The 144,179-nt window shown below is 44.0% G+C and overlaps 4 protein-coding genes, 1 long non-coding RNA gene and 1 pseudogene across 15 annotated transcripts; 5 read left to right on the top strand and 1 right to left on the bottom strand.

Moving 5' to 3' along the window:
* The first annotated feature begins 32,323 nt into the window (after nucleotides 1-32,323).
* On the top strand, nucleotides 32,324-32,698 carry LOC136465514 (uncharacterized). Its single transcript, XM_066464212.1, has one exon. The coding sequence runs from the start codon at nucleotides 32,324-32,326 to the stop codon at nucleotides 32,696-32,698; it is 375 nt and encodes a 124-aa protein (XP_066320309.1).
* A 19,156-nt stretch (nucleotides 32,699-51,854) lies between these two features.
* LOC136466984 (uncharacterized) lies at nucleotides 51,855-126,972 on the top strand. Of its 8 annotated transcripts, XR_010761515.1 has the most exons (12): nucleotides 51,855-52,033; nucleotides 52,977-53,067; nucleotides 53,640-53,961; nucleotides 54,246-54,630; nucleotides 54,717-54,833; nucleotides 55,050-58,039; nucleotides 123,554-123,644; nucleotides 124,218-124,539; nucleotides 124,822-125,206; nucleotides 125,291-125,407; nucleotides 125,624-125,970; nucleotides 126,177-126,971. XR_010761515.1 is itself a non-coding variant. In XM_066465529.1 (10 exons), the coding sequence occupies exons 7-10, from the start codon at nucleotides 57,863-57,865 to the stop codon at nucleotides 59,325-59,327; spliced, it is 951 nt and encodes a 316-aa protein (XP_066321626.1). In that variant the 5' UTR covers nucleotides 51,860-52,033; nucleotides 52,977-53,067; nucleotides 53,640-53,961; nucleotides 54,246-54,630; nucleotides 54,717-54,833; nucleotides 55,050-55,396; nucleotides 55,602-57,862; the 3' UTR covers nucleotides 59,328-59,599. The 8 variants fall into 8 exon arrangements, 5 of the variants coding, with proteins under 5 accessions (XP_066321626.1, XP_066321627.1, XP_066321625.1 ...); XR_010761514.1 differs by having other exon boundaries at nucleotides 125,291-125,970; nucleotides 126,177-126,972; XR_010761516.1 differs by lacking the exon at nucleotides 125,624-125,970 and having other exon boundaries at nucleotides 51,856-52,033; nucleotides 126,177-126,969.
* On the top strand, nucleotides 68,552-71,603 carry LOC136466985 (cytochrome c-type biogenesis CcmH-like mitochondrial protein). 4 transcript variants are annotated; one of them, XM_066465534.1, is made up of 5 exons: nucleotides 68,553-68,735; nucleotides 68,969-69,235; nucleotides 69,799-69,996; nucleotides 70,932-71,063; nucleotides 71,233-71,603. In XM_066465534.1, the coding sequence occupies exons 3-5, from the start codon at nucleotides 69,856-69,858 to the stop codon at nucleotides 71,416-71,418; spliced, it is 459 nt and encodes a 152-aa protein (XP_066321631.1). In that variant the 5' UTR covers nucleotides 68,553-68,735; nucleotides 68,969-69,235; nucleotides 69,799-69,855; the 3' UTR covers nucleotides 71,419-71,603. The 4 variants fall into 4 exon arrangements, with proteins under 4 accessions (XP_066321632.1, XP_066321631.1, XP_066321633.1 ...); XM_066465535.1 differs by lacking the exon at nucleotides 68,969-69,235 and having other exon boundaries at nucleotides 68,552-68,735; XM_066465536.1 differs by lacking the exon at nucleotides 68,553-68,735 and having other exon boundaries at nucleotides 68,742-69,235; nucleotides 69,834-69,996.
* On the bottom strand, nucleotides 72,008-82,890 carry LOC136466983 (galactoside 2-alpha-L-fucosyltransferase-like; annotated as a pseudogene).
* On the top strand, nucleotides 105,023-105,654 carry LOC136463220 (uncharacterized). Its single transcript, XR_010760939.1, has 3 exons — nucleotides 105,023-105,189; nucleotides 105,275-105,393; nucleotides 105,477-105,654. It is a non-coding gene; the product is annotated as an uncharacterized lncRNA (long non-coding RNA).
* A 2,105-nt stretch (nucleotides 126,973-129,077) lies between the features above and the next one.
* On the top strand, nucleotides 129,078-129,914 carry LOC136465513 (uncharacterized). Its single transcript, XM_066464211.1, has 3 exons — nucleotides 129,078-129,198; nucleotides 129,284-129,402; nucleotides 129,486-129,914. The coding sequence occupies exons 1-3, from the start codon at nucleotides 129,078-129,080 to the stop codon at nucleotides 129,912-129,914; spliced, it is 669 nt and encodes a 222-aa protein (XP_066320308.1).
* Nucleotides 129,915-144,179: the final 14,265 nt, after the last annotated feature.

Raw genomic sequence — 144,179 nt, 5'->3', positions numbered from 1 at the left:
GGTTAAGTGAGAGTTCGTGCTTGTTACTCTTGGTGATCGCCATCACCTAGACGGCTTGGTGGTGATTGGGAGCTTGGTGATCACTCGGCAGAGCTTGTGGGTGACCCAACTCAAGTTGTGAGCAGCTTTGGGTGATTTGCCGCGACGGAGTGTCGAAGAATCAACCCATAGAGAGCACTTGATCCTTGCGCGGATCAAGGGGGAGCTACACCCTTGCACGGGTGCTCCAACGAGGACTAGTGGGGAGTGGCGACTCTCCGATACCACGGCAAAACATTGCCGTGTTCTTTTCTCTCTCTATTTACTTTGAGCATTTACTTTGAGTATTCACTTTGAGCAATTCAATACTTGTTTTTACATCCATAGAATTGCATGCTAGAGTAAGCTTGGAACATAGGTTGCAAGTCCGTTGTGCGTTAGTTTGATAGAAACACTTTTCTAGGCACAAGGGGTTAATTGGGCTATCCTTAGGATTTGATTATTGCAAGAGAATTTAGAATTAGTCCAATTCACCCCCCTCTTGGGCATCTTGATCCTTTCAGAGCTCAACTAGATGAATGTAAACAATAAAGCAAGCTCTCAATTCTAATGACACTAAAGAGCTTGTATCAACTAGTTTGCAAGAATGTAATCAAGTAAGTAGGGTGATTATACCGCCGTGTAGGGGATGAACCAATCACAAGATGAATATCAAGCCAATCATCGGGAGAATGCAAATGACAAGAGACAACCAATTTTTCTCTCGAGGTTCACATGCTTGCCAACACGCTAGTCCCTGTTGTGTCGACCAACACTTGGTGGTTCGGCGGTTAAGAGGTGTTTCACAAACCTCATCCACACGATAGGACACCGCAAGAACCGACCCACAAGTGAGGTAACTCAATGACACAAGCAATTTACTAGAGTTACCTTTCGGCACTCCGCCGAGGAAGGTACAACTCCCCTCACAATCACCGAAGGTAGCCATGAACAATCACCAACTCGTGCCGATCCTCCACCGTTGCTCCAACCATCTAGGTGGTGGCAACCACCAAGAGAAACAAGCGAAATCAGCAGCGCAACACGAATACCAAGTGCCACTAGATGCAATCACTCAAGCAATGCACTTGGATTCTCTCCCAATCTCACAATGATGATGGATCAATGATGGAGATGAGTGGGAGGGCTTTGGCTAAGCTCACAAGGTTGCTATGTCAATGAAAATGTGCAAGAGTTGCCCTTTGAGCCGGCCATGGGGCTATAAATAGAGCCCCCATCAAATAGAGCCGTTATACCCCTTCACTGGGCAAAACGCGCTCTGACCGGATGCTCCGGTCAGATTGACCGAACTCTGGACTCAGTGTCCGGTCCACTGAATTTTGCCACGTCTCACTCTGAGTTAAAACTGAACCGTCAGATCACAACGGCTAAGTGCTGACCGGACGCTCCGGCTAAACTAACCGGACGCTGGAGCCTCAGCGTCCGGTCGAGTACAGTAAGGGTCCAAATCCATTTTTCCTTGACCAAACGCATCTGGTCCACCTCGACCGGACATAGCCCAGCATCCGGTGGTATACCCTAGCTACTATACTGCCAGGTCAGCGCGACCGGACGTAGGCAGTCATTGTCCGGTGCATTCAGATTCAGTGTCCGGTCACTTGATCGACGCTGGCATCTCCTCTGTCTTCTTCACCCTTGCTCAAATGTGCTAACCACCAAGTGTATCACCTTGTGCACATGTGTTAGCATATTTTCACAAATATTTTCAAGGGTGTTAGCACTCCACTAGATCCTAAATGCATATGCAATGAGTTAGAGCATCTAGTGGCACTTTGATAACCGCATTTCGATATGAGTTTCACTCCTCTTAATAGTATGGCTATCTATCCTTAATGTGATCACACTCACTAAGTGTCTTGATCACTAAAACAAAATGGCTCCTATATTTTATACCTTTGCCTTGAGCCTTTTGTTTTTCTCTTTCTTCTTTTCCAAGTTCAAGCATTTGATCACCATCCCATCACCATTGTCATGGTCTTCGTCATTGCTTCATCACTTGGAGTAGTGCTACCTATCTCATAATCACTTTGATAAACTAGGTTAGCACTTAGGGTTTCATCAATTAACCAAAACCAAACTAGAGCTTTCAGCGGGGCACCACCAATGATGGCGATCTTATGGTTCTCGGTGTACACACTCTATAGAGTTGATCAATCTATACATATAGCCGTGTCTTTGGATATGGACATTCCTATGACCTACGCTTCCCTTGATTAGTGAGTGGAGTCCTTTATTCTCTCCCCCTAGGTTTTGGTTTTGGTTTCTGGCTTTGGCCGATGAGGCAAGGTACGAGAGGGAGTCATCCTTGTTGCCTAGAGAGTATGAGAGTGGTGAGATGTGTGTGATGGGATGGGAGAACATGTGGATGAGATGGGTTAAAACTTGATGAATTATTATTAAAACTTGACATACTCGCATAGGAAACTATTGCCACAAATAGGTCTTTTGCTCTACCCTTGCATTCCACTACCACAAAGTAAACGCAAAGCATAGGGTGGGAGCCAGTGGCCAGTACAAATCATACTAATAATTGTTTGGCAGGTTCTGAGCCTGCGTACGACTACCAGGGAGACAATTGGGAGGATTAGAGGTCTCGTTCCTACGCTCAAGTTTGGTTCGAGAAGATGGTGTCAACGCCCGCTGCCTTTCTACTTGATGCTATTCTAGATGATGCATGCTCTGAGTGATTCCACCAAGTGGCGATGTAATAATGAGTAAACCTTGCTATTTGTACTCTCCTCAAGACATGTACTCGATGTATGACTATGATATTGACTGATATTTGATAATATGATGGGATGATCGTCTGGGACTATCATGTTATACTTTGAATCTATGGATTTCCCTTTAAGGAAATCAGGATCGTTTCACGATGTCGACCTCACCACCGGCTATGGCACACCCTTTCGAGCCCCATCCACCACTCCACCACCTTCATCGAGGCCCGACACCGAGGCTATGCTCAACTCCGGTGAGCTCGCCGCCCTCCTCCCTAGTTTCCATCACTGGCACGGTGACCCTGTCTGCCGTCGTTCCCTTCTTTCCCCTCTACTCTCACTAACAAGTGGGACTAGGCGCTAACGGCGTTGCTGTTAGTAGCCGTCTTCGTCCATCATCTCTCTCCTTCTCTGACACATGGGTCACAGCCTTGACGTTGTCACCACCCCGGCCCCACCTATCACACACACGCACGCCACACACACATCGGCACTAGGTACATGTTAGAAATTGTTAGGTACACCCAGTTAGTGTACACAAAGGGCTATAAATCCATTTTTCTAGCTTAGAAAAATTCCTAGAAAATTTGTAAATAAACTAGATGCATTACAAAATTTAAACATATAGTTAGCACACATTTTCATGCACCAGAAAATACATGTAAAATTCCATCTAGTTAATTAGCTATAGAACAAACTTCTAAAATACATAACTTGCATCCTAGCTCCTTTTTACAGGAAACCACTTCTAAAATTTATTTAAAATCTAGCTCTATGCATTTATTCTAGTACCACCATATTGTTCTATGCTTGGTTTTCCTCTTTTATTTTATTTTATTTTATTTTTGGTGGTAGTCTTATTCGATCGCTACGACGGCAGACGATGGTGACTACAAGGAAAACAAAGACCCAGACTACGTAGACATGCTCGAAGGAGCCAACAGCGAAGGAATGTCCTAGCTCCCCCTCCCTCTACCATTTTGCTTTAATTATTGCCAAAAGAATAAACTTGATTAATTTAACTATTATCCTAGAATATGAGCTCGGTTATTGTGATATGATTAAATGTTGAATTAAGATAAATGGTTATCTTGTTATTTTATGAGCTCCATGATATGAATGAACTTAGGGATAATAATTGGTATAACGTAAAATTGGTAAACCTGAACTAAACCATGACAGGGGCGAGTGGGGATAACTTATGTGGGATAAGTTATCTTGGCATGGTGAGGGTTCCTATGGGAGATACTCGCCTCGGTCACATAAGGACCAGTTCATAGTCCCTCTCACCTAGTGAGATATTACATACAGCCACATGTCTAATATAGGTAGACTTGATATCACATCCTGTTAGATTGAATTATAATTTCTATTAGGAGGCCGGTGTTGGCAGCAGAATATCAGGAGAAGGCACGGATGCTATGTGATCTTCCATGGCCCAGTTGGTGTGGTTGCTATGTGATCCTCCACGTTAAGCCCCTAGATTTTGGCCACGTTCGAGCCCATATTATTATTGTTTACTTTAATGATTTGGTATCATCGACACTATTATGTTGGGATGATTTGGTATCGACTAAGATTGTATCATGGGATGATGTGGTATCATCCAAGATTATGAGATGGGATGATTAGGTATCCTCTAGAGATTAGTGTGTTTTCTAACCCCTGAAAAGCCATGGTAGAGTTATATGAAAATGTAGGGTAGCACCCAAGTGGGTACGGGGTCTCGTTAGGCCTATTTCGTCCACTGATCATGGAAGGGATTGTGCCTATCATGTGGGGAAATTTGTACCCCTCTACAGAGTTTATTAAACCTATTCAAATAGCCATGTCCTTGGAATGGGCAGATGCTAGGATAGGATACTATGATTAGATTTACTTTTATGTGTAATGAAACTGGTAACACAATTTGACACTAACCTAGGGACTACTGGGAATGGTAATACTCCATTAGGACTCAACCTTTAATTATAATCACCACTACCCTTCTACTTCCACCCTATGGTTAGGGCTTGCTGAGTACGTATGTATTCACCCGTTGTTGACTCATAGAATTCAGCACTGAGGAGGACTACAACTACGACAAGGAGACACACCATGAGGAATAGGAGTTATGAGAGGTTTACGATCATAGGAAGATGACATCGAAGCTAGGGTTTTGACCATGCTCAAGCTTGCTTGTGGAATAGGATATCGCTATGTTGTATAATACCATCGCACTAGAGACCACCATGTAATAAAATGTTGCTTCATGGCAGTAGACTTCCACTAGTTGTTTCAGCCTATGACTATGCCCTTTGAGCCATTGTTGTAAGACCCTTTTGTACAATTTCTGTGTATGTTGAGCATATATGTACATGATCCTAGCGCAAATACGTGTATTCTAGGACTCTCAATATGAGGGGCCGACACCTTCCTTCCCTGAAAACCTAATTCCTTCTTTCGTTGAGCTGTCGCCTCTCTTACCATGGGAGAAAAAAAGAGAAGAGAAGATTAGAGAAGGGCGGAGAGGCAGAGAAATTAGGGCTTGGATGTTGTTCCCTGCCGTATTCATTCTTCCTCCAAAAACCGGTTGGTCATCTTCTCTCGCTGTTTTCCCCTCAATTCCATGCTTCCTCTCGTTCTTTTATGGTGATGATGTGTGCGGAGTAGCTTAAGTCAATGACGAGACATGTAACGCTAGAGATCGATGCAAGGAAGAAGGGGGAAACTGGAAATGGGAGATCAATCGTTGTCTTCGTCTTACTCACTGTTGGGTAAGATTTATATTCTCCCCACTATTTTTGAAGTGAATACATGTTAGGGTTTACCGAATTCGATGGGTTAGTTAACGGGGTTAGGGTTTTAATCTCGTGATTAAGCCTTGTGTTTTCAGATTCTATAGTTGTTGGCTATATGCTGTTTGAGGCTGTTTTATGTGCTCTAAATTCATATAAAAATTATATTGTGTTAGTAGACTTAGTACCTTTCTTTTGGCATAGAGATCACCTTTATAGACCATGTGGTTTGGCTTGCTTTACCCACTTTTTTCCAGTGACTGCTACTTATTACTTTATTTTCCATGTAAGCTTTACTTCTATCTAGAGAAGATCCATTACCTAGAGATATTGTCGTTGTTCGTTGATGTAGTTGTGATATCAAAATTCTGGACAGTAGTAGATGCATTCGATTTTAAGATATCTTAAGTCCTAAATCTCGTGAAGTGATCTACATGAAAGTTATAGGAAATTTCATAAGCTTTCCCTATTTGTAAAGATCATAAGTTTTGGATCAGTATATCTCTAGTTATGAATGTTATTCAGCTGATAATTTTCTATTGTCAGAAAAAGTTCAGTTAGATGGTTGGCTTGTTTTAGGTATCTTAGAGTCTTTAAAATCCAAAAGTTCTAACACAAAAGTTGTAGATCATGCTTTTTTGTATATTTTGTGAAAGTTTTATATTTTTTAGACAAGTGGTTTGTCTATAGTAAAAATATGAAGCAGGGTTCCTGCCGTTGGTTGATTGTTCTATCATTGTTTTGAGGGAAACAATAGCACATGCCGTAGAAGCATTTTATGTGTCATTTGTGATTGTTTGTATGAGTATGTTTCTGAGGTGTTGATGTTTGGCCCACATTCTTGTATCGTCGTTTTGAGGCAGGTAAACGTAGCGGTCATTGCTACATCTTGACTTGTTGTTTATTCTACCTACACTTTGTCATAACATTAATTGGACCAATATGATATACCTAACTACAAATTTACTTATTGTTTAAAGTAGTTTTGTATGATTTTATTGCTGAATCTTTTATCCTATGTCTATCATCATGAGGTAAGTGGTATATTTATGATTGTACATGAATATGGCAGATGAGGTAAGTATACTTGTAGTTGCATCATCTCATTGCATCATATGCATTCTTGTCATGAGCATATGCATTTGAGTCAGGTTGGTGAGAAAGTCATATAACTATTCTAGAGTGCTCTTGAGCTAGGTCGGTGAGAAAGTGGTATGACTATTTCAGAGTGCTCTTGTAGATTATGTCACCGCTTTGTAGGGTCAACATGGTGGACTAGAGGGGGGTGAATAGACCTTTCTAAAAATTAATTGTGCTGGCTAACCAAAACTAATGTGGAATTAAAACTGTCGGTCTAGTCAAGACTACATCCTTCTATTTAAGTTCTCTAGCACCTTATGAAAGATCCTAATTTAGCAACTAAGATGTTGGGCTAGGAAGAGCTCACCTAATCAACTTTAAAAGCAAGGTCACACAAACCTATGCAACTAGTACTTCAAGCCATGGGGGAGCTCCTATATAAACTAGTATGTAAAAGCACAAAGCCTAAGCTCACTAGCAATGCTCAATAACAAGGCTACTCAAGCCAAATTAGAGAGCTCAAATTGCTTAGTTACACAAACTAAGCAATGTAACTAGCAAGGCTACTCAAGCCAACTAGTTATGCAAGGGAGCTACTTCTATACTTCACAAGCAAGGAAGGCAACTAGCAAGCTACTCAAGCTAACTAGCTACACAAGAGCCACAACAATGCAAGCACAATATATAAATGAATAAAGACAAGCTTGTGTTAGGAGTATGAAAACCAACGAGAAGAACAATGTTGACATGATGATTTTTCTCTCAAGGTTCACTTGCTTACCAGCAAGCTAGTCCCCGTGTGTCAGCCGTTCACTTGGTGGTTCACGAGCTTATATGCATCATGCCTAGCCCAACACATGGGCACTGTAAGAACCTCTACAAATGAGGGCGCTCAATGACACGAGCAATGTACTAGAGTTGCCTTTGTTGTTCTGCCAGGGAAGGCTTGACACCCCTCACAATCACTTCTTTGGAGCACCGCACAATCTTCTTGTGTGCTTCGATGGATACCACCACCAAGCCACCTAGAAGACGACAACCTCCAAGAGTAACAAGCACCACCAGCTTGCATTGCAACTCGAATACCTAGTGCCACTCGATGCAATCTCGCAATGCAACACACTAGAATCACTCACTCGTAAATGATTTGCACTCTTGCAAGCATAAGTGAGTTAGAGGGCTCCCAAACACATGCAAGCAAGGACACTAAGTCCCCCAAGGTGCTCAACCTTAGCCAAGGTCGAGCACCAACTCTATTTATAGCCCAAAGGCCAAATAGAGTCGTTGCTCAAACCTCAGCCGTGGAGGCTTCGGACCTAGGCTCCGGAGCCAAGGTCCAGACCATACCACACAAGGATCCAGAGTTGAGATCTCCGCCACGTGTCCCTGAACATTTGAAGTCAAGCATTGGCATACTACAAGAGCTTAGGCCTTCTATGACTAATCGATTGTGACAATTAGTCTTTTTCTTATGCCCATTGGCATACTACAAGAGCTTAGCCCTTCTATGATTAATCAACCATTTGCATACTACAAGAGCTTAGGCGAAGAGAGAAAGATTGAGGGCTCATTGCCTCGAGACGATGAGGCATCCCTGCGCTGTGCTTGTGCGCCCGACTATGGATGTCCAAGCAGGCGGTCGTCAAGTACTCGGGTGTGGGGTGGGGGTGACTGGGTAAGGGTCTCGAGGGAGTGGGATTGGGGATTTCAAGGTTATATGCCTAGGGTTGTTAATGGCCCACTAGTGGGCTGAATTTTTTCGGGGCCTCGATGGTGGTCTAAGGGTGAAACTAAAAAACTACCGCAAACCCGCTAACTTTTGGGTATCCGAACCCGAAAATCTGTGGCAAAAACCAGACCCCGAAACCAAAACCACTAGACTCGAAATTCGAGGATATCTGACCTAAACCCAGCCCATTGCCATTCCTATTGATCCACATTGTGGCGAACAACCTAATTTTACCGATTCCGAGCATACTTGTCATCCATTTGACATTAAGGTATTGTTTAATGCAAATAGAATGGTTACACATCGATAATGGAAAATGGGGTCATTGATTACCAATTTTTTTGGTTCAATCGTTGAGCAGGGTGCGTGCACGAATGCTTTTCACCCACCATTAGGCATAACCAACGCACTGAAAGATCGTATCCATTCTTGCCCTATCCGATTACATCGTCCATAGAGAACAAACTATAATCGATGCAACTAGTTAGCGGTGTGAGCATCACGCCACAAAATGAGCCAAACCAAACATCATGCAAGTAGCTGAGAGGTCAAGTCAAATATGATAATCTGTCAAGCACACCCAGAGAAAGAACTCAAAACAATTTATTTTCTTCTTGCCTTGTGACCTCTGGGAGTAATCTTTGACGGACTCTTCGCTTGAACTTATCAGCCATGATACAGTGTTTTTCTCTCACAACAAATCAGTGAACAATAATTTTTAGCCTGACTTTTCAGCAAAGCGAACAGGGCCATATCAGTATATGACATTCACTGGTCCTTGTAAAATATACAGGTACTCTCGAAATGGGGGCCTAACAAATGGCAAATTGTTTTGTGCTGGCATTTATTTCTAAAAAAAGAAAATATATAAATAAAAACAATTCTCATCTCAAGTTTTCCTAACCCAGTGAGTGCTAGGCCTACCTGTGATCCAGTCGAGCAGCTAGCTCCATCCGCCGGCCCAGCAACCAGCCTAGAAAGGCACAAGCCAGAGCCAGGCAGTGGTGCTAGCTAGCGCCGGTGGGCGGCAGCTCTCGTGCGTCCGGCCATTCACCAGTTCGTTCGCCCCCTCCCTCTCGCCTCTCTCCTGTTCCAAACTCGCCTAGTGACCCTAGTGGCCTAGTCAAATCAAGGGGTGGCACGGCGCGGCGAATTGGCATGGGAGGCGGGCAAGTGGGGGCATGACCGCACGAGCAAACTCTAGCTCGGCAGTTGCCAGCTAGCCGGCATTTCCTAGGTAGATATGCGATAGGCGGACAGGCATTGCACAGTTCACAGTTGTGCACGGGACAGGCTACAGCGGCCAGCGGGAGTCCGGCGGCAGCAGCACAGCAGGTATTTGACATTTGAGTAATTGACTGTTTCAGTAATTTAGTTCTGTTAAGAGAACATCAGGAGCTCGAATCTGCTGTTGATATTTCGAACACCCAACTGAATGTTTTCGATTTAGGCTACATTCTTGCTGGAATGCTGTTGATAGTCTACAAATTTTCAAGTGAAAAGAGTTCAACCCTTCATGTTTAGTATTCAGACCTGCAATTTGAAGGCTTAAAGTTGTTTTTGGTGAAAACTGAGGCCATCTTTTGGTTAGATCTGAAGAGAAAAACGGCCAATGCAGCGAATATGCTTTTATATTGTTTGGCGGGTGACCGTGCATTTGCAGTTCTCCCTCTACAAATTGGTTGCCTTGTCTTCTACTATGTCAGCAATTATCTGTTAAGAATTGACTAGTCATTTAATAAGATATAGGTGGGTTTTTTTGGACAACAAACGATATTATATTAGCAGCAAGATGCTGAAAGTATGGTTACATCTTGCAAATGTACAAAGGTCAGTGCATCCACTTGTGTGCACTGGTGATGGTGATTCATGTAAGAGCACACAGGCTCAGGAAGTGAACCAGAATCAGGAAAAGCCTATCTAGCTAGGCTATCAGCGGTAGTGTTGAGCGTCCTGTTGATCTTGAAGATCCTTGCCTGTCGATGAAGTGTGCTGTTGGTGAATATTTGTGTGAAGCACTTGACTCTCCAATCTGGAGGATGAGTGAGGTCTGATTGATTAAGGAAATCAACCAGTCGCTGGCAATCTGATAGGAAGACAGTGTTGTTGAAGTTGAGGCTATGATTCACCATGGCAGCAATGGCTAAGGCAGCAGTCTCAGCCATGATCACCGATTGGGCACGTGACATGTGCGCCTTGATATATATTGTTTATGCTGGTTGTATCTGCGTGTTGACAAAGAAAAATCCCAGACCGGCCATTCTTGATGGCAGCGATGGGTGGTCAGGAGTTGTTGATGCATCAACATAGAATTTGACGCCTAGAACTATCGCCGGCATGTGGAGGATGAACCTGTTCGTCTGCGGGTTACTCCGGCCCTAGATGGTGTCGCCTTCCTGGTTCCTGGGAGCAGAAGGCAAAATCATACCTAGCATTCTGTAGTTGTTGTCTGGTGTTGGGGTTGGGCGGCTGGCAGTGGTTGTGGCTGAGAGTGGTCTCTCCCTGTTCGCCAAGTCTGTTAGTGGAGGTACTATGAGTTGAGGCTGTGTGTCGATGCCTGCTTGCCGGGTGCTGATATGCACAGCCACAGCATGGTGTACCTACCAAGGAGTCCAAGTCTTCCTTTGAAAGCGAGTGTCATTCCTCGCCTTCCACAAATACCACAAGGTGATTAGAATTTTGTGAAATACAGCATTAGGGGTCAAATTGGAAATAAAAGCCTGTAATGTTAATTGGACACCGTCATTCTCCTGAGGTAGATTATCAGTTTGGAGAGGTGGATTGGAGGAGAACCAAACCGCCCGAGGTAGGTGACAATGGGAAAAGAGGTGGGTGTTATCCTCCACTACACCACAGGCTGCACATTATTTATTACTGTTAGTGGAGTACCTTGCTGCCCTTTCAGCAGTGGTGAGTGCCCGTCGAATTAGTCTCCAGGTAAACGCCTTGATTAGCGGGGATAATTCTTTGCTTTTCCAGGCCCTCTGCAATATCTGGTTAGCCTGAGGCTATATGCTTCTGGATCCTTGATTTTTAAGTTGGATGACTGATTGGGAACTGATGTGCCTATAAATATTTTTAGTGGAACATTGACCATTCTTGGATGGGATCCACCTTAGAATATCCTGCTGGTCACTATTGACAGGGTTAATATTAGTGATTTCTTGAACCACCTAGTTATCAAAAATACTTGCTATAGGGTTCACTATTAGGCAGGTCTACATGTGATTAGCTATAATTAGCTCTTACTATGTATACTTGATTGTATTCCTTGTATACCCAGCCATATTGGCTATATATATGAAGGTCATCCCCTCATATTGGGTGAGGTGTGTCTCTACATGGTATTGAAGGGATCTTCCGCGCCAACCGGGAGCCGTGCGCCATCTTCCTCCTCAACGAGTTTCACTCCATGGTGCAAGGTGACAGCACCATATCGGCGTACTGCCAGCAGCTTAAGATCAAGGCCGCCGCTCTTTATGACATCAGCCATCCTATCCAGGACTCGCAGCTCGTCCTCGCCCTTCTGCGTGGCCTCAATCCTCGCTTCTCCAACACCACCGATGACATCGCCAACTCTGCTATACTTCCCACATTCGCTAGAGCCCATGACATGCTGGCACTAAAGGAGCTCCATCTTGCCAATGATGAAAAGACGGTTGCCAGCACCACCCTCCTCGCCATCGCCGGCTCTGGCTGCACTAGCCCGGGCGGGTGCCATGCTCTCGCTGCCATAGCCAACTCTGGAGGTCCACACAACCCACACTTGACCGGCTACGACAGCAACAAGGGCGGTGGCGGTGGCAATAGCAGCGGCAGCAAGGGCAAGGGCCGGTGTGGCTGGAAGCCTGGAACAGCGGCTCTGCGCAGCAGCACGGCAGCGCTGGCCAGACTGGTCAATACCGACCCATGGGCCCCTAGATTTGCTACAATCCATGGGCGCCACAGGGCCCTCCTTCGGCTCAGCAGGATGGCTGGCGCCCAGGAGTGCTTGGCGCCCCTCCTCCTCAGGCTCACATAGCCTTCGCGCCTACGTAGCCACTGACAACATTTGCGCCGCTCCACATCTTCCAACAAGCTCCTATGTGGAACCAAGATGGTCTTGTCGCTGCACTCAATCAGATGCATCTCTAGGGCCAGCATCCTTGGGTCCTGGGTCCTAGATTCCGGCGCCTCCTCCCACATGAGCTCCTTAGATGGTATACTTCTCTCTCGCCATCCTCCACCTCACTCTTCCATTACAGTTGGCATTACAGTTGGCAATGGTGCAAATCTTCCTATTTCATGTCGTGGCGAGTCTGTTCTTCATACACCAGAGTCCAATTTTCATCTAAATAATGTCTTAGTTGTCCCATCTCTAGTCTGTAATCTGCTATCTGTCCGTCAATTTACTAGGGACAACAACTGCTCTATAGAATTTGACGCTCTTGGTTTTTCTGTCAAGGATATCCTGACCCGACACGTGATGCTTCGCTGCAATAGTGCTGGTGATCTTTACACCTTCCCTGTTGTGTCTTCTGCTCCACATGCCAGCATTGCCATCTCCACCGACCTTTGGCATCACCATCTTGGTCATCCTAGCTCCGCCGCCATTAACATTCTTCGTCGTAATACGTCCATCAGCTGTAATAAAGTAGAGCAATTGCTATGTCATTCTTGTTAGCTTGGCAAACATGTGTGCCTTCCTTTTTTAGATTCCAGTTCATATACTCCATGCCTTTTGAACTTGTTCACTATGATGTATGGACATCCTCGGTTGCCAGTGTATCCGGGTATTAATGTTATCTCGTTTTACTTGATGATTTTACTCATTTCTATTAGACCTTTCCCCTCACTCGCAAATCTAAAGTCTCCACACATATTGCAAATTTTTGCAATTATGTCCACACTCAATTCAGCCTTGCCATCAAAGTTGTCCAAGCCGACAATGGAACTAAGTTCGTAAACAATACCCTCCATACTCTCTTTGTTCCCGTGGTATTCATTTACGCCTCTCGTGTCCATATACCTCCCCACAAAATGGCAAGGCTAAACGCCTTCTTCGCACATTGAACAACATCAGCCGCACGATGCTCCTACATGCACACATGCCTGCTCAGTACTGGGCTGAGGCACTCGCCACAGCCACATACCTTCTGAATAGGCATTCATGCTCTGCTGTTCGCCACAGCATTCCATACATTCTCCTCCACAACAAATCTCCCGAGTACTCCCACTTACATGTCTTTGGGTGTCTCTGTTATCCGAACTTGGCCACCACGGCTCGCCACAAACTCTCCCCTCGCTCCACAGCTTGTGTTTTTCTCGGCTATCCCTCTTCCCACAAGGGGTACCACTGCCTCGACATGGACACTAAGCGCGTCATCATCTCTCGCCATGTGGTCTTCGATGAGACTTGTTTTCCCTTCGGGCTTTACCCCTCTAGGTCCTCTCCAAGCGACCTGGATTTTTTGCTTGCAGGAACTATAGTGCCGGTGCGTCCTATATCTCTGCCCTCTGTTGCTAGGCAGTCACACCAAGGTTTCATTGAGGAGCTGACCGATGACCCTATGATCTTGTTTCACGGCCCTGTACTGCCTGCTGCTCCTCCAGCGGTTGCCCCAGCTCCAGCTGCTCCTCCAGTGGTTGCCCTGGCTCCAGCTGCTGTTCACGCCGCTCCACCAGCTTGGGACATCTGGCTTGTCTACAGCCGGCGTCCCGGGCGCATGATGGGTCCTCTACAGCACCAGGACCAGCTCCTGCACCTGTTCAGCAGCCTCCTGCCCCTGTACAGCAGTCTACTACTCCTGTACAGTAGCCGTAGGTGCCCGCAGCTCCACCAGCACCTCCCGTACAGTAGGAATGATGCATCATGCGGACCCAGTCCAGGGCCATACCGGTTATGCGGTATGTGGGGCTATCTGCGACAACCACTCCGTCTCCACTTCTCGCCAACTACCATAGCGGCTTGGCTGATCCAAATTGGCGTGCGGCCATGGCTGAGGAGTACAAGGCACTCATCGACAATGGGACAGCGCCTCATGCCCCGGCCACCCAGCGCCAACGTGGTCACCGGCAAGTGGATATTCAAGCATAAGTACCACTCCGATGGTACCCTCGCCCGCCACAAGGCTCGTTGGCTGGTTCGTGGCTTCTCCCAGTGCCATGGGATCGACTACGATGAGACATTCAGCATGGTGGTCAAACCAGCAACCATCCGGGCTGTCCTCAGCATTGCTACCTCATGCGCCTAGCCTATTCATCAGCTAAACTTCAAGAACGCCTTTCTCCATGGACATCTAGAGGAGACCGTCTACTGCTAGCAGCCCCTAGGCTTCATCGACCCTATTTTTCCTGATCATGTGTGTCTGTTGCAGCGCTCCCTCTATGGCCTAAAGCAGGCTCCTCGAGCCTGGTACCAGCGTTTTGCGACATACATTCGTTAGCTCAGCTTCATCGCCTCGACTTCTGACACCTCCCTCTTTGTCTACAAAGATGGGACCAGTATCGCCTACCTGCTTCTGTACATCGACGACATCATCCTTACTGCGTCCTCGATGGCATTTCTACAGCAGATCATTGGGCGCCTCCACTCTGAGTTTGCCATGACTGACCTAGGCGCACTCCATCACTTCCTTAGCATCTTTGTCACTCGCTCTACCAATGGCTTGTTCTTATCACAGCGACAGTACGCCGTTGAGCTCCTTCAACGTGCCGGCATGGCTAAGTGTCACTCTACGATGACACCTGTTGACACTCATGCCAAGCTATTTGCCACTGCCGGTGCCCCTATTGCTGATTCGTCCGCATACCGGAGCCTAGCTGGCACGCTCTAGTACCTCACGCTGACTCGTCCTGACTTGGCATACGTCATCCAACAGGTGTGCCTCTTCATGCATGATCCCCGCGAGACACACCTCTTGATGATCAAGCAGATTCTACGCTACCTGAAGGGCACTCTCTCCTCCGGCCTCCACATTGGTGTCGGCCCTGTTCAGTCACTGGTCGCCTACTCCGATGCCGACTGGGCTGGCTACCAGATTCTCGGTGTTCCACCTCTGGCTATTGTGTCTACCTCGGTGACAATCTAATTTCTTGGTCCTCCAAGTGTCAGACCACGGTCTCCCGCTCCAGTGCAGAAGCAGAGTACCGTGTTGTTGCTCATGTGGTGGCCGAGTGCTACTGGCTGCGCTAGCTCCTACAAGAGCTCCACGTCTCCATTGCTTTGGTGATGGTTGTCTACTGCGACAATGTCAGCGTTGTCTACATGACAACCAACCCCATTCATCATCATCGCACAAACCACATTGAGATTGATATTCACTTCATCCATGAGAAGGTCGCCTTGGGACAAGTTTGAGTTCTTCATGTGTCGTCCTCCCACCAGTTCATAGACATCATGACCAAGGGCTTTCTTGTACAGCTATTTACTAAATTCAGGTCCAGTCTATGCGTCCGGGATCCTCCTGCTTAGACTGCGGGCCGGTATTAGGCAGGTCTATGTGTGATTAGCTATAATTAGCTCTTACTATGTATACTTGATTGTATTCCTTGTATACCCAGCCATATTGGCTATATATATGAAGGTCACCCCCCATATTGGGTGAGGTGTGTCTCTACATTCACATTCTAGGAGCGAGAGTTAGGAACCCAAAGTTAAGAAATAGTAGCAGGAAGGGGTAAAGTAGTGACCGGTAAATGCATGTGGTCATGAATAGAATCCCAAAGGGAACACCATGGAGTGGACCAAATGGAGCTATTACCTACATGGAGTCGGTAGATAGAATTGGCGCATAGATCCTTTTAACCTGCAAAATAGAAGACCAGAAGATGGACCAAGGCCCATTGGTATTGGCAGTCCAAAAAGGACCATTGTGGTAATACTTGGCCTTAAGGATAGAGGAGAGGAAAGGGTTTTTGTTAGTGGCTATGTCCCAAGCAGCGTGGGTGAGAAGGCTTTTATTGACCGTGTAAAGGTCCCTAATACCCAACCCTCCATTTTCCTTTGTCTGATAGATACCTTCCCAAGAACGGAAAGCAATAGGGGACGTTGGGTTGTCATCCTGAACTCCAGCCCACCAAAATCTCCTGATGATGGCATTGATCTTCTGAATAAAGGACTTGGAAAAAAGAACAGTGGACATGTAGTACATAGGGATGGAAGAAAGGATAGATTTAATATAGGTCAGTCACCAGCATGGTTAAACTTGTTTGCTTTGACAGTAGTAAGCTTGCCCTGAACTTATTGATAATAAACTCGTAAGCTTTGTTCCTATCATTATGATTAAAAATAATGGGATGACCCAAATGCATGGTGGTGGGGAGAAGGTCAGGAACAGGGAAGATGTCCTTGATCCTAGCTTTTGTAGTACTGTCAACATTCTTGCTAAACATAATCGAGGACTTCTGGAGATTGTGAATCTGGCCGAACAGATTGCAAAACTCCTAGAGGATATTGCAAATGTTGGTAGCCTCCTGCACCGAGGCCTTGCCATAGAGAATAAGATCATCAGCAAAGAGAAGGGAGTGGATGGGAGGGCAGCCCTGACCAAGAGTAACTCCTGAAAGGTTGGAAGTGAGCAGATTATGTTGCAAGCGGATAGAAAGCTTGTTGATGGCAACCACAAATAGGTAAGGCGACAGAGGGCAGCCCTGGCGAATACCACGCTGAGAGGAGAAAATAGCAATAGGCTCCCCATTGACAAGGATAGAGAATGTAGGAGAGGAGATACAGGCATGAATCAGGCGAATGAAACTGGCTTGGAGACCCAAACGCCGAAGCACAGCATCAATGAAATCCCACTCCAAGCGATCGAAGGCTTTAGCAAGGTCCAGCTTAAGGAGGAAAGCTTGTTGGGTCCAAGTCTTAAGGGTGAAGGAGTGGATAATCTCCTGGGCAATAACTATGTTGGAGAAGATATGCCTATTCTTAATAAAGGCGGCTTGGGATTGGTCAATATAATTGGGGAGATGAGGCTTCAGTCATTTAGCAATAACCTTATAAATGACATTATAGAGGCTAATCGGCCTGAAGTCTTGAGGCAAAATTGGCCGCATTTTCTTAGGAATAAGAGCAATAAAAGTTTGGTTCACATCTGGTTGCATAAAAGCTGAGGTATAGAAGTCACGTATGGTTAGACCATGTCTATCCCTGACTGATGGTTTAGTGTTTGGTGTTCTTTATGAACAAAAGTTAATGGAATTTTTTTTTGTGCAACTCTTTTCATTTCATATAGGAAGGGCTCAAATTATTACAGCACCTGTTTGCTGTTCCCTCCCTCCCCTCTCTCTCTCTGGCCTTATCCCTTGCTAGTTGACTGTTGTAATACGGATCAAGCGCATTTAATTTGCTATGGCAGGTTCCTCTCAAAAACTTAAAGAAAGAAAGAATTTGCTATGGTAGCTAATGAAGATGTCAAACAGAGGAAGATTATCAAAAACCATGCAAGAAATATAAGCCATAACGTTTGGTGAACTAAGTGTGGTACTCAATTGATTGAAGATTCACAAGTTGTTGTTGCTATTCTTCGCAAGTTACTTCCTTTTTGCTTACCCTTGAATACTGAGTTACCTTGCGTCTTGGTGGTTATAATACTCATGGTAGCAGGGTTAGTTTTGGTCATTCTCTAACTGAATAAATCGCAATTGCTTGTTTTGTGTTCATTGATGTTTGATTGCAACTTTCCAATCATTGATCTTAAGAAAAGTTACATTTACATCTTGGGTACTGAAATGTGATAACTTTCACACTATCAGTTATCTCCCAAGTCTCAAGTAGCTATACTGCTCAGTACACCTCCTGTATATATAATTGCCCATTCTATTACTCTTCAATAACTGATAACATTTTCTTTTGGTGGTTAAAGAACTGTTGTTAACTGGGCTATTTTTAGCCATTTGGTAATTTAATAGGTCAGATATCCTGATATTACCATGTGTTCATTTCTAATGTTCAGGTGCATCAACCACCTATGTTATCTGGTCGTCTATTAATTGGGTTGAACGAGGCAGCTCGTGGTTGAAGTGACCATGCCTGACCCTGAGGGAGGTTCAGCCGCTGCAGATTCAAGTGTTCCATCAGGTGTTGCTGCCTCAGCTTCCTCAGCTGCTCCAGATGTTTCAACCCTTGTTGAAAAGGCAATATCAGTGCTGCCATCAGATCTTGCTGCCCAAGTTCAAGATCCCAAGAGAATGGCTCGATCTCAAGACCCAGAATGGAAGTATGGGTGGTGGCTAGATCCTATGAAGAAGGATTTTGTGTAGTGTGTATTTTGTAAGAAGATAGTTCCTGCAGGAATAAGAAGGTTCAAGCAGCACCTTGCTGGCGGTTATGTGAATGCAGAAAAGTGCCCAAAAGCACCTGAACTAGTTAGGGAAGAGATGCATGATTACCTGAAGAAGAACACAAGGACTATATTGAAGAAGAACACAAGGACTGTATTGAAGAAGAACACAAGGACTGTATTTGTGCAAGTGGCCAAAGATGGTGAACAAGAACAAGATGCAAATGAAGACGGTGAAGGTGAACAAGCTGCTGAAGCTGAACCAGTAAGAGTACCAAGTTTGGGGATAAAGGTTAAGCAGGAAATAACGAAAATTGCTCAAGCTTCCATCACTTCTTTTGCTGCTGCTGTTCCACCTAAACCACAAACTCAAAAGGCATCCAAGTCAATCAGTACCATGCTATGCAAGACACCAGAAGAGGTAGTTGCAGAAAGGCATAGATCGAAGACATCTCAACCTACTCTAGAGTGATGGATAAGTCTCTGTGTGGCATCTAGGACAGCATCTAGGACTAGCATCTTGGACTAGCATCTATGACAGCATCTTAGCATCTAGGACTAGCATCTTGACATATGCTTGGCTGACTAGCAGCCTATAAATATGTATCCCCAACCCCTCATGTTGGCATGACATTTGTGTGAGAAATAAACTAGAAAATTGCCCCAACTCCTAGTGTCATCCTCTCTCGATGAGAGTAAGAATTCTGCTACTACCAAGAGTAAGAATTCAGTGACTAACAACTGGTATCAGAGCTGTACTATCCTGTAGCCTGAGCATCTCCTGCTCATCTCCTTTCCCAGCCGCGCAATAGCCTAGCTGGGAGCACCAACAGCTCCGGTCGCTCCTGCTCACTCCTCTCCCTCTGCGCTCGTCTGAAGCAGCCCTCTCCCCACACAATAGCCCCCTAGTAGCATGTCATGTCCACAGGGCAGTCTCAGTGCTCGGTTGCCTTGAGCATGCGGCGTCGGCAGGAGGCCAAACTTGCCACGGCAGAGGAATGCGAGCGAGCGGCGGCAGAGACCGCTGTGGCGGAAGCAAGGGCATCGAGGCTGGTAGTGGTGGAGCTAGCAACAGCTAGAGCAGAGGCAGAAGCAGCGGCAGCGGCGGATGTAGCGCGTGCGGTGGCAGCAGAGGTCGAGGCTCTACGCGGCAGCATCAGCAGCTTCGTTTCTACTAATGACAGCACTGACGTGGACCTCAAGCTACTGAGGAGGGAGGCAGCGCAAGCGCGAGAGGCGCAGTGGGCAGCCGTGCATGCCCACGAGCACGACGGTAGCCTAGACAGGCACGGACGTGCCGGCGGCGCCCCTAGAGGAGGCACGCACGGCGGTGGTGCTCCTGGAGGAGGCACGCATGGTGGTGGCTCTCTAGGAGGAGGCGTGCACGGCAACATTGGCAGACGGGTCGATGGAGAGCGTGGCCTTCACAGGCAGCATGGCTCTCTCTCCCTGGATCGGTACCGTGGTTACCACGGGCTCCAGGCTATTGTCAGGGACGTCGGCCCCGGTGGTGGGTGGCCTACCCTCACTAAGACCAACTACGTCGAGTGGGCTGCAGTGATTAGGGTAAAGCTCCAGGTGTGGCACATGTGGGAGGCAGTCCGGTACGGCGACGTCGACTACGACCAGGATCGATAGGCGCTAGATGCCCTCATCGCTGTAGTCCCGTCCGAGATACAGTTCTCACTTACCAACAAGCAGACTGCCAAGGAGGCTTGGGATGCCATCGCTATGGCACGCATTGGCAGCGATCGCTCCTGCAAGTCCATAGTGCAGGCACTTTGCAAGGAGTGGGAGAACCTAGCCTTCAAGCCAGGTGAGGACGTTGATGACTTTGCTCTCCGTCTCAACACTCTGTTGCAAAAGATGGTGCAGTTCGGCGATGACACCTACGGCGAGGAGAGAGCTATTGAAAAGCTCTTCCGCTGCATCCCTAAGAAGTACAAGTAGATGACTTGCTCGATCGAGTCCCTACTGGATCTCTCCACGATGTTGATTGAGGAGGCGATAGGTCGCCTCAAGGTCATCGACAGCGATGAGCCACAGTCTCTCTCAGGGCCCATCACCACTAGTGGGAAGCTCCTTCTCACTCGGGAGCAGTGGGCTGCCTGCCAAGGTGACCGGAAGAGGGGGAGCCTTCTTCTACGATAGGTGGCCGCAAGCATGGCAAGCCATGCAAGGCGCATAGAGACGCCCAGGCTGGGGCACGAGGACATGACGAGGGTGATGCCCGCGAAGGCGCCTAGGGTGGCGCCACCGGCAAGCACAAGCCGGCATGAGACAACACCTGCCGCAACTATGACCAGCTTGGCCATTGGGCCAAGGACTGTCGACAGCCACGACACGGTCAGGCCCACATCGCACAGGTGGAGGAGGAGCTGGCTCTGTTCATGGCACATCCAAGCATCGAGCTACCTCTAGCGGCACCGGCCGCAGCGGCTCTCCTCCACCTTGACGAGCCAAAAGCACACGTCCTCCTCTGTGATGGCTCCGGCAATGACAAGACTAACAGGTGGTGCCTCGACACCGGTGCCACCCATCACATGACCGGTCGATGGGAGTTCTTCACTGAGCTTGACTCTAGCGTCTGAGGCTCCGTCAAGTTTGGGGATGCCTCCAGCGTGGAGATCAAGGGCGTCGGCTCTGTCATCTTCACCGCCGTGTCTAGTGAGCATAGGCTGCTCACCGGAGTCTACTACATCCCCGCGTTAAGGAACTCCATCATTAGCTTGGGACAGCTGGATGAGAACGGTTCACGCGTGGTGGTTGAGGATGGAGTCATGAGGATTTGGGATCGTCGTCGTCGCCTTCTTGCCAAGGTAACCAGAAGCGCAAATCGACTCTACGTCCTTAACATGCAGGTGGCACAACCCCTCTGTCTCGCTGCTCGTTGGGATGACGAGGCGTGGCAGTGGCACGAGCGCTTCAGGCACCTTCACTTCGAGGCCCTAAAGCGGCTCAGTGCCACAGAGATAGTTTGAGGCCTACCATGCCTCAACCATGTGGAGTAGCTCTATGATGTCTACATGTTGACAAAGCAGAGGCGACTCCCCTTTCCCCAGTGGGCGAGCTTTTGAGCCAAGGAGAGGCTTGAGCTTGTGCACGGGGACTTGTGTGGCCTGGTGACACCGGCCACACCAGGAGGATGATGCTACTTCCTACTGCTCATTGATGACCTCTCCCTCTACATGTGGGTGATGGTCCTTGGTAGCAAGGGAGAGGCTGCGGACGCCATCAGGTGCTCACAGGCTATTGCGGATGCGGAGTGCGGTCGCAAGCTGCGCGTGCTGCGCACCGACAACGGCGGCGAATTCACAGCGGCTGAATTCGCATCGTACTGCGCTGATGAGGGCATTCAATGCCACTACTCCATGCCATACAACTCGTAGCATAACAGTGTCATCGAGCGGCGCAACTAGACATTTGTGGGGATGGCTCGGGCCCTTCTCAAGCAGAGGGGGATGCCAGCTGTCTTCTAGGGAGAGGCGATGGTGTCGGCCATCTACATCCTCAACCACTCGCCTACCAAGGCGCTCGACGGTAGGATGCTGTACGAGGCTTGGCATGGGCACAAGCCGGCGGTCTCCCACTTGTGGGTCTTCGGCTGCCTCGCATTCGCCAAGGAGCTTGGCCACATCAGCAAGCTCAACGATAGGAGCACTTCGGGAGTGTTCATCGGCTATGTGGAGGGCTCGAAGGCCTACCGCATCCTCGACCCAAAGACACAGCATGTGCGCATGGTGCACGATGTTGTATTCGACGAAGGGCGAGGATGGGTGTGGGACAAGGCGGTGGACGATGGCTTGGCTTCGACGTACGATGACTTCACTGTCGAGTATGTCCACTTCGAGGGAGCTGGTGGAGTAGGCAGCTCTTCTTCGATGAGCGCGTCTACCCTAGTCCCCAAGCCTCCACCGACCCCAGCGCCTGCTACTCCGACAGCACCATGCTCTCCAGCCAGGACCTCGGCTGCGATGAGTTCTTCGCCGGATCCACCACAGCTGGCACCGCCATACACTCTAGCACCAGCAGGCACCTCTCTAGGCATGTCTACTCCAACACCAGCTCATGTCGAGCACAGCCCGGTTGAGCTTGCTACTCCGCTCTCTCACGATGAGGAGCGCATCAACGCGTACCACGACGGTGAGCCATTGCGGTACCGTATGATGGAGAACCTTCTTGGCAACCAGCTAGTGCTGGGACTGGTGCCTCATGACCTGGAGGCGTAGTTGCACCTTGCGTGTGATGATAGCGAGCCTCGGTCATTTGTAGAGGCCGAGAGACACGTGGCATGGCGCGCCGCGATGCAATTGGAGATGGATGCGGTTGAGAAGAACCGCACCTGGGAGCTTGCTGACCTTCCTCATGGTCACAGCGCGATCACCCTTAAGTTGGTGTACAAGCTAAAGAGGGATGAAGCCAGCGCCATCGTCAAGCACAAGGCTCGCTTGGTGGCACGAGGTTTCATGCAGCAGAAGGGGGTCAACTTCGACGACGCCTTTGCTCCCGTGGCATGGATGGAGTCCATGCGACTCCTCCTTGCGCTAGCTGCCTAGGAGGGCTGGTGTGTTCATCACATGGATGTTAAGTCGGTGTTCCTTAATGGTGACTTGAAGGAGGAGGTCTACGTGCATCAGCCACCGGGATTTGTGATCCCCAGCAAGGAGGGCAAGGTGCTCTGCCTGCGCAAGGCCCTCTATGACTTGCGGTAGGCACCGAGGGCATGGAATGCCAAGTTAGATTCCACTCTAAAGGGGATGGGCTTCGAGCAAATCCCACATGAGGTGGCCATCTACCGACGGGGCAGTGGAGGAAATGCTCTATTGGTGGGTGTCTACGTCGACGACTTGGTGATCACCGGCACCAAGGATGCGGAGGTGGCGGCATTCAAGGAAGAGATGAAGGCCACCTTCCAGATGAGTGACCTAGGGTCTCTCTCCTTCTACCTGAGAATCGAGGTGCACCAGGATGACTCCAGGATCATGCTTCGATAGACCACCTATGCCAAGCATGTCGTTGAGCTAGCTGGGCTCACCGACTACAACCCAGCTCTCACTCTGATGGAGGAGAGGCTGAAGCTAAGCTGTGATAGCATGACAGAGGAGATGGACGCTACGCAGTACCGGTGTCTTATGGGGAGCCTTCGCTACCTCACCCATACATAGCCGGACTTGGCATTCTCCATCGGCTATGTTAGTCGGTTCATGCAGCGACCGATGATGGATCACCAGCAGGATGTGAAGAGGATCATCCGCTACATTGCGGGGACTCTCGACCATGGCCTCTACTGCCCTAGGTGCCCTGGGGTGGCACACTTCGTCGGGTACAATGACGGCGACATCGACACCAGCAAGAGCACGAGCGGGATCCTCTTCCTCCTCGGCAAGTGCCTCGTTAGCTGGCAGTCGGTCAAGCAGCAGGTGGTGGCCCTGTCCAGCTATGAGGCCAAGTACATAGTGGCCTCCACCGCTTCAACTCAGGTGCTCTGGCTCGCTCGACTGCTTGGTGATCTCCTCGGCAGAGACACTAGAGCGGTGGAGCTCAGGATGGACAACAAGTCCGCTCTGGCCCTAGCAAAGAACCCTATTTTCCATGAATGGAGTAAGCACATCCGGGTGAGGTACCACTTCATCCGAGGCTGTTTGGAGGAAGGGAGCATCAAGGCGAGCTACATCAACACCAAGGACCAGCTTGCGGACCTGCTTACCAAGCCTCTTGGGAGGATCAAGTTCCTTGAGCTCTACTCCAGGACCAGGATGGTTCAACTTTCCCACAAGACGACGCACAAGGCTTATGGGGAGAATGATGGATAAGTCTCTATGTGGCATCTAGGACAGCATCTAGGATAGCATATTAGCATCTAGGACTAGCATCTTGGCTTATGCTTGGCTGGCTAGCAGCCTATAAATATGTATCCCCGACCCCTCAGGTTGGCATGGCATTTGTGTGAGAAATAAACCAGAAAATTGCCCCAACTCCTAGTGTATCCTCTCTCGATGAGAGTAAGAATTCTGCTACTACTAAGAGTAAGAATTCAGCGACTAACATAGAGCACTACACAGAAAAAGACAAGGAGGCCAAACAGGTTGTTGATGACCATGTTGTTGATTTCTTCTATGGAAATGCCATACCTCTCAACGTCATTAACTCGAGAAGCTGGGAGATTATGCTTGAGTCCATTGGGCAATATGGTCCTAGTAACCACTCACCAACATACCATGAGATTAGGGAACCTTTGCTTGAAAGGGCTGTCAACAGGACAACAGAACTGAGGAAGAAGCACGAGGAAGCTTGGAAAGAATATGGTTGCACACTCATGTCAGATGGTTGGATTGATAATAGTCATCTCCACCTCATCAGATTTCTTACCAATAGTCCAGCAGGGACCTTTTTTGTGGGATCAGTGGATGCTACAAGTGAGATGGTAGATGCACAGATGTTAGCAGATTTGTTGGAAAAGCAAGTTGACAAGATTGGGAAGGAATATGTGGTGTAGGTTGTCACTGACAATGGGGTCAATTTCAAGGCAGTAGGAAGGATCCTAATGGAGAGGATCCCACATTTGTTTTGGACACCTTGTGCTGCCCATTGCTTGAATTTGATGTTGCAGGACATTGGCGAAATAAATTATTTCTGTACTGCCATCAATGAGGCAAAGAAAGTGTGTAGATTTCTGTACAAACATGATAGGCTTCTTGATCAAACAAGACAGAAATTAGGTGCAGATCTTGTAAGGCTAGCTGTGACCGCTTTGCTACTTCGTACCTCACATTGGCAAGCTTGTATAAGCACAAGAATGGTCTGAGAAACTTATTTGTTAGTGATGAATGGCATGCTAACAACTTGTCTACTACTTTTGAAGGCAAACAAGCTAAAAATATTGTCCTTTCAATGCCATTTTGGACTAGAGTGGAAAATTGCCTAAGAGCTTCTCAACCACTTCTCATTGCTCTAAGGATAGCAGGCAGAGATGAGACACCCACAGTTCCTGAGATTATGACAGCCATGGATGTTGCAAAGAGCTCCATCAAAGATGCTTTAAAAGAGAATCCAGGTTTACTTAAAGAGGTAATGGTGTGCTATGAGAAGAGGTGGGAAAACCAAATGGAGCAACAGCTGTATGGGGCAGCTCTGTTCTTGAACCCATCCAATTTTTTTTGCCATAAGGGAAAAGGACAAGAGACAAGCTGCAAGGCTAAGGTCCATGTTCAACGATGTTTTATGGAAGATGGTGATTGATGACAATGAACTGACCAAGATTAGCAAGTAGGCTTATGAGTACGAGAGGTCCGAAGGTGATTGCTTCTCAAGGGCAGTAGTCATAAGCCATAGAGATAAAAGAAGCCCATGTAAGTTTTCCCAACTAAAGTTTCTTTACCTTCTCAAGCTTCTCTTTGGTTATAATGAACTGATTAATATCGAAATATGTTGCAGCCTTTTGGTGGGGTTCATTTTGTGGCCTAGCGTATGAGCTCCAAAGTTTAGCAAAAAGAATAACCAGTCTTTGTTGTTCAACATCTGATTGTGGGCGTGATTGGAGTGCTTTTGCCAATGTTATTACTACTACTGAGTAATTTGAGTTTTGTAGCAATATTGCTTACAGACCTTTGTGATTTTACAGTGTTTTTTTGTAGGTCCACAGCAGAAAGAGAAACAGATTGGAGTATAAGAGGTTAACTAAATTGGTATATGTTAGTTACAACCGAAAGATGTCAAATAAGTTTAAAAAAACTAGAGAGCTTGGCTCCAAAGGAAAGATATGCACCCCCCCCCCCACCTTGCTTGAAGAATTTGAATGGGAAAATGAATGGGTGGATGAAAATTGTTAGTCGGTTCATGCAACTCATGGTAATGAGTTGACTTGGGCTAATGTGCATGAAACTATTGGGGCAACTGAGAGCCAACAAGGTCATAACTTGCCTAGGGCTGCTGCTGCTTGTGCAGCAGCCTCTGTCAGCCAGACTTATGCTAGGAGGAGGAAGCGTCCAAGGAACACAGCAGCTGCTCTAGACATCACTGAAGAAGATGACAGTGACCATGATAGGAGAGATGTAGCGCAAGAGCAGCAAGTTGAATCTGATTCTGAAGCAGGAATGGAACAGGATGAAGACTCTAGTGGACCTGCAACAGCTGGAGATGCACGTAGCTTTCATTTGGATGTTGATTTGCTTATTTAGATCAATAGATGGCAGCCTTGCTATTTGTGTTGGACTACTTAATGTTGATGTGTTGTCAGCTGAGCACTAAAGCTTTTTATCATTTGATGACATTGTGTAATTATGTACCGAACTTGCTTACTCATGTATGCTCATGCTGGGTGCTATGGTACCTATTTTATTATGTTTATGTGCTGATCCTCTTGTGCGGTTGTGATCTACTGCATATTGTTTCTCCTTTTCTGATTTCCTTGTTTCACCAAATCAGCAAGAATGTGGAGATTTGAACTAGGATCTGGAGTTCTCGACAATGGAGTAGTACTTTCACAAGTAAGTGACCAACTTCTAGTTCTTTTATACCCTTGGTGCTTGATTCATATAGTTGTACTCTATAGTATATGTCGTGGAATGTATAGGATGACAAGGACTGACTAGGCCCTATTAGTCAAACTGGTTGTTGACTAGCCGACTGTATAACACTGTCAACCATTCAATTATTAGCTTAAAGCATGTCATACTTCTTGGAAATTGGAACAATATGGTTATTAGCTCCTGATTTTGTAAAGTGGAATATGTTTTGGTGCAATCATTTGTTTAGAAAATATTTTCCTTTTAAATTTACTAGCTGAAGAAGGGCGGGTCTGGTGTAAGCGGTAGAGTTTTACCACCTGTGATTGGAAGGTCCTGGGTTCGAGTCGCGGTCTCCTCGCATTGCACAGGCGAGGGTAAGGCTTGCCACAAACAGTCTTCCCTAGACCCCGTATAGAGTAGGAGCTCTTTGCACTGGATATGCCCTTTAAATTTAGGGAAAATTGTCTGGCGGATATCCAAAGTGATGGTCGTTTGCTGGCGGACACTCCGTTTTGAGCAGTTTGCTACAAGACACTCTGGTTTGGTGAAATTAGACCACAGGACATCGTGGATCAGTTGCAGTTGGACATCCGATGCCCCTGAGCCACAGTTGGGTCCACCCCTCTCCCTCTCACTGACGCGCGGGCTCCACCTGTCATCTTTTTCCTCCTCCTCTTCTCTTCTCTTCTTCCATTGGTTGAGCTCCCCTCCCCACTTGTCGTGCTAGCGCGGTCCCCTCTTCCCTCACTATATTAGGACCACCATGGTCGAGCTCCCATCACCCGTGCCATCACGGCCTGCTACCGGTGCGCCCTGCGGACCCACGTGCCACTGTAGCCTATTGTCGCCCATGTCCTGATGAGGACATCACCACGCTGGACACATCGACGCCATGGTCTTCCCCAAGTTGCAATTCGTTTCCAACTCAGCTGCCACGTCGTCCTCGGATTCAGCAGACACGTCGTCACTGTTTCGGTCATAACTTCCTCATACGACATCGAAACGGGCCATTCTTGGATGCGTTGGAAAGGGGACGACGATGCCGTCGTTTTGGATCTGGTCCCAGCTCCAGAAGGTCCGTGGATCATTCTGTGTGACCATGGCAAGGTGCTGCATCACCTATTTGGGCCAACTTGGCCATGTATCGTGTCGGGCCTTAAGCCCAAGTTGTGGGCGCCCAACCCCTGGCCGTCCCCAACCCTAGGTCGAGTCTTAGACTATAAACACAGCCGCCGCCGCTGCTACACAATTGGGTTTTGTTTAGAGTTTAGTTTTCTATCGAGAAACTGAATCGTTCATTGTAACTGTGGTGACAAATCCTTTTACAGTGATCCAGGGCCCCCGTTCTTGATCTCCTCCACTGTGTCGATTAGTCCTTTGGAACCGAGTTCTTGAACCCTCTATTGATATTCGCGTCATTCATATTTGCAATTTCAGATTGCGTGTTTTACCTTCTTGCTTGTGCTCTTCGATTCGCTTGCAGGAAAAGCCTTCTTGGTGAGGTCAATCAAGTTGTGCTTGGTTGATAACCAACGGAGCGGTGGTGTAACGGTTGCAGGGTTCGAATCGTGTCTGATTTGAAGCCGGATCGCCAACGTCGAGATCTCCACAAATCGAACTTACCGGCTACCTCTCGGAAGATCGGGCCTGTACTCATCATGTCCTGCTACCTCACACGCCGTCGTAGACTCCTCATGCCCTGTAGCCGCCACGACCTGCGGCCCCCACGCACAACCGAAGCATTACTGCGTGAGCTGCTGCTGCTCACAGGCCAGGCACCGGCGAGCTCCTAGCTCGCAGCCATGGTGGGGCATGGCCTAAGTACGACGGCGACCTGTGGGCATGCGAGTGGGCACGCGACCTACGCGTGGACGGATGCGTCATGCCGTTGTGGACGCGGGTGACCTGCAAACCGGCGGGGGCGGCTACAGACCTGCACACGACCTGTGGGTGGATGCGGGCGGCTGCAGACCGAGGCCACCGGTGGCGTGGTAGAGCGTGGGGGAGTGTGGCTGGAGGCAGACCTAGTAGTTCACGGAGACCCCACATGGGAGGCTCGCCTGAGACCCCACAGGCGCCGCCACCAGGGGCCCTGTGCGGAGGCGGCGCAGTGCGCACTCGAGGGCGCCTCTATGGATCTCCGACGTGTGGTGCGCGCTGGAGAAGCTCGGGAACACCGTCGTGCTCGCCACCCACGTGCACGACGGCGTGGAGCACGCCCGCGGCCACCTTCGCTTTGCCGAGCTCCTGGGGTTCCTGGACGAGGCTAGCGACAGTGGCAACGACGGCAACACCGCATCGTGGGAGCAGAGCCCTTGCTTCTGCATGTGGATGCTGGCATTGGGGTACAGCGGCGCCATTCCCTCTGTTGGGTCCAACCAGACCAGGTTGGGGGCGGACCCAAGTGTGGCTCAGGGGCACCGGATGTCCAAAACAAAATTTTCTCTCTCCTCAACCGGCTGAAACCGGGCCGCGGTGTCCTGTGACATAATTTCAACGAACTAGAGTGTCTTCTAGCAAACTGCTCAAAACGGGGTGTCCGCCACCAAACGACCATCACTTTGGATGTCTGCCAGATAATTGTCCCTTAAATTTACTAGCTGAAGGGATATTAGAAATTTGAAATTTCATAGGAAACTGAAGATTATGGCAATCATCTTATGGTATTTTAGATAGCATAATATATTCCATCAAAAGAAATGTCTTGTACTCTGATACATGATTAGCTCTTGCTTTCGAAAAGATTAGTGCTTAGATTTTGAAGTCTTTTTGTAACTAATGTTTTTTACAACTTGGTTGAAAGTTTCGGTACCTTGCTAGTGTTACCAGATGTTAATCTTCAAGTGTTTCTTTTGCTTCCTCTGTTATATTTGTATATATACTTGGTTACACAAACCAAGGCAGATGTGGGTGAAATTTATGGCAACTTTGAACAGAAGGCGTTCAGTAGCAGTGCTAAGTTAATACCATCGCATTCGATCTTTTGTAGTATAAATGATTGATTGTGTTTTTTCCCTTCTTTCACACAGTATTTTTTTTCCTTCTTTCACACAGTAATGATATTCATTTTACAGTTCATTAGTTATGATGATGAAACATGAAAGCGGGAAAGAGTGATAAGATCCACAAGGAACTAGAGGATGAGTATGCTGGGATATGGCTTTCATCTATAATAAGCCCTAATCGGGATCTATCATTCTATACATGTTTCCCAATTTTCAGACATAATAAGAGCATCTCTGAGAGTTCTCTAATTTTTTCTCCTAAAAACTTATAGTTTAACAACTCCTAAAAAGATATTGGAAGAGAAAAAGATAGTCATCTTCAAGAGTTTTAAATAAATGGCATCTAAAAAATCAAATTTAAGGCCCACATTATTTTTTTCCCAGCTTGTTGTGTTGTTTTGTCGTGATACTTCTCCTGCCTTTGCCGAGCGCCGCCCACCATCCCAGCCGCCGCCGCCAGGTCGTAGCCACGCCGTGTATCCGTATCCGTGTCTTCGTGATCACGCGACTTGTCTCCTCTCTTCTCTGACTTCTCGGCTTCCTCACGAGTCACGGCCAGGCAGACACCACCGCCGCCAGGCAGCGAGTCGCCCGCCGAGCACTTCTGCACGGTGATCCGCATAGGGCGACGACGTATTACAGGCAGCCAGGCTTTCAGCAGGCAGGCAGCGGCAACCAACCAATCACGTATGAATCTCTGTCATCCTAATCATGTACGACTGATGCTAGAGTATTCAAATATTCAATGTGTTAGGCACGACTCCCTATGTAGTGTATAATAGTTTAATCTTTGTGAATTTTTTTATCTAGCATACTGATATTATTTGAAATTACATTTACTAATTGTTTCTCGAAACTAAAATTACTAAAGAACTATTCGAGATCTACAATGTCATAAGAGATGTTAAATGGATTGACAACATAAGCATTGAGAAGTGTTTGTTGGATGAGATTGATATTGACACTATAATTGATGACTTCTCATCGAGGAATGTTAGAAGAAATTTTTAGGTATTTTAATATGTATATAAATTATTTCATATGAATAGTAATATTCTGTATATATGTATATATACTAGCAATGAGCAGTACTTAGTAGTATTATCATGTTTATATAAAAGGGTCTAAAATTTTAGTTTCCTTCTATGTCCACAAAAACTCAGGACCGGCCCTGCGAGCAGGTCCGAGCTGGCCACGGCAGTCACAGCCTGCAGGCTGCCTCGCAAGGTCGGTTCAATCATGGCTGCTGAGAAATCTCTGTTGCAAAGAGAATTAGAAGATTCTTCATCAGACGACGATGATTGTCTCATCATGTTAGCAGCTGCAATTGTTGAAACATATTCAAATAAAAAAGAAAGACATGGTGGTTTTGTTCTAGGCATAAAGTTATTTACCGAGATAGAGAAAGCGAGCATCAAAGGATGTTTCAAGATTACTTGGCTGATGATCCGACATATGGCCCAAATTTATTCTGTCGGAGGTTTGTGCGCATTCACTTGTGATATGATCATTAGTACGCTAAGTAATTATTCTAACATTTATTTTATTTTTTAATTTTAGGTATAGGATGAGTCGGGACCTTTTTGTACGCATAATGAATGCTGTAGAATCATACGATGACTACTTTGTGCAAAAAAGGAGTGCAACCAATGTTTTTGAATTAAATTGCTTTCAGAAAGTCACAATAGCATTTCGTATGCTAACATATGGAGTTCTAGCTGATGCTACGGATGAGTATGTTCGCATTGGAGAAAGTACCGCAATTGAGAGCCTATGTAGGTTCGTTGCTGCAGTTGTTGATTTATTGGAAGAAGAATACCTGAGATATCCTAATGAGGCTAACACAACATCGGTGAGCAAAATGATTTTCCTGGTATGTTAGGGTCCATCAATTGTATGCATTGGACGTGGAAGAATTGTCCTGTAGAGTAGCAGGGTCAGTACAAGGGGCATATGGAGGAGCCCACTATTATTTTGGAGGCTATTGCTTCCAACGATCTTTGGATATGGCATGCTTTTTTGGAATGCCTGGGTCTCATAATGACATCAATGTGCTTCACCGGTCTCCTTTATTTGCTAAGCTGGCTGAGGGCAGAGCTCCTGAGGTGAATTATACCATAAATGGTCATGATTATACGATGTGTTATTATCTAGCCAATGGTATATACCCATCATGGGCTACTTTAGTGAAGTCCATCTCTCAGCCTATGGGGAACAAGAACAAATATTTTGCCAAAGCACAGGAAACAGCGAGGAAGGATGTCGAGAGAGCTTTTGGGGTTCTGCAATCAAGGTTCGCCATTGTTCGAGGAGCAGGTCGTTTATGGGACACGGAGACACTGGGCAACATCATGAAAGCTTGTGTTATTATGCACAATATGATTGTCGAAGATGAGGGAGTCGTTGACCCTACTGAGCGGTTCGATTATGGTGGCCAAAATATGGAACCTTCTCATGAGAGTAATCGCACCCTGGATGAATTCATTGAAGCGCATAAAAGGATCAGAGACAAGGAAATACACCACCAGTTAAAAGCAGACCTCATCGAGCACCTCTGGTGGTATTTTCCTCATAAATATTAAGTTGATAGGACTTCTATGTATTTATTAGCGTGAGTACTTTTTCAGCTTCAAATTGCAATCAGTACTTTGTAAACCATTTTCTATTCTATTGAATTAGATTAGTGCACTTGTGTGGTATAATTTAAATTTTTATTGCTTCCAATCTCTTTCAGTGGTGTTTAGGTGTCAATTATCAATCATGAGCGGTCAAAATCCACACAGTAAATTCGAGTGTGTGCTGTTATTTCACTTTGCCCAGATACCATGCATCCAGTGTAATTCAACATTCATTTGATGTCATGTCACAACTTGGAACCGATCGATCGATTTTACATATATCCTGAACGATGACTATCTATCATGCAGTGGTAGTTACCGGCACAGTGCCATGCACGACGGCTCCATGCAGCCTGCCATTTATACATATAAAATAAAACAAAAGTTCACTGACTGACAAGATAAAAATAGTTGGCTGTGGAAATAAAATGAAAGGAACTACATCTAATTGGCCAGACGACCAGCAACAATCTTCTGCTGCATAACCGTGTAGTATTGTTGCTCCAGCGGGGTCAGGGCGCTAATGTCCATTGCCATTATTTTTTCTTCCTTTTCGATCGTGTCATTTTCCACCTTCTGCAATTCAGCTTCTACCTTTTTTTCTTCTAATGTCAGGCGCCTTTTCTCTAGCTCAAGTAAAGCCATGTGCCTCTCCTCTTTCTTCTTCTCTTTCTCCATGTCAAATGCCTCCTTCTTCGCCCACATTTTGTCCAAAGCCTCCATGCAAGCTTCACCTCCTCCTTGCCTTAGAGCATCTTTTGCCTTCTTCTGTCCCTGTGGCCTCTTTCGGGCTTTGGACTCTGGAGGTGCAATCTCAGTGATATCTTTAGTGATGTTGACTTGTACATTCATGGGAGTGGAGTCTGGGTGAACCTTCTTTTTCTTGTTACCGGCTTGCTTCAGCTCTACCAGTTCCCTCCTCTTGGCCTTCCACTTCTCTTCATCCTTCAAAATGTTCTAGCACTGCATGAGAGTGAATGTCTTCTCACCGTTCATTCCTTTGAACATAGTTAATGCTTTAGAAATTTGCAAACATATGTGTTTATTAAATATCAACGTGTATGTCTTCTAAGATTACTGAAATAAGAAAAAGAATGACCTTGTCTTGAATGGTTTTTCCACTTTGATTCATACGGTTAATCGCATCATAGCAAGCACAATACTTGTTGACATTCTCCAAAATATACATCCATCTATGCTTTAGTGAACTCTCTGTTCGGCTTGCAAATGACTTCCTGTGGGTCTCATAGTAATCATAAATTCTACGCCAAAAGGAGGAATGAGACTGATGAAAGCTCTAGTTTGGTTTTGGTGAATTGATGAAACCCTAAGTGCTAACCTACTTTATCAAGTGATCATGAGATAGGTAGCACATTCCAAGTGATGAAGCAAATGAAGATCATGACATGATGATGGTGATGCCATGGTGATGATCAAGTGCTTGGATTTGAAAAGAAGAAAGAGAAAAACAAAAGGCTCAAGGCAAAGGTATAAATAGTAGGAGCCATTTTATTTTGGTGATCGAGACACTTAGTGAGTGTTATCATATTTAGGATCGATAGTCGTACTATTAAGAGGGGTGAAACTCGTATCAAAATGCGGTTATCAAAGTGCCACTAGATGCTCTAACTCATTGCATATGCATTTTAGGATCTAGTGGAATGCTAACACCCTTGAAAATGTTTGTAAAAATATGCTAACACACATGTGCACAAGGTGATACACTTGGTGGTTGGCACATTTGAGCAAGGGTTAGGAACTTCACCGGTGGACAGTCCGATGGTGCCACCGACGCCCTATACAGAAAAGACAGGGTATCACAGAGTGTAACGGACATGTTCGGTGGCTAAACTCAGGTGAACATGGTCGTTGTAAGTGACCGGACGCTGGTCTCTGAAGGACTGGCGCATCCTGTCAGTGGCAGCAATGAGCGTGCGGTTTCGATATTATGACCGGACGCTGGCGCAAGAAATGACCGGACGCTCAGGGCCTGAGTCCGGTCAGTATGACGTATGATGACGTCGAGTGACCGAACGCTGGGTTTGTCCGGTCGGGCATGACCGGACGCGTTCGGTCGTGATTTTTCGCTTCTAGATGCCTACTAGAAACGACCAGACGCTGAGGTCCTGCATCTGGTCACTTCGAAGCAGCGCGTCCAGTCACAACTTAAGTGTACTGATGACCATTGAGATCAGGCGATCAGTGTTTGAAGCGGGGGACACGTGGCACACATCGCACGACCGGACGCTGGGGTCTAGCGTCCGGTCGTCTTGTTTTTTAGTGGACTGAGGAGCCAACGACTCATTTCGTGGGGGCTTCTATTTAAGCCCCATGGCTGGCTCAAGCTCACTGTCTTGGCCATTTACATTGACATAGCAGCCTTGTGAGCTTAGCCAAAGTGAAAGTGCATTTGCCCCCTATGTGAGTTTTGGTGTATTGATGATATCCAAATTAGGGACTAATGTGATCTTAATGAGACATGTCACAACTATTAGTCCCATGAAAGAATCAAAGAGTTGATCAAGATGAAATGGTATCCCTCAATTCTTGAAGTTGAAAAGGCGGACGAACTCAAAACGCTCTCCAAAGGTTTTAATTTTGTTTTTGAGTTTAGGATCCACCGCACTATAAAGAGGGATGCAAATTTAGTTGGTCTGAGGAAGATAGAGTGCTCAAGCATTAAAATAAAATCAAAAGAGAGACACTCTAACACTCCACAAGCACGTAGATTATTTTGCTATGACTGTCGGTGTCAGAAGTCCCGACCTAAGCTAGAACTCTCGACAGTCAGAAGTCATGACTCTTGCTGGAAGTTCTGACTCCCAGTCACTTAGCCTGTGCGGTGAATGTGGATGTCAGAAATCCTGACCCAAGCCGGGATTCTTGACATCGATGGTTCTGCTGGCCGGCTATCTGCGCTCGTCAGAACTCCCGACCCAAGCCAGAAGTCCCGGCATCAGCGATGCTGGCTGGTTGTTTAACTGCGCACATCGGAAGTCCCGACGTACGTCGGAAGTTCTGACCGTCGAAAGTCCCGATGTTTGCTGGGAGTTCCGACATTAACTTGCACGTGCGAACTTTTGACCCTATGTGAACAGTCCTTTCTGTTATCGTCGGAAGTCTCGAGATCTACATCGGAACTTCCGACGTAGATCTGAACGGTTAGATTTTCTCTTGGAGTATAAATACTCCTCTCTTCACTTCTAACCATTACGAACTCATTCATAGCTGACCCACTTCATGCTCAATAGCTCCCAAGCAACTAAAGCACCCCTCTCCTTCCCCCTTTGCTCTAATCTTCGATTCCCTTAGGGTTTTGAGTGAAAGGAGAGTGGATTAAGTGAGAGCATCACTTTGGCAAGCTTGAGCACTTGATTTCTTCATCAAGCCGGTTGATTTTGCGTCTATTACTCTTGGGGATTTGCCCCTAGCCGGCTTAGGCATTGCCCAAGAGCTTCCATCCTGTGGAAGAGCCTTGGGAAGTTTGTATCACCCTTCGATTTCTTAGTGGAAAGCTCAAGTGACCTTTGTGTCGCTTTGAGAGAGGCAAGGAGGTGGAAAAGACATGGACCTTGGTGGTCACCTCAACAATGAGGATGTAGGAGCTCCTTAGTGGGATTGTCGAACCTCGGGATAAATCCTTGTGTCCCGTGTGCTTGTTGTTGTGATTGCTAGAGATTACTTATATGTGTTTGTCTCCCAAACTTCCATTTTAGGGTTTGGACTCAATCTATGGTTTGGAGGCATTACGGCGTCAAGGGAGTGACCCAACATCTTCACCAAACCACTAGGAAGTGAGGTTGTAAGATTATTTATCCACAAAGTTAAATTTGGCACTGCTTTTATAGTTCACGTAGGCATCGGAACTGCTGACGTTTGCGTCGAAACTTCTGACAATGTCGAGAGTTCCGACCCAAATGTCGGGACTTCTAACATTGACTAACAGATTTGAACTTAGCATTTGCAGTAAATTTTTAGATATGCCCATTCACCCTGCTCTAGGCATTGTTAGATCCTTTCAATTGATATCAGAGCAAGGTCTTCTCTTTGCGCCTCACCGCGTGAGAAGAAACAATGTCGAAGTCCAACAAGATGCAAGCTGTTGCAGTCAAAATGGCTAAGAAAATAGCTGAAGAGTTAATGAGTGCTCAAGCCAAGCTCTTTCAAGATGAAATGAAAAAGATGCAAGATGAGATGAGCAAGATGAAGGAAGAATTGAGCAAGAAGGTTGATGATGCAATAAGTGGCAAGAATGATACTAGTGACAAGAATGAAGCAAACAAAGATGCCGCTAGTGATATTGGAGCCGATGAGCATGCTCATGGAAAGGGAATATATTCAAACATGAGCTTTGACTATGGACAACTCATGAAAGGTTCAACACTACATACTCTGTCCATCAACATTGGCAAGCCACCTCACTTTGATGGAACAAGATACACCGATTGGTCTTACAAGATGAATATGCATCTCATTGCCGCAAGACTTTGGGAAGTTGTGGATGTTTGTGTGATGATTCCTACCGAAGAAGATAGAGAGATAACTCTGAAAGAAGTGCACAACCTCCATCAAAATGCACAAGCCGTAGCATTGCTTGTGTCAAGCCTAGCTCCGGATAAGTTTAGAAAAGTGAATGGAATGGAAAGTGCAAAACAAATTTGGAATACTTTGAAAGTGTCATTTGAAGGAGATAAAAGTGTGAGAAAAGGCAACATTGAGTTGCTTCATGGTGAATTGGAAAGATTTGTATTCTTGAAAAATGAAACAATACAATCCATGTTTGATAGGCTCATGGCATTGGTCAACCGCATAAGAGCTCTTGGAAGCACCGAATGGGATGACAATAAGGTTGCTAGAAAGATGTTGAGAACCTATAGAGCCAAGAACAACATGCTAGCGTCCGTGATCATGGAAAGGCCCGGTTATGATGAGATGACCCCTCAAGAAGTTCTTTCAAAACTCAAGCATCATGAGTGTCTAGATGAAGATGCAATCAATGCTCATAATCAAAATCCTAATGCAATGGGATTCAACAAGAGTGCAGCCCTTAAAGCAACTCAACAACATGAAGGTCTAGGTTTAAGTCAAGAAAAGAAGAAAGTGAAGGATGATTCCTCAAGTGGAGAAGAAGATTTTGATGCAGAGGTTGCATTTGTGATTAGAAATCTTAGAAAGTTTATGAACAAGAAAAGCAACCGCAAGACCTATGGTGATGGAAAGAGAAGGTTCAAAAAGAGATTTTGCTATGGATGTGGTCAAATTGGTCACTTCATAGCAGATTGTCCTAATGAGAAAAGGAAGCACAAGCACGACAAGGATGAAGACAAGAAGAACAAAGGCAAGAAGAGAGGTGAAGCTCAGCTTGGGGAAGAATGGGAGTCAAGTGATAGTGACTCAAGTGATGATGAGAAGAAGAAGAAGGGAGCCGCACACATCACCATCCACCACTCTTCTTCACCGACCATGATCTTCCCCGACTCAACTTCACCACCAAAACTCTTCCCCAACCTATCTTCACCACTGAAGCTCTTCTCCAACCTCATCAACAACAACTACTACACTCCAACTTGCCTCATGGCAAAAGGAGAGAAGGTACATACTACACCCATTTCCTCTAGTGATGAGAATGATAGTTATGATGAGGACATAGAAGAAATTGAAGCAACTATGATAAAGAAATTTAGTAAAAATGCCTTCACTAAAATAAAAATGTTAATGAAGAAATTAGAGAAGAGGGATAGATGCTTAGAGATGCAAGGAGATATAATTACTCAAGAGAGAGAGAAAAACCTTGCACTTGAAGCATCTATCGCCGAGGAAAAGATGAAGGTTGAGAAGTTAACCGTAGAATTATCTTTAGCCAATAACTCAATTGGGAAATTGACTAAGGAACATTCCTCGGTTAATGATCAAGTAGCTAGTCTTAAGAATGAGAAGAGTATAGCTCAAGAAAGCCTCACAAGCTTGGAAGAAAAATACCAAAATCTTGAGTTAAACTATAGTACTCTTTGGGCTAGCACTTCAACTTCTCCTAAGGCAACCGAAGACTCTAATGTCTCCACTAGTGTTGGTTGTAAAAGAGGCTATAAAATTGATGTGAATGCATATACAACTAACCTTGTTGAGTTAGAGAAGAAAGACAAGGAGATTCATAGGTTGAAGATGATATTGAAGAATGGGTGCAAGTGTCAAGAGCAATCTAACAAGACTATACACAAGTCATCAAGGCACCCATCAATCAAGGAAGGCATTGGCTACAATAGGTATGATGGAAAGGCCAATGGAAGGAACATGATCAATGGCGTGCCTTGTGTGAAGTTCAACAAGGGCGTTGCTCTTGATGAGCTTATATGCAAGGCCAACGACAAGGTCTACATTCCAAAGATCCAACCTACAAGTACCAAGACAATCAAGACAAAGCAATCCGATGTCCCCAAGCCACAAGCACCACTTCCACAGTGCTATGCTAGTGACTATATGTGTTTTTGGGGCAAGGATGGCAAGATTGTGGTTAAGTATGTTGGTGCCCAAAAGAGAAAGGAAATTATGAGGAGTGTTTGGGTGCCCAAGTTTTATGTGACTAACCCCCTAGGACCCAAATCTTTTTGGGTACCTAAAACAAAAGCTTAATTTGTCTTTGTAGGAATATTCCTCCGGTGGAACAAGTTGGGTGTTGGATAGTGGATGCACCAATCATCTGACCGGAGAAAAGGACATGTTCACATCATGTCAACCAAGTCATGATCAAAGTGAAAATATTGTGTTTGGTGACAATGGAAAAGGAGAAGTCCTCGGTTTGGGTAAAATTGCTATATCAAATAATAATTCCATTTCTAATGTTTTACTTGTGAATTCGTTGAGATATAATTTGTTGTCCGTTTCACAACTTTGTGAGATGGGTTACAATTATCTCTTTACGGATAAGGGTGTGGAATTCTATAGAAGGGAGGATTCCTCTATTGCATTTATGGGTCATTTAAAAGGGAAACTCTATCTAGTTGATTTCACATCAAATAGAGTAAATCCCGAGACTTGTTTAATGGCAAAATCTAGCATGGATTGGTTATGGCATCGCTGACTTGCCCATGTTGGGATGAGGAACTTGGCCAAACTTCAAAAGGGCAAACACATCCTTGGACTAACAAATGTCTCTTTTGAGAAAGATAGGATTTGTAGCGCATGCCAAGCGGGAAAACAAGTTGGAGCTAAACATCCCATCAAGAATGTTGTGACAACCGAAAGGCCATTAGAGTTGCTTCACATGGACATATTTGGACCCGTCGCTTACATAAGCATTGGTGGTAACAAATATGGTTTTGTAATTCTTGATGATTATTCTCGTTTCACTTGGGTATTCTTTTTGCGTAAAAATAGTGAAGTCCAAGGTATCTTCAAGAAGTTTGCAAAAAGAGGCCAAAATGAGTTTGATGTCAAAATCAAGAGAGTTAGAAGTGACAATGGGATGGAGTTCAAGAACACCAACATTGAAGAGTTTCTTGATGAAGAAGGAATCAAGCATGAGTTTTCGGTTCCATACACTCCACAACAAAATGGTGTTGTGGAGAGGAAGAACCGAATGCTCATAGAAGCCGCAAGAGCAATGTTGGATGAGTACAAGACTCCAACCAACTAGGTTAAAGCGGTCAACACGGCATGCCATGCCATCAACCGCTTATATCTTCACAAGAAAAGAGAAAAGACCGCCTATGAACTTCTAACCGGTAAAAAGCCCAAGGTGCACTACTTTAGAGTGTTTGGATCCAAGTGTTTTATACTTAACAAAAAATCCAAAAGCTCTAAGTTTGCACCAAAGGTTGATGAAGGTTTCATGCTTGGTTATGGTACTAACAAACATGGATATCGTGTTTTCAATAAACCCACCGATTTGATTGAAATCGTGGTAGACGTGACTTTTGATGAAACCGACGGCTCTCAAAAAGAGCAAGTCAATGTTGAGAATGTAGGTAATGAAGAAGCTCCACACAAAGCAATTAAGAAGCTTGCCATTGGTGAAGTAAAGCCCATCGAAGATGAAGATGAAGACCATGTTGTGCATGGTGGTCTTGATCCAACCATTCATCATGTTTTATCCAATGAACATGGTGAAGCTTCTACAACAAGAAATAATCAAGATGGGAGATCAAATGAAGCACAAGGTCATTCTCATGAAGATGGTGTCAATAATGAGCGAGCTCAACCACAACTCAACAATGAAGAAAGAAGTGAAGTCAACCCTCCACAAGCTCATGATTGTGATCCTCCAATCGATCATGACCATGATGATGATGATGATGATGGCCCTATCCAAAGATCAACTCAAGTGCCACATCCTAGAGTGCATCAATCCATTCAATGGGATCATCCCGTTGATAACATATTGGGGAGCATTCGACGAGGGGTAACTACATGTTCCTATTTAGCAAGTTTTTGTGAATATTACTCGTTTGTTTCTCCTTTGGAACCTCATAGGGTGAAAGAGGCACTTGATGATCCAGATTGGATGATAGCCACGCAAGAGGAATTGAACAACTTCACTCAAAATGAAGTCTGGTCCTTGGTGGAAAGACCCAAGCAAAATGTGATTGGAACCAAGTGGGTCTTCCGCAACAAGCAAGATGAGCATGGCGTGGTTACAAGGAACAAGGCAAGGTTGGTGGCTCAAGGATTCACTCAAATTGAAGGCTTGGATTTTGGGGAGACCTATGCACCAGTGGCTAGGCTAGAATCAATTCATATTCTACTTGTCTATGCCGCCCATCATGACTTCAAGCTATATCAAATGGACATGAAGAGTGCATTTCTCAATGGCCCCCTATCTGAGTTGGTGTATGTATAGCAACCATCGGGCTTTGAAGACCCCAAGTATCCAAACCACATCTACAAGCTTGACAAGGCGCTCTATGGGCTCAAACAAGCCCCTAGAGCTTGGTATGATTGCTTAAAGGATTTCCTACTAAAACAAGGTTTTGAGATAGGAAAGACCGATGCTACTTTGTTTACTCGCAAAGTCAACAATGATATATTTGTTTGCCAAATATATGTCGATGACATAATATTTGGTAGTACTAATGTGGCTTTTTATGAGGAATTTAGTAGGATTATGACAAGTAGGTTCGAGATGTCCATGATGGAAGAGTTGAAGTTCTTTCTTGGATTTCAAATCAAGCAACTCAAGGATGGCACGTTCATAAGTCAAACCAAGTACACCAATGACATGTTGAACAAGTTTAACTTGGACAAGGCCAAGCCCATCAAGACACCCATGCCAACCAATGGACATCTTGATCTTGATCAAGGAGGAAAGGACGTCGATCAAAAGGTATATCACTCCATGATTGGATCACTTCTTTACCTTTGTGCATCTAGGCCCGATATTATGCTTAGCGTGTGCATGTGTGCAAGATTTCAAGCTAATCTGAAAGAATATCATTTGATGGTTGTTAAGAGAATTTTTTGGTATTTAGTGCACACTCCTAATCTTGGCTTGTGGTATCCTAAGGGCTTCACTTTTGAGTTACTTGGCTATTTAGATTTGGATTATGCCGGTTGCAAAGTAACCCGAAAGAGTACTACCGGGACTTGCCAATTCATTGGTCAATCCTTGGTGTCTTGGAGCTCTAAGAAGCAAAATTCCGTTGCTTTGTCCACCGCCAAAGCCGAGTATGTGGTGGCCGACACTTGTTGTGCCCAACTACTTTGGATGAAGCAAACACTAAAGGACTTTGGATGTGAGTTAACCAAGATTCCACTTTTGTGTGACAACGAGAGTGCCATTAAGTTGGCAAACAACCCTGTAAACCACTCTCGAACAAAGCACATAGACATCCGACATCATTTTTTGATAGACCACGAAGCCAAAGGAGATATCGCCATTCACCATGTGAGCACCGAAAAGCAATTAACCGATATCTTCACAAAGCCCCTAGATGAGTCAAGATTTTGTGCTTTGAGGAGTGAACTAAATATCATTGATTCTCATAACATGGCTTGATCTCTTGCACACACATTTTGTTTGATCTAGTTAGGAGAAATGAATTAAGAAAACATTGTGTGACACTTTCAAAATCTATTTTATAATTTTCATGAGTGACTATTGCTTTGTGTTGGTTGAATGAAATCTAGTCACTTGTGAAAATGTTAGTGTCCATCATATTTTTGCCCACATGGTGTAGTGAGTTCAAGTTTGAGGGTTTTTTTAGTTTCCCTGCGTCGGAAGTCCCGATGTAGGTCGGAACTCCCGACGGGCGGAAGTCCCGGCTCGCATCGAAACTCCTGACTGCCGAAAGTCCTGACATACGTCGGGAGTCCCGATGTAGATCTGACTTTTTGACCGCGCTGAGTTGGTTGCCTGATTCATTTTTACCCGGCCCGGTCCCATATCTACGGTTATCACTCTTTGGGTTCTTGCTCTCGCCGTGGTGCTTCAACACCAGCTGTTGCTACTCGCTCTTCTAGTGCTGAGCCCCTCTCTTCGTCCTCCTCTAGAAAGAAGCCCAACAAGTTCAAGTTCCTAATGACATACATGTTTGGACAGTGTTGTACTAGTGCTCAACGTGAGCACGATATGCAAGAGAGGCTATATCGGTTGGAACAGCATGCAGGAATTGTCTCTTCTCCTCCGCCACCATTTGTGCCTCATGATCCATTGGCATTATATGATGAGGCATGTGCAGCGTATGAGGATGATGCCGCTTCTCGCCCTCATGGCAAGGGCAAGGCCGCCGATGATGATGAGGAATACATAGAGGAAGATGATGATGAGGACGACAATGGTGGTGAGGATAGTGACCAAGATGAGGATGATGACTATGAGGATGAGTAGTTGGTTTTTCATGCGGCCTACCCCCTTTGGCACTTGTTGACAAAGGGGAGAGTGTTAGGCTTTGATATCTTGTAAATAAGTTAGTTGGTTATTTCCTTTTGAGACTTTAAAACTTCTAGCTTGTGTGACTATTCCATGTGGTGGCTAGCTTTGTGATGGACAAATATCTATATATGTTTGTGATGAATGATTGTAGGATAAGTCATGATTATCTATCTAGCTTATTAACTTGTGCTTGTCTCTACTTGTGATGGTGCATGTATTTTGATGGCCATGTGTTGCTTCAAATTTCTACTTTGAAATCTTGGCCATCGTATTCTTTTTATTTGTTGTGTGAAATAACATGTCATATTGCAATTTCTTTTCACGGATATCTATTTGTTCACACACACTTGTTGCACCCCATGGATTGCAAAATTTAGGGGGAGCTTTTGTCTTGAGGTATGCAAATCATGTATAGATGATTCTAATTGATATTCAAATTCATGCATACATCAAGGGGGAGCTCTTCATAAATTTTGGGGTTCAAAAGCTTTAAATTCTTTCATTCTTATAAAAGCCTAAGTTGGTTGTCATCAATTACCAAAAAGAGGAAGATTGAAAGTGCATTTGCCCCCTATGTCGGTTTTGGTGTATTGATGACATCCAAATTAGGGACTAATGTGATCTTAATGAGACATGTCGTAGCTATTAGTCCCATGAAAGAATCAAAGAGTTGATCAAGATGAAATGGTATCCCTCAATTCTTGAAGTTGAAAAGGCAGACGAACTCAAAATGCTCTCCAAAGGTTTTAATTTTGTTTTTGAGTTTAGGATCCGCTGCACTATAAAGAGGGATGCAAATTTAGTTGGTCTGAGGACGATAGAGTGCTCAAGCATTAAAATAAAATTAAAAGAGAGACACTCTAGCACTCCACGAGCGCATAGATTATTTTTCTATGACTATCGGTGTCGGAAGTCATGACTCTTGCTAGGAGTTCTGACTCCCAGTCACTTAGCCTGTGCGGTGACTGTGGACGTCGGAAGTCCCGATGTGAGTTGGAACTTCCGACAGTCGGAAGTCCCGACCCAAGCCAGGAGTCCCAACATCGGTGGTTCTGCTGGCCGGCTATCTGCGCTCGTCGAAACTCAGAAGTCCCGACCCAAGCCAGGAGTCCCAACATCGGTGGTTCTGCTGGCTGGCTATCTGCGCTCGTCGAAACTCCCGATGTACGTCGAAAGTTCCGACTATCAGAACTCTCGACCCAAGCCAGAAGTTCCAGCATCAGCGGTGCTGGTTGGTTGTTTAACTGCACACGTCGGAAGTCTCGACGTACGTCGGAAGTTCCGACCGTCGGAAGTCCTGACGTTTGCTGAGAGTTCCGACATTAACTTGCATGTGCGGACTTCTGACCTTGTGTGAACAGTCCTTTTTGTTATCGTTGGAAGTCCCGAGATCTATGTCAGAACTTCCGACGTAGATCTAAACGGTTAGATTTTCACTTGGATTATAAATACTCCTCTCTTCACTTCTAACTGTTACAGACACATTCACAACTGACCCACATCGTGCTCAATAGCTCCCAAGCAACTAAAGCACCCTCTCCTTCCCCCTTTGCTCTAATCTTCGATTCCCTTAGGGTTTTGAGTGAAAGGAGAGTGGATTATGTGAGAGCATCACTTTGGCAAGCTTGAGCACTTGATTTCTTCGTCAAGCCAGTAGATTTTGCGTCTATTACTCTTAGGGCTTTGCCCCTAGCTAGCTAGGCATTGCCCAAGAGCTTCCATCTTGTGGAAGAGCCTTGGGAAGTTTGTATCACCCTTCGATTTCTTAGTGGAAAGCTCAAGTGACCTTTGTGGTCGCTTTGAGAGAGGCAAGGAGGTGAAAAAGACTCCAACCTTGGTGGTCACCTCAACAATGAGGACGTAGGAGCTCCTTAGTGGGGTTGCTGAACCTCAGGATAAATCCTTGTGTCCTGTGTGCTTGTTGTTGTGATTGCTAGAGATTACTTGTATGTGTTTGTCTCTTTGTCTCCCAAACTTCCATTTTAGGGTTTAGACTCAATCTATGGTTTGGAGGCATTACAGCGTCAAGGGAGTGACCCAACATCTTCACCAAACCACTAGGAAGTGAGGTTGTAAGATTATTTATCCACAAAGTTAAATTTGGTACTGCTTTTGTAGTTCACGTAGGCGTCGGAACTGCTGACGTTTGCGCTGGAACTTCTGACAATGTCGGGAGTTCCGACCCAAACGTCAGGACTTTCGACATTGACTGACAGATTTGAAATTAGCATTTGCAGTAAATTTTTAGATATGCCTATTTAGCCCCCTCTCGGCATTGTTAGATCCTTTCACAAAGCCCTCCCACTCATCTCCATCATTGATTCATCATCTTTGTGAGATTAGGAGAGAATCCAAGTGCATTGCTTGAGTGTTTGCATCTAGAGGCACTTGGTGTTCGTGTTTCGCTATGGTATTCGCTTGTTACTCTTGGTGGTTGCCACCACCTAGACGGCTTAGAGCAGCGAGGATCATCGAGCGGAGGTTGGTGATTGTCTCCAGCTCTGATCGTGGTGATTGTGATGGGTTCTTGACCTTTCCCCGGCGGAGAGCCAAAAGGTACTCTAGTGAATTGCTCATGGCTTATGTGATCCTCATCTTATGTTGGTTGTGTAGCATCCTATTGAGGGTTTGGCGTGTGATGCCAATTAGCACATGAACCTCCAAGTGAGTGAATCGCCACAACAAGGACTAGCTTGCCGGCAAGCAAATGAACCTCGGTAAAAAATCATTATGTCATCAATTGATTCTGAGGTGATTGGTCTTCATTGGTATTCATTCTTAAGATTAATTGGCACCTTCCTCGATGCGGCGGTATAACCATCTTGCTCACTCTCTTTACATTATCGCAAACTAGTTGTCAAGCCCTTTAGTGTAGCTAGTTGTGAGAGTTTGGTTAGTGTGGTTAGTGTGGCTCTTTAGTTAGCTTTTGAGAGTATACTAACTTAGTGTAGTGACATAGCTATTGTGTGGATAGAAACTATATAAACTAGAATTATGGTAGGTGGCTTGCAATTTTAGTAAGCTAGCGCAACACTTGCTTCGCCTCATTATTGTCTAACCGGTTTGTTAAGTGTTGTTGTACAAATTTTTAATAGGCTATTCACCCCCTCTAGCCATTAGGACCTTTCAACTGATTAGCACCTTGCACATGATCTTTGCTGACGTTCAACCAAGCCGAGACAACAATTTCATCCTCGTCCGGAATGAATTTTTTTGCCTCTTGGCGTTTGGCCTTGGAACGCATGGGTGTTTATTACCACCAGCACTGGACTGCACTTCTACAACTTCAGCACCTGCTACTGCCTGCACTTCATCTTCTTCAACACCAACTGCTACCTGCACGTCCTCATATGGGTGTGTTTCTTGTGTCATGGGAAAGCTGAACTCATCTAAAGAACGAACACCCTCAAATCATGTGACGAAGTCAGTCCAATATCCACCACCGGACATTGCGATGAGCTTGCAAATATGGACTAAGAAATCATTACCAAATGCTCCTCTGTTAGTATTTCCCTTCCTTAATCATGCAAGCAATAGGCATCAGCACAGAACTCCATGCACCACGGTAGTAGTAGTAGGCGCCCAGCAGACACGCCCGGGCGCATCCATAGGCTGGGCCACCCAAATCCACAGCCATAGGCACGGCAGGCCCTAGGGAGCCATGGCGGCCAGCGGCGGTTAACTGCGGCGGCAGGAAGAATGGGCCAGCAGGCAGCGACACGTAACCCTATACCCTTGGCGAGAAGAACATAATGACTATGTACAATGGGTAGATCGATGGATTACCTCCTCCACACGATGATGGCGGCGACCAACTCCTCTCCAGACAACGGCTGCAGCGACGATCTCCTCTTGTTCGCGCGTGAGGGGAAGTTCCACGCCAAAACACCGCACCATGAGGGAAAATGCTTGGGAGGCGAAGGAAACCGAGCGGGAGGCGAAGGATACGCGCGAGGCTGCGGCGCGTAAAGTTACGTGGATGAGGGAGGTTTTTTCCAACTCCTAAAATATTAGGAGATTATATTAGGAGTTGTTGGAGATGGATTTTTTGTGGAAGGAGGAGGTTAAGAGAATTCTTGGAGATGCTCTAAGCCCTAATCAAAATCTAGCATTCTATAAGTGTTATATATGATGGCATGTGCTACTCCTTACGACCTAATGGCTCAAAAGATGCTCTAACTTCTGCTAATTTGAATTTGAGATGAAGCACTTTGGTCACCTGATTTATTTAGTACATCCTGTGCAGCTAGCATACATTTTGGGCTTACCAATGCAAAAGCACAGGCAAAGGACAAATTGTTTATATACATAATAATGGCTCTGAACCTCGTCGAGAGGAAAAATACCCAATTCGGTGAGGAGAGGGGGAAAATAATTAATAATAATGGAAATATATATGACCGAGGCCCATACGTAGAGATTTTTGGGGTATGTGGCCCCGTTCGCGTGCCCTTAAACCTGGCTTGATCCGCTTCTTTTTTCATCCAGAATAATGTTTTCCTCTCACAAATTCCTCCAGATTCATCCAGATTCCTCCAAGCGAACGGGGTATAAAAGTTGTCAGACCAGAGTCATGGTGTGACTAGGGGTACTACGGTGCATCATAATTCATCTTCCATGCCCGCCCTATGAAACGTAGGTTAAACCTAGCAGATCGGATCGGATCCATGACCTCGCCCCCTGTGTCAAGCCATGAAGGCGTTCAGGAGCACAAGAAGCTCCGTGTGGGAATCGGATCTCATACCATATTCTAATTGAGAAATCATCATATATATATACAGCCGGAGGACATGCATCGTGTTGGGGTCAGAGTGTCAAACGACGCGAATACGTATTGCACACAGACCCCTCGTCGAATGGCTCTGTGAAGCAAGGTCGAATGAGATCTGTGGGAGGCACGAGACCGCCGTAACGGCGTCTAGGAGGCTCTGTATGTCCATAGCAAACCTCGTGAATGCGGATGGGTGACTCCTATAATCTGAGGATCTCTCTGACCCTGAAGCTCATCAGCCTATAGTCGTGGCCTCTGAATGCAAAGTGAATAAATCTATGGCCTGGGTTAATCTAAAGTGTAGCATAGAACTCACGGACCCATGATGGTACATATCTGTCTGTCAGCCCTGGCAAGTACGAGAGATGAGGGCAGATCTGCTCTCTAACTGCTGCAACAATAGCCTCAACAGAGCATACTTGCTGAGATCTGAAGGCAACCCCACTGTAAAGATATGTATTGTAGAAGTCCTCCTACAGTGGTGTATAGAAACCCTCTAAAGCACGCTCATCCCTCCTCAGCGGGAACAAGTCCTCGAACTGAACAAATCTGAGCTGCTGCACCTGCTTGGCCGTGGCGGCCCTTAAGTCCAAGTGAGTCACTGGAGGCGGACCCTGTGGTCTAGGAGGCGGACGAGAACCCCTCCTCTATGTCTCTGGCCTCGGTGTCACCTAGGTACGAGTACGACTAGAGCAGCGAAGCTGTGGTTGAGATGCCATCTCTGTCATCTCTGTCTGCTCAGCCTGCTCAGTCTGCTTTGTATGCTGCTGTGGCTCCATCTGAGGCTGAGTCTGCTCCAAAACGTGACGCCATCCCACAAGCATGACAGTCCTAGCTGGACTACCATGACGGCGCTCAACCTACTCAATGGCTGCCCTCTGTGCTGGTGAAAGCTGATCTACAATCTAGACTCCACTCCTAGCACCTCCTCTCTTTGTACCCTATGCGGCGACTGCCACTGCTGCTGCTCTCGCTGTATCAGCATCTGCATACTTCTGTTTCTTTGACGTGATCTTCTTCGTCGTCTTGCCTTTCACATCAGCAGGCAAGCGAGGTGGAGGCCTTAGATCCTCATCACCTAGACCACCCCCGGCGTTCTTAACACGAGCCATTGCTGAAGCTGAAACAAACTGCAATCACGGACAAGAACCAACTATCACTGACACTTCCGAGGCTTGGCCTCGATCCGTACTCGTTAGCTTGGCCCTGAGTTAACTGACAACTGCCAAAGTGACCTCAAAAACACCGACTCGCTCCACGTTAGAATAGATCGGATATATGAATAATTTCAATATACATCTAGAGATACGAAACCCTAAGAAGCAAGCATTAGATATGAAATTAGCGACGTTGGCTTGCTACCTGATGAACCGGCGAACCGAAGAGCAGAGGAACGAAACACAGGCACCACCGAATCGGCAATTAGGGTTAGACTGGTTGTACTTTCACACAGTTGTACTCTATAGTATATGGCGTGGAATGTACAGGATGACCAGGACTGACTAGGCCCTATTAGCCAGACTGGTTGTTGACTAGCCGACTATATAACACTGTCAACCATTCAATTATTAGCTTAAAGCATGTAATACTTCTTGGAAATTGGAACAATATGGTTATTAGCTCCTGATTTTATAAAGTGGAATCTGTTTTGGTGCAATCATTTGTTTAGAAAATATTTTCCTTTTAAATTTACTAGCTGAAGGGATATTAGAAATTTAAAATTTCATAGGAAACTGAAGATTATGACAATCATCTTATGGTGTTTTAGATAGCGTAATATATTCCATCAAAAGAAATGTCTTGTATTCTGATACATGATTAGCTCTTGCTTTCGAAAAGATTAGTGCTTAGATTTTGAGGTCCTTTTTGTAACTAATGTTTTTGACAACTTGGTTGAAAGTTGAAAGTTTCGGTACCTTGCTAGTGTTACCAGATGTTAAGGTTCAAGTGTTTCTTTTGCTTCCTCTGTTATTTTTGTATATATATACTTGGTTACACAAACCAAGGCAGATGTGGGTGAAATTTATGGCACAACTTTGAACAGAAGGCGTTCAGTGGCAGTGCTAAGTTAATACCATCACATTCGATCTTTTGTAATATAGATGATTGATTGTGTTTTTTCCCTTCTTTCACACAGTATTTTTTCCCCTTCTTTCACACAGTAATGGTATTCATTTTACAGTTCATCAGTTATGATGATGAAACATAAAAGCGGGAAAGAGTGATAAGATCCACAAGGAACTAGAGGATGAGTATGGAGAGACACGGTTCTATATGCCCCTAAATTTGATCTTCAGGCTACTGGGATATGGCTTTCACCTATAATAAGCCCTAATCGGAATCTAGCATTCTATACATGTTTCCCAATTTTCAGACATAATAAGCCCTAATTGGGATCTAGCATTCTATAAGTGTTATATATGATGGCACGTGCTACTCCTTATGACCTAATGGCTCAAAAGATGCTCTTACTTCTGCTAATTTGAATTTGAGACGAAGCACTTTGGTCACCAGATTTATTTTGTACATCCTGTGAAGCTGGCATGCATTTTGGGCTTACCAATGCAAAAGCACAGGCAAAGCACAAATTGTTTATATACATAATAATGGCTCTGAACCTCGTCCGAGAGGAAAAATACCCGACTCGGTGAGGAGAGAGGGAAAATAATTAATAATAATGGAAATATATATGACCGAGGCCCATACGTAGAGATTTTTGGCGTATGTATAAAGGCTATCGGATCGGAGTCATGGGTCTGACTGGGGGTACTACGGCGCATCATGATTCATCTTCCGCGCCCGCCCTATGAAACGTAGGATAAACCTAGCGGATCGGATCGGATCCATGACCTTGACCCCTGTGTCAAGCCATGAAGGCATTCAGGAGCACAAGAAGCTCCGTGTGGGAATCGGATCTCGTACCATATTCTGGTCGAGAAATCATCCTATATATATACAGCCGGAGGACATGCATCGTGTTGGGGTCGGAGTGTCAAACGACGCGTGTACGTATTGCACAAGGACTAGACTACTAGCACGTACCTTGGCGAAACGGACCCAGATAGCCAAATATACACATGTGTATATATATCAAGTCAATTACAAGACAAGCAAGGTTCCTCTATGCACACCGTCAAACCAGCGACATGGCGTCTACGCTGGCGGAGAAGCTCGTGGAAGAGATACCGGTCTGTGCCTCCATCGTCTGCAAAGGCCTGGCGCAACATCGTCTCCGATGGCAGCTTCCTCCGCCGCTATCGCAGCCATGAAGGCCCGTTGTTGTGCTGCGCCGATGAGTCCAGCACAAGAAGGCGGTGCAGAGGATTGGAATCAACACGTTTACGTAAGTTTTTTGTTTTGTTTTGGCGAAAGCACCTGAATAAATGGAAAAGAAAAAAAGAGAGGAAGCGCAGCCTTATGGACTCATGAGTTTACGTCGTAGTCTTGGGCCCATCTAGCAGTTCGGCCCAGCTTCAGACCGATCAGCGGCACAACGTGGAGAAGGAACGCCGCAAGAAACCTAGCGGCACCCGGTTTCTCCCTCTCGTGCGACGGACGCTGGTAGCGGGGCGGCGGCGCGGTGCGGTCGGAGGCCGCGGAAGCGGGGGCACGCGGGGGAGCGGAGAGAGGGCGCGGACGGCGGCCGCAAGCCCGCCCCCAGGTTAGTCCCACCTCGCTTGTTTAAACCTTTAACTACTTACTTAAAATCGTTAGGATTAGTGTAGGGTTCCGGTGCTTTGAGCCCGTTCGTTCTTGTGGACGCCTTCTTGAGTTCATTGGAGTTTCGGTGGGTGATTCATGGCAGGCCGACCTTGTTGTCCTGGTTCGGTGGGACCAGGCAAGAAACCCCGGTGGGGTTTCAGCCACTCACCGGGGCGGAGTAGGTCTAGCTCCGACGAGCGCTGGGACGTTGGAAAGAGTTCTAGTGGGTCTAGGTCTAGCTCCGACGAGCGCTCGGACGTTGGAAAGAGTCCACGGTCTAGTGGATCTAGGTCTAGCAGGGAGAGTAGGTCTAGCTCCGACGAGCGCTGGGACGTTGGAAAGAGTCCATGGAGTAGTAGGTCTAGTAGGGAGAGTCCACGGAGTAGTGGGTCTAGCAGGGAGAGTAGATCTAGCTCCGACGAGCGCTGGGACGTTGGAAAGAGTCCATGGAGTAGTGGGTCTAGTAGGGAGAGTCCACGGAGTAGTGGGTGTCCACGGAGTAGTGGGTCTAGTGGGTCTAGCAGGGAGAGGAGTAGGTCTAGCTCCGACGAGCGCTGGGATGTTGGAAAGAGTCCACGGAGTGGGTCTAGCAGGGAGAGGGAGGCGGCGACCAGGCACAAGGACAGTGAGTTCTTCGCTGGGCCCGAGTACTACGCTGCGCCTGCCTTCATGGCCTCACCAGACCCCGGTCAGGTACCAATGCCGAGTCTGTTGGTGTTACCACGTTACTTGGAGGAATAGGTGGTGTGGTCTGATGGTGGTGGGAGGAGGGTGTTTGGGGTGTGGTCTGGAGTCGTGTGGGGGCCTCCATAGGATGTGCGGCATGCACATCTAACATTTTTGTTTCGTAAGTAATGGGGCAATTAATTCTAAATTTACCCTTTTTCCTTTTGTTACCACAGGCATAAGAGGAACATTGGTGGTGGTGGGAGGAGGGGTGTTTGGGGGGTGGTGTAGAGATGTGGTTGCGCCTCCTTCAGCCTTCTTATCATGGTAAATATTCTCTTTCTTTTTCTCGCTTTTGGTATTCTGTCAACCTTTCATGTTTATCCCTTGCCTTTCCCGTCTGACCTTACTTATCAAGTAGCCTGTAACATATTGCATCAATAGAGTTAAATAGCTGATTTTGAAGGAAAAGTTCTGCAGACCTTATTATTTGATTCTACATCAATACGTACAAACACTTGATGAGCAGACTAATGTAGCTTTGTTAAGGTCTCCATCGACTGAACTTGAATGTTTGACTAAGATATTTAGTAACAGCAGTGCCTTTGATTAGCTAGAAATAAGGCTAAATTAGCCATTAGTGGTGTTGTTGATAGTTGATATTCTGCTTAATAATGGATAAGTTTAATATGGATAATAGTAGCTTTGTTTAATAGTAGCAATAAAATAAAACTTCCAGCCATGTCTAAAAAAATTATCTTAATTTAATGTATTTCTTGTGTCTCTCTCATTCCATTTGTGATGAGATCTTTTGTGCCAGATTGGTTCATAATACAAGCAAATTCATTTTTTTCTTAGATAAATCTCAACCATCATTTAACACCCGATTTTTTTTGTAGGGGCCAGTTATGTTTTTTTTCTTGTGAGATGTGTATTTTATTGTTTGTTCTGCCTCGGAAGGTCATTTGGATCTGTGACAACCAGCACAGTTCCTTAGTTCCACATACGTTAGGATGAGTAAATTGTGCAGCAAGAGAAGGGAGGGCTTGGTTTCTATGATTGAGCACAGAAAATATTTTAAAATCATTTGGTTATTGTTAATAGTATTGTGTATCTACAATGGTCTCAAGGAAAGCAAAAGAAAGCTTTTGCAATGGAATGCAACAATGGTCTGACCATCTGAGTGGCATGCCAGAAGCCCAGAACGCAGCATATTTGAAGGTACTGTTCCCTACAATTCCTGTATGTTTCGCATGTATGTGCCTCCATTCATTTTTAGTATGTCCTTAGTCTTTGACAGTGCCATAAATAACTTTAGTTGTTTCTACTGTGGGGATATAGGGAAGTAGAGATATTACTGCTCTTTGAGAGATTTTATTTCAAACACTCTTTTGAATCTGCAACCATTCAGTCCAGTGCTCTCTGTCTAGTTGTTCTTTAATTCAATAATTGTTTCTTTCAGTCTTTAATATTTGACCAATAATAATTGGCATTCTGTACTACAGGAACAATGGATGGAGGTGTATATTTCACAAGCATAATTAATGGTGGTATTGTTACTATTGGTTTGAGTGATATTTCACAGGCATGATTAAGGGTGCTTCCTGTAGTCCTGTTTTGACTGTGCAGCTGGCGGCGGGTTGCTTCACTTCTTCAGGTCGGGCGAAGGAAGGGAGGAAGCGCGATACCTGTCGGCTTGAAACCTGTGTGATCCCATCACAAAGGAAAGAATTGCACAAACAATGACGTGGTACCTTTAAAAGATGGAGAATGGAATAGATTGGGGATCTCCTATGGGAGTTGCTCTAAGTTCTGGGCAATCCATGTTGCCTGCCGTGCTATGTGAGGCTGTGCACAGGGATGCTGTCATGCTTGTCATTGACAAGCCAGGTGAGGGAAAAAAAAACATCCTGCAAAGTTGCTCCGACATCAGTCTGAGCGGAGGTATTTGATGTGAAGCTAAAACTGTGCTGCAGGTTGCGTGCAGAGGCACAGATTATTTGAAGGAGCAATGGCAATTCATGTGGTCATGTTTCCAAAATCCAAGTCCACACTGCAGGGGATCTCGGTACCAGAATTGTTGATGCACTGAGGTTGTTTCCTACTTATTCCTATCTCTGCTTTTCTTATATGATTCTGAATGTAAGTGATCACATAAGGGAAAGTAACAAGTTTGTAACGCATAAGTTTCAATGTAAAATTCTGCTTGTGTAGGACTTTATAGGATAGCAGTTTTTGGAAGAGTATCCTTTCTATAGTACAATACAATACTAAAGGCATACTTTTTTCCCACAAAAATGTTGTTGCAGTATTGCATAGAACTCCCGATGGACATGGGCCAGGTCGACATATGATCTCTGCGCCTCCAGCACACCACCTATTGATCATGTGGAACCATAGAAGGAATTCAATCACTACGAATTGGTTAGGAGAGAATCAATATTTAGTAGTAGGGAGCAAGCTGCAATTCTAGAGGCATTACAAGGGTTGTCCCCGTAATAGCAACACCAGGCGAGGGTCACAAAGTTATCTCTGCTTTGTGATGCAGCAGGCATTACAATCTGTTTATCTTTTAAACAATCTGATGCAGCAGGCAGGCAAGGAAAAGATCGACTTCATGTCAGTGTTGTTGGCGTGAATTACTTCTGTCCTTCAGGTGACAAGAAAAATTCGACATTTGCATGGTTGGTGTGCTATCAATCTATGCTATTCCGAATCTGCCACAGCCAGCGCCTGTGACTACTTTGCCTTATGGAGCACACTGCCAGTTCCTTTTGCATGTGTTGTTGGTATTGATTTGATATGCATTCTGAATCTGCTAGTATTCTAAAGATTCTATTTTATTTGTATACCTTGTCTAGGCACTTCTGTAGGAACACAAGGGTGCACCTTCTGCTCCTATGCAACCAGCTCTGAAACAGCAGCTGTTGCAGCAACATCCACAACCAGAGCAGAAGCAACAATAAAGGAAACTGCTGGTTTCATCCGACCTAACTCCATCAACCATCATATTACATCACAATTGAGAAGATATGATTTCCTTTTTCCATTCTCATCTCGAAAGAAGAAACATTGTTGTTCAGTTTGTCTTTTGAATGGAGAAGAAGCTTCTGGTCAAATAATTTTGAGTCAAGGTTTAAGAGGGAGTTTTTTTTAATAAAAAAATTAATTACTTGTGGCTCTGTTATCCCTTGAAGCATCAAGAATAGTTATTCCAGTTAGAATTGAAGTATCACATCTGCAATCTAGAGAAAAAAACCTCTTTCTGTTATGATTCAGTATAAACATGTAGTATCTAAATGTTTTCCATTTAGAATTGTCTGTTTACTAATCACTGACATTGTTCATTCCAATGCAGTATGTAACCACAACCATTGAGCTGTTGGAACAGCCAGGAGCAAATACTACCATGGTGTATTTTTAGCGATGGCGTAGTAATGAAAGTTTTTTGGAGTACTAATAGATATTGTGATGTGTCGGCTGTTTGTGACACAGCTAATGTTTCTCAATGATCCACTATTTTAGGGAAAAATGAAAATCATGTTCGATAGTCAAATTTGTTATACATAAATCTCAAAACATCCTGCCTCTGCATCAGTAGCACTAGTCCATTTTTTTATTCTGTAGCAATCAACATAAATCCTAAAGTATGTACAGAGAGTATAAGCTGCTAACTAATGAATACATTCTGAGTTTCTAACATCTTTTGCCATTTGCATTTTTCTGATATCAATAGAAAACTTGTTTCCACTTGCATTTTTCTTTAGCTGAAAGTGTGATTCAATATTTTAGCAAAGCTTTTGTGACTTTATGATATGATAATAATGACAAGAGGGAGTTTTTTTTTTAAAAAAAAATAACCACTTATTGCTCCAATTATTTTAGATACATAACGTCAGCCACACTAAAGAAGTTGGTTTTTAACCAAGGTTTTAAATCTCCGGCTAAAGGCATTTTGTTGATGACCTCTAAAACAGCTATAGTGGAGGCTAAATGGGGCTATAGCCGTTAAGTTCTACATAAACACAAATAGCTTGATCAGCCTCAAACAGCTATAGTCAGCTATAGCCGGAGATTTAAAACCTTATTTTTAACACCCGTTACGATGTCTATGATGCTAAGCTTCTAATGGTTATTATGATTCCTTGAGTCTTGAATCCTTGGAGGACAAATTGTGCCTTGTGTTGGTGGCTTCCCTTATTATTCGTTTAGAGCTGAACAATTTGACTCACTGGTACATATTTCAGACAAGCTTGATATTTCCCATGTTATTTGTTTTCGGTTCTCATTAGGTGTCGACTCGGACATTTTCGTACTGGACACGGGTGCCGATGCTGAAAATGTCCTCTAGTAACATATATTATAAATTTTTACCATGTGTATCTTTCAACATGTTTTATCTAGGAAAAGTTGTATGCCAACTAGCTGAGACCTATACCCTATGTGGCTATGTCCATATCCATGATTTCATAGGAACAAATTGTAAGATAGTTTGGTTCAACGAGTAAGATAGTTGTTAGTTGGATATTCAGCTAGCAATTAGCTAAATTATTAACTAAATCTGTTTGAATCCAAGGAGCTAATTATTAGCAGTTACATCAATTTGCAAAGCCAGGATGGAAAAACCTTCCAATGCCGAAAGCTGAAGTTGATAGAAGTCACGTAGGACCAAAGATGTTGAACTTTCTCTCTAAAAGAAAAAAAAAGAAGATGTAGTTGAATTTTTGGGGTGCATTGTGAGGAGGTTGTTCACCAAAATTTAGATGGTTTTTGGTTTCCTGGTGAGCGTCCTCTTCTCTTGTACTGTTCCATTGTCATCAAAATTATTGGAATAACAGATAATCTGCAGTTTTCTAAAAAATACATAAGCATCTATATCTTTATAACTATAATACTAATAATATTAAAATATGGAAAATTATGTCCTCAGTTCCTCAGTCTATTGTCCCTCGCTCCTATGATTAAGAGGGCCAAAGCATCAATATCTATATATCTAATATTCTCTCTGTTTCAATTTATAAGACGTTTTACATCACACTGTATCTAGACATAGTGTATATCTAAGTGCATAGAGCTATGTGTCTAGAAAAACCAAAACGTCTTATAATTTACCAAAATTCGAATGGAGAAAGTATTAAAGTATGAAAAATTATGTCCTCCGTCCGTTCTCTCTTTGGCCAGGGGATCTATAAATGCATGTTTGCGCTACCCAGGAATTTGGTGGTTTGCTTTTATGCTGAGCTTGTACGCGCTGGAGCTGGCACTGGTACCTCAAGTTTCATCATGCTGTTTGGAAAAGGTTGATTTAGAATAAGGAGGATTTATATAGAAATATGATTAGGAAGGGGTGTTTATTATTTGAGTGGTGTGCTCAATATATTTCCTAGGGTTGACCTTGTCACTTCCTTACAAAGTCTCCAAGTTGTCAAACTACTTAAAAGTGATGACATGAACAAAAATAGACTTTGAGATTAATGATTGGATAGGGGATTAATTTTATTCATGAATCACTAGTGGCTTTTTTTGTGATTGAAAAATCGAAGAAATCTATGATGCCAAATGAAAAAGGACATTGGTACATGATTCCTTTGGTTACAGGAAGTGCAGTTCTGCTATTTTCCTTGAATTAATAACATCATTGTGTAGGGGTCAGCTCTGTTCTTGAACCCATCCAATTTTTTTGCCATAAGGGAAAAGGACAAGAGACAAGCTGCAAGGCTAAGGTCCATGTTCAACGATATTTTATGGAAGATGGTGATTGATGACAATGAACTGATCAAGATTAGCAAGCAGGCTTATGAGTACGAGAGGTCTAAAGGTGATTGCCTCTCAAGGCCAGTAGTCATAAGCCACAGAGATAAAAGAAGCCCATGTAAGTTTTCCCAACTAAAGTTTCTTTACCTTCTCAAGCTTCTCTTTGGTTATAATGGACTGATTAATATCGAAATATGTTGCAGTTCTTTGGTGGGGTTCATTTTGTGGCCTAGCATATGAGCTCCAAAGTTTAGCAAAAAGAATAATCAGTCTTTGTTTTTCAACATCTGGTTGTGGGCGTGATTGGAGTGCTTTTGCCAATGTAATTACTACTATTGAGTAGTTTGAGTTTTGTAGCAATATTGCTTGCAGACCATTGTGATTTTACAGTGTTTTTTGTGCAGGTCCACAACAGAAAGAGAATCAGATTGGAGTATAAGAGGTTAACTAAATTGGTATATGTTAGTTACAACCGAAAGATGTCAAATAAGTTTAAAAAAACTAGAGAGCTTGGCTCCAAAGGAAAGATATGCAACCCCCTCTTGCTTGAAGAATTTGAATGGGAAAATGAATGGGTGGATGAAAATTGTGAGTCGGTTCATGCAGCTCATGGTAATGAGTTTACTTGGGCTAATGTGCATGAAACTATTGGGGCAACTGAGAGCCTACGAGGTCATCACTTGCCTAGGGCTGCTGCTGCTCGTGCAGCAGCCTTTGTCAGCCAGACTTATGCTAGGAGGAGAAAGCGTCCAAGGAACACAGCAGCTGCTCACATCACTGAAGAAGATGACAGTGACCATGATAGGAGATGTAGCGCAAGAGCAGCAAGCTGAATCTGATTCTGAAGCAGGAATGGAACAGGATGAAGACTCTAGTGGACCTGCAACAGCTGGAGATGCATGCAGCTTTCATTTGAATGTTGATTTGCTTATTTAGATCAATAGATGGCAGCCTTGCTATTTGTGTTGGACTACTTAATGTTGATGTGTTGTCAGCTGAGCACTGAAGCTTTTTATCATTTGATGACATTGTGTAATTATGTACCGAACTTGCTTACTCATGTATGCTCATGCTGGTTGCTATGGTACCTATTTTATTATGTTTATGTGCTGATTCTCTTGTGCGGTTGTGATCTACTGCATATTGTTTCTCCTTTCTGATTTCCTTGTTTCACCAAATCAGCAAGAATGTGGAGATTTGAACTAGGATCTGGAGTTCTCGACAATGGAGTAGTACTTTCACAAGTAAGTGATCAACTTCGAGTTCTTTTATACCCTTGCTGCTTGATTCATATAGTTGTACTCTATAGTATATGTCGTGGAATGTACAAGATGACCAGGACTAACTTATTAGCCAGACTGGTTGTTGACTAGCCGATTGTATAACACTGTCAACCATTCAAATATTAGCTTAAAGCATGTAATACTTCTTGGAAATTAGAACAATATGGTTATTAGCTCCTGATTTTGTAAAGTGGAATCTGTTTTGGTGCAATCATTTGTTTAGAAAATATTTTCCTTTTAAATTTACTAGCTGAAGGGATATTAGAAATTTGAAATTTCATAGGAAACTGAAGATTATGGCAATCATCTTATGGTGTTTTAGATAGCGTAATATATTCCATCAAAAGAAATGTCTTGTATTCTGATACATGATTAGCTCTTGCTTTCAAAAAGATTAGTGCTTAGATTTTGAGGTCCTTTTTGTAACTAATGTTTTTGACAACTTGGTTGAAAGTTGAAAGTTTTGGTACCTTGCTAGTTGAAAGCATCTAGATCCCTAGTTGGGTTTTGGTGATTAATGACAACGCGAGATTATTATAACTAACATGTGTTTTGCAGAGGCAATTTAAGTTTGGTCATAGTAATGGCAATTAATTAGGCAATTATAGTTGTCATGCCCCTGTCGATGGAAATCATTTCGGATTTCAAAGGATGGACGACAAGGTTAAGGATGGACTAGTTTTATGTGTCGTTTGGTGTTGAAGAGACACTTAGAGTAGTTTAGGACTATTTTTTCTTTAGTCATACTATTAAGGGGTATGGACTAGTAGCTTGACCTAGGTGAGTCTAGTGGGTTAGGTGTGGTGTACACTTGTCAAATCTAGCACTAAGTAGTTTAGGAGTAGCTCTAAGATCAATTGGAGTAAACTCCATTCACATAAAATTTCGAGTTGGAATTGAATGGAGGGTCAAATGACTGATCGGACGCTGGTCTGGTTGTGACCGGACAGTGGAGGGTGAGTCCAGTCAGTTCATTTGATCAACTGAAGTCGTCTAGTTGCCAGCATCCGGTCAACATCAGTAAGGTTTCAGAGAGTGTTTTTCTTGACCGGACGTATCCGGTCAATGCTGACCGGACGCAGATCAGAGTTCGGTCAGAACTTAATGGCTCTTTCTGACACAGTGGCGGGGATAACTGACTGGAGCGTCTGGTCACCCCGCAGAGTGATGACTCAGCCTCCAAATGTTATGTTTTGAATGATGAGGTATAAATACTTAATCCACTCGTTCAAGGGAGACCTCTTGCCCATTTGTTCAGCTGAGAAACACCCTTGAGAGTGTAAAGGAGAGCAAGAGCCTAGTGAGGTGATTGAGATTTGAGAATCTAAGATTAAGACCTCATTAGTGTAAGGAGAGTAGTAAGTGTGCATCCACCCTTCTCATTAGGCTTGTTGTGGTCAAGTGAGAGTTTGTGCTTGTTACTCTTGGTGATCGCCATCACCTAAACGGCTCGGTGGTGATTGAGAGTTTGGTGATCATCCGACAGAGCTTGTGGATGACCTAACTCAAGTTGTGAGCGGTTGTGGATGATTCACCGTGACGTAGTGTCGAAGAATCAGTCCGTAGAGAGCACTTGATCCTTGCGCGGATCAAGGGGGAGCTACACCCTTGCGCGGGTGCTCCAACGAGGATAAGTGAGTCACTAGAGGCGGACCTTGTGGTCTAGGAGGCGAACGAGAACCCCTCCTCTGTGTCTCTAGCCTCGGTGTCACTTGGGTACGAGTACGACTAGAGCGGCGAAGCTGTGGCTGAGATGCCGGCTCTGTCATCTCTGTCTGCTCTGCCTGCTCAGTCTGCTCTGTCTGCTGCTGTGGCTCCCCCTGAGGCTGAGTCTCCTCCAAAACGACATGCCGTCCCTCAAGCATGACAATCCCAGCTGGACTACCATGACGGTGCTCAACCTACTCAATGGTTGTCCTCTGTGCTGGTGAAAGCTGATCTGTAATCTAGACTCCACTCCTAGCACCTCCTCTTTCTACATGCTTTGCGGCGGCTGCCACTGCTGCTGCTCTCGCTGTATCAGCATCTGCATACTTCTGCTTCTTCGATGTGATCTTCTTCGTCGCCTTGCCTTTCACATCAGCAGGCACGCGAGGCGGAGACCTTGGATCCTCATCACCTGGACCACCCCCGATGTTCTTGACATGAGCCATTGCTGAAGCTGAAACAAACTGCAATCACGGACAAGAACCAACTGTCACTGACACTTTCGAGGTTTGGCCTCGACCGTACTCACGAGCTTGGCCCCGAGTTAACTGACAACTGCCAAAGTGACCTCAGAAACACCGACTCGCTCCACGTTAGAATAGATCGGATATATGAATAATTTTAATATACATCTAGAGATATGAAACTCTAAGAAGCAAGCATTAGATACGAAATTAGCGACGTTGGCTTGATACCTGACAAACCAGCGAACCGAAGAGCAGAGGAACGAAACACGGGCACCACTGAATCGGCAATTAGGGTTAGACTGGTTGTACTTTCACACAGTTGTACTCTATAGTATATGTCGTGGAATGTACAGGATGACTAGGACTGACTAGGCCCTATTAGCCAGACTGGTTGTTGACTAGCCGACTATATAACACTGTCAACCATTCAATTATTTGCTTAAAGCATGTAATACTTCTTGGAAATTGGAACAATATGGTTATTAGCTCCTGATTTTATAAAGTGGAATCTGTTTTGGTGCAATCATTTGTTTAGAAAATATTTTCCTTTTAAATTTACTAGCTGAAGGGATATTAGAAATTTGAAATTTCATAGGAAACTGAAGATTATGACAATCATCTTATGGTGTTTTAGATAGCGTAATATATTCCATCAAAAGAAATGTCTTGTATTCTGATACATGATTAGCTTTTGCTTTTAAAAAGATTAGTGCTTAGATTTTGAGGTCCTTTTCATAACTAATATTTTTGACAACTTGGTTGAAAGTTGAAAGTTTCGGTACCTTGCTAGTGTTACCAGATGTTAAGCTTCAAGTGTTTCTTTTGCTTCCTCTGTTATTTTTGTATATATACTTGGTTACACAAACCAAGGCAGATGTGGGTGAAATTTATGGCACAACTTTGAACAGAAGGCGTCCAATAGCAGTGCTTAGTTAATACCATCACATTCGATCTTTTGTAATATAAATGATTGATTGTGTTTTTTTCCTTCTTTCACACAGTATTTTTTCCCCTTCTTTCACACAGTAATGAATTCATTTTACAGTTCATCAGCTATGATGATGAAACATAAAAGCGGGAAAGAGTGATAAGATCCACAAGGAACTAGAGGATGAGTATGGAGAGACACGGTTCTATATGCCCCTAAATTTGATCTTTAGGCTGCTGGGATATGGCTTTCACCTATAATAAGCCCTAATCGGGATCTAGCATTCTATACATGTTTCCCAATTTTCAGACATAATAAGCCCTAATTGGGATCTAGCATTCTATAAGTGTTATATATGATGGCATGTGCTACTCCTTATGACCTAATGGCTCAAAAGATGCTCTTACTTCTGCTAATTTGAATTTAAGACGAAGCACTTTGGTCACCAGATTTATTTTGTACATCCTGTGCAGCTGGCATGCATTTTGGGCTTACCAATGCAAAAGCACAGGCAAGAGCACAAATTGTTTATATACATAACAATGGCTCTGAACCTCGTTCGAGAGGAAAAATACCCGACTCGGTGAGGAGAGGGAAAATAATTAAAAATAATGGAAATATATATGACCGAGGCTCATACGTAGAGATTTTTGGCGTATGTATAAAGGCTATCGGACCGGAGTCATGGGTCTGACTGGGGGTACTACAGTGCATCATGATTCATCTTCCGTGCCCGCCCTATGAAACGTAGGATAAACCTAGCGGATTGGATCGGATCCATGACCTCGACCCCGACCCCTGTGTCAAGCCATGAAGGCGTTCAGGAGCACAAGAAGCTTCGTGTGGGAATCGGATCTCGTATCATATTCTGGTCTAGAAATCATCCTATATATACAGCCAGAGGATATGCATCGTGTTGGGGTCGGAGTGTCAAACGACGCGTATACGTATTGCACACGGACTAGCCAAATATATACATGTGTATATATATCAAGTCAAGTACAAGACAAGCACGTACGCAACAATTCCTCTATGCACACCGTCGAACCAGCGACATGGCGTCTACGCTGGCGGAGGAGCTTGTAAGTTTTTTTTTGTTTTGTTTTGTTTTGGCGAAAGCACCTGAATAAATGGGAAAAAAGAGAGAGGAAGCGCAGCCTTATGGACTCATGAGTTTACGTCGTAGTCTTGGGCCCATCTAGCAGTTCGGCCCAGCTTCGGCCCGATCAGCGGCGCAGCGTGGAGAAGGAACGCCGCAAGAAACCTAGCGGCATCCGGTTTCTCCCTCTCGTGCGCCAGACGCTAGTAGCGAGGCGGCGGAGCGGTGCGGTCGGAGGCCGCGGAAGCGGGGGCGCGCGGGGGAGCGGAGAGAGGGCGCGGACGGCGGCCGCAAGCCCGCCCCCAGGTTAGTCCCACCTCGCTTGTTTAAACCTTTAACTACTTAAAATCGGTAGGATTAGTGTAGGGTTCCGGTGCTTTGAGCCCGTTCGTTCTTGTGGACGCCTTCTTGAGTTCATTGGAGTTTCGGTGGGTGATTCATGGCAGGACGACATTGTTGTCCTGGTTCGGTGGGACCAGGCAAGAAACCCCGGTGGGGTTTCAGCCACTCACCGGGGCGGAGTAGGTCTAGCTCCGACGAGCGCTGGGACGTTGGAAAGAGTTCTAGTGGGTCTAGGTCTAGCTCCGACGAGCGCTGGGACGTTGGAAAGAGTCCACGGTCTAGGGGGTCTAGTAGTGGGTCTAGGTCTAGCAGGGAGAGTAGGTCTAGCTCCGACGAGCACTGCGACGTTGGAAAGAGTCCATGGAGTAGTGGGTCTAGTAGGGTGAGTCCACGAAGTAGTGGGTGTCCACGGAGTAGTGGGTCTAGCAGGGAGAGTAGGTCTAGCTCCGACGAGCGCTGGGACGTTGGAAAGAGTCCATGGAGTAGTGGGTCTAGTAGGGAGAGTCCATGGAGTAGTGGATGTCTACGGAGTAGTGGGTCTAGCAGGGAGAGGAGTAGGTCTAGCTCCGACGAGCGCTGGGATGTTGGAAAGAGTCCACGGAGTGGGTCTAGCAGGGAGAGGGAGGCGGCGACCAGGCAGAAGGACAGTGAGTTCTTCGCTGGGCCCGAGTACTACGCTGCGCCTGCCTTCATGGCCTCACCAGACCCTGGTCAGGTACCGATGCCGGGTCTGCTGGTGTTACCACGTTACGTGGAGGAATAGGTGGTGTGGTCTGATGGTGGTGGGAGGGGGGTGTTTGGGGTGTGGTCTGGAGTCGTGGGGGGGCCTCCATAGGATGTGCGGCATACACATCTAACATTTTTGTTTCGTAAGTAATGGGGCAATTAATTCTAAAAATACATAAGCATCTATATCTATATAACTATAATACTAATAATATTAAAATATGGAAAATTATGTCTGTAAGGAAAATGGACCCTAGGCCCATTTACTTTGGATTTTGGTGTTTGATGACCAACACAACCAAATTGGATTAATGGATTTGCAAGTGTTTGTTTTGTAGTCCAACAGGGTGCAAGATGTGACTTGGACGAAGGCGATGTGATGATCCGATGATCAACACCTTAAGCAAGACCTTAGGAGCACAAGAAAAGACCCAAGATATCAAGCAAAGTCCAAGCATGAAGATAGGAACCAAGCCGTACGCAAGATCACGAAGAAATGAGCTCGCAGAGGCGACCGGACGCAAGGACCGGACGCTGGAAGCGCGACCGGATGCAAGGACCGGACGCTGGAAGCGCGACCGGACGCTGGACCGGTGGCTCGACAGACAGGCGACCGGACGCGAGGACCGGACGCTGACGGCAACCGACTGGACGCTGGAACGCAGCGTCCGATCGAGTACAAAAAGGTTCCAGAGCGGCATATCTGCGACCGGACCCTAGCCAGCGTCCGATCAGTGTATTGCCGGCTCAACGGTCGGGACGACCGGACGCGTCCGGTCAGGACGATTCAGCGTCCGGTCAGTAGTAGTTTCGCGGGAATTCGACCCCAACGGCTACTTTCTCAGTGGGGCTTATAAATAGACCCCCCAACCGGCCATTTGAGGGTGTGGAGCTGAGGAAACATACCAAGGGTATTGATACACCATTTTAGTGATCTCCACATGCATAGTGCTTAGTGTTTTATTAGGTGATTAGCATAAGTACTTTGCGAAGTGCTTAGGTTGATCAGACCACCGCTTATGCGCTTGCTCTAGGTGTTTGCCTAGTGTTTAGTGAGGTTTACATACCTCTTGCCACCCCGTGCTTGCGAGCACAAGTGTTGTACATCGGAGGGGCTTGAAGTCTTGCGAGATCACATCAACCGTGTTTGTGGTGTGGCCGCCACCGTGTATCAGAGGGAACAAGGCCCGCGGCGTTTCGGCCGGAAGCTTGATAGTGAAGACGGCGGGGAGCATCCGGGAGAGGCTTGCCGAGAGGCACATCGGAGACCCACTTGCGCGTGGGGAAGGTCCAAGGCTATCCACGGAGTTATCCGACCGGGAGCTTGGCCCTTGTGAGGGATTCCTTGCGAGGGGCTCCAACGAGGACTAGGGGGAACCTTGCGTGCTTCTCGATACCTCGGTAAAAATACCGGAGTCGTCGACGAGAGTTTGCATATTTCTACCTTGCTCTTTAGCTTCCGCATTTACATTGATTACTTTACAACGTTTGTAGTAGAGATAGCAACACACTAGCAAAATCATAGTTGCACATCTAGATAGCTTATCTATTGCATTGGTTTTGCTAGCATTAGAAAAAGATGCCATAGTTTTGAGTTAGAATTTTAAGTTGCCTAATTTAACCCCCCCTCTTCTTTGGCGTCACGGTCCCTTCAATGTCCTCAATTCAGTCTATTGTCCCTCGCTCCTATGACTAAGAGGGCCAAAGCATCAATATTTATATATCTAATACTCTCTTTGTTTCAATTTATAAGACGTTTTGGTTTTTCTAGATACATCACAATGTATCTAGACATAGTGTATCTCTAAGTGCATAGAGCTATGTGTCCAGAAAAACCAAAACATCTTATAATTTTCAAAATTCGAATGGAGAAAGTATTAAAGTATGAAAAATTATGTCCTCCGTCCGTTCTCTCTTTGGCCAGGGGATCTATAAATGCATGTTTGCGCTACCTAGGAATTTGGTGGTTTGCTTTTATGCTGAGCTTGTATGTGCTGGAGCTGGCACTAGTACCTCAAGTTTCATCATGCTGTTTGGAAAAGGTTGATTTAGAATAAGGAGGATTTATATAGAAATATGATTAGGAGGGGGTGTTTATTATTTGAGTGGTGTGCTCAATATATTTCCTAGGGTTGACCTTGTCACTTCCTTACAAAGTCTCCAAGTTGTCAAACTACTTAAAAGTGATGACATGAACAAAAATAGGCTTTGAGATTAATGATTGGATAGGGGATTAATTTTATTCTTGAATCACTAGTGGCTTTTTTGTGATTGAAAAATCAAAGAAATCTATGATGCCAAATGGAAAAGGACATTGGTACATGATTCCTTTGGTTACAGGAAGTGCAGCTCAGCTATTTTTCTTGAATTAATAACATCATTGCTGTTCAGTATCGAATATATCAGAATTGCCTATACTTCAGAGTATAGGATAACATTATTGCAATATAAAGTCATCTACATGTATTTAAAAAAGAAAAAGAAAACTTTCCTATATGTAGCAATGATCATGTTTTCAAGCGTTCGAGTTGCCTTCAACTTGCCTAAAAGTCTAGTGTGAATATTCTAAATTTTCTCAATTCTTACGATTATTTTTCTCCTTTTACAGGTTCCAAATGAATAAAAAACTCATATTCGCCCTGTTCGTTTGGCTTATAAACCGTACTTTTTTAACCAGCGAACAATATTTTTCTCTCCCAACAAATCAGCCAACAGTACTTTTAGTCATGGCTTATCAACTAAGCGAACAGGGCAATTGTGAGAACCATTGCGCTTTCCAAATGCTACAAAAACAAGTTTAGATTATTACGAATCACAATGAGTGAACAGTGCTGATAACACTTTTTTATAGTTATCTATACTTGTGTACTCTGGAATATTTACAATGAGTATGAATATTGTTTAAGGCAAATGGTATGGCTCTATTGCTATATATTTTTACTAATATTGGTTACGTTGAAGATTGAGGGCCCTTTCTTTGGAACATTAGAACTGTTATTGTTTTCTGTGTGTAAAAATGAACTGTGTGAAATTCTTGTTCGATATCTATAAAATTCATACTTTACAAAGAGTCTCTGCTGCTCAGCTATTTTGGCCGTAGCCCGTAGCAACATATGCTAGTATAGGCAAAATTGAGGAGCATACAAGCAAAAAGGGTCATCAGCTAGTTTCGAACAGATATAAAGGCAAAACGACATCTGCAGCCGCCCGAGGGCTAAAGTTTTTTTTTTCGAAAGGTAAAGGGCCAAAGTTGTTTAGTTTTCATATTTGAGTGACCCAATTTTTTTTAACAAATTTGAATGAGCCGAGTTTGATGGCTTAAATTCAACCCAAGTGATAGTCGATGGTTAAAATTTAGAAAATAGACTTATAAAAGATCAAAAACTAGGCCGATCTCCACGCAGTAGCTTAGTTGGGCCTTCTTCGTTGACGTTGGACCGTTGCAGGCTGAGTGAGGCCCAAGCCGAATTTGGCCGGCCAATGTCCTCACCGCAGTCCTCCAATCCCCGCCGCACCCGCAGTCGCAGACGGCAGACCAAACCTCGGCCGCAGCGTGTGAAGGGGAGCAGCGGCTCGTCGGACGGGTGGCCGCCCGGGCGGCCAGCGGAAGGCGACACATCCTACTGTGCTCGAGCGTGCCTGCGTAGTGGCGCATCCGGAGAGGGGAGCGAGCGGTCCACAGGTGCAAGGTGAGTTGATTTCCCTCCCAATTTGTGAGCAGCTTTCAACCGAGGGTTCGATCGATTGTCCAGTTGGGGATGTCTTTCAGTGTAGGATTACATGCCTGTTGGTAATCACTAGTAGATGAAAAAGTTTGGAATTTGAAACCATTGCCTGATTTGGGATTTATACATGTCTGATTTGTGATGAATGGTGTTTTTTTCGTTGTTCACGGCGAGCGGCGGCGGCCCACTTCGTGCAGGTGCAGTAACGCTAAGGAGACGGCTGCAGCGGTGGCGTCTCGCCGCCCGCTCTCCAGTGCCCCTTGTGCCTCCCGCATTCCATCGGCCCCCTCCCGTGGCCTCGTGCGCTCCTCTCTCGCGGCAGCTCGTCCGCTGCCTCATCGTCTCCAACTACACCCTGTGTCCGCGTTCATAGTCCTCCTTAGCTACCTGAGCGCCGCCTCTTCTCCGCTCCTCATATGCCTTTCATTCTCAGTATAAAACCCTCCCCTCGCCAGAGCCGCAAGGTGAAGTTTCTGCTTATTATAATTCACACACCCGGTTCTAAGTTTTTGGTTCGCAGTGCAAACTCCCTGTTCATAGTCTACATAATTTTGAATTCGAATAAAAAGGTCCAAACCTTTACCTTTAGTACTCATACCTGCAATTTAAAGCTTACAATTTATTAATGAAAATTGAAGCATCTTGTGGTTGGATATGAAGGGAAAGATTTGGAGGATAACCAGTGTTAATGAAGTGAGAAGCATGCGTGCATATGCTCTTTTGTTGAGTTTATTTTCTGGCGGACAACTGCATATTTGCAGTGCTTCCTCATCAAATTGATGATCATATCTTCTCTTGTGTTAGCACTTGCTTGGGTCAGCTGTAATCTGTTGAACTGTGTTAGTCATTTATAGGATAGGTGGTTAGGATGCGTTATTTGGTATTCCTGATTGCCGGTTTTGTTGACTGTTCTTTTTGAACAAGAGATGATGCAATTTGTTTCTGTGCAACTCTTGTCATGTCATAGAGCCACGTCACAAGTTATTAGTTATTACTTCACCTGTTTGCTTAATTTCTTTTCTTTCAGGTTCTATCCTTTGTTAACTGGCCGCTGTAATACAGATCAAGTACATTGAATTTTACTATGGCAGCTGAGGATGACGTCAAACAGAGGCAGATCATTGAAAATCGTGCAAGAAATATAAGCCACAATGTTCGGTGCACTGAGTGTGGTAGCCAATCTATTGAAGATTCACAGGCTGATGTTGCTATTCTGCTTAGGAAGGTACTAACTTTTTAAACTCGAGTGACTTGTTTGCAAGACTCATACTTCATAGTAACAGGGTTATTTTTTGTCATTCTCTTGCTGGATTAGTCAGATTTGCTGATACTGTTATGTGTTCCTTCCTGTGTTTTGTTGCAACTTTTCAACCATTGCTCTGAAGCAAAGTAATCTTGGATATCGAAATTTCTTAGTTTTCACGCTATTCAGTATAAGCACAATGTAGCTGTGTTGCTTATACATCTTTTGTTTCCAAAATTATCTATTCCTTTACCTTGAATAACTGAGTTAACCTTTCTTCTTGGTGAACAAAGAACTGTTATTAACTGCACTACTTTTAGTCATTCTGTAACTTAATTTATCAGGCCTGATACTGTCGAATGTTTGCTTCTGAGATTTCAGTGCATCAACAGATGGTGACTTGTTCGACATTGGAATGTTGTAGCTATTGAATTCTTGGTTTTGTCAAATGTAATATGTTTTGGCGTAGTCATTTTTTTAAAACATTCCTTATAAATTTACTGGCTTTCAGAAGTGCCCTTAAATCTGAAAATTTCTAGAATACTGAAGAACACGACAAGCATCTCATCGCATTTTAGACAATGGTACCAAATCTATAACAAGCAATGTCTCAAAGAATTTTGGATTCCTGATATTTGAAGCGCTTGTCGACTCCTGTTTTGTAAAACACTAGTGCTTAGATTTTGAGATTCTTTTTGCAACTAAAGTTTTTGGCAACTAGGTTCAAACTTGAAAGTTCCTGTGCTAGTTTTACCAGATGTTATATGTGCATCTTTTTCTTCCTCTGGTATATTTGTATATATGTATTTAAATGTACGGCAACCAGGAAAAGGGACATTCAGTAGTAATGCTAATTTGACATCATCACTTTTACTGCAATATTTTCTATCAGACAGTAACAATATTACATTTTGCAGCTCATTCGTGATGAAATAAAAGCAGGAAAGAATGATAAAGAGATCTACAAGAAACTAGAGGATGAGTATGGGGAGACAGTGCTATATGCCCCTAAATTTGATCTTCAGACTGCTGGGATATGGCTTTCACCTGTAAGGCCTAATAAGAATCTATCATTCTGTACATGTTTCCATTTGTCTGACATAACTGTATGGCATCTGCTACTCCTGAAGAGCTAGTGACTCATCAAATCCCCTGAAATCTGCTAATCTGAATCTGAGAAGATGCATTCATTCTGCTGATTGAGTCCATCATGTGCAGGTCATTGTGGGTGGTATAGCAGCTGGCATCTGGGCTTACCAAAAGCACAGGCAAAGGACAAATGTTCACATTATGGCTCTGAACCTGGTCCGAGGGGTACCACTGACTCCAAGGGAGAAGGAGACCATGCTAGACATCCTTACACCTCCACCGCCTCCAAGGAAATGGTGGTGGCCAGGCAAATGATGTGGAATTCATGTGCTTGACCTGGTAGCGGCACACAAATGGCCAGGATGCACATTTTGGCCCACAGTTTGGATGCATATTGCATATGTGATGCTTTGATCCTGAATTTAAGTTTAACCAAACGTTACTCTCTACTCCATGGAACTAGCAGGATTTGCTGAATTATTGAAGGCATGCATTTCTAACAGATTTTTTTTTTGGGGGTGGGGGGGATGAGAACTGTCTGGTGTTGTCTGCCCTTGCTGCGGCTTTGAGCAGGATCTGATGCCTGATGATGAGTTTGACATGATCATCACTTATTCCACAAGTCAAAACACCAGCCTTATCACTTTTTCACTTCTACATTTTTTTATTCGAGAGTTTCTATATCTCGGGTGCCTGAATGTTTAGGCAACAATCTTGCATAATCAAACGGACAACTTACAGGAGGCAATTCATAATTTTTTTCTATAGCCAAACAATGATAAAACTGCATGTCTGGCACCTGAAATATTGTTTTTGTTATTATAATGTATGCACCTACAGTGTTCCCCTATCTACATTGGTTTCTTGTTTCATCATCACGTGTTATTGAGGCAAATAACATGTCAGATATCTGCCATGTGGCCATTTCTGTTAGACAAATGTCACCACTGGCCGTTGCTTTCATTGACAAGCTTTATGCCGTATTTGACGTCGACGCAGCGGCTGATGTATGGCGATACCTTGTCCAGGTCCACGTCCCTCTCTGCCACGCAGTCGTAGGCCGACGGTGCATGGAAGCACGGCTCGACGGAGACTGCCCGCCGGCATGGCGGGTCCCCCGGGTCCAGCCCCTCCCTCCAGTCGGCAGCCCACATTGGCGCCCTGGGCATGACCCAGGGGCGCAGCCCGGCGAGCCCCTGCGCGACGTACCCGAACGTGGAGTAGCCGCTGGTGACGAGCACGTCGCACATGCTGAGCAGATACATCTCGCTCAGCGCCCTCATGTCGTGTGCCGCGTCGCGCCACCGCTGCCGCCCCTCGTGGCTCGGCTGGTTCACGCCGCCGGCGATCCGGCCGCCGTACTCGTCCCTGATCCGGTCGTAGTACCACGAGCTCAGCGACGTCACCAGGACGGCGCGCGAGGACGTGCTGTTGCCGCCCGCTGCGTCCGTCTCCGGGAGGAGCTTCTCGTCGCGGAGGCACGACAGGAGCTGGTCCAGCACGGACCGTGGCGGCTGCTTCTTCTGGAACACCCTGATCTGCACGCTGACGCGCTGGCCGACGCCGGCAAGGTTGGCGTGGTGGTAGTAGCTCTTTATGGCGTGCCACACGCGGTTTGTCGGGTGGAAGAGGTACCGTCCCAGGTGGTAGAACACGGCCTCCTTCTCCGGGAACATGGCCTCGAGCTCGCCGCTGAACGCCGGCGTGAGGAAGAGCCCCGGCAACGATGTAGTTATCCGTCCACATGAATAGCCACGGCACCTCGCCGAGGAGCCGCTGGTGCGCGCCGCAGAAGAAGAGCTTGTCGTGGAACCCGTAGGCGGCGGAGAGGTGGAGGTACAGGTACGGCGGCGGCCGCGGCGTCGACCACGACACGTTCCCGTCGGTGGACACGGTGATGCCGCCGCTCTGCAACATGTTGCCGAGGCTCTCCTTTGAGCCGCCCTCGTAGCCCTGGAGTCTCCTCAGCGGGGAGTTGGAGAACCAGCCGCCGGGTCGCGGCAGCAGCCACGTCGTCCCCGGAAAGGGCTCGCAGAAGAGCGCGTCAGCGTCCTTGCCACCGTCGACTAGGAGGACTCGCTCGGTGAGCACCGCATAGAGGAAGGCCGACGCAATGGCGAGCATTCGGTTGCCGAGGCCGCGGTAGCTGATGTAGACGAGGTAGCGGCAGCCATCTTCATCGTCGACGACGCCCTCGCCAGAGTCGAGCCGCCGGACCGCCTTCTTGTGCGCAGCCGTTCCAGGGCCGCAGTGCTTTTGGAGCGCTTCTTGCTTCCAGAGCTTGGCGATGAGATAGGGGGACGGCTTGTGCGACGAATGCTTGTGGTGGTAGACGGCGAACTCGTAGCGACTCCGGCACGACATGTAGCTGAAATTAGCGGTAAGAAGGCCGTCGAGAAAATGCTCGTCGGTGATGTTCAACGGAGGGTCCGAGCCTGATTGATCACATGTACACAAAACTTATTAGAAGTATGCAATACTCACATTATTCAATTCCTCAAAAAAGTTACTCACTATTGAGGTAATCAAGTGATTATTTGCTACTGCCTAAATTTGGCCATCATGTTCCGATCAAGGAAATTTTTTGTATTCTCATGGGGAGTGAAGTATGCCAGATAAATTTTGCGAACCAAAACATGTTCAGAGCAAGGCAATTCAGGAGGTGTTTGTTACAGAGACTAAAGTTTAGTCCATGTCACATTGGACGTTCAGATGCTAATTAGAAGGACTAAATATGAGTTAATTATAAAACTAATTACACAGACGGAGACTAATTTACGAGATGAATCTATTAAGCATAATTAATCCATCATTAGCACATGTTTACTGTAGCACCGCGTTGTCAAATCATGAACTAATTAGGCTTAATAGATTCATCTCGTAAATTAGTCTCAATCTGTGTAGTTAGTTTTGTAATTAGTCTATATTTAATACTTTAAATTAGTGTCAAAACATCCGATGTGACAGGGACTAAAATTTAGTACGTGGAACCAAACACCCCCTCATTCATAATACGTTCATGTGGTTATAAAGCACAGAATTACCATTACTAATTTTACTATTAATAATAAGTGGCGTGTCAACCCTCCCGAGACGTGCAAGAAAAACAGGATAAAATTAGAAACATCTCAGCATCAATTCACAGTATGTACTCTAATCATTATTGATGATAATATCCACTGAATCTACTGCTCCATTCCAAAATTTAGTTTTTTAAAGTTTACATCGTTAAACTGTGACCAAGTTATTAGAGAAATGCATCAACATATAACAAAAAATTGGTTTAGTTAAATCTATTGCAAAATATTTCTTGATAATGTATTTATTTTCTATTATGAATGTTAATATTTTTTTGTAAATCTAATTAAAGTTAGAGAAGAATAAAACTAAAACAACCTAAATTTTGGTTCATGGGAGTTCCATATCTTTGCCATAATATAAAATATAATACAAAGTAGTTTCTAAATTTGCGTATAAATTTTCCATTGGAGAAGCCCTAAAGTAGCAAATAAAGCTTGAGACAGCGCCATATTCTCTACCTAAACAGTTATGGACCGATGACTGTTTTGAAATGTGGTCATTAGCTTTACTCCGCATTTTCGCAATGAAATGCATTCATCAGCTTTTGTCAACGTTAAGACAACTAATAAATAGTCAATACTGAACTCCGACACCAAATGACCTGCCCTGCAGTATGATGATCTCTCTCCTAGCTCTTCCATCTTTTTTAGTAAGTGCCGTCATTGTCAGCATCTGTTTTGTCTTTGATATGTATCACTAGTGTCAGGGCGCGCGCATTCGCGCGCCCGGAGATAAGTGTGGGTGCAGAATGTGATGCACGCGTTCAGGGATAAGTGTGGGTGCAGAATGTGCCGTGAAGCAGCCGGATAATGTGGTTTGGTCTATTTATATAGATTACCGAAAGGCATGCCTATAACCAGCATGGTAGGGCATCAGAGCATTATACAAGCAAGGTTCACATAAATAGCATGGTGGATCATATACTGAATATTACACAGCTCTGTTTAGTACTAAACACACCAGACTCAGAAGTTCACTACAGGTTGCAATGTACATAGGGATTACACAATTGTCTTTAGCACTAAACACACAAGACTCAGAAGTTAGGTATGTAAAGTCGCGCGCCAATGTTGAGTCATCTTGCGAAAACTAAAAAGGCAAATGTTGGAATGGAACATGGAGGCCCATGTAAACTGAGACACTCCATGGAATTGAGCGAAGGAAAACATGTAGAATTAGATACGATCGGATATGTAAGCCAAATAGGTTGGCAGTAGTAGCGGCAAACGGCATGATTTTGGCGTAGCTGGAATTGGAACCATATGTATCAACCTACAGGAACCACAATCAAACAGTTGTATTATGAGCAGAGGATACATAAATTGTTCTAAGTCAACCAAATGTAGCAAATGTAGTGGACATAGGCCATGGATAGGCCTCTGGGTGTTAAAATAAACGGGAAGCATTCATCCATAGAAGAAGGGTATTGTGTGGCAAAAAAAAGAAAAAGAATTTGGCTTGGAAGCAAAATAGAAGTGCTAGATGTAAATAATAGAAGGCAAGATAAAGTGCTGTACACTTAACATCTAGTCGTTCAGCAGCTATAGCGGATAAAGGGGACAATTTCCTACAAACTCAGGTATTTCTTGGTGCTTTCTTAAATAATTGATAAACAGTAACACATTTTGGTAATAAAAAATGGCGTGCAAAATTAAGCAAAGCAAGTCACTACCTGCAGCACAATTAATAGTAGTGCCTTTTTTCACTCACTGTGCTGTGGCCATTCATAACTGAACATCTAAGAAGTAAAAATGAGGGAGCAAGAGAGATTGTGCCAGTTTATGCATGTTATGTTCAGTGTGTAATAACAGGTTGTGTTCAGGAGGACACATGCAGCCAAGCCAATTTATTCAATCAGACTTGAATGTACAGAAGTCATCATGAAATAGATATGAAGAAGCAGGCAGCCATACCTTACAAATAAACTACCAATCAAATTATATGTGAACCAGAAACGAGATCCGTCAGATCAGATACTCTTTCTCCAACTGTTCAGCTGTGGCTGTATATCACCAGTGGATTGCTGAAATGGGCTATGTAGATAAGTCTGAAACCAATGAAAAGAAATTGCAGCACCTAAACCATAGTAATTGAATTTAAATTCAGTCAAAAAGTTAGACGTCGACAATTTCTCAGATTGAGGTTTGGCCCCAACATTTATGAAAGCAAAGATGATAGACATTGTAAGATGTAAATTGAGGTGGCTAGCTGTATGAATGGGAACTCATTCTATAGAATCCAGAGCACTGAAAGAAACCTCTGAAGATATAGTAGCAGGTATGTATCAGTATAAAAATTGTCTAAGTTCCCATTTGTCATAGCCTTTCTTTAAACATGTAGGGGAATAGAACCTGCTTTTTTTTTCTAATAAAAACAAACACTTGTAGCTATACATCATCATAGGGAATGTGAGTGATAGGTGGCCTTCACATTCTAATGGCAAAGGCCCAATACCTATTTAACTCGATCATATAAGCTGAGAGATTTGACGCCTAAAAGTATACTCGACTAAACAGAAACCACATGATGCATGAACTTTAGGCATCTTCAGGCCACCTCTCGAGCCGTTGTTGAAGGTTAGTTCATACTAAAACGATGCCTTTTTAAGGAGATCACAGCTTAACACTATATGTAACCATTCAAAACGCATCGATACACTTGTAGTTGTTATCGGTAGCTACTGAACCAAAATCTGCTAGCATAGGAAACCTGGCATAGAAATGGTTATTTCAGTCCTAATTCATTAGTTTCACTCTACAAAGCTTATGAAATCAAAGCACGCTGACCAGAAAAATAAATGTGAAGCTTTGGGTCCTATTGTTAAAAATTGCATATTGATACTTAGTAACTGAGCAAATTTATCTGTTTCCTAATTAACTCCAAACACCTCTGACAAACATTATTGTACATATAAAAATGATTGGAGATGCCAAGAGCCAGAACTAAGACTTTAAAAGGTTCAATTGAAGTACAGGCATTATCTTTTCCTAGTTAATAAGATTAGAGTCTTGAAAGTGAAAAATGGCACGCATGATACACATAACAAAATGCTTGATCTATGTCTGAATGAGGCATACTACTGGAGCATAGATCAAAATGTGAAGCTTCATTATTTGAGCATACCATTTCGCTCCAAGGTAGGTTTATAAAAATAAGATCGTCATGGTCAACTTAAATCACTTTGTGAGACCTAGCTGGAGCTGGCACGTCCTTTCTGTGTTAGTCATTAGTCAATGACGATGATGGATCAGTTCACCCAAATTACTATCTTGGAAAAACTATAGTAGGATGTACAAATCGACATGCAAAGGAATGAAACAAGGCCAAATCTAAACGACAATCTTGCTTGTCATTACCTAAGCAGTGTAGCAGTCAAATAATTGATGACGAAATAATTTGTGTACTATGCTTTAAAACATATCAGATCATACAGGAAAGGGCCAACAATTCATGGCCATAAGTTGTGAAGTGTAATTATGTGACACACATAACAAATTGCTTTATGTATGTCTGAATGAGGTATATTACTGGAGCATGGAGCCAAATCTGAAGTTTCATTATTTGAGTGTATTATTTCGCTTCAGGTAGGTAAAAAATAAGACAATCATGATCAATCTGAATCATTTTGTGAGACCTAGCTGATGCTGGACTGTAACAATTCAATATTATTGTTTGAGCAAGATCTAACCTGAATTTGGCTGTAATTTGTTGTAGAAAGCAGGTCCTTTTGCGGTAGTCAACAACAACGATCGATCGCCTCACCCAAAGTATCATCTAGATAAACTATAGTAGAGGACGTACAAATCAGCCTGCAAAAGCATGAAACAAGGCTAAATACAAACAACGATCTCGCTCGTCAATACTTAAGCAATATAGCAGTCTAGCAATCAATATCGAAATTATACGTGCATTGCGCTTCGAAACATATCAGATCATATGGGAGAACGTCAACAGTTTATCAGATCATATAAACTATGAACTTTTTATATAGATTCATAGTTTAAACCAACACGGCTGTGCATAGTCATTGTTGGCACCGTAGTGAACCATCGAAATGGTCCAATTGGAATAGACTGCTTCTCAAGAAGATGGAAGCTAATTGCTTGATGATCCAATTTTTCATTCACAGCAGCATCATGTAAGCAAGTGTTTTTACTGCATATTTAGTTAATTTGGAGGAACAACAAAATGAGCTAATAATCTGAGCATCTAAAAAAATATCCAAGCAAGGTTTCTACCAGGACCTGCAGTAATGACAATAGCTTAATCTATATTGGCCTTGCCATTGTAAAGGAACAACCAATCTTCAAATGAACTGCAACCAATCCATCGGTAGTTGTGAGTTTTAAACATTTGGTACTAAACGGAATGCATTATTGCTAGCTAAAAAGATATGCTGATTATATATGAATTCGAATAGCATTTGCAGGTAGGGAAAAATATACCAGACCAAAGCATGGCAAGGCAACAGGTAGTGCCTTTGACTTTGTCCGCAGTGCCAATCCTGCACAAAGATTTGTTACGAACTCACTCCAAAACTATGAATCTTGACTCTCTAAGGAAAACTCTGTGCACTGCAAAACTATACAAACGGCAAAGCACTATTCTCAATATTGAACATGTACGAAATCAAACTTGAACCCACCAAAATAAATATGAATCACAGATGAAACCATGAACTAACCAAATTGAGACAATATGATAGGAATGAACCTGAAAATATGTGCTGAATCTTTTTTACCTGTGCTGCCCAGGCACTTGATGAACCTAAAAATATGGACAGGACGACATTGACCTTCATTAACATAATGAACTGATGTGTATGAAAAGAACTATAGAAATAATGTTTGTGGTCCAATAATAAAAAGCAGTAACATGGAGACAATCGTAGATAAGAGTCCCAACTTTTTTAAGCAAATGCAATGGACTAAATAGCTGATCGATTGGAGTTGAACCTCTTTTTTGTGTGCAGGACCAGTAATTATTGGAATTGCATGGGCTTGAAATTGCTTCTCATTCTCATAGTGTGAAATGTACTTAGACTCAAATATTTTAGAATTGTAGATGGTACCATATATTCGAACTTCAAAGAACCACTATATATACATATACCTTGTTTGAGCAGAGTAGCTAAAATGTAAAAAAGAGCTTATAGTCTGAGTTAGATGAAGCGTACCCTGGAAAACAAAGGAAGGAATATACACCTCTTTAACACTGGAAAACAAAGGAAGGAAAATACACCTCTTTAAGGAGCCTAGCTGAAATCTAAAAGAAATATGAGCCTAGTTGAAATATGAAGGAAATATATAGAAATAATAACATTGTGTAACACATAACTAGAAATAACATTGTGAAAAAGGAAAAGAAAACAAATAACAACAGAAGGAGGAGGCATGCAAGAAAGATACCGCACATAAAGTATTCATATTGTGCCTACACGGCACATCACAATTTATCTACATGTGAGCTGCATAGACAATAATAAATAGACACAATAAGTTAAATTGTAAAGTAAACAAACAGACCTCTCAAATAGTGAAGGAATCACGAATCCAACCTGAATAAAATAGTTTGAAATAGTAATCGAATCATGAATCCAACCTACATGAATCCAACCTACATAAAACAGGTAGTCAACCTAAACAAATAGTACACAAAAATGGCTGCTAGGGATTCATTGAACAAAACACACCGCATCCATCCAATCAAAGATCCCATAGCCGAAAACATTTAGGGTGACGTGGATGTGTGTTTCTGCAAGGATCTCTATGGTAAAGAGAGACAATGTATCTTCACCTAGTTCGCGTCGCAGGCCTCCCATGTAAAAAAGTAGCACAACTCAACTATACAAATTAACAAATCAAGACATACCTAGGGTTTCCTGTAACACAACAAGACACGCGGAGGAGAGGGAGGAGGCGGCGGCGCTAGGAAGCAGTGACGCCGGCGGGATGGAGATGGGAGAGGCACCACCAGGAAGCAGCTACGCAGGCAGGATGGAGGTGGGAGAGGCGCCGCCCCGCTCACGTGCAGCGGCGGCCGTTGGCGTGACCGCGGCGGGAGAGGCAGCGAGCAAAGAGACAGGGAGAGAGCAGGAGGAGGGCACGACGTGGGAGAAGGGAGGAAGAGGACGGCGTGGGTGGAGAGGAGGAGGCCGCTGCCGCCGCCACCGCCCTGCGCTGTTGGCGCCATCGCCCGTGATCGCGTCCGTGGAGAGGGAGAAACGGACCATGAGAGAGAGGAAGAGTAAAGAATAATCTGGATAGAGAAGTAGAAGCCGTATATATATTTGTTTCACCGGATTCGGATCAAAAGTTAAAGAAGCGGACGAGAAGCCGAAGATAAGGTGAGAAGCAGGACGAGAAGCTACTTCGCTGGGAAGCCGCTTCAATAAATCTAGACCGTCCAATCGAAATCCAATGGCAAAAAATATTTTGGGCAACGTGGATGGTGCTCCTGCTCGAGGAGCAGGCCACCCTTGTCCGGGTAAATTACATTGCCTCACCTGGTGTGACCGTCTCACATCTAATTTTGGGTGCCATCATATCACATCATCACACAACTAACCATCCAAAAAGAGTTCAAGTCTACATTATATAGTCGAAGATCGAAGTGCTTATAAAATATAAGTATACTGTACTATGTACATATGAACAACAGCAAAGTACGTTACTATAGCCATATTACCTCTATAATTATAAATTGTACCTCAATAGTCATATTAATTACAAACAAATAACGTGAATTGAGTGTACCTCAGCAGATTTGATTCATTGCGATGGAACCTGTCTACCCGAATGTTGCCTTCTTCCATCTAGATTTTTTCTAGGATTTAACGTTATTTTTTTAGTCCGTCTTTCTCCTTTCGGAGGTGTTCATAGAAATATAATGTGCTCATAGGCGTTGAATATGTACACGTACGAGTGTCTATAAAATCACGAGTAAATAACTATTTCATAAATGTGTATGTGTATATATATCAATCAATTAATTAATTAAGTATATTGAAATGTATGAGTTAACTATTTCATTCGTAAAACTAATTAAGTTTATTTGTGGGTTCATCATGCCTTCATGGACGACCGCATCATATATCCTTGAACGTCGTATGCGCGCGTGTCCTGTGGGGGTCGTCTCTCTGCCGTTGACGTGCTGGGTGGCGGAGACGGCAGCTGGCCGTGTGGCCTGGGCGAGCTTATCAAGTACGTATATGGCACCGCTCGACGGACCGGTACGTATTGATCGACCCAGCAGCTACTCTAGGGGCGTCTAGGGTAATTGTCGCCTACTACACCTTGCATTGTTACCACAGCCACATGCATGCTTTATTTTAAAATTTTTATATAAATAGAAATGATCAAACGATCGATACGGAAGGGTAAATAAATAAAAAGGTAGCTAAGTTTATTATAATAAGATTATTATTTTTCGGAACAAGCATTTATCGCATAATTGCATGCGTATGTGTTCTGTCGTGTTTCGGTAATTGCGAGTGAAAGCATCTAGGCTCTTAATTGGGTTTCGGTGATTAATGATAATACGAGATTATTATGACTAACGTGTGTTTTGCAGAGGCAATTTAAGTTAGGTCATGGTAATGCAATTGATTGGGCAATCATGGTTGTCATGCCCCTACGATGGAAATCATTTCGGTTTTCAAAGGATGGACGACAATGTTAATGATGGACTAGTTCTAAGTGTCGTTTGATATTGAAGAGACACTTAAAGTAGTTTAGGATTTTGCTTTTTTCCTTTGGCCGTACTATTAAGGGGGTATGGACTAGTATCTTGACCTAGACGAGTCTAGTGGGTTACGTGTGTTGCACACTTGTCAAATCTAGTACTAGTTAGCTCAGAGTAGCCATAAGATCAATTGAAGCAAACTTCATTCACATATGATTTCGAGTTGGAAGTGAATGGAGGATCAAATGACTGATCGGACGCTGGCCTGGTTGTGACCGGACGTTGAAGGGTGAGTCCGGTCAGTTCATTTGATCAACTGGAGCCGTCTGCTTGCGACCGGACGCTGAGTGAAAAGTGACCGGACGCTGGGTGCCAGAGTCCGGTCAACTCTAGAGAGGTTCTAGAGAGCCACGTGCTTTATTTTAAATTTTTTTATATAAATAGAAATGATCAAACGATCGATATGGAAGTGTAAATAAATAAAGGTAGCTAAGTTTATTATCATAAGATTATTATTTTTTGGAACAAGCATTTATCGCATAATTGCATGCGTATGTGTTCTGTCGTGTTTCGGTAATTGCGAGGTACGGAGTATTAGCGATTTTAGCGAGACATGCAGGCTATGTTGTTTGTAGTGTAGCGTCTGGCCTCGATCTAGCGGGTTTTGCAAACACGACGACGGAGCGCATTATGTTGTTTGTAGTGTAGCGTACCGTCGAAGAACGAGGAGGTCGGCATCTCGTTCGGCGAGGAGCCCCAGCCGCCGGTGGTGAGCACGACGGCAGCGGCGGTCACGGCCGCCACAACGCAGACGGCCGGCAGGGTCCTCCTCATCGTCGCGCGGCTTCTCAACGGCCACCACCTCCTCGTGACGGCCTCAGCCACGCGGGCCTTGCCACCAACGCTTCCGGCCTGCTTCTCCATGCTTGCCCGCCCGCTTCGATCGCTCTGCTTGGCTCTCCCTCAGTCTCTGCAATATAACACCATGAAGGTAGAGATATAGGTAGAGAGCTTTGTAGTAGGTAGCAGAGTGCTACGGCCTAGGGTACATAGCTATAGCTGGAGTTAGAAGAATATACCCGGCCGGATCAGGTCACGACGGACGACTTTGCCGGTTGCCACACAATGCCACTTGCGGCGAAGAAGAGGGGATATATACTGCCGGCGATACGACACACATGCGCGTACGCGCGTAGAAAAAAAGACGGGTAGTTTAATTAGTGTCGAACAAGCTAGCTAGACAGCTATGGAAGCTCACGCTCACTTTATGACGATGGATTCTATTGAGTAGATTTGCTCAAACTAACCATTTCCAAACATATAGCTACTCGTGATGCTTCTTGGTCGGCACGCACGACCATGCATCCCTACCCAAAAACTAATGGGTCCTTGTGAAATATCACTAATAAAACTAATTGGTTATGGTTACCGTGACAAGCCATAATAATTCTTTAAACGTTAAATACATCGAAGGCCAATTAAATTACACTACTATAGAGAAAAAAGCATTAACGATGCAAAAATCAATGCACCACTGTCGGACCGACAGTGATGGAGAGCATCACTGTCGCCTCATGGTTTCATTCAACTAGTAGTGATAGGACCACCAACGTTGATAGGTGGACTATCACTGTTGGTTCGTGGCTTCAACCGATAGTGATAGGTTGTGTACTATCAATGTCTGTCAAAGCTACAAACCGGCAGTGATAGTCCACTTATCATTACCGATTCGTGGCTTGAACGGGTAGTGATAGCCGTTAAACAAAAAATTCATAACTTTTTCATATGAGATCAGATTAAGATAGAATTTATATCAAAATTGTAGAGTTTAAGAGATCTAAAACTTTGTGGTGGACAACTTTTTCATTTGAGATGATTTACAAGTCCAAATATTTAATATAAGTTCTCGGATCATATTTGACATTATTAACAATGTCGAATAGAGGTAAAATGTAACATCCCGATGTTACATTGTAATGTTTTGCTTAAACATTTCGTAAGCATCTGAATTATGTGCATATGTGTATGACATAAAGTATAACTCGATGTTCGGCACTTTAAACATTTATACGAAACATGAGTCCGTGGTTACGTTTCATATAATACTGGGTAATCGCATTGTTCTGGAAACTAAAAGGGCTAAAGACGTTTGGCTAACGGCGATAAACTAGGTATGGTTGGACAAGGATAGCTGGTTAGTACCTCGCGTAGGCTGGGTTGGATTCCGGCGCGGAATCGTTCGTTTCAACGTCGTTCGCGTAAGTTTCGAAAGTGGCCGACGATGCCACTTTTGGCAAGCTCTGTGGAACGATCGGCTTAAGCAGTAGGACGATATCTTGGCTCCGTTAGATAGCTTAATGTACCCTATTGTGTATCCAATAGTTAGTTCGGCTTTTGGAGCATCGCGTACAAGTTTTCTGCTTGCTTTAAAAAGCGTGCGCGTCACTGAAATCGGCACTGGGCGCGGTCACCGCTGGCCTGGCACGCTGCTAGCATTGCCAGCGCTCTGTCGTGCCGTCCGAGTTCGCGCGCGCACCGCGTCCACCGTCCCGTTGGCCACGCGCGCGGCTCTGGCATAGCGCGCCAAGACCGCCTGCCACCGCGCTGTCCACGACCCCAGCCACTGCCGGCCTCGGCCACACTGCTGCCCGCCGACCAAACTGCCGCGCCATGCCTTGCTCTGTGCTGTCTTGGCCGGGAGCGCGCCGGGCCATGCACTGCACGTTGCCAGCGGCTAGGCCAGCTCTGCTCCGTTGACTCCTTGGCTGTGCGCTCGAAGGACGTCCGCTTGCCCCGCCAAACCCTCCGCGTCGCATCGCTCTGCGTCGGTTGTCTGGCGCTGCCCGCAGCAATGGCGCCATACCGCGCTCGTCACTTTGTTGCTGTGGCCGTGCAGGCAGCCGTCTGGGGGTACGTCCCGCCTGCCCCGTTGTTCCGTAGTGGTGATGTTGGCCCGTGCGCTCCGCCTGCTAGGGATTCTCCTCAATTTGCCTTAACCATAGCAGTAGACTCCAATTCATCTTAGGCTCGGCTTCTTTAGGCATCTGGCTACGTCCCGTCCCCACCTTGCTGTGTATGCCGTTGCACAGGGCTGTAATTTCATAATCCCTCGCCACCGGGTTCATAAGACCGCGTTGGCACTCCTCGACGGCAAGCCAGCCACGCAGTGCCTCTCGTAACGATTCAGTGCACCCACATCCTCGCCGTACCCTCCTGAGCACCCCGCGCACCGCAGCCGTAGCTTTGCAGCAGGCCAGCCACCACCGCGGCGGTCGTACCACCGTCGGGCACAACCGCACCGCCGCGAGCGCACGTGGCCAGCTCTGCTCAGACCACCTCCGACCGAACCGTCAACGCGAAGGTATCCGTGAGTACTCCCTGGTGCTCGCTAGTTCGTGTGCTGGCCTTGCCTCCGTTGTTGCTTACGGGAACGCGCCCGCCTTTGCAAGTCAAGGGCCACCGCCGAGGAGGGAGTTCGTGACTGCGCCTCTGCTCGCCGTGTTGCCTCCAGTAGCTTCTACTTGTCGTCAAGGTACCTATCGACCCCTTAGGTAGGCAGTAGAGGTTCGGGTGAGGCCGACGTGGTCGCTCAGTGCCGTGCCGTCGCGCCGATGCGCGCACTAGGGGCCAAGGACTTAGTCGCGGTGAAGACGTAGAAATGGGAGGGTGCAGCTATAAAACTGTAGACTAGCGAAATAGTACCGTAGAGCTCGTAGCAAATACCGAGTACGTCGGGGGTGTTCATGCATTTTTGCCGACGCGCGCAGGCCTTTCCCCGTCGCGGGCCGTTGGCCGTCTGGGCCGCGCCTCCGCGTGGGCCGCGCGGTGGCCTGCTGTCGCGCGCGGGCGGGATGGCGCATTGGGCCGAGCCGCGCGTTGTGGGCCGACGTAAGAGGATTCGGTTTTCTTATTTTCTGGAGAATAGAAATGTTTATTTATTTTCTGTTTTGAATCCAACTTCGATAAATCGTAGTAAATTGCATGGTTGTCCAAAAATAGTGAAACTAAGTTTGTTAGGTTCACAAAAATACCATCTATCTGTTAGTATAGTTAGTTCACAATTAACTGTTATGATTATAGGCTCATAAATTCTAATTAGAAGACTTAGCGTTATGTAGATTAATGTTGTAGGAATTCTTGTGGCAAATCGGTAATAGTTTTAGCTTTAGAAATTCTATAGTATGTTCACTAGGATATTATGTACTTGCTGTAAAAAATTGGTAGCCTTAGAGCGAGTTGCTTAATAGCATAGTTATTATCCTTGCTTTACTGTATGTATCGTAAATTGGTATTAGGAGTAGGAATATCCGTAGTCGCCATAAGAATGTGTGTCACTTCATACTTGTTAGTGGTGCTGGTACGTAGCTTAGACTTTAGTGGGTAGATCTCACTTAGTAGTTTAATAGATGTACTTTTGCATTTAGAGAGGCTGTTGCTGTAGTGTTAATCATTGCATCATCATTTCATGTAGATCATGAACAGGTAGACTTCGTACCCGTCTATGAGCCAGAGTACGATGAGGTGATCGAGGAGTATGAGGAGGAACTCTTCGCACAGGAGGGAGGCTAGGAGCCTGTTGGTACTGACCTTGCTGACCCGGCACCTGCCCAAGGCAAGCCCCGGTGCATAACCCCTATTTTTAAATGATCACTGAATATATTCATATGATATGCATTTACGTTACAGGCATTTTATGGAAACTACATGCATAAATATATCCACCATGAGTCCTACTAGTACAGATCGAGTAGCTGCTATGCTCAGGATATCGGTAGCGTGAGTAACCTGCCGTTACTCGCAAATAGGTGATTAAACTATGATATCATGATGAAATAATGGAAAGGAAAATGGTGACCGGGCAGGGATGTGGATTTGGTACTGGTGGGTGTGAGGGGTTGTGTCCTGTGGCCAACAGGGCATAGCCCGGTTACACTTTTTCTCTATCTGTGTCGATTAAGGACTGGTCGTTGCATATGACTCTAGGCAAGTCACAGATTATTGTCCTGAGCACATACTTGGGTATGGGCGTAGGGAAGGCTTGCTGCTCTCTTGTCGCGGATCCGGCTCTTTCTGGACCGACTGATGGGAAGAGGAGGTGGTGGAGGTCCTTGCATCGCACTGAGTCCGGGACTCAGAGGCGGGGGCTTGGAGTCCAAGTTTGGACGAGACCTGGACAGCCGAGACATGAGAGTGGTGGGTTAGTCCTGCTTATGCCTGGGGTACAAGCGGGGCGTGTGTCTTTGAGGCACCCAGCTGGGCACATTGATTCGCGAATCGCCGGGTTATCCGGTATGGCTTGTCTGCGGTTTAGCACCGTAGTAAGAACTGGAAGTGGAAAAGGAGAAGGAACAGTATGGATTGCTCAACTCTTGTTTCAAAGTAGCACATGTGCTTATATAGATTGACTAGATGAAAACTGAATACGGCTGATGATAATAATGTATCAATAAGGACTCACTATTAGTATTGCTTTTGCTAAAAGAGAACCAGCAACCATAAAGCCTAGCATATTCCTTGGAGTCGGGAAAGTATTCCCATTGGTCGGATAAGTCTTGTGAGTATATTGTGTACTCAGCATTTATTTACCCCTATTGCAGGTGATGCTTGAGGAGTTCCTTGTGTAGAGGATCCATCTGGTGGGCTCAGACAGAATCCTCGTTATCTTATCACTAGATGTTATCTTTTAATATTCCGCTGTTTATCATTCCGCACTCTGTATTTGGTATTGTAATAATGTACTTTTTAAGAAACTCTAATGTATGAGATGGACTTGTGTTGTAACTCGTTCTCATTATTGGATCCTTGGGAAAAATATGGATCTTTCGGGTTCTCCCTCGGGGTGTGCCCGACGGACACCTGGTGGAAGACGAGCGCCTCCGTAAGTACGCTATTTCGGGCGGTTCTGCCACAGTTGGTACCAGAGCCAATAATGGTCACGAGTTCCTCACTCTTTTACAAAACTAAAAGTTTGACCAACAAAAGTTTTGCGAAAAGTAGGATGCGATTAAGTTGAGTTATATAAGTATAAGCCCTAGCTATATGGTATATCTAGGATAGCGGCACTGGTTTTATCTAATCAGTTTTCTATAGGTACACTGACTTACGTTGCATAAGAAATCGCTTAGTATACGGAAAGTGAGTGTGCGATGTGCCAAAATTTTTACTAATGCCGCTATATTCCGGCTTGAGTGAACGTATAGGTCGAAGCATGCATCATATAATAGCATCTTACTTGAACTAGGAATCCCCCTTCATGTATAATGAAAGTAGTAAATTGGTAGGACTAACTAAATGAATGTTGTAATAAATGTGTTGTCATCTCTTTAATCCCTGGATTCTGATCGGGAAGGTGTCCTAATGGATGGTTCGTCTCTCTTACAGATGAATCTAAGGTCCGAACGTGGGAGCACCAGTTCGGGAGCGGCCAACGAGGGCCATGGTGATAGTGCTCGAGAGGTTCCACCTTTGGTTCCTCATCCTTTCCCGCTGCCGCCACCACCTCCACCGATGTCCCCCATGGAGATCATGGTGGAGTTGTTGGCTGCTCATCAGGAGTCAGCCACTGCTCGTCAGGAGACAGCTCGTGCCATGGAGATTATGGCACAGGCCATCGCGGGCCTTGCCCGTGGAGGCCCCGGGGGCAACGGTGGGAATGGGGGTGGTGCTCGCCATCCTAAGGGGCAGTCCTCTTACCAGGACTTCCTCAAGACCCACCCGCCCACGTTCATGCCGTCGGACGAGCCTTTGGAGGCGGAGCACTAGCTTCGCACGCTGGAGCAGAAGTTTCGGCTGCTCGGAGTGGCCAACGAGCAGAAGGTGCACTTTGCGTCCCAGCAGCTTTTGGGGTCCACAGGTGTCTGGTGGGAGACTTTCCAGGCCGCGGAGCTGCCGGATCATCCGGCAACGTGGCAGGAGTTCTCCACGTCCTTCCACGAGTTCTTCATACCTGCTGGTGTTATCCACCAGAAGGTGACCGAGTTCATGGAGCTGTGCCAGGGGAGCAGGACGGTAATGGAGTATGTGACCCAGTTTAACCACTTGGCTCAGTATGCTGGTAGTCAGGTGGACACGGATGACAAGAAGAGGGACCGCTTCTTTCGTGGTCTCACTCCCGCCCTTCAGGAGAAACTGTACCTAGGGAACTATCAGACCTTTGGGGCTCTGATGAACGTCGCCATTGCTCTTGAGGGTTTTCAGCGGGCATCTTAGGCGGATTGGAAGCGGAAGCGGGTGGCAGCTGGATCCTCCAGCCACCCTCATACTCAGAAGGTGCAAGTTGTTAGGCGGGGGCCCTATCAACCATCCGGCGGGCCTCCGTTCTGGTCACCCTAGCAGACGTCGCAGACTTCCGCTACTCAGTACAAGGCACCTCCGCAGCAGGTGTAGCCCCAGCAGACTCAGGGACAGCAGGTCCCACCTTGTCAGGGATTTGGGAACAAGCCTGGTGCTTGTTTCAAGTGTAGCAAGGATGGCCACTATGCCATGGAGTGTCCTCAGCAGCAGGCAACTCAGTTGTCTCAGTCGTCTGCAAATTCTAGGCTTATTAAGAGGACTCTCATCAAGAGGAAGATGCCCAGCAGATCTGGTCAGGTGCACTTCATAGATGCTCAGCAGGTTGTGCAGCAGGAGACAGTTATGGCTGGTATGTTTACCATCAAATCCCATCCAGCTTTGGTGTTGTTTGATTCTGGTGCATCGCATTCCTTTATGAGCATGGGGTTTGTAGAGAGGCATAACTTATCACTATTGGCTATATCATATGCCTATAAGATCTGTATTATGGGTTCTTAGATGTTCATCAATACCCGCACGGATACTGTAAGTTTGGTATTAGCCACCCACACTTACTGTCTACAGTTCATGATAATGCCTGGGCAAGGCATTGATGCTATTCTTGGAATGAACTAGTTGCGGGTGTATGGGGTAGTATTAGATTGGAAGTCACCCAGGTCTGTGCACTAGATCCGTCAGTTCCTTGGGCTAGCTGGATACTATTGGCATTTCATCCCTGATTTCTCCAAGATAGCCCAGCCCATGACCAAGCTGCTCCAGAAAGATGCTAAGTTTGATTGGAGTCCAGCTTGTGAAGAAGCTTTTCAGTCCCTGAAGACTTTTCTGACCACTACTCCTATGTTGGCCCAACCAGATATTGAGAGGACCTTTGATGTTTACTATGATGCCTCGAAGACGAGATTGGGATGTGTGCTTATGCAAGATGGGCATGTGATAGCTTATGCTTCGTGCCAACTGAAGAAGCACGAGGTGAACTACCCCACCCATGATTTAGAGCTAGCTGTTGTAGTTCACTCTCTGAAGATTTGGAGGCATTATCTGTTGGGCAACAAAGTGCATATCTTCACTGACCACAAGAGCCTTAAGTATATTTTCACTCAGTCTGAGTTGAACATGAAGCAAAGGAGATGGTTAGAGCTGATCAAGGATTATAATTTGTTAGTCCACTATCATCCAGGAAAAGCCAATGTGGTAGCTGATGCTTTGAGTCGTAAGTCGCATCAGGTTGAGGAAATACCCTTGTCACTCCACCACACAGAGGTGCTAGCTCAGATTGCATTAACCTCAGAATTGCTAGAGCAAATTATTTAGGAGCAGAAGGAAGACCCCGAAGAGATTCCTCACATCAAGAAGTTGCTAGCAGAAGGGCATGTACCGCATTTTAGCATTGATGGGCAGGGGATCGTGAGATACAAGGATAGACTGGTGATCCCATCCAATGAAGAGTTGAAAAGAAAGATTTTGCAAGAAGCCCATCATTCCAAGCTGTCTATCCACCCTGGTAGCAACAAGATGTACCATAATCTGCGCCAACTGTACTGGTGGTCCTACATGAAGCAAGATATCACCCAGTTCGTTGCGGAGTGTGACACTTGCGGTAGAGTCAAGGCATATCATATGCGTGCTCCTAGATATCTACAGCCTTTGCCCATTCTGGTTTGGAAATGGGAGGATATTTCCCTAGATTTCATTGTGGGTTTACCCCGCACCTCCATGGGCTTTGATTCTATTTGGGTCATTGTGGACCATCTCACCAAGTCTACCCACTTTCTTCCGGTGGATACTAGATACACTGCCAAGAAGTATGCGGAGTTATACTTTGATTAGATTGTGACCCTACATGGGGTTCCTCTCACCATCATCTCTAATAGAGGGTCAATTTTTGTCTCTCGTTTCTGGGAGAAACTCCAGGAATGTTTGGGTACTCGTCTTCTCAGAAGCTCAGCATACCACCCACAAACTGATGGTCAAACTGAAAGGGTGAACCAGGTGCTCGAGGATATGCTGCGGGCTTGCACCATCTCTTTTCCTGAGAAGTGGGATCATTGTTTGAAGCTGGCAGAATTTTCATATAATAACAGCTACCAAGACAGTATCCGCATGGCACCATTTGAAGCTTTATATGGGCAGAAGTGTAGGATGCCACTAAACTGGGTTGAAGTAGGAGACCATGGGTACTTCAGGCCTGATTTCATAAAGGAGGCTCGAGAGAAAGTAAATATAATTTGTGAACACTTGAAGGCAGCTCAGAGCCGGCAGAAAGCTTACGCAGACAAGCGAAGAAGGCCTTTGGAATTTGTAGCTGGGGATTATGTGTATCTCAAGGTATCTCCTATGAGAGGGGTACATCGGTTTGGTGTCCATGGCAAGTTAGCCCCTCGGTATGTGGGTCCATACAAGGTGTTGCAGCAGTGTGGTCATGTTGCTTATCGTCTCCAACTCCCTAAAATTCTCTCGGTAGTTCACAATTTATTTCACGTCTCGCAATTGAAGAAATGCCTATGAGTTCCTGAAGAATCTGTGGAAATAGAAGGACTTCCACTCCAACCTGATCTGTCTTATGTGGAGCATCCTATAAAAATCTTGGATGAGAAGGAGAGGGTGACCAGGAACAGGGTGATAAAGTTTGACAAGGTGCAATGCAAAATCATTCAGAAGACGAAGCCACTTGGGAGCAAGAGAGCTACATATCAAAGCATTACTCCCATCTCCTCTCTGGGTCGGATAGTTAGTTTGCGTCAAATGTACTCCCTACCTCTTTCTCACACTAGGCACATGAAATCTCGGGTTGAGATTTTGTTTTAGGGGGGTAGATTTGTAACACCCCGGTGTTACATTGTAATGTTTTGCTTAAACATTTCGTAAGCATCTGAATTATGTGCATATGTGTATGACATAAAGTATAACTCGATGTTCGGCACTTGAAACATTCATACGAAACATGAGTCCGTGGTTAGGTTTCATATAATACTAGGTAATCGCATTGTTCTGGAAACTAAAAGGGCTAAAGACGTTTGGCTAACGGCGATAAACTAGGTGTGGTCGGACAAGGATAGCTGGTTAGTACCACACGTAGGATGGGTTGGATTCCGGCGCGGAATCATTCATTTCAATGTCATTCGCGTAAGTTTCGGAAGTGGTCGACGATGCCACTTTTGGCAAGCTCTGTGGAATGATCGGCTTAAGCAATAGGACGATATCTTGGCTCCGTTAGATAGCTTAATGTACCCTATTGTGTATCCAATAGTTAGTTCGGCTTTTGGAGCATCGTGTACAAGTTTTCTGCTTGTTTTAAAAAGCATGCACGTCACTGAAATCGGCACTGGGCGCGGTCACCGCTGGCCTGGCACGCTGCTGGCATTGCCAGCGCTCTACCGTGCCGTCCGCGTTCGCGCGCGCACCGTGTCCACCGTCCCGCCAGCCACGCGCATGGCTCTGGCATAGCGCGCCAAGACCGCCTACCACCACGCTGTCCACGACCCCAGCCACTGCTAGCCTCGGCCACGCTGCTGCCCGCCGACCAAACTGCCACGCCATGCCTTGCTCTACGCTGTCTTGGCCGGGAGCGCGCCGGGCCATGCACTGCACGTTGCCAACGGCTAGGCTAGCTCTGCTCCGTTGACTCCTTGGCTGTGCGCTCGAAGGATGTGCACCTGCCCCGCCATACCCTCCGCGTCGCATCGCTCTGTGTCGGTTGTCTGGCGCTGCCCGCAGCAATGGCACCATACCGCACTCATCGCTTTGTTGCTATGGCCATGCAAGCAGCCATCTAGGGGTATGTCCCGCCTGCCCCGTTGTTCCGTAGTGGTGATGTTGGCCCATGCATTGACATCGCAGACGAGCCAAGCCATGACCTTCCCTGTCTCCGCTGTCTCCTTAGCCGCCGAGGTGATCTCCTCAATTCGCCTTAACCATAGCAGTAGACTCCAATCCATCTTAGGCTCGGCTTCTTTAGGCATCTGGCTATGTCCCATCCCCACCTTGCTATGTATGCCATTGCATAGGGCCATAATTTCATAATCCTGCACCACCGGGTCCATAAGACCGCGCTGGCACTCCTCGATGGCAAGCCAGCTACGCAGTGCCTCTCGTAATGATTCAGTGCACCCATAGCCTCGCCGTACCCTCCTGAGCACCCCGTGCACCGCAGCCGTAGCTTCGCAGCAGGCTAGCCACCACCGCAGCGGTCGTGCCACCGTCATGCACCACCGCACCGCCGTGAGCGCACATGGCCAGCTCTGCTCAGACCACCTGACCGAACCATCAATGCGAAGGTATCCGTGAGTACTCCCTGGTGCTCGCTAGTTCGTGTGCTGGCCTTGCCTCCGTTGTTGCTTACGGGAACGCGCCCGCCTTTGTAGGTCAAGGGCCACTGCCGGGGAGGGAGTTTGTGACTGTGCCTCTGCTCACCGTGTCATCTCCAGTAGCTTCTACTTGTCGTCAAGGTACCTATCGACCCCTTAGGTAGGCAATAAAGGTTCGGGTGAGGCCGGCGTGGTCGCTCAGTGCCGCGCCATCACGACGGTGCACGCTCTGGGGGCTAGGGACTTAGTCGCGGTGAAGACGTAGAAATGGGAGGGTGCAGCTGTAAAACTGTAGACTAGCGAAATAGTACCGTGGAGCTCGTAGCAAATACCGAGTACGTCGGGGGTGTTCGTGCATTTTTGCTGACGCGCGTAGGCCTTTCCCCGTCGTGGGCCATTGGTCGTCTAGGCCGCGCCTCCCCGTGGGTCACGCGGTGGCCTGCTGTCGCGCATGGGCAGGATGGCGCACTGGGCCGAGCCGCGCGTTGTGGGCCGACGTAAGAGGATTCGGTTTTCTTATTTTTCGGAGAATAGAAATGTTTATTTATTTTCTGTTATGAATCCAACTTCGATAAATCATAGTAAATTGCATGGTTGTCCAAAAATAGTGAAACTAAGTTTGTTAGGTTCGCAAAAATACCATCTATCTGTTAGTGTAGTTAGTTCACAGTTAACTGTTATGATTATAGGCTCATAAATTCTAATTAGAAGACTTAGCGTTATGTAGATTAATGTTGTAGGAATTCTTGTGGCAAATCGGTAATAGTTTTAGCTTTAGAAATTCTATAGTATGTTCACTAGGATATTATGTACTTGCTGTAAAAAATTGGTAGCCTTAGAGCGAGTTGCTTAATAGCGTAGTTATTATCCTTGCTTTACTTTATGTATCGTAAATTGGCATTAGGAGTAGGAATATCCGGAGTCGCCGTAAGAATGTGTGTCACGTTCATACTTGTTAGTGGTGCTGGTACGTAGTTTAGACTTTAGTGGGTAGATCTCACTTAGTAGTTTAATAGATGTACTTTTGCATTTAGAGAGGCTATTGCCGTAGTGTTAATCATTGCGTCATCATTTCATGTAGATCACGAACAGGTAGACTTCGTACCCGTCTGCGAGCCGGAGTACGACGAGGTGATCGAGGAGTACGAGGAGGAACTCTTCACACAGGAGGGAGCCCAGGAGCCTGTTGGTACCGACCTTGCTGACCCGACACCTGCCCAAGGCAAGCCCCGATGCATAACCCCTATTTTTAAATGATCACTAAATATATTTATATGATATGCATTTACGTTACATGCATTTTATGGAAACTACATGCATAAATATATCCACCATGAGTCCTACTAGTACAGGTCGAGTAGCTGCTATGCTCAGGATGTCGGTAGCGTGAGTAACCTGCCGTTACTCGCAAATAGATGATTAAACTATGATATCATGATGAAATAATGGAAAGAAAAATGGTGACCGGGCAGGGATGTGGATTTGGTACTGGTGGGTGTGAGGGGTTGTGTCCTGCGGCCAACAGGGCATAGCCCGGTTACACTTTTTCCCTATCTGTGTCGATTAAGGACCGGTCGTTGCATATGACTCTAGGCAAGTCACAGATTATTGTCCCGAGCACATACTTGGGTATGGGCGTAGGGAAGGCTTGCTGCTCTCTTGTCGTGGATCTGGCTCTTTCCAGACCGACTAATGGGAAGAGGAGGTGGTGGAGGTCCTTGCACCGCACTGAGTCCGGGACTTAGAGGCGGGGGCTTGGAGTCCAAGTTTGGACGGGGACCTGGACACCCAGGAAAGGAGAGTGGTGGGTTAGTCCTGCTTGTGCCTAGGGTACAAGCGGGGTGTGTGTCTTCGGGGCACCCGGCTGGGCACATTGATTCGCGAATCGCCGGGTTATCCAGTACGGCTTGTCTGCGGTTTAGCACCGTAGTAAGAACTGGAAGTGGAAAAGGAGAAGGAACAGTATCGATTGCTCAACTCTTGCTTGAAAGTAGCACAGGTGCTTATATAGATTGACTAGATGAAAACTTAATACGATTGATGATAATAATGTATCAATAAAGACTTACTATTAGTATTGCTTTTGGTAAAAGAGAACCAGCAACCATAAAGCCTAGCATATTCCTTGGAGTCGGGAAAGTATTCCCACTGGTCGGATAAGTCTTGCGAGTACATTGTGTACTCAGGGTTTATTTATCCCTGTTGCAGGTGATGCTTGAGGAGTTCCTTATGTGGAGGATCCATTTGGTGGGCTCAGACGGAATCCTCATTATCTTATCGCTAGATGTTATCTTTTAATATTCCGCTGTTTATCATTCCACACTCTGTATTTGGTATTGTAATAATGTACTTTTAAAGAAACTCTAATGTATGAGATGGACTTGTGTTGTAACTCGTTCTCATTATTGGATCCTTGGGAAAAATATGGATCTTTCGGGTTCTCCCTCGTGGTGTGCCAGACGGACACCGCTCGCTATAGTTGCTTTCGGGGTGCTTAGTGTCTGGTGGAAGACGAGCGCCTCCGTAAGTACGCTATTTTGGGCGGTTCTGCCACATAAAATCAGCATCAAAGTTATAGTACTCGATGAGATCTACATCTTTGCAGTTAACGACTTTTTTATCTGAGTTTGTTTTGAGTGTCATACAATATATCCAAGTAGTCGAGAGATACCCTATCCAGTTTGGGCCTCCTGCATAACTTATTCGCGGCATTCTGTTTAGGCTGGGTGTTTTTTTTTATATCTGGGCCCATAGTATCGATAAGAAGATATGAGATAGGGCCTAGGGGCACTACACGGCAAAACCCAAAAAACACTCGGCAAAGGATTTACCGAGTGTAACACTCGGTAAACAGCACACGACATCTACAGTGTCGGCAAACGTCTCTTCGCCGATTGTTTTTTATCGGGCACTTGGCAAATAATTTGCCGAGAGCTGAAACCGACGCTCGGCAAAAAAAAGTAACGTAACGGCGCAGAGACGGTTACGGCGCATTTGCCAAGTGTCCGAGATTTGACACTCGGCAAAGCATCCATGTTTGTCGAGTGCCCAAGCCCTGACACTCGGCAATTATGTCCGGTTTGCTAAGTGTTAAATCCTGAACACTCGGTAAACATGGTTGCTTTGCCAAGTATCAAATACCGGACACTCGGCAAAGACTGGCCCAGAATGTACAGATTTTGGCCATGTGTCCTCTTGTGCCACTGCATTAGTTATCCATTACTGTCTCAACTTCAGAGTTCAGACTTACTGCTTTTCTGAAGCAAAATTGTGGCAAGGCATGTTTCAGACAACATGATTATCATCACCCAACCCCCAAAAACACATGAATACATGTGGCAAGGCAATGCAACCTCTGTTCAAATAAATAGGTTTTCAATCCGAACCCAAAAATTAGCTTTATAATATTATAAGATGTTCTCAGCTGAGTATTCTATAACCATAAGAAGGTGAAGAATTATTCTGTTATGGGTAAAGTAGTTGGAGAATCCTTCATGTACACAACATCACATATATTAAAATTAATGTATCCATAACCCAAAAAAAATGTGTTGTTTTTCTATCAGACAAAAATACATGGCTCACTGTGCAGCAGCAGGGGGCAACCAGACAAGGGCAGAAGGGTGAGGTTGCGGCCTTCAGGGGCAGTGCTTGGCCACTTGAGGACTGGGCACCAGTCGCCTGACGCCCTTGCTGGCCTTCAGACCATACCACACCAGGATCCAGAGCTGAGATCTCTGCCACGTGTCCCTGAACATTTGAAGTCGACCATTGGCATACTACAAGAGCTTAGGCCTTCTATGACTAATCGTGACAATTACAGTCTTTTCCTTATGCCCGTTGGCATACTACAAGAGCTTAGCCCTTCTATGATTAATCGGCCATTTGCATACTACAAGAGCTTAGGCGAAGAGAGAGAGAGGTTGAGGGCTCATTGGCTCGAGGCGACGAGGCATCCCTGTGCTGTGCTCGTGCGCTCGACTGCGGATGTCCAAGCAGGCGGCCGTCGAGTACTCGGGTGTGGGGTGGGGGTGACTGGGTAAGGGTCTTGAGGGAGAAGGATTGGGGATTTCTGGGTTATATGCCTAGGGTTGTTAATGGGACACTAGTGGGCTGAATTTTTTTGGGGCCTCGATGGTGGTCTGTGGGTGAAACTGAAAAACTACCGCAAACCCGCTAACTTTTGGGTATCCGAACCCAAAAATATGTGGCAAAAACCAGACCCCGAAACTAAAACCACAAGACTCCAAATCCGAGGATATCTAACCTAAACCCAGTCCATTGCCATTCCTCTTCATCCACATTGTGGCGAACAACCTAATTTAACCGATCCCGAGCATACTTGTCGTCCATTTGACATTAAGGTATTGTTTAATGCAAATAGAACGGTTACACATCGATAATGGAAAATGGGGTCATTGATTACCAATTTTTTTGGTTCAATCGTTGAGCAGGGTGCATGCGCGAATGCTTTTCACCCACCATCAGGCGTAACCAACGCACTGAAAAGACCGTATCCATTCCTGCCCTATCCGATTACATCGTCTGTAGAGAACAAACTATAATCGACGCAACCAGTTAGTGGTGTGAGCATCAAGCCACAAAATGAGCCAAACCAAACATCATGCAAGTAGCTGAGAGGTCAAGTCAAATATGATAATCTGTCAAGCACACCCAGAGAAAGAACTCAAAACAATCTATTTTCTTCTTGCCTTGTGACCTTCGGGAGTAATCTTTGATGGACTCTTCGCTTGAACTTATCAGCCATGGTACATTGTTTTTCTCTTACAACAAATCAGCGAATAGTACTTTTCAGCCTGACTTTTTAGCAAAGCGAACAGGGCCATATCAGTATATGACATGCACTGGTCCTCGCAAAAAATACAGATACTCTCAAAATGGGGGCCTAACAAATGGCAAATTGTTTTGTGCTGGCATTTATTTCTAAAAAAGAAAATATATAAATAAAAACAATTCTCATCTCAAGTTTTCCTAACCCAGTGAGTGCTGGGCCTACCTGCGATCCAGTCGAGCAGCTGGCTCCATCCGCCGGCCCAGCAACCAGCCCAGAAAGGCACAAGCCAGAGCCAGGCAGTGGTGCTAGCTAGCGCCGGCGGGCGGCGGCTCTCGTGCGTCCGGCCATTCACCAGTTCCTTCGCCCCCTCCTTCTCGTCTCTCTCCTGTTCCGAACTCGCCTAGTGACCCTAGTGGCCTAGTCAAATCAAGGGGTGGCGCGGCGTGGCGAATTGGCACTGGAGGCGGGCAAGCGGGGGCGTGACCGCGCGAGCAAACTCTAGCTCGGCAGCCGCCAGCCGGCCGGCATTTCCTAGGTAGATATGCGATAGGCGGACATGCATTGCACAGTTCACAGTTGTGTGCAGGACAGGCTACAGCGGCCAGCGGGAGTCCGGCGGCAGCAGCACATCAGGTATTTGACATTTGAGTAATTGACTGTTTCAGTAATTTAGTTCTGTTAAGAGAACATCATGAGCTCAAATCTGCTGTTGATATTTCGAACACCCAACTGAATGTTTTCGATTCAGGCTGCATTCTTGCTGGAATGCTGTTGATAGTCTACAAATTTTCAAGTGAAAAGAGTTCAACCCTTCATGTTTAGTATTCAGACCTGCAATTTGAAGGCTTAAAGTTGTTTTTGGTGAAAACGGAGGCCATCTTTTGGTTAGATCTGAAGAGAAAAACAGCCAATGCAGCGAATGTGCTTTTATATTGTTTGGCGGGTGACCGTGCATTTGCAGTTCTACCTCTGCAAATTGGTTGCCTTGTCTTCTACTGTGTCAGCAATTATCTGTTAAGAATTGACTAGTCATTTAATAAGATATAGGTGGTTTTTTTTGGACAACAAACGATATTATATTAGCAGCAAGATGCTGAAAGTATGGTTACATCTTGCAAATGTACAGAGGTCAGTGCATCCACTTGTGTGCACTGGTGATGGTGATTCATGTAAGAGCACACAGGCTCAGGAAGTGAACCAGAATCAGGAAAAGCCTGTCTAGCTAGGCTATCAGCGGTAGTGTTCAGCGTCCTATTGATCTTGAAGATCCTTGCCTATCGATGAAGTGTGCTGTTGGTGAATATTTGTGTGAAGCACTTGATTGTCCAATCTGGAGGATGAGTGAGGTCTGATTGATTAAGTAAATCAACCAGTTGCTAGCAATCTGATAGGAAGATAGTGTTGTTGAAGTTGAGGCTATGATTCACCATGGCAGCAATGGCTAAGGCAGCAGCCTCAGCCATGATCACCGATTGGGCACGTGACATGTGCGCCTTGATATATATTGTTTGCGCCAGTTGTATCTGCATGTTGACAAAGAAAATTCCCAGGCCGGCCATTCTTGATGGCAGCGATGGGAGGTCAGGAGTTGTTGATGTAGCAACATAGCATCTGACGCCTGGAACTATCGCCGGCATGTGGAGGATGAACCTGTTCATCTACGGGTTACTCCGGCCCTGGATGGTGTCGCCTTCCTGGTTCCTAGGAGCAGAAGGAAAAATCATACCTGGCATTATGTAGTTGTTGTCTGGCGTTGGGGTTGGGCGGCTGGTAGTGGTTATGGTTGAGAGTGGTCTCTCCCTGTTCGCCAAGTCTATTAGTGGAGGTACTATGAGTTGAGGCTATGTGTCGATGCCTGCTTCCTGGGTGCTGATATGCGTAGCCACAGCGTGGTGTACCTGCCAAGGAGTCCAAGTCTTCCTTTGAAAGCAAGTGTCATTCCTCGCCTTCCACAAATACCACAAGGTGATTAGAATTTTGTGAAATACAGCATTAGGGGTCAAATTGGAAATAAAAGCATGCAGTGTTAATTGGACACCGTCATTCTCCTGAGGTAGATTATCAGTTTGGAGAGGTGGATTGGAGGAGAACCAAACCGCCCGAGGTAGGTGACAATGGGAAAAGAGGTGGGTGTTATCCTCCACTGCACCATAGGCTGCACATTGTTTATTACTGTTAGTGGAGTACCTTGCTGCCCTTTCGGCAGTGCCGAATGCTCGTCGAATTAGTCTCCAGGTAAATGCCTAGATTAGCAGGGATAATTCTTTGCTTTTCCAGGCCCTCTGCAATATCTGGTTAGCCTGAGGTTGTATGCTTCTGGATCCTTGATTTGGAAGTTGGATGACTGACTGGGAACTGACATGCCTATAAATATTTTTTGTGGAACATTGACCATTCTTGGATGGGATCCACCTTAGAATATCCTGCTGGTCACTATTGACAGGGTTAATATTTGTGATTTCTTGAACCGCCTGGTTATCAAAAATACTTGCTATAGGGTTCACATTCCAGGAACGAGAGTTAGGAACCCAAAGTTCAGAAACAGTAGCAGGAAGGGGTAAAGTAGTGAACGGTAAATGCATGTGGTCATGAATAGAATCCCAAAGGGAACACCACGGAGTGGACCAAATGGAGCTATTACCTGCATGGAGTTGGTAGATAGAATTGGCGCATAGATCCTTTTAACCTACAAAATAGAAGACCAGAAGATGGACCGAGGCCCATTGGTATTAGCAGTCCAGAAAGGACCATTGTGGTAATACTTGGCCTTAAGGATAGACGAGAGGAAAGGGTTTTTGTTAGTGGCTATGTCCCAAGCAGCGTGGGTGAGAAGGCTTTTATTGACCGTGTAAAGGTCCCTAATACCCAACCCTCCATTTTCCTTTGTCTGATAGATATCTTCCCAAGAACGGAAAGCAATAGGGGACGTTGGGTTGTCATCTTGAACTCTAGCCCACCAAAATCCCCTGATGATGGCATTGATCTTCTGAATAAAGGACTTGGAAAAAAGAACAGTGGACATGTAGTACACAGGGATGGAAGAAAGGATAGATTTAATATAGGTCAGTCGTCAGCATGGTTAAGCTTGTTTGCTTTGATAGTAGTAAGCTTGGCCCTGAACTTATTGATAATAAACTTGTAAGCTTTGTTCCTATCATTATGATTAAAAATAATGGGATGACCCAAATGCATGGTGGTGGGGAGAAGGTCAGGAACAGGGAAGATGTCCTTGATCCTGGCTTTCGTAGTACTATCAACATTCTTGCTAAACATAATCGAGGACTTCTGGAGATTGGGAATCTGGCTAGACAGATTGCAAAACTCCTGGAGGATATTGCGAATGTTGGTAGCCTCCTGCACTGAGGCCTTGCCATAGAGAATAAGATCATCAGCAAAGAGAAGGGAGTGGATGGGAGGGCAACCCTGACCAAGAGTAACTCCTAAAAGGTTGGAAGTGAGCAGGTTATGTTGCAAGCGGATAGAAAGCTCATTGATGGCAACCACAAATAGGTAAGGCAACAGAGGGCAGCCCTGGCGAATACCACGCTGAGAGGAGAAAGCAGCAGTAGGCTCCCCATTGACAAGGATAGAGAATGTAGGAGAGGAGATACAGGCATGAATCAGGCAAATGAAACTGGCCTGGAGACCCAAACACCGAAGCATAGCATCAATGAATCCCACTCCAAGCGATCGAAGGCTTTAGCAAGGTCCAGCCTTAAGGAGGAAAGCTTGCTGGGTCCAAGTCTTAAGGGTGAAGGAGTGGATAATCTCCTGGGTAATAACTATGTTGGAGAAGATATGCCTATTCTTAATAAAGGCGGCTTGGGATTGGTCAATATAATTGGGGAGATGAGGCTTCAGTCTATCAGCTAGAGATTTAGCAATAACCTTATAAATGACATTACAGAGGCTAATCGGCCTGAAGTCTTGAGGCAAAATCGATTGCATTTTCTTAGGAATAAGAGCAATAAAAGTTTGGTTCACCTCTGGTTGCATAAAAGCTGAGGTATAGAAGTCACGTATGGTTAGACCATGTCTATCCCTGACTGATGGTTTAGTGTTTGGTGTTCTTTATGAACAAAAGTTAATGGAATTTGTTTTTTGTGCAACTCTTTTCATTTCATATAGGATGGGCTCAAATTATTATAGCACCTGTTTATTGTTCCCTCCCTCCCCTCGCTCTCTCTTCGGCCTTATCCCTTGCTAGTTGACCGTTGTAATACGGATCAAGCGCATTTAATTTGCTATGACACCTTCCTCACAAAAACTTAAAGAAAGAAAGAATTTGCTATGGCAGCTAACGAAGATGTCAAACAGAGGAAGATTATCGAAAACCATGCAAGAAATATAAGCCATAACGTTTGGTGAACTGAGTGTGGTACTCAATTGATTGAAGATTCACAAGTTGTTGTTGCTATTCTTCGCAAGTTACTTCCTTTTTGCTTACCCTTGAATACTGAGTTACCTTGCATCTTGGTGGTTATAATACTTATGGTAGCAGGGTTAGTTTTGGTCATTTTCTAACTGAATAAATCGCAATTGCTTGTTTTATGTTCATTGATGTTTGATTGCAACTTTCCAATCATTGATCTTAAGAAAAGTTACAATTACATCTTGGGTACTGAAATGTGATAGCTTTCACACTATCAGTTATCTCTCAAGCAGTTGTACTGCTCAGTACACCTCCTATATATATAATTGCCCATTCTGTTACTCTTCAATAACTGATAACATTTCCTTTTGGTGGTTAAAGAACTGTTGTTAACTGGGTTGTTTTTAGCCATTTGGTAATTTAATATGTCAGATATCCTGATATTGCCATGTGTTCGTTTCTAATGTTCAGGTGCATCAACCACCAATGTTATCTGGTCGTCTATTAATTGGGTTGAACGAGGCAGCTCATGGTTGAAGTGACCATGCCTGACCCTGAGGGAGGTTCAGCCGCTATAGATTCAAGTGTTCCATCAGGTGCTGCTGCCTCAGCTTCCTCAGCTGCTCTAGATGTTTCAACCCTTGTTGAAAAGGCAATATCAGTGCTGCCATCAGATCTTGCTGCCCAAGTTCAAGATCCCAAGAGAGAGGCTCGATCTCAAGACCCAGAATGGAAGTATGGGTGGTGGCCAGATCCTATGAAGAAGGATTTTGTGCAGTGTGTATTTTGTAAGAAGATAGTTCCTACAGGAATAAGAAGGTTCAAGCAACACCTTGCTGGCGGTTATGTGAATGCAAAAAGTGCCCAAAAGCACCTGAACTAGTTAGGGAAGAGATGCATGATTACCTGAAGAAGAACACGAGGACTGTATTGAAGAAGAACACAAGGATTGTATTGAACAAGGACTGTATTTGTGCAAGTGGCCAAAGATGGTGAACAAGAACAAGATGCAAATGAAGAGAGTGAAGGTGAACAAGCTGCTGAAGCTGAACCAGTAAGAGTACCAAGTTCGGGGACAAAGGTTAAGCAGGAAATAACGAAAATTGCTCAAGCTTCCATCACTTATTTTGCTGCTATTGTTCCACCTAAACCACAAACTCAAAAGGCATCCAAGTCAGTCAGTGCCATGCTATGCAAGACACCAGAAGAGGTAGTTGCAGAAAGGCATAGATCGAAGACATCTCAACCTACTCTAGAGCACTACACAGGAAAAGACAAGGAGGCCAAACAGGTTGTTGATGACCATGTTGCTGATTTCTTCTATGAGAATGCCATACCTCTCAATGTCATTAACTTGAGAAGCTGGGTGATTATGCTTGAGTCCATTGGGCAATATGGTCCTGGTTACCACTCACCAACATACCATGAGATTAGGGAACCTTTGCTTGAAAGGGCTGTCAACAAGACAACAGAACTAAGGAAGAAGCACGAGGAAGCTTGGAAAGAATATGGTTGCACACTCATGTCAGATGGTTGGACTGATACTAGTCATCGCCACCTCATCAGATTTCTTGCCAATAGTCTAGCATGGACCTTTTTTGTGGGATCAGTGGATGCTACAAGTGAGATGGCAGATGCACAGATGTTAGCAGATTTGTTGGAAAAGCAAGTTGACAAGATTGGGAAGGAATATGTGATGTAGGTTGTCACTGACAATGTGGTCAATTTCAAGGCAGCAGGAAGGATCCTAATGGAGAGGATCCCACATTTGTTTTGAACGCCTTGTGCTACCCATTGCTTGAATTTGATGTTGCAGGACATTGGCGAAATAAAGGATTTCTGTACTGCCATCAATGAGGCAAAGAAAGTGTGCAGATTTCTCTACAAACATGATAGGCTTCTTGATCAAACAAGACAGAAATTAGGTGCAGATCTTGTAAGGCCAGCTGTGACTTGCTTTGCTACTTCGTACCTCACATTGGCAAGCATGTATAAGCACAAGAATGGTCTGAGAAACTTATTTGTTAGTGACGAATGGCATGCTAACAACTTGTCTACTACTTTTGAAGGCAAACAAGCTGAAAATATTGTCCTTTCAATGCCATTTTGGACTAGAGTGGAAAATTGCCTAAGAGCTTCTCAACCACTTCTCATTGCTCTAAGAATAACAGGCAGAGATGAGACGCCCGCAGTTCCTGATATTATGACAGCCATGGATGTTGCAAAGAGCTCCATCAAAGATGCTTTAAAAGAGAATCCAGATTTACTTAAAGAGGTAATGGTGTGCTATGAGAAGAGGTGGGAAAACCAAATGGAGCAACAGCTGTATGGGGCAGCTCTGTTCTTGAACCCATCCAATTTTTTTTTTGCCATACGAGTAAAGGACAAGAGACAAGCTGCAAGGCTAAGGTCCATGTTCAACGATGTTTTATGGAAGATGGTGATTGATGACAATGAACTGACCAAGATTAGCAAGCAGGCTTATGAGTACGAGAGGTCCAAAGGTGATTGCTTCTCAAGGCCAGTAGTCATAAGCCATAGAGATAAAAGAAGCCCATGTAAGTTTTCGCAACTAAAGTTTCATTACCTTCTCAAGCTTCTCTTTGGTTATAATGAACTGATTAATATCGAAATATGTTGTAGTCCTTTGGTGGGGTTCATTTTGTGGCCTAGCGTATGAGCTCCAAAGTTTAGCAAAAAGAATAACCAGTCTTTGTTGTTCAACATCTGGTTGTGGGCGTGATTGGAGTGCTTTTGCCAATGTAATTACTACTACTGAGTAATTTGAGTTTTGTAGCAATATTGCTTGCAGACCATTGTGATTTTACCATGTTTTTTTGTGCAGGTCCACAACAGAAAGAGAAACAGATTGGAGTATAAGAGGTTAACTAAATTGGTATATGTTAGTTACAACCGAAAGATGTCAAATAAGCTTAAAAAACTAGAGAGCTTGGCTCCAAAGGAAAGATATGCAACCCCCTCTTGCTTGAAGAATTTGAATGGGAAAATGAATGGGTGGATGAAAATTGTGAGTTGGTTCATGCAGCTCATGGTAATGAGTTGACTTGGGCTAATGTGCATGAAACTATCGGGGCAACTGAGAGCCTACGAGGTCATAACTTGCCTAGGGCTGCTGCTGCATGTGAAGCAGCCTCTATCAGCGAGACTTATGCTAGGAGGAGGAAGCGTCCAAGGAACACAGCAGCTGCTCCAGACATCACTGAAGAAGATGACAGTGACCATGATAGGAGAGATGTAGCGCAAGAGCAGCAAGTTGAATATGATTCTGAAGCAGGAATGGAACAGGATGAAGACTCTAGTGGACCTGCAACAGCTAGAGATGCAGGCAGCTTTCATTTGAATGTTGATTTGCTTATTTAGATCAATAGATGGCAGCCTTGCTATTTGTGTTGGTGTTAACACTGGATTTTGGTCAATTCTGGAAGATGACAGGTAGACCCACATGCGGGAAGAAGGGTGTTCGGCAAACAACGCAAGCGGTCGGCTAAATGCTTGTGCGGTCGGTTATTCTGGAAGGCGGTAACTCCATTCGGGAAAACAGAAGATGGCAGGCAAGACCGATCGGAAAGATGAGAGTTGTATTAATAAAGGAATCTATAAGTTTAGGGTAAGGAATCGTAAGTTTCCAAGTTTGTTTAGAAGTTCCTTTGTAAATCGTAGTCCTTTAGGACTCACATTTTGTCTAGGGTATAAATGTTGACCCTCGACCATTGTAAGAAGTGTTCACAACCAAATCAATACAACCGGCCCCGTGCCAACTTTCGAGTCCTCTTGTCGTGTCGTCGAGTTCTTCGAGAGGAATCATCGATCCGTCGACCTCCGTAAGTTCCGACAACCTTGTTATCATGTTTAGTATCATGCGGTGGATTTAGACATGGTGCAAGCAGTCTTGTTTGTTTTCAATGGTCGTGCGGCGGATCTTTGCTTGACAATCAAGAAGTCTTTGCTTATGCTTCGTTTATGAGTAGATACCGTGCGGCAGGCGTTTACTCATATGCTTAGTGAAGGCGAGATAGTTATCGGCTCTATATTAGATATGGTAAATCTAAATAGATTCATTAAGTTATCCAGTGTTGCATGTTTTAAACCTCTTATATATTTGTAACACACTTCTGCCCAATCTAGATTGATATTGTTCGGACTTCTTTCTCTTGTGGTTTTACTCGTGCTTCAACGATCATTGTCTATTCTTATATTACCCTTGCAAAATAGATAACATGCTCATAGTGGCCGAATTGTCTTAATCTAGATTGTCACATGTTGCGGGTTCATGCATGTTAATCACGTTTAAGCTTTAACGAAACTAGGTATCGTGCGGCAGATGCAGGTTTTAGTTTAGTTTAATCGCTTTTATTTGTACGTTCCTTCTTCATGGATCCCAATTCGGTTGGATTGCCGAGATTGGTTATGCATTAACTCATAATTAATTTCACTTGTTCAAACGTGTCTTCCCATGCACATGCATTCGGCAATTAGGTTTTTACGTGCATTTACCTTACGATTAGCTGAATGGTTTATGAATTTGTTGGCAGACAGCTCTCTATAGCCGTATGTCGTTGTAAGTGGCTTCAGGGCCGTACATGTGGAACTGTCCGGTATTACCCGACATGTTCCGGTTTGACATTTAATTGTTTTATCCCTTGTTAGTTTTTAGGTCAAACTGACTGGCACGCTTCCGGATCACGAAACACCCGGGAACCCAATTGAAGCCACGCTTTTCGGCTTGCTGTGTGTGAGGCACAGTACGTCACATTTTGTGTCAACACACTTTTTGGCACGCCCGGTGGGACCGTCTGCTAGTTCAAGATGGCATCTGAGATCAACAATGATCATGTTCTGGACGTAAGCATGGCAGAATTGCCAGATAATTACAAGGATTTAGTGCTACAAGCATGTGAGCAATACCAACAGAAGTGTTTGATGTCTTTTTCCAAAAACAAGAGCAATAAAGTGTTTCCAAAGCAGTCAATGCCAAGGGTTCTTCTTCCGCATCAAACTGATTACACTGAAGAGGAAGATGCTCAGAAGATGGCAGCCCTGATCTATAAAGCCATGGGAGAAACCATGACAAACCGTCACACAGCTTTTCTGAATACCTTTCGGGCAATCATGATCAGTACTTTTGGCCCAATGGTTGATAAATACTTCGAAGAAAATGTTGGACCACTCAATGGGCCGATGCTTTTCAATGTTCCAAAGCATCAAGAGAGGTCTGTTGGAAAAGAAGTAGCGTCGCCTTCAAATATAGGTGGATTGACTCATACTGAAAAGCAATCACATCCCACCTATGGCCAGGTGGCATTTGGTACCACAGGGGAAGTGCCACCTTCGGCTTATAGAGTTTCTCCAATATCAAACAGATTGCAAAAGAATATGTATGGTGATGGGTATCAAGAATTTACTGATTACAGTGCTATCAATGCTATGCCAAATCCAGGGTATAGAAGTGTTTCAGGATTGCCTTCTGGAGTGCAAGTACAAGAAAATCAGGATCCAGGCATTGATGTTTTGATGCACAGGATGGCCGATATGATGCAAAATCAGTTCGGCTTGAAGCCAAAGAATCAATCCTATTCATACAAGTCTCCTTATCCAGAATGGTACAACAGAGTGGCGTTACCTCCAAGGGTGAAGCCTCCGACAGATTTAACTAAGTTTTCTGGTCAAGATGATACTAGTACCATAGAGCACGTCAGTCGATACTTAATGCAGCTTGGAGAAGCTGCTTCAGATGAAGCTTGGAGAATTCGATATTTTCCTTTGTCTCTTATAGGACCAGCTTTCACATGGTTCACGTCTCTACCAGCTCATTCCATTGGTATGTGGGCAGAACTAGAACAGAAGTTTCATTCATATTTCTATACGGGTACTAATGAGAAGAAGTTAGTTGATCTCATGAGTCTGAGGATGAGAACAAATGAGACACCATTGGAATATCTTCGCAGATTTAGGGAGACCAAGAATATGTGTTATTCTTTAAATTTACCAGATGATCAACTACCTGGAATAGCTATAGCAGGAATGTTACCGAATATCAGGGAGAAGTTGTTTGGTTTGGAGTTTGATGATCTTGGCCAACTTGCACAGCGTTTAGCGGCTATGAGTAACCAAGCCCAAGGATTTAGGAGAGATAATCGCTTTCAGAAGAACAATGCCACTAATGAGGTGTATCAAGGTTTTCTGGATGAAGCGACTGAGTATATTGATGAAGATGAGATAGCTGCAGCTGAGTTAAATTGGGCAAAGGAACCCACTCAAGTTAGTCAACGTTGGTTGAAGCAACAAAAGGGGACCTATGATTTTGATGTTACTAAGGCAGATAGACTTTTTGCATTGTTGATAAAGGAAGGGCGCATCAAGCTGCCGGAAGGACATCCTATGCTACGTCCTGAAGGAGTGAAAGACAAAAAGTATTGTGGTTTCTATAACACTAATTCTCATTCTATTAATGATTGCCGAGTATTCAGAATACGAATCCAGAAAGCTATCCAAGAGGGACATTTGAGGTTTGATGGTAAGATGAAAATTGATGATCAGCCTTTTCCACAAAATATGATTTCTTTCTCTGTGAATATGGTCTCAGCCAATGATCTCAAAGGTAAAGGCAAGGTGAAGGTGTTGACTTCTGATAGAGCAAAGGAGAGTGGTGCTGTTGACCCGGATCGGCAAGTCACCAGTAAAGAGCTGCAGCAACGAATTCGGTTTCAGAATAGCCGAACCGAAAAAGGTCAAACTTCCGAACCCAGAGTTACATCACGTATTTTGCTAAACAAGTGGTAGAGGGAACAAGAGAAGGAATACTATAAGAAGCAATGGTTTATGGGAGAACGCCAGAGGTATGAGGAAGAAGTATACCGAAGGGAGCAAGAAAAATACATGACAGAACAGGAGCAGTCTTATTGGGGTTGTTCGTTCTTTAGGCATTGTTGGAATGAAGGTTTGAGGTTGCCTGCAAGAAATAATTGTCCGGAGTGTAGTGTTCAGTACTCCGAGTATAGGCAATCTCGAGTCAATCGCCGTCCCGTCTATGAAAGACTTGGAACAAAGGTTCCTGAAGATGATCGGCGCTTAAAGATAGGTGGCTTTGAGAATCAGCAAAGGAAAAGAGTTGCAGGTTCGGGTTGGATTCATAATAGAGTGCATGATGAGGAAGCTGACTTCTATAAATACGTATGGCAAAAAGGACAGTGGTGTCCTTCAGGCCTGAGGAAAAGTCAGAAAAGAAGAGTGCAACGGTTGAGGAATAGGGAGCTGGAATTGGAAGTTGCCGAAACAAAGCAAATATGGCGTCCTAAAAAGAAGCCTGATGGATGTGGTCATTCGGCTAATGCTTGCATGGCTTTCTTCCTCCCATCAGAGTTTATAGCTCCCGAAAGCCAAGATGTCCAAGAAGAGGTGTACTCTGATTTTGATGAAAGTGAATGTCAGGATTTGATGGCTCAGCTTGTATTAACACAGCAGGCTGTTTTTGATAAACCAATCAAGAATCGTCACTTGAGACCACTCTATTTAAAGGGATATGTCAATGGCAAGCCTTTAACTAAGATGTTTGTCGATGGAGGGGCTGCTATCAATATCATGCCTTATACTACCTTCAGGAAACTTGGGATGACTAATGAAGAATTGTTGAAAACTGACATGGTGCTCAGAGACTTTGCTGGCAATCCTTCCGATACCCGAGGTGCTATCCATGTCGAGTTGACCATTGGATCGAAAACTCTGATTACTACCTTTTTTGTCATTGATGGCAAGGGGGCATATAGTCTACTCTTGGGCAGAGATTGGATCCATGCTAATTGCTGCATTCCTTCAACCATGCATCAAATTCTCATTCAATGGATTGGAGATGATGTTGAAATTGTACATGCTGATGATTCGGTAAGTGTTGCTGCTACAGAGTCTACCTATTGGGAATATGAAGGCGTTGATTGTTTCTCCGGAAAAGTGTGGAAAGAAGGTCCTGTGAATGTTTTCAGCGAGGACCAACAGCCGATCCAAGCAGTCGGCTCTCATAGTAATTTTTAATGGGAAATCCTGTCGATGGCAACAAAGGAAAGTTGGGACGTGGTTTTATGTCGGCTGATAAATTGGAAGAAATTGATGTTGGTGATGATTCTAAGCCAAGACCGATGTATATTAGTGCAAAGTTAGACCCAGAATATAAATCAAAGTTGATAAACCTGTTGAAAGAGTTTAAAGATTGTTTTGCTTGGGATTATACGGAAATGCCTGGATTGGATCGTTCCATTGTTGAGCATCGATTACCCATTAAACCTGGATTTCGTCCTTACAAACAACCTCCACGGAAGATATACAAAGAGGAGGTATTAGCCGATGTAAAGAAGGAAGTTGAAAGATTAATAGAAGCAAACTTCATTCGGCCATGCAAGTATGCAGAGTGGATTTCAAATATAGTACCGGTATACAAGAAAAATGGAAAAATGAGAGTTTGTATAGATTTCAGAAATCTTAATAAGGCAACTCCCATGGATGGTTACCCAATGCCAGTTGCCGATTTGCTGGTAGATGCAGCAGTAGGTTATGAGGTCATTAGTTTTATGGATGGTAATGCTGGCTATAATCAAATTTTTATGGCAATAGAAGATATTTCGAAAACAGCTTTCAGATGTCCTGGTCATATTGGTTTGTTCGAGTGGATAGTCATGACGTTTGGGTTAAAGAATGCCGGTGCAACTTATCAAAGAGCTATGAATTATATTTTTCACGAGCTGATCGGCAAGATTGTAGAAATCTACATCGATGATGTAGTAGTCAAGTCTAGAAATCATGAAAGACATTTAGCCGATTTAAGAAAGACTCTGGAGTGCACAAGAAAGCATGGCTTGAAGATGAATCCAAACAAATGTGCCTTTGGAGTTTCGGCTGGTGAGTTTTTGGGATTTTTAGTTCATAAAGGAGGAATTGAAGTTGGTAAGAAGAGCATGGAAGCAATAGACAAAGTTGTGCCGCCAACTAATCTCACAGAATTGCAATCATTGTTAGGCAAAATCAACTTTGTAAGAAGATTCATATCCAATCTTTCAGAAAGAGTTTTACCCTTTTCCCCTTTATTGAAGCTCAAAAAAGATCAAAAATTTGTATGGGGTGACATACAACAAAAGGCTTTTGATGAGATCAAACAATATATGAAAGCACCACCTGTGCTGGTACCTCCACAACTTGACAAGCCTTTTAAGTTGTATGTGGCGGCCGATAGCCTAACGATAGGATCGGCCCTTATGCAAGAGTTTGAAGGAAAAGAAAGAGTCATAGCTTATCTTAGCCGAAAGTTGTTAGACCCGGAAACAAGGTATTCAGCTGCAGAAAAACTTTGCTTATGTGTATATTACTCATGTACCAAATCTCGGCACTATTTGTTGAATTCCGAATGCGTGGTGGTTTCTAGTTTTGATGTAATCAAGCATATGTTATCAATGCCGATTTTGAATAGAAGAATTGGCAAATGGATTTTAGCGTTGTCGGAATTTAATTTAAGATATGAATCGGCAAAGGCGGTAAAGGGTCAAATTATTGCCGATTTTATTACCCAACATCGGGATCTTTCTGTTGAAGTGGTAAGCATTGTGCCTTGGGCTTTGTTCTTCGATGGATCATCTTGTAACAAAGGTGGTGGTGCTGGTATTCTCTTGATTTCCCCACAAGGAAAGACTTTTGAATACGTGGTTCCTATTGAATTTCATGTTACTAATAATCAGGCAGAGTATGAAGCATTGATTAGAGGGCTTCGGCTTCTTATAGAAGTAAAGGCCGCTGCTGTCGAAATCTTTGGGGATTCTGAGTTGGTGATTAATCAATTGAATGGTCAGTATGAATGCAAGAACAATGTGTTAAGAGAATATTATAAGGAATGTAGAGAACTTTTGAAGAATTTTCTGGCAGTAACCTTGCATCATGTCCCTAGAGAGTGCAATGAAGAAGCAAATAAGTTAGCTCAAGCTGCTTCTGGATATCGAGAGAATCGGGAGATTTTTGCTATAGAAGAAGATGTTTTAAATACTGATCAAGTAGATGGTGATTGGAGATACGAAGTTACCAATTATCTAAAAAATCCATCTCAAAAGGTTTCCCGAAAACTCAGGTACAAAGCTCTCAAATTTGTGTTTCTTGATGATCAGTTATATTACAAGTCCATCGATGGAGTATTGCTCAAATGCTTAAGTCAAGAAGAAGCCAAGAAAGTGATGTATGAGGTTCACGAAGGATTGTGTGGTGCACATCAGTCAGCTTATCGGATGAAGTGGATAATTAGGAGAACTGGTTATTTTTGGCCAACTATGTTGGAAGATTGTTTTGAATATTACAAAGGGTGTCACAATTGTCAGAAATTCGGCAATATTCAAAAGATTCCAGCGTCTGCTATGAATCCTATAATCAAGCCTTGGCCATTCAGAGGATGGGGTATAGATTTAATTGGTCAGATCAATCCTCCTTCTAGTAAGGGACACAAATTTGTACTCTTGGCCACGGATTATTTTACCAAGTGGGTTGAAGCTATCCCTTTGAAGAAGGTAACGTCAGAGAATATGATCAGTTTTGTTAAGGAACATATAGTTTACAGATTTGGGATTCCTCAGACTATAACAACTGATCAAGGAACTCAATTTACTTCTTCAGAATTCTGTGACTTTGCCAAAAGTATGGGGATTAAGTTGTATAATTCTTCTCCCTATTATGCACAAGCTAATGGTCAGGCAGAAGCATCAAATAAGATTATGATTAAAATTATCCAGAAGAAGATTGATGAAAAACCAAGGAAATGGCACTTGGTTCTTAATGAAGCATTGTGGGCTTACCGAATGGCTTGTCATGGGTCCACTCAAACGTCTCCCTATGAACTGGTTTATGGACATCATGCTGTGTTACCATGGGAACTGCGGTCAGGATCAAGGCGAGTTATTTTACAGAAAGAATTAGCAGAAGAAAACTATAAGAATCTGATGATGGATGAATTGGAAGATTTACATTTGATTCGTCTTAAGGCATTAGAAAATATTGAGAAAAATAAATTACGCGTCGCCAAGTATTATAACAAAAGGGTTAGGCTGAAGCAATTCGCAAAAGGAGATTTGGTGTGGAAAACTGTATTGCCGGTTGGAACAAAGGATAGAGCATTCGGCAAATGGTCTCCAAATTGGGAAGGTCCTTTCCGAATAGTAGAGTGTGTACCTGGCAATGCATACATATTGAAGACTTTATTTGGGGAAGAGTTTACCAGAGCTATCAATGGAAGATTTATTAAGAAATACTATCCCAGTGTTGAGGTTGGTTCGTGAATGTAGATCAGAAAAACGACAAGGAAAAAATTGCCTTTAGCCTAAAAATCAGATACAAGACTGAGAATAGCCGATATCATTCATATCGCCTTTAGCACAAAATAGCCGATGCAGTTTGCATCGCCTCTAGCACAAAAAATGTTTGTCTGAAACTGGGTTGTTTTCAGCATTTTTTCTGACAGTCGCAAGTGGAATTTTACCAAAAAGAATCAAAGGAGTAAATATTATTCCAAAAGACGAGATTGTTTATAAAGTTCATCCTAATACAAACTACTCCTCAAATAACTTGTTGAGGACGGATTGGGGGTTTGTGATTTCGGCAAGGGCAGCAGCATGATCGTCGTAGGCCTCCAGACGCTCATCGATGTCGTCGACTTCGTCCGGGCGTCCTCCAACGAAGCCAACTGGCTGGGAGGAGTAGTCCTCGTTGGTTTGGGAGGTCATTGCCGCCAGCCCGAGAGAAGCGCCGAGGTGCACACCTTGGATGACGGCCTGATCAATGCGGCCGTCCACAGCATCAAGGCGTGCCTCGGATGTCTCCCCCTGAGCATTCACCTTGTCGGCAATCTTGTTCGCCGCCATCTTCAAGCGGTCATTCTCCGCGGAAAGAGCTGGGCATGAAAGAAGAAATGGGTCGGCAAGCAAAGGAAGTCAGGATGATAAAACTAAGTGAGGATATCAAACCGGTGATGGCGTCGCAGAATTGTTTCCGCTGATCCTCCCATTCGGCTTGATCGATGCCGAACTTCTTGGATACGTCGCCTAGCTCCTCCCGGGCTTCGTCCCTCTCCTGGCGGAACTTGAGCGCCTCCTCGTGAGAGTATGGATGGTGTGCATCTGCTGGCTCTGCCGAACCCCAAGGGTTGGAATGGTAAGAGCTTGAGGAGCTGGAAGATCCGGAGGAGCCGGATGATGGAGTTCCCGGTTGAGTTGCCGACACTGGAGGAAGGAGATGGTATTGGCTGGAGCTGATGACTCTTATCCTGATGAATGAGGAAGGGGAAATCGGAATTAATAGATGAACGAGGAGATTGCAAAGGGGGCAAAGAACCGAATCATACCCACGATGCCGGCAGCGCGACGCTCTGCTTCCTTCAGCCTCTCTGTCGGCAGGACGCTTGCCACGGTTGCCACTGTTCGTCATTTGCTTTGGTGGAGGTTAGGGTTTCCTTCTGGAATGAATCGAATGAAGGAAGTGGAAGAGACGGATGTGAGAACGCTGAGGCAAAGATAGTGATGAAGGCCAATGGAAAGGTCTATTTATAAGCCGAAGCGAAAGATCGTGGCGAATTCCACGGGGTTGTGGGGCGAGAATCCCGAACGGCGGAGTAGGTTTGTTCCCTTTCGGCTAGGCCGTTACTGGACTGGGCCAGGCCTGAGTTAAGTCGAACGTCGCTTGAATATCTCCATGATTTATTGGAGCCAACATTGTTCGGCTATACCCTCACAGTATTTGGATTGGATTCGTTCGGTTATCGGAAGAATGGAGACAATCGGCTACATTCTAATCGAGTAATTTAAGGGAAAATGGCCAATTGCTTTTTTCCGAACGAATGAAAATAAGTGAACATAAAGTTGTTTAATCAAGGAAAAAAGGGTATCACATTTAAAGTTTATTACAAGCCTAATGTCTACTGGTTCAGAAGATGATTGATTGCTTCTATGGCCTCGGTCCTGATTCGGCTAACATTATCTAGCACTTTTTGATCTTCATCTTCGGAACTCTGGATGCTGGATAACTTATTTTTGATCTGCTGGTCTTCTTTGATGATCGAAGCTATCTTTAGTGAAGTTGCTTCTATGTTCTTCGGCAGATTGGCTATATGGGCCCTGTGAGACTGAATTTTGGCATTCAGTTCGGCTAGTTGAGCTTCTAGTCTGATTTTTTCATCCTTCATGGATTTCAGTTCAGGCTCCAAGGTTGCCAAGGAATTTCTCGTAGTCTGGATATGAGAGTGAAGATCTTTAATCTCCAGTTTTTTCAAAGATCTATCCTTCTGCAGAGCGGCCCTCGAAGATATGTTCTTGGTTGCCCTTCTCACCATAGCAAAGTGATCATCAAGATGGGCTGCAGATTCTAGGGGAGCCTTGAGAGCAGAAGGGATATCTTGATCAATGAGTTCAAGGAGGTCTTTTATCTGGTCTGCATCCTGAACCAGACTAATGGTATCCTTATTCAGCAGAATAATCACTTCTTTTAGTCGAGCCTGATTCTCCAGTGATAAAGTTTGATGAGAAGTGATCTCTTCACCTTTCTCAATAATGTAGTCCTCAATAGAGAAGGAGTAACTGGTGGTCGGTTTAGTGATGTTCTTCTAGACAAAGAGGAAAAAAGAAGGTGTTAGCCGATTGGGTAATTTTGCTAAAATATAGTATGAGACAAGGCATTACCTGTTGGGCTGATTGGTCATCAGGATGGGTTATACCCTGGCTTGTTGGAGGACTTGATTGAAGGTTCAGAAGAGATGGGTCTAGAGATTGATCAGGAGAAGTTTCCCTTGCCAGTTCATCTAAGATCTCATCTATTCTCAGTAAAGTAAATGATAATGAGCATAAGAGATAGATGTTGTTAAAGAGAAAGGAGAGGAGAATTGGTTGAACAGTGTTACCTATAGTCTCATCGGGTTTATGAGCCTTTGAACCTTCAGCTTCATGGGTCTCTGAAGTTTCGCTATCATGGATTTCTTCATCTTCAGTAGAAACTTCAGGGGTTGGTTCTGCAGACGCTGAGGTATTACCCAGTATGGGAATTTCGACTTGTGGCTGCAATGGAAGAAGTGAGTGTAGAGGTAGTCAGACTTACTGCTGAATAAGATGGTTGAACTGATAAGAAAACAAAAGGTTCATACCTTAAGGGATGATCTGGCTTTCTTGGTCCTTGGTTTCTTGGGTAAGAGAAAACTTTTAGGTGTTTTCCTTTTGCTTTTTCCTCTGGAAGATGCAGCAGCTAAAGTAGCAGGAGTTCTCATGAGTGCCTTTAGAGGTGCTGAATCCAAAGTTGCAGAAGTTTTCATGAATTCCTTTAAGTTTGGAGCATCAAACCCCAGAGCAGGTTTGGGGCCAGCCGGATAGTACTGAATTGCTTTGGCAGGGGGAGTAAACTCAAGATCCTGTGCATGACCAGATGTTAAAATAAGAAATGGATTCAAGAACAAGAAATGATGGGTATAGTGAAATTACCTCACTGTCAGAAGCAAAATCGGGTTGCAAGTTTTTGCATAAAGAATGAACTGATATATTGAAGATATGAGCGTGCCATTCTTGCCACCAAGAGACAAAGAGAGGGTGAGCAGCATCTATTAGCCCAAATGGAGATGGTTCGTATATTGGTAATTCCCATCCTAATTCAAAGACCTTCTTGGCTTCCATTCCTTCTGTTAGTACTTCCCTTGATTTTATGATTGTTGAGAAGAGGAATTTTGGAGGCAGTTGGCCGCATCCTAATTGTCTGGCCACCATGTTTGGATAATAGAATTCATAGGTGGATTGTACTAATCTCCCATGATGAAATTCGGCTGGCAAAGTGCAAGGTTTGATAAAGGAGTTGAAAATCTCTGTGGACTCTTGGCCTGAACAACCAATTTCATAGCTAAACTTGCAGGGCAAAGTCAGATCATCATTCTCTCTGTAAGGAAACCAGAGCACATTGCCGAATCCTTTGAAAAATAGCTTGAAGAGATGACCAATGTCTATATCAATGCTTATAGATGCTGCTGCTTCCCCATAAGTCTGACAAGCCTTAACCTTTGCTGTGCTGCCCTCAGCATAGTTAACTGAGGGGAAACTTAGGTTGAAGAGGCTCACAGGGGTTATCTGATGCATATATAGTTGGAGCCACATTTGAATTAGCCACCAGGGACCATTTACACAAGAAATTTCTCCACCGTGGCGCATCTGAAGGGTGATCTGATGCATCATATGATAAGCAGACCCTAAAAGATATTTGCCTAATGGGATCTGGGTGCCTGCAGCTAAGTCTTCAGCCATTACCATGTGATTCAGGGTTGGTTCATTGGATTTTCCACAGAAGATGAATCTGCATAGCCACATATTCATGAAGGCTTTCAACTCTTTGTCAGAAACGGTGCCAGATGCATTCATATAGTTCTGGATATGTTTGATCCATCCACATCCAGAATTGACGGCTCTTTGATTACTCTTGCTCTTGTACTTATAAGGATATACTGGCAATGACACATTCAAACCAGTCATCATGAATACGTCGGCTAGAGTGATGGTCATAATACCATGACCAAAGATAAAGGCATTGGTGGCGTCAGACCAAAAGTGAGAAGCTGCTATCAGAAGGGAATCATTCCTGGGTCTCTGCTAAAGATAACTCCAGACAATGACTGATGTCCTGACTTTCCCAGTGGCTGCTGCTCTTCTCCAACATTCTCCTGTACCAGTTACGCCATCCGGTGATTGGGGGAAATGGCCAATTCTTGAATGTGTTTGGCCATCGGTTTGGTGAGGTAATCCCAGACTTGAAAGGAATTCTTTGGGTTTCCTTCTCAATGATTTCAGAAGGGTCAAGATTTCCCATTGGGCCGAGGAAATAGGAGTCGGGGTTGGCAGCATAAGGGATCAAAATCTGGCTCTTGTACTCCTTTAGAAGATGATTGAAATCAGAGGGGAGTAAATCAAAAGAGGAGCGGAAGGATGAGATGAAAGTTGCCGAATATAAATGAAGTTTACCTCTAGAATTTCGTCCTGGGTCGCCATTGAAGATTGGAAGGAGGTCCGAGGTTGCGCTGAAAGCTTGAATTTTTGGGCAGCGGCTGCGGTTTTGAACGGTGATGACCTAGGAGGATGAAAGAGCTTGTGGTCAATTTCAGAATAAAACAACTTTTATCCCGAAATTGAGGGGGCATGTGTTAACACTGGATTTTGGTCAATTCTGGAAGATGACAGGTAGACCCACATGTGGGAAGAAGGGTGTTCGGCAAACAACGCAAGCGGTTGGCTAAATGCTTGTGCGGTCGGTTATTCTGGAAGGCGGTAACTCCATTCGGGAAAACAGAAGATGGCAGGCAAGACCGATCGGAAAGATGAGAGTTGTATTAATAAAGGAATCTATAAGTTTAGGGTAAGGAATCGTAAGTTTCCAAGTTTGTTTAGAAGTTCCTTTGTAAATCGTAGTCCTTTAGGACTCACATTTTGTCTAGGGTATAAATGTTGACCCTCGACCATTGTAAGAAGTGTTCACAACCAAATCAATACAACCGGCCCCGTGCCAACTTTCGAGTCCTCTTGTCGTGTCGTCGAGTTCTTCGAGAGGAATCATCGATCCGTCGACCTCCGTAAGTTCCGACAACCTTGTTATCATGTTTAGTATCATGCGGTGAATTTAGACATGGTGCAAGCAGTCTTGTTTGTTTTCAATGGTCGTGCGGCGGATCTTTGCTTGACAATCAAGAAGTCTTTGCTTATGCTTCGTTTATGAGTAGATACCGTGCGGCAGGCGTTTACTCATATGCTTAGTGAAGGCGAGATAGTTATCGGCTCTATATTAGATATGGCAAATCTAAATAGATTCATTAAGTTATCCAGTGTTGCATGTTTTAAACCTCTTATATATTTGTAACACACTTCTGCCCAATCTAGATTGATATTGTTCGGACTTCTTTCTCTTGTGGTTTTACTCGTGCTTCAACGATCATTGTCTATTCTTATATTACCCTTGCAAAATAGATAACATGCTCATAGTGGCCGAATTGTCTTAATCTAGATTGTCACATGTTGCGGGTTCATGCATGTTAATCACGTTTAAGCTTTAACGAAACTAGGTATCGTGCGGCAGATGCAGGTTTTAGTTTAGTTTAATCGCTTTTATTTGTACGTTCCTTCTTCATGGATCCCAATTCGGTTGGATTGCCGAGCTTGGTTATGCATTAACTCATAATTAATTTCACTTGTTCAAACGTGTCTTCCCATGCACATGCATTCGGCAATTAGGTTTTTACGTGCATTTACCTTACGATTAGCTGAATGGTTTATGAATTTGTTGGCAGACAGCTCTCTATAGCCGTATGTCGTTGTAAGTGGCTTCAGGGCCGTACATGTGGAACTGTCCGGTATTACCCGACATGTTCCGGTTTGACATTTAATTGTTTTATCCCTTGTTAGTTTTCAGGTCAAACTGACTGGCACGCTTCCGGATCACGAAACACCCGGGAACCCAATTGAAGCCACGCTTTTCGGCTTGCTGTGTGTGAGGCACAGTACGTCACATTTTGTGTCAACAGTTGGACTACTTAATGTTGAGGTGTTGTCAGCTGAGCACTGAGTTCTCGACAATGGAGTAGTACTTTCACAAGTAAGTGACCAACTTCTAGTTCTTTTATACCCTTGCTGCTTGATTCATACAGTTGTACTCTATAGTATATGTCATGGAATGTACAGGATGACCAGGACTGACTAGGCCCTATTAGCCAGACTGGTTGTTGACTAGCCGACTGTATAACACTGTCAACCATTCAATTATTAGCTTAAAGCATGTAATACTTCTTGGAAATTGGAACAATATGGTTATTAGCTCCTGATTTTGTAAACTGGAATCTGTTTTGGTGCAATCATTTGTTTAGAAAATATTTTCCTTTTAAATTTACTAGCTGAAGGGATATTAGAAATTTGAAATTTCATAGGAAACTGAAGATTATGGCAATCATCTTATGGTGTTTTAGATAGCGTAATATATTCCATCAAAAGAAATGTCTTGTATTGTGATACATGATTAGCTCTTGCTTTCGAAAAGATTAGTGCTTAGATTTTGAGGTCCTTTTTGTAACTAACGTTTTTGACAACTTGGTTGAAAGTTCCGGTACCTTGCTAGTGTTACAAGATGTTAAGCTTCAAGTGTTTCTTTTGCTTCCTCTGTTATATTTGTATATATACTTGGTTACACAAACCAAGGCATATGTGGGTGAAATTTATGGAAACTTTGAACAGAAGGCGTTCAGTAGCTGTGCTAAGTTAATACCATCACATTCGATCTTTTGTAGTATAAATAATTGATTGTGTTTTTTCCCTTCTTTCACACAATATTTTTTTCCTTCTTTCACACAGTAATGATATTCATTTTACAGTTCATCAGTTATGATGATGAAACATAAAAGCGGGAAAGAGTGATAAGATCCACAAGGAACTAGAGGATGAGTATGGAGAGACACGGTTCTATATGCCCCTAAATTTGATCTTCAGGCTGCTGGGATATGGCTTTCACCTATAATAAGCCCTAATCGGGATCTAGCATTCTATAAGTGTTATATATGATGGCATGTGCTACTCCTTTGGCCTAATGGCTCAAAAGATGCTCTTACTTCTGCTAATTTGAATTTGAGACGAAGCACTTTGGTCACCTGATTTATTTAGTACATCCTGTGCAGCTGGCATGCATTTTTGGCTTACCAATGCAAAAGCACAGGCAAAGGACAAATTGTTTATATACATAATAATGGCTCTGAACCTCGTCCGAGAGGAAAAATACCCGATTCGGTGAGGAGAGAGGGAAAATAATTAATAATAATGGAAATATATATGACCGAGGCCCATACATAGAGATTTTTGGGGTATGTATAAAAGCTATCGGACCGGAGTCATGGGTCTGACTGGGGGTACTACGGTGCATAATCTCCTGGGCAATAACTATGTTGGAGAAGATATGCCTATTCTTAATAAAGGCGGCTTGGGATTGGTCAATATAATTGGGGAGATGAGGCTTCAGTCATTTAGCAATAACCTTATAAATGACATTACAGAGGCTAATCGGCCTGAAGTCTTGAGGCAAAATCGGCTGTATTTTCTTAGGAATAAAAGCAATAAAAGTTTGGTTCACCTCTGGTTGCATAAAAGCTGAGGTATAGAAGTCACGTATGGTTAGACCATGTCTGTCCCTGACTGATGGTTTAGTGTTTGGTGTTCTTTATGAACAAAAGTTAATGGATTTTTTTTGTGCAACTCTTTTCATTTCATATAGGAAGGGCTCAAATTATTACAGCACCTGTTTGATGTTCCCTCCCTCCTCTCTCTCTCTCTCTCTCTCTCTGGCCTTATCCCTTGCTAGTTGATCGTTGTAATATGGATCAAGCGCATTTAATTTGCTATGGCAGCTTCCTCTAAAAAACTTAAAGAAAGAAAGAATTTGCTATGGCAGCTAACGAAGATGTCAAACAGAGGAAGATTATCAAAAACCATGCAAGAAATATAAGCCATAACGTTTGGTGAACTGAGTGTGGTACTCAATTGATTGAAGATTCACAAGCTGTTGTTGCTATTCTTCGTAAGTTACTTCCTTTTTGCTTACCCTTGAATACTGAGTTACCTTGCGTCTTGGTGGTTATAATACTCATGGTAGCAGGGTTAGTTTTGGTCATTCTCTAACTGAATAAATCGCAATTGCTTGTTTTATGTTCATTGATGTTTGATTGCAACTTTCCAATCATTGATCTTAAGAAAAGTTGCAATTACATCTTGGGTACTGAAATGTGATAACTTTCACACTATCGGTTATCTCTCAAGTCTCAAGCAGCTGTACTGCTTAGTACACCTGTATATATAATTGCCCATTCTGTTACTCTTTAATAACTGATAACATTTCCTTTTGGTGGTTAAAGAACTGTTGTTAACTGGGCTGTTTTTAGCCATTTGGTAATTTAATAGGTCAGATATCCTGATATTGCCATGTGTTTGTTTCTAATGTTTAGGTGCATCAACCACCAATGTTATCTGGTCGTCTATTAATTGGGTTGAACGAGGCAGCTCGTGGTTGAAGTGACCATGCCTGACCCTGAGGGGGGTTCAGCCGCTATAGATTCAAGCGTTCCATCAGGTGCTGCTGCCTCAGCTTCCTCAGCTGCTCTAGATGTTTCAACCCTTGTTGAAAAGGCAATATCAGTGCTGCCATCAGATCTTGCTGCCCAAGTTCAAGATCCCAAGAGAGGCTCGATCTCAAGACCCAGAATGGAAGTATGGGTGGTGGCCAGATCCTATGAAGAAGGATTTTGTGCAGTGTGTATTTTGTAAGAAGATAGTTCCTACAGGAATAAGAAGGTTCAAGCAACACCTTGTTGGCGGTTATGTGAATGCAGAAAAGTGCCCAAAAGCACCTGAACTAGTCAGGGAAGAGATGCATGATTACCTGAAGAAGAACACGAGGATTGTATTGAAGAAGAACACAAGGATTGTATTGAACAAGGACTGTATTTGTGCAAGTGGCCAAAGATGGTGAACAAGAACAAGATGCAAATGAAGAGAGTGAAGGTGAACAAGCTGCTGAAGCTGAACCAGTAAGAGTACCAAGTTCGGGGACAAAGGTTAAGCAGGAAATAACGAAAATTGCTCAAGCTTCCATCACTTCTTTTGCTGCTGCTGTTCCACCTAAACCACAAACTCAAAAGGCATCCAAGTCAGTGCCATGCTATGCAAGACACCAGAAGAGGTAGTTGCAGAAAGGCATAGATCGAAGACATCTCAACCTACTCTAGTGTGGTCTGGTGTCGTGTGGGAGGCCTCCATAGGATGTGCGTCATGCACGTCTAACATTTTTGTTTTGTAAGTAATGGGGCAATTAATTCTAAATTTACCCATTCTCCTTTTGTTACCACAGGCATAAGAGGAACATTGGTGGTGGTGGGACGAGGGGTGTTTGGGGGGTGGTGTAGAGATGTGGTTGCGCCTCCTTCAGCCTTCTTATCATGGTAAATATTCTCTTTCTTTTTCTCTCGCTTTTGGTATTCTGTCAACCTTTCATGTTTATCCCTTGCCTTTCCCTTCTGACCTTACTTATAAAGTAGCCTGTAACATATTGCATCAATAGAGTTAAATAGCTGATTTTGAAGGAAAAGTTCTGCAGACCTTATTATTTGATTCTACAGCAATATGTACAAACACTTGATGAGCAGACTAATGTAGCTTATTAAGGTCTCCAGCGACTGAACTTGAATGTTTAACTAAGATATTTAGTAACAGCAGTGCCTTTGATTAGCTAGAAATAAGACCAAATTAGCCATTAGTGGTGTTGTTGATAGTTGATATTCTGCTTAATAATGGATAAGTTTAATATGCATAATAGTAGCTTTGTTTAATAGTAGCAATAAAATAAAACTTCCAGCCATGTCTAAAAAAATTATCTTAATTTAATTTATTTCTTGTGTCTCTCTCATTCCATTTGTGATGAGATCTTTTGTGCCAGATTGGTTCATAATACAAGCAAATTCATTTTTTTCTTAGATAAATCTCAACCATCATTGAACACCCGATTTTTTTTGTAGGGGCCAGTTATGTTTTTTTTCTTGTGAGATGGGTATTTTATTGTTTGTTCTGCCTCGGAAGGTCATTTGGATCTGTGACAACCAGCACAGTTCCTTAGTTCCACATACGTTTGGATGAGTAAATTGTGCAGCAAGAGAAGGGAGGGCTTGGTTTCTATGATTGAGCACAGAAAATATTTTAAAATCATTTGGTTATTGTTAATAGTATTGTGTATCTACAATGGTCTCAAGGAAAGCAAAAGAAAGCTTTTGCAATGGAATGCAACAATGGTCTGACCATCTGAGTGGCATGCCAGAAGCCCAGAACGCAGCATATTTGAAGGTACTGTTCCCTACAATTCCTGTATGTTTCGCATGTATGTGCCTCCATTCATTTTTAGTATGTCCTTAGTCTTTGACAGTGCCATAAATAACTTTAGTTGTTTCTACTGTGGGGATATAGGGGAGTAGAGATATTGCTGCTCTTTGAGAGTTTTTATTTCAAACACTTTTGAATCTGCAACCATTCAGTCCAGTGCTCTCTGTCTAGTTGTTCTTTAATTCAATAATTGTTTCTTTCAGTCTTTAATATTTGACCAATAATAATTGGCATTCTGTACTACAGGAACAATGGATGGAGGTGTATATTTCACAAGCATAACTAATGGTGGTATTGTTACTATTGGTTTGAGTGATATTTCACAAGCATGATTAAGGGTGCTTCCTGTAGTCCTGTTTTGACTGTGCAGCTGGCGGCGGGTTGCTTCACTTCTTCAGGTCAGGCGAAGGAAGGGAGGAAGCGCGATACCTGTCGGCTTGAAACCTGTGTGATCCCATCACAAAGGAAAGAATTGCACAAACAATGACGTGGTACCTTTAAAAGATGGAGAATGGAATAGATTGGGGATCTCCTATGGGAGTTGCTCTAAGTTCTGGGCAATCCATGTTGCCTGCCGTGCTATGTGGGGCTGTGCACAGGGATGCTGTCACGCTTGTCATTGACAAGCCAGGTGAGGAAAAAAAACATCCTGCAAAGTTGCTCCGACATCAGTCTGAGCGGAGGTATTTGATGTGAAGCTAAAACTGTGCTGCAGGTTGCGTGCAGAGGCACAGATTATTTGAAGGAGCAATGGCAATTCATGTGGTCATGTTTCCAAAATCCAAGTCCACACTGCAGGGGATCTCGGTACCAGAATTGTTGATGCACTGAGGTTGTTTCCTACTTATTCCTATCTCTGCTTTTCTTATATGATTCTGAATGTAAGTGATCACATAAGGGAAAGTAACAAGTTTGTAACGCATAAGTTTCAATGTAAAATTCTGCTTGTGTAGGACTTTATAGGATAGCAGTTTTTGGAAGAGTATCCTTTCTATAGTACAATACAATACTAAAGGCATACTTTTTTCCCACAAAAATGTTGTTGCAGTATTGCATAGAACTCCCAATGGACATGGGCCAGGTCGACATATGATCTCTGCGCCTCCAGCACACCACCTATTGATCATGTGGAACCATAGAAGGAATTCAATCACTATGAATTGGTTAGGAGAGAATCAATATTTAGTAGTAGGGAGCAAGCTGCAATTCTAGAGGCATTACAAGGGTTGTCCCCGTAATAGCAACACCAGGCGAGGGTCACAAAGTTATCTCTGCTTCGTGATGCAGCAGGCATTACAATCTGTTTATCTTTTAAACAATCTGATGCAGCAGGCAGGCAAGGAAAAGATCGACTTCATGTCAGTGTTGTTGGCGTGAATTACTTCTGTCCTTCAGGTGACAAGAAAAATTCGACATTTGTATGGTTGGTGTGCTATCAATCTATGCTATTCCGAATCTGCCACAGCCAGTGCCTGTGACTACTTTGCCTTATGGAGCACACTGCCAGTTCCTTTTGCATGTGTTGTTGGTATTGATTTGATATGCATTCTGAATCTGCTAGTATTCTAAAAGATTCTATTTTATTTGTATACCTTGTCTAGGCACTTCTGTAGGAACACAAGGGTGCACCTTCTGCTCCTATGCAACCAGCTCTGAAACAGCAGCTGTTGCAGCAACATCCACAACCAGAGCAGAAGCAACAATAAAGGAAACTGCTGGTTTCATCCTGACCTAACTCCATCGACCATCATATTACATCACAATTGAGAAGATATGATTTCCTTTTTCCATTCTCATTTCGAAAGAAGAAACATTGTTGTTCAGTTTGTCTTTTGAATGGAGAAGAAGCTTCTGGTCAAATAATTTTGAGTCAAGGTTTAAGAGGGAGTTTTTTTTAATAAAAAAATTAATTACTTGTGGCTCTGTTATCCCTTGAAGCATCAAGAATAGTTATTCCAGTTAGAATTGAAGTATCACATCTGCAATCTAGAGAAAAAACCTCTTTCTGTTATGATTCAGTATAAACATGTAGTATCTAAATGTTTTCCATTTCGAATTGTCTGTTTACTAATCACTGACATTGTTCATTCCAATGCAGTATGTAACCACAACCATTGAGCTGTTGGAACAGCCAGGAGCAAATACTACCATGGTGTATTTTTAGCGATGGCGTAGTAATGAAAGTTTTTTGGAGTACTAATAGATATTGTGATGTGTCGGTTGTTTGTGACACAGCTAATGTTTCTCAATGATCCACTATTTTAGGGAAAAATGAAAATCATGTTCGATAGTCAAATTTGTTATACATAAATCTCAAAACATCCTGCCTCTGCATCAGTAGCACTAGTCCATTTTTTTTTATTCTGTATCAATCAATATAAATCCTAAAGTATGTACAGAGAGTATAAGCTGCTAACTAATGAATATATTATGAGTTTCTAACATCTTTTGCCATTTGCATTTTTCTGATATCAATAGAAAACTTGTTTCCACTTGCATTTTTCTTTAGCTGAAAGTGTGATTCAATATTTTAGCAAAGCTTTTGTGAATTTATGATATGATAATAATGACAAGAGGGAGTTTTTTTAAAAATAAATTAACTACTTATTGCTCCAATTATTTTAGATACATAACGTCAGCCACACTAAAGAAGTTGGCTTTTAACCAAGGTTTTAAATCTCCGGCTAAAGGTATTTTGCTGATGACCTCTAAAACAGCTATAGTGGAGGCTAAATGGGGCTATAGCCGTTAAGTTCTACATAAACACAAATAGCTTGATCAGCCTCAAACAGCTATAGTCAGCTATAGCCGGAGATTTAAAACCTTATTTTTAACATCCGTTAGGATGTCTATGATGCTAAGCTTCTGATGGTTATTATGATTCCTTGAGTCTTGAATCCTTGGAGGACAAATTGTATATGAAGGCAATTGTGTTGGTGGCTTCCCTTATTATTCATTTAGAGCTGAACAATTTGACTCACTGGTACATATTTCAGACAAGCTTGATATTTCCCATGTTATTTGTTTTCAGGTTCTCATTAGGTGCCGACTCGGACATTTTCGTACTGGACACGGGTGCCGATGCTGAAAATGTCCTCTAGTAACATATATTATAAATTTTTACCATGTGTATCTTTCAACATGTTTTATCTAGGAAAAGTTGTATGCCAACTAGCTGAGACCTATACCCTATGTGGCTATGTCCATATCCATGATTTCATAGGAACAAATTGTAAGATAGTTTGGTTCAACGAGTAAGATAGTTGTTAGTTGGATATTCAGCTAGCAATTAGCTAAATTATTAGCTAAATCTGTTTGAATCCAAGGAGCTAATTATTAGCAGTTACATCAATTTGCAAAGCCAGGATGGAAAAACCTTCCGATGCCGAAAGCTAAAGTTGATAGAAGTCACATAGGACCAAAGATGTTGTTGAACTTTCTCTCTAAAAGAAAAAAAAAAGATGTAGTTGAATTTTTGGGGTGCATTGTGAGGAGGTTGTTCACCAAAATTTAGATGGTTTTTGGTTTCCTAGTGAGCGTCCTCTTCTCTTGTATTGTTCCATTGTCATCAAAATTATTGGAATAACAGATAATCTGCAGTTTTCTAAAAAATACATAAGTATCTATATCTATATAACTATAATACTAATAATATTAAAATATGGAAAATTATGTCCTCAGTTCCTCAGTCTATTGTCCCTCGCTCCTATGATTAAGAGGGCCAAAGCATCAATATCTATATATCTAATACTCTCTCTGTTTCAATTTATAAGACAGTTTTACATCACAATGTATCTAGACATAGTGTATATCTAAGTGCATAGAGCTATGTGTCTAGAAAAAACAAAACGTCTTAGAATTTACCATGATTCGAATGGAGAAAGTATTAAAGTATGAAAAATTATGTTCCTCCGTCCGTTCTCTCTTTGGCCGGGGATCTATAAATGCATGTTTGCGCTACCTAGGAATTTGGTGGTTTGCTTTTATGCTGAGCTTGTACGCGCTGGAGCTGGCACTGGTACCTCAAGTTTCATCATGCTGTTTGGAAAAGGTTGATTTAGAATAAGGAGGATTTATATAGAAATATGATTAGGAAGGGGTGTTTATTATTTGAGTGGTGTGCTCAATATATTTCCTAGGGTTGACCTTGTCACTTCCTTACAAAGTCTCCAAGTTGTCAAACTACTTAAAAGTGATGACATGAACAAAAATAGACTTTGAGATTAATGATTGGATAGGGGATTAATTTTATTCTTGAATCACTAGTGGCTTTTTTGTGATTGAAAAATCGAAGAAATCTATGATGCCAAATGGAAAAGGACATTTGTACATGATTCCTTTGGTTACAGGAAGTGCAGTTCTGCTATTTTCCTTGAATTAATAACATCATTGTGTATGGGGCAGCTCTGTTCTCGAACTCATCCAATTTTTTTGCCATAAGGGAAAAGGACAAGAGACAAGCTGCAAGGCTAAGGTCCATGTTCAACGATGTTTTATGGAAGATGGTGATTGATGATAATGAACTGACCAAGATTAGCAAGCAGGCTTATGAGTACGAGAGGTCCGAAGGTGATTGCTTCTCAAGGCCAGTAGTCATAAGCCACAGAGATAAAAGAAGCCCATGTAAGTTTTCCCAACTAAAGTTTCTTTACCTTCTCGAGCTTCTCTTTGGTTATAATGGACTGATTAATATCGAAATATGTTGCAGTTCTTTGGTGGGGTTCATTTTGTGGCCTAGCATATGAGCTCCAAAGTTTAGCAAAAAGAATAACCAGTCTTTGTTTTTCAACATCTGGTTGTTGGCGTGATTGGAGTGCTTTTGCCAATGTAATTACTACTACTGAGTAGTTTGAGTTTTGTAGCAATATTGCTTGCAGACCATTGTGATTTTACAGTGTTTTTTTGTGCAGGTCCACAACAGAAAGAGAATCAGATTGGAGTATAAGAGGTTAACGAAATTGGTATATGTTAGTTACAACCGAAAGATGTCAAATAAGTTTAAAAAAACTAGAGAGCTTGGCTCTAAAGGAAAGATATGCAACCCCCTCTTGCTTGAAGAATTTGAATGGGAAAATGAATGGGTGGATGAAAATTGTGAGTCGGTTCATGCAGCTCATGGTAATGAGTTGACTTGGGCTAATGTGCATGAAACTATTGGGGCAACTGAGAGCCTACGAGGTCATAACTTGCCTAGGACTGCTGCTGCTCGTGCAGCAGCCTTTGTCAGCCAGACTTATGCTAGGAGGAGAAAGCGTCCAAGGAACACAGCAACTGCTCACATCACTGAAGAAGATGACAGTGACCATGATAGGAGATGTAGCGCAAGAGCAGCAAGTTGAATCTGATTCTGAAGTAGGAATGGAACAGGATGAAGACTCTAGTGGACCTGCAATAGCTGGAGATGCAGGCAGCTTTCATTTGAATGTTGATTTGCTTATTTAGATCAATAGATGGCAGCCTTGCTATTTGTGTTGGACTACTTAATGTTGATGTGTTGTCAGCTGAGCACTGAAGCTTTTTATCATTTGATGACATTGTGTAATTATGTACCGAACTTGCTTACTCATGTATGCTCATGCTGGTTGCTATGGTACCTATTTTATTATGTTTATGTGCTGATTCTCTTGTGCGGTTGTGATCTACTGCATATTGTTTCTCCTTTCTGATTTCCTTGTTTCACCAAATCAGTAAGAATGTGGAGATTTGAACTAGGATCTAGAGTTCTCGACAATGGAGTAGTACTTTCACAAGTAAGTGATCAACTTCTAGTTCTTTTATACCCTTGCTGCTTGATTCATACAGTTGTACTCTATAGTATATGTCGTGGAATGTACAGGATGACCAGGACTGACTTATTAGCCAGACTAGTTGTTGACTAGCCGACTGTATAACACTGTCAACCATTCAAATATTAGCTTAAAGCATGTAATACTTCTTGGAAATTGGAACAATATGGTTATTAGCTCCTGATTTTGTAAAGTGGAATCTGTTTTGGTGCAATCATTTGTTTAGAAAATATTTTCCTTTTAAATTTACTAGTTGAAGGGATATTAGAAATTTGAAATTTCATAGGAAACTGAAGATTATGGCAATCATCTTATGGTGTTTTAGATAGCGTAATATATTCCATCAAAAGAAATGTCTTGTATTGTGATACATGATTAGCTCTTGCTTTCGAAAAGATTAGTGCTTAGATTTTGAGGTCCTTTTTGTAACTAATGTTTTTGACAACTTGGTTGAAAGTTGAAAGTTTCGGTACCTTGCTAGTTGAAAGCATCTAGGCCCCTAGTTGAGTTTTGGTGATTAATGACAACGCGAGATTATTATTACTAACGTGTGTTTTGCAGAGGCAATTTAAGTTAGGTCATGGTAATGGCAATTAATTGGGCAATCATGGTTGTCATGCCCCATGTCGATGAAAATCATTTCTGATTTCAAAGGATGGACGACAAGATTAAGGATGGACTAGTTTTATAGTGTCGTTTGGTGTTGAAGAGACACTTAGAGTAGTTTAGGACTATTTTTCCTTTGGTCGTACTATTAAGGGGGTATGGACTAGTAGCTTGACCTAGGTGAGTCTAGTGGGTTAGGTGTGGTGTACACTTTTCAAATCTAGCACTAGGTAGCTCAGGAGTAGCCCTAAGATTAATTGGAGTAAACTTCATTCACATAGGAATTTTCGAGTTGGAAGTGAATGGAGGGTTAAATGACTGACTGGAACGCTGGTCTGGTTATGACCGGACAGTGGAGGGTGAGTCCAGTCAGTTCATTTGATCAACTGAAGTCGTCTGGTTGACAGCGTCTGGTCAACATCAGTAAGGTTCCAGAGAGCGTTTTTCTTGACCGGACGTGTCTGATCAATGCTGACCGAACGCAGATCAGAGTTCGGTCAGAACTTAACGGCTCTTTCTAACAAAGTGGCGGGGATAACTGACCGGAGCGTCCGGTCACCCCGCAGAGTGATGACTCAGCCTTCAAATGTTATGTTTTGAATGATGAGGTATAAATACTTACTCCACTCGTCCAAGGAAGACCTCTTGTCCATTTGTTCAGCTGAGAAACATCCTTGAGAGTGTAAAGGAGAGCAAGAGCCTAGTGGGGTGATTGAGATTTGAGAATCTAAGATTAAGGCCTCATTAGTGTAAGGAGAGTAGTAAGTGTGCATCCACCCTTCTTTTTTTTTCGAACACAGCAGGAGAGCTGCATATCATTATATTAGTAGAAGAAAAGAAATAGTCTTACAGAGACTAAAACCCACAAACACCCACACACACCCACTAGACCATAGAAGCTAAATCACCAGGAAAAGAGTTACAAGGACGACCACGAACCCCCCCTGCAGATACCTAAGTTGCAGTTTGGGCAGAGATTAGGGAAATCCCCTTAGCCCCTGCCACACTCCACCCAGCAGCCTCCTCCTTGGCTAGGTATAGGACCTGAGTTAACATTTGAGACTGCTCCATTGAAACCACAGTCATTTCTGTGCCGCCAAATGCTCCAGGCTCCTAGGATGACCAGAGAATTCAGACCCCTTCTTAGATCACCTTGAACAGCACCATCAATCTTTCTCCACCAATCATCAAAATTCTGATCAGCAGGTGTTGGAGCAAGGGTTGCAGCACCAAAATGAGAGAGGAAGGAGAACCAAAATATTCTTGAAAAACACAGCCTACAAGAAGGTGATGAAGATCTTCCTCAAGCTGGTCAGACAGGACACACATTTCTGGATGAGGGAGGCCCCTCTTTGCTAACCTGTCTGCAGTCCAGCACCTGTTATGGGCCACTAACCACATAAAAAATCTGCATTTTGGGGGCGCCCAAGTTTTCCAAGTTCTCTCAAAGGGTTGAAAAGAGATGGCTCCATAAAATAGGGCAGTGTAGGCGCTCTTTGTTGTGTACTTGGCCTGAAGAGGAAAGCCTCCATAAATGTCTATCAGGGATGCTCTCATTCAGCTCCACCCTAGATAAAAGATCCCAGAGATGGATATACTAAGATAGAGCAGCCGCACCAATTTCTCCCTGTAAGTCCTCTATCCACCTATTCTCAGGAAGGGCCTCACTAACAGTACGTTTACTCAATCGCCTTTTAGGAACCAGAACAAAAACAAGAGGAGCAATCTCCTGGATTCCCTGACCATCCAGCCATTTGTCCTTCCAGAATAGGGTATTAGCCCCACTTCCCACTTCTGTACGAACTGTTACCGAGATCAGCCCAGCGACCTCCTTACTGACCTGGACCGGCAGATTTGCCCAAGGTTTGTTTGGTACACTCCAGCTGCAGCTAAGGCCATCTTGCTTTCAAGGCAATCCCCAATGTTTTGAGATCAGTTATTCCCAGCCCGCCTAATTCCCGAGGTCGACAAACCTTGGCCCAGGCAATAAGACAATGACCCCCGTTTGCTTCTTTTCTTCCCATCCATAGGAAGGACCTTCTAATCTTATCGATGGCTTTGAGAGCCCAAGGCGGAAGATCAATTGCCAGTAGCCACATAGATTAGGATACCTGTAAGCACAAATTGCACCTAAGTCACCCTACCAGCACGTGTCATCAAATCTGCCTTCTAGCTCGGAAGTTGTTCAGCAACTTTATCAATAATGGGTTAGACCTGCTCCTTGGTCAATTTTCTGTTGGACAGGGGCAAACCCAGATACTTGCAAGGGAAATCCAGAACCTCACATGGCAGCAGGTTTTGAATGAGGGTCAGATCCTCCTCAGCATAGCGAATAGGCAAAACATTGCTTTTCTGAACATTGGTTTTAAGGCCCGAGGCTTCCCCAAACAAATGCAGGAGCTGTAAGGATAAGTTTATGTTTGCTGCAATGGGCTGGAGGAAAAGGGCGACATCATCAGCATAAAGAGAGAACATGTGCTGAATGGGTCGCCTAGATAAGGGCTGAAGCAGCCCGGCATCCGCAGCACTTGTGAACATCAAATTCAGGACATCCATAACTAGAATGAAGAGCATGGGAGATAGAGGGTCTCCCTGTCTCAATCCCCTTCTATGCTTTATACTTTCTCCCGGTATGCCATTAAGGAGCACCTGTGTGGATGAAGTAGATAGGAGGCCACTGATTAAGTCACACCAACGAACTCCAAACCCCAACTTCCTAAGAACCTCCAAGAGGAAAGCCCAAGAAACCGAATCGAAAGCTTTGGTGATGTCTAATTTTAGGAGTATTCTAGGCAGGTTCTGAGAATGCAGGAACTTCACTGTTTGATTGAACCATCATGAAATTGTCCAGGATGAACCTTTTCTTAATGAAGGCACTCTGATTTAGGGAGACCATCTCATCAAGGCGGTCTGCTAGTCTATTAGCCATAATTTTGGTCACCAGTTTGGCAAAGCTGTGAACCAAGCTGATAGGCCTAAAATCCTTAACTTGCACCGCATTTGGCTTTTTAGGGATCAAAGTTATGTAAGCCGAATTCAGTTTGCTTAGGTTTCTACAATTACCACTCCAAAGGGACTGTATGGCAGCCATTATGTCATTTTTTATAACAGCCCAGCAGCATTTATAGAATCTGCCCGTAAACCCATCGGGTCCCGGGGCCTTATCAGGAGGCAGATCCTTTATGGAATTGAACACCTCTTCCTCAGAGAAAGGCAGATCCAGATTAAATAACTCAAAGCTTGGACAACCAAGAGAATCCAGGTTGATAGTTCTTTCTCTACCATAATCTGTCCCAATAAGGTTATCATAGAACTCCAGGACTGCAGCTGCCTTCTCTTCATGCCGTGTAATGAGCTGATCACCAACTTGCAATTTTGGGATGAAGTCTTCTTCTTTCTGTAACGAGCATGCTGGTGGAAAAGCCTTGTGTTGGCGTCTCCCTCTTTTAGCCAACCGATTCTAGATCTGAGCCGGGCAATAGTTCGCAACAATGATGCTAGAGCAAGAGAATGCTTCTTGAGCTTGTTACGCAGCCATACTTCACTTGGTTGTAGAGGCCTACACTCCTGTGCTTTTTCAAACTGACGAATGATTTCTTTAGCAAGCAGCCATTGGGACTTGATATGACCACATTTCTTCTGGCTCCAACTTTGTAGACTTCTTGCTGTAGCCTTCAGCTTTAGCGCCACAGTTTGGAGAGGACACTGGCTAGGCTGCACACTGTCCCAAGACTCCCTCACAGCATCCATGAAACCATCAAGGGAGGGCCAGAAAGCCTCAAAGTGGAACCTTTTCTTGCTGCCAATAACATCCTGCATCCCAAGTATCAAAGGGTAGTGGTCTGAATCCATAGAATCACCCCCTGCAGAAGATAACCAGGAAACTGCTCCTCCCAGTCTAGAGAACAGAACATTCTGTCCAGCCTGACCAGAGTGGGAGAAGCACTGGTGAAGGAGCTGGTCCAAGTAAATTTACGTCCATGGAGAGGGATTTCAGAGAGCTCCATATCGTTTATCCATCTTCTGAATCGTCCCATCATTGCCCTGTTAAGGTTGGCATTATTTTTATCCTCATCCCTATAGATGAGATTGAAATCCCTGACCACCAACCAAGGCCCAAAGCATTGAGCTCTTATATCTCTCAATTCCTGAAGAAATTGGATCTTATTCTGATCATGTTGGGGCCCATAGACACAGGTCAACCACCATGCATTGCCATTAGCTGGATAGAATGGGGCTATAGCGGGCTATAGCCGTTAAGTTCTACATAAACACAAATAGCTTGATCAGCCTCAAACAGCTATAGTCAGCTATAGCCGAAGATTTAAAACCTTATTCTTAACACCCGTTACGATGTCTATGATGCTAAGCTTCTGATGGTTATTATGATTCCTTGAGTCTTGAATCCTTGGAGGACAAATTGTATATGAAGGCAATTGTGTTGGTGGCTTCCCTTATTATTCGTTTAGAGCTGAACAATTTGACTCACTGGTACATATTTCAGACAAGCTTGATATTTCCCATGTTATTTGTTTTCGGTTCTCATTAGGTGCCGACTCGGACATTTTCGTACTGGACACGGGTGATCGATGCTGAAAATGCCCTCTAGTAACATATATTATAAATTTTTACCATGTGTATCTTTCAACATGTTTTATCTAGGAAAAGTTGTATGCCAACTAGCTGAGACCTATACCCTATGTGGCTATGTCCATATCCATGATTTCATAGGAACAAATTGTAAGATAGTTTGGTTCAACGAGTAAGATAGTTGTTAGTTGGATATTCAGCTTGCAATTAGCTAAATTATTAGCTAAATCTGTTTGAATCCAATGGAGCTAATTATTAGCAGTTACATCAATTTGCAAAGCCATGATGGAAAAACCTTCCGATGCCGAAAGCTGAAGTTGATAGAAGTCACGTAGGACCAAAGATGTTGAACTTTCTCTCTCAAAGAAAAAAAAGATGTAGTTGAATTTTTGGGGTGCATTGTGAGGAGGAGGTCCACCAAAATTTAGATGGTTTTTGGTTTCCTGGTGAGCGTCCTCTTCTCTTGTATTGTTCCATTGTCATCAAAATTATTGGAATAACAGGCAATCTGCAGTTTTCTAAAAAAATACATAAGCATCTATATCTATATAACTATAATACTAATAATATTAAAATGTGGAAAATTATGTCCTCAGTTCCTCAGTCTATTGTCCCTCACTCCTATGATTAAGAGGGCCAAAGCATCAATATCTATATATCTAATACTCTCTCTGTTTCAATTTATAAAACGTTTTGGTTTTTTTAGATACATCACAATGTATCTAGACATAGTGTATATATATAAGTGCATAGAGCTATGTGTCTATAAAAACCAAAACGTCTTATAATTTACCAAAATTCGAATGGAGAAAGTATTAAAGTATGAAAAATTATGTCCTCCGTCCGTTCTCTCTTTGGCCAGGGGATCTATAAATGCATGTTTGCGCTACCCAGGAATTTGGTGGTTTGCTTTTATGTCGACAGCCTGTTCGGCAGGCCGTAAACGATCGTGAATTATTTACTGCTAGCTGGTTTGGTGTGAGAGAAAAATACTATTCTGACTGGAAATTTACGATCAGTTTACGACCAAGCGAACATGCTGGACTGGGAAGAGAGAGCAGTAGGACAGCTAGCATTTAGTGTGTCGAATAGTCCTCGGATCCACGTACGGCGCGTGCTCAATAAACCAAGCCGCCACTTGAGCTTGTGCTAGCGCTGCTATAGAGCACAACAATGTACTCTCTTGTAGCTCTACACATGCACAAGAATACAATTATCCACATGCATGTTCACCGTTCATGACAGTGACGGATTAGTTAGGTTTTGTGCTGATCAGTGTCCAATGTCATCCCGAGTTTCCTCAACTGACATCAACCCATACTATACTAGTAGTAATGCTAGCTGCTCGATCGTTGGCCGATCCACTTCTCGGCAGTTGACAAAAATCTGGTCAGAGGTGATCATTCTTGTGTTAACTCTTTTCAAATTTGAAATGATGGACCGTAATTTATGGAGCCCCTTCCCAGGCGACGCCAAGGCGATCTCCTTCCCGACCTCGATCCAGTTCACCTCGCCAGTGAAACTAGATTTGCTCTGCCATTGACCATCCCGGTCACGGCGTCCACCGTAAATCGCCGGTTAGCCGATCCTGGCACCGCGACTACATCTTTTCCAAAACCCTATTTCCCCACTAGGGTCTAAGCGACGCTTAGGTTTAGTGTCAGGATTGCGTTTTGTGTCTGCTCCAATCTCCGTTGCAGATCACTATCTTGTTTTCCCCTCCATACCAGATCGTATATGACGGCTCCAAGAGGTGGACTGGAAGGGGCATGGGGATGATAGCCCTAACCCTAATGTGACTGATCTTTTACCTGAGGCTTCAACCTAACTGAGGAGGAAGAAGTCAGTGGCAGACTTCAGTGATGACGAAGAGAAGCGGAACCACCGTTGGTGGAATGGGCGATTGTAGGGAATGTTCTATCCATGATGGTGGTCCATCTAAGTACGGTCCACACAGCTATGAAGCCGGCTTGGGGTAACCCTGTTGGTCTCAAGTTCCGGGCCATCGGAGAGAAGGGAGACAACTTGTTCATTGCAGAATTTGGGAGTAGTGTGGATATGGAGAGGGCTTTGGCGGGAACTCTATGGATAGTGGGGAGATATGCGATTATCCTAAAACAAATATGATGAGAAGCTTAGTGCGTTGGAGATTGTCTTCAATCGGATGGAGATTTGGGTGTGGATTCTGGACTTGCCCCTCGGATGGATGAATCAACAGAGGGGAAGTCGTGCCATGAGTCTGACCGGCCAAGTTATAAAGATGGATGTGGATTCGAAAGGGAAGGCTAGCGGGGCATTTCTGCGCGCTCGAGTGGCCATTGAGATTGATAAACCCTTGCATCGGGGGTGCTTCTCTGTATGAGTAGGATGGAAGAGCCGAGGTGGTTTCAAGCACAGTATGAAAAACTTCCGTTTTCTACTGCTTTGCATGTGGGGTGATGGGTCACTCGGATGTGGAGTGTCTACATCCCGTTTATTCTATTTTCAGGATTCTTTGCCTGATAGCAACCATTCCGTCTGAATCTGAGAGATGTATGTTTTTCTGAATTTAATTTAATCTTGTGGTTTTCAATATTTGTTGGATTTTTTTAGTTGTTCATTTATGCTTTTCAGTACTCAAAAATGAAGAAGTTGAAGAAAAGGTTATTAATGTCCGTATGTGACTCTACTTTTTTATTTTCTTTAGTAGAGCTAAAGTTGCCTTTACCGGGTTCTCTGTCTCCATTTTTTCAAATGTGATTAGCTCTCTCGCCGAAGATCATAAAGACGTGACTAAGCATTATGAATTTGGTTCTCTTCTATTGTTTGACAAGTGCTTTATTTGTGCCTGTTCGTTTGAACTTATCAGCCGGCTTATCAGCTAGAATCTACAATATTTTTCTCTCACAATAAATCAGCCAAGACCAGGCTTATCAGCCGGCTTTAATACCAGCCGAACAGGCCCTTCAGGGATTCACAATAAATCTCTCTTACGAAGCAAGCTGTGCATCTAGTTCGGGATTTACCCTTCGGTGGTTTATTTTTTCGTGCTGACTACTCTGCTAGTAAACCTACAGACTATTGTTTCTGTTCGCTTGGATGGTTCTGGATGAATCTGGATGAATCTGTGAGAGGAAACAAGCCATAAACAGTGACTTTCATCCGTGCACAGTGGAAATATGGCACCAGCCGAACTTTCAAGATGATATGAAGCTTAATTTACAATTACTATTTACTATAACTGAATCTCAAAGACTATAAATGGCATAGTCATCTTTGGTTTGCATTAGCCTCCCCACTTCTCAAGATGTTGTCTTATCAAAGATATATCTACAGTAGTATTACTTTATTAAAAAAAGTTCTTATAATTATATACTATCGATATAAATATGTAAAATGCTTCAGTTACAATAGATAAATTTATTTAAAGTAATAATCTATAGAAATTATATATCATAGATATTACAATGCCCGTGTTTAATCAGCCTAACCAATCGTGATTCTCCAATCGTGGTGCATGCCACTACGTAAAAATCATTTTTTAGCAACAGTTCGATTTTTTTTGTAGGGGCGGCTGGTGATGGAGCTGCCCCTACAGTGGCATGCTCGGGTGCCCAAACACCAGCCGCCCCTACAAATGGAACAGTAGGGGCGGCTGGTGTTACGAGCCGCCCCTACAAATGGGGTCTGATTTGTAGGGGCGGCTCAATCACCAGCCGCCCCTGGAAATGCTATTTGTAAGGGCGGCTGATGATTCAGCCGCCCCCTACAAATGGCCCCGTATTTATAGCTCCCATTTGTAGGGGCGGCTCAATCACCAGCCGCCCCTACAAATGCCCCTCATATAAAACAGATGTAGCATCTTCTTACTCCTCGGGTCACTCACTCCAACCTATGAAAAAAGGTGGGGAGGCCTTGGACACCTCCCAAAAATTGCTCTACTAAGGGGGGAAGGTTTTGGTCTCAAATCCTTTGGTGGAGAGATTGTAGAAGATAAGAAAATACTATTCCATACTTTTTTTGAAGTTTTAATGGTTGGTTAGTGAGTAATTAGAGTTTTATTTTTCTCTCTCTTCTATGGTGCTTGAGCTACTTATGAAGCAAATTAGACCAAAGTTTTAAATGTACTAGGGTAAATTAGGGAGGGGAACAAGATCATACCCTTATTTGGTCCATGTTTCTTGATTTTAGTGAACAATTAGTTAGTTTTATGGATGTTTCATGTGCATATGGATCTAGATCTAGGGTTTGGTTTTTTTATTAATTTTGTTTTTGTAAATTTATGTTTGATGAAATTGGACTAGGGTTTGTATGAAAGATATTGGGTAAAGTATAATTGTTGCTAATTGTTGTCTTTGAAATTGTTTATTGTAATCAATAAATATGTATTTTAATTATTTATGGATAAATGGGCCATTAATTAATTTTTCTCTACCATGGTGTGTTTGTATGCTTCATGTAATTATATTAGATTTATATTCATATATATCTGAAGTATATACAATTGTTCTCAAGTAATTATTAATGTGTTTCATTTTTATATATATCTGAATAAGTAGTCCTTTAATGTTTGTTTTGTTGTTGTTGTAAAAGATGGAGTACAGGAACTCTTGAATGTATGGTTCGTTAAGGTTCAAGGCAGGTTTCCGTGAAGAGGTGAATAAATTTATTGAAGCCACAAAGAAGCATGCAACGACATTGAAAGAGAATAAGGATACAATTATTTGCCCATGTAAAGATTGTAAGAACCTGTATGACATGGACAGATGTGACTATCATCATATCACATTTGATTATGTGAGGATTTGTTGAGGACTACACAGTGTGGATTCATCATGGTGAAATGGTTATTGTTAACGAACGAGGATGAGGAGGAATACGACGACGAAACCATAGAATCTCTGTCCCAATATTCAGCAGAGCTTGATGCACGAATGGATTTCAAGTTTGGTAATGAACAAGGTGGTGATGCTGGTGGTCAGGATGGTAACGATGAAGGTGGTGCCAATAATGATGGTGGAGCACGTGTCGGGGATGAAGATGATTTGGAAGACATGATTCGAGCCCTTAGACCAGAGATTTTACTAAATAGCCCGAAAGGTTTAGAAAATTTGGAAATGATGACAAAAGCATCGAAGGAGACTGTGTATGGTGTCGAAAAGGGTTGTCCGACACATTGGATATTGCTACATTTTGTGCTTGAGCTGCTCATCCTAAAGGCTAAGTACGGCTGGTCAGACTATAGTTTCAATGATCTATTGCATCTCCTGTCATGGGTGCTGCCACAACCAAACTCAGTTCCCACCAACACATACCAAGCAAAGAAGGTCATAAGTCCATTGACAATGGGGGTTGAAAAAATCCATGCATGCCCCAACCACTGTATACTTTTTTGTGGCGAAATGTTCAAGTCACTGGATAAATGTTCTCGGTGTGGGGCCAATCGGTACAAGAACAATGACCTTTACGGTGGGGACGAAGCCTCCATGGGGGAAAAGAGGAATAAGAAGGGTACAAAAAAGGTGGTACAAGAATCTCAGCCCCCAGAGGACACTCCATTAGGCAACGATGCAAAGCAGAGAAGAATTCCTGCCTTGGTAATGTGGTACCTGCCAGTGACCGACCGCTTGAGACGTATCTTCCTAAACTCTAAAGAAGCCGCACTCATGACATGGTGGGATGATGAGCGCAAGGTGGATGATGATAAGATTGCACACCCGGCTGATTGTAGTCAGTGGCAAAGATTTGATGAGAAGCACAAAGAATTTAGCGATGACCCAAGGAATGTACGATTTGGCTTGAGCACCAATGGAATGAATCCCTTTAATGAGAGGATGAGCGACCACAGCACATGGCCAGTGATCTTGACCATGTACAACATCCCAACATGGTTGTGTTAGAAGAGAAAGTACCTTCTCCTCACTATTCTTATTTCTAGCCCTAAACAACCAGGCATTGATATAGACGTGTTCCTCGAGCCTTTGATGCAAGAAATGGAGAGGTTATGGAGGCATAGGGGAGCAGATGTATGATGCATTCCGAAAGGAGGACTTCATATGTAGAGCAATAATATTTATTACTACCAATGATTACCCCTGTGTTGTTTGCTTTGTCTGGACAGATCAAAGGGAAGACGGGATGCTTGGTTTGCTTAGATGGTACTACATGGGTGTACCTAGATGCATCCAAGAAGATAGTTTACCTAAGGAGCCGACACTTCTTAAAGATAAGTCACAAGTACCGTAGCAAATTGTTCTTTAGATTTTATGACAACGCCCTAGAGATTGAACCCCCTCCGGAGAGACATCATAATGGAGAACATGTGTATAGAATGGTGAAAAACATACGCAGTCATCTATGAAAAGAAGAATCCGGATGGGACGAACAGAGATAGAAGCACACCCCCTGTCGAAGGAGTACCTTTCAAGAAACAATCGATCTTCTTTTAGTATCTGCCTTATTGGCCAGACTTGGAGGTCCCCCATGCCATTGATGCTATGCACGTGCAGAAGAATGTCTTTAAGAGTCTCATTGCTACCTTGATGGACACAGGCAAGTCAAAGGATGGTCTGAAAGCACGGAAAGACATGGTGCAGCTAAACGTGATGCCACAGCTTCACCCGGTACCTGAGGCTAATGGAAAATACACTCTGCCCACGGCGTGCTTCAACCTAACACCAGACGAGAAGAGAGCTATATACACTTTCCTGAGGGGGATCAAAGTCCTGACTGGGTTTTTAGCAAATATGAAGAAGCTAGTGTCGATGAAGGACTTGTCAATAATACACTGCAAGGCTCACGATTGCCATATGATGCTGACAGTGTTTCTACCTATTGCAATCAGGGCTATAAAGCTAGAGTTCTTGAAAATGGCCATCACCCGCATGTGCTACTTCTTTTCGAAGATCTCATAGAAGATGATTGGCAAGCAAGAGCTGAGTGACCTATATGAATTTATGGTGGAGACACAAAATCAACTGGAGATGTGTTTACCTCCTGCTTTTTTGATATAATGCCACATCTCATGATTCACATGGTTCATCAGATACAGGCGTTGGGCCCTTACTACTTGCATGAAATGTGGTCCTACAAGCAGTTCATGTCGGTTCTAAGTCGATACGTCCATAATCGAGCATACCCAGAGGACTCCATGATAGAGGGTTACAGTACTGAAAGAAGTCGTCGAGTGTTGTCAAGAGTACCTAAAAGTATAGAAAGGGATTGGTAAACCCTGATTCTCATCACTAGAGTAGGCTGGCTAGGAAGGGCACCTAGTGGTAGAAAAGTGTTCATCGACCATGATTACAAAGAGGTGAGTCAGGCACATTATAGTGTCTTGCAGAGTACACAACTGATGCAACCGTACATTGATGAACACTTGGCTATCATTATGGCGGAGAGAAATAGCCGTTCGGTTGATTGGGTCATGAAACAACACAAGCAATGACTAACTACATGGTTGAAGGACCAAAACATACCGCCTAGAGAAACCATAGACTCTATTACCATTAGTAGGTTAGCGGAGGGGCCATCGAGACAAGTGACATCTTGGAATGCTTATGACATCAATGGGTATACGTACTATACCCACGCAAAGGATAGTAAATATGTGAACCAAAACAGTGGTGTTCGAATAGAGGCTATCGATGGATTAGGGTGAAAGATCCAATACTTTGGCATCATTGAAGAGATATGGGAACTTGACTATGGAAGGGATATAACGGTGGCCCTATTTCTATGCCGTTGTATCAAACAACACCAACTGAACGAGATCAGATTGAGAGTCCTAGACCTCGAGAATCTAGGCTACCAAGATGACCCTTGGGTGCTCGCTTCACGTGTCGCACAAGTTTTCTATATGTCTGACCCACAAAGTAACCTTCCCCCCGAAGAAGAAGACAAAGCACGTAGTTGCCTCCGGAAAACAACACATTATTGGAGTTGATGGCGTGGACGATGTTGAAGCTTACAATAACTACGATGAGATGCCGCTATTCATAGACTTTTCTAAAAAGATCAGTGTTGTGGAAAAGAACCTCCCCAAAGACATAATGCCATGGGAACGAAAAGGTGTCAAGGGGAAAGTCGTTACAGCGGGTTAGCTAGTTGTTGAACGTGTAGTATTTGTGTAAGTGTGTGTTTGTAAGACTTCATTTATGCATGCGTGTGAGACTATATATTCATGTACGTGTTTAAGACTACATATTTTTGTCTGTGTGTGAGACTACATTTTATGCATGTGTGTGAGACTACCACTCTATTACTACTAAAACTTTATGAAATCACTTAACACTTTATGAAATGAAGAAATGACCAAAATAAAAGTAGGAGATCTTGATGAGTTATACAACTTTTATATTCATCACCTTTACAGCTGAAATCATTTAGTGTTTGAAAATCAGGTTTGAAGCTGTTATTTTCTGAAATTTCAAATTTGAATTGTTCAAAATTAGTGACAAAGTTAGTGTGTTGATTTGGTCATTCTTTTCATTTGACAAAGTTTGAGCACTTCAAATTTTAAAATTTTAAAAAATGATAAGTTCGAACGAGATTTTCAACCATTAAATGATTTTAGCTAAAAAAGTGATGAATACCAAAGTTGTATAACTCATCAAGATCTACAACTTTTATTTTGATCATTTC

The sequence above is a fragment of the Miscanthus floridulus genome, chromosome 7 (assembly GCF_019320115.1).
Source record: "Miscanthus floridulus cultivar M001 chromosome 7, ASM1932011v1, whole genome shotgun sequence".
In the NCBI taxonomy this organism is placed as follows: domain Eukaryota; kingdom Viridiplantae; phylum Streptophyta; class Magnoliopsida; order Poales; family Poaceae; genus Miscanthus; species Miscanthus floridulus.
Note: the sequence above shows the minus strand (reverse complement) of the source record. Positions and strands in the feature narration are given on the sequence as shown.

Excerpts from the sequence above, each read along its gene's own strand:
- LOC136465514 (XM_066464212.1), top strand. The coding sequence starts at position 32,324 with ATGGGGAACAAGAACAAATATTTTGCCAAAGCACAGGAAACAGCGAGG.
- LOC136466984 (XM_066465531.1), top strand. The coding sequence starts at position 57,863 with ATGGAGAAAGTATTAAAGTATGAAAAATTATGTCCTCCGTCCGTTCTC. Across the intron at positions 58,040-58,386 it reads CATCATGCTGTTTGGAAAAG|GGGTCAGCTCTGTTCTTGAA; the intron begins GTTGATTTAGAA and ends ATCATTGTGTAG. Across the intron at positions 58,817-58,898 it reads ATTGGAGTGCTTTTGCCAAT|GTCCACAACAGAAAGAGAAT; the intron begins GTAATTACTACT and ends TTTTTTGTGCAG.
- LOC136466985 (XM_066465535.1), top strand. The coding sequence starts at position 69,856 with ATGGCAGCTGAGGATGACGTCAAACAGAGGCAGATCATTGAAAATCGT. Across the intron at positions 69,997-70,931 it reads TTGCTATTCTGCTTAGGAAG|CTCATTCGTGATGAAATAAA; the intron begins GTACTAACTTTT and ends TACATTTTGCAG. Across the intron at positions 71,064-71,232 it reads CTGGGATATGGCTTTCACCT|GTCATTGTGGGTGGTATAGC; the intron begins GTAAGGCCTAAT and ends CATCATGTGCAG.
- LOC136465513 (XM_066464211.1), top strand. The coding sequence starts at position 129,078 with ATGGTGATTGATGATAATGAACTGACCAAGATTAGCAAGCAGGCTTAT. Across the intron at positions 129,199-129,283 it reads CAGAGATAAAAGAAGCCCAT|TTCTTTGGTGGGGTTCATTT; the intron begins GTAAGTTTTCCC and ends AATATGTTGCAG. Across the intron at positions 129,403-129,485 it reads ATTGGAGTGCTTTTGCCAAT|GTCCACAACAGAAAGAGAAT; the intron begins GTAATTACTACT and ends TTTTTTGTGCAG.